The 144,179-nt window shown below is 45.3% G+C and overlaps 1 protein-coding gene across 2 annotated transcripts; it reads right to left on the minus strand.

The window, feature by feature from the left end:
* Window positions 1-36,997: 36,997 nt before the first annotated feature.
* Window positions 36,998-110,911, minus strand: HIC2 (HIC ZBTB transcriptional repressor 2). 2 transcript variants are annotated; one of them, XM_032199021.1, is made up of 3 exons: window positions 110,853-110,911; window positions 45,561-45,699; window positions 36,998-39,326 (listed from the first exon to the last, which is right to left on the minus strand). In XM_032199021.1, exon 3 carries the CDS (start codon window positions 39,288-39,290, stop codon window positions 37,578-37,580), a length of 1,713 nt encoding a protein of 570 aa, XP_032054912.1. In that variant the 5' UTR covers window positions 39,291-39,326; window positions 45,561-45,699; window positions 110,853-110,911; the 3' UTR covers window positions 36,998-37,577. The 2 variants fall into 2 exon arrangements, with proteins under 2 accessions (XP_032054912.1, XP_032054913.1); XM_032199022.1 differs by lacking the exon at window positions 45,561-45,699.
* Window positions 110,912-144,179: the final 33,268 nt, after the last annotated feature.

The raw sequence follows: 144,179 nt of genomic DNA on the forward strand, positions 1-144,179 counted from the left end.
TCTCAAGCCCAGATCTTTACAAGATGATTCTTCTGAGGCTTGGAAAGGCTTGCCTTAGTGTTTTCTAATAAAAACAGTTTTGGGCTGGGCCAATGGCCGGGTGAATAGTGCTGTGCGTCGCCACATGGGAGACAGCCAGCCGGGGATGGGAAGACGTTGCTGGAGCCTAACCTCTGGGCTGGCTGGTGCCGGATGCCTCGTGTCGGCGATGCTCTCACTCGGGCCAGGGCCAGGGCACTATGGCTGTTACAGCAGCTGCCTTTCAAACGTGCTTTGACCTTGGGCTGGTTTATCTGGTGCCACAGGACTGCAGGGGAAGGACACATGGAACAGAGGGTAGAGGAGCGCCCAGCTATTGGGGCAAGAAGTACTCGGTCTTGTTAGACTGCCTTAGTCTCACCCCTGGAAAAAGTGGCCTCCAGCCTCCAGCAGCTACCTTTCCAGCTGGTGCAGCTGTCTCTGCAGGGTACTGCAGCATTCCCACCTGTCTGTCGGTTCCTGACTGCACAAAAACAGCGGGATTCACGTACAGGTAACACGGTAGGTCCATGCATATACAGGCTTGATACCTTCAAGTGGCAGAGGCCTGCTGTGGGTGTTCAGGAAAGGGGAAGGAGAAACATAATATGTGAATGCTGCCAATGAGGGTCCTTGCCAATAGCTAGCTCGTCCTGCTGTTGTTGAGCACATCCAAGAGTCCTTCCCATTGCTTCCGGACTCCGTCCCTAAGGATGCATTGAACTCGGCACCCTGCTCCTCCTTGCAGTGCTCAGCAGGATGGGTTTGTCCGTACGGATGTTCCTTCCCACAGCTGGATTCCTTCTTTCTCATTGCTTTATCGCTCTTCTCTGGAGTGGCCATGGCTGGCAGTCATGTGCAAGCCTCTAGGGCTTTGGACTCCACCACCACATACCCTGGATTCCACTGTGAGGAAACAAACACAAATGAATGGAAGCTTAGTAATTGTCTTGCAAGTTGCCAGAATATTTTCTGCTGGAGCTATACGGATGTTGTTCTTATGGTGTCATCCTTCTAACTACAGAATCAATACAGTGCCGTGGCTAGAGCAGTGCAGCTGGGGTGCAAGGAACTCCGCGGCTAACCCCTGGTTTAACCCTGAAACAATGAAGAGAAACTCATGGTTGCTTGATAGTTTCAGAGAATGACTCTGCACAGGGCCTTCTACCACAGAAGAGGAAACTGGCATCTAAACTGCAGGATTAGAGCACAGTTGCAGCACAGATGCCCTCGTTTTGTACATTTGTTCTTGCCTTTGAGGGGCATCAAAGCTGTAAGATTGGGTTAGAAGGATGTGGAATCCTATAAACAAAGAAATTTTATTTTTTACATTTCAAACCGTGGGTATTTGAAGTGAGGCCCTCTGGGACTGCTAGGGCTGCGCGTAGCACTGCTGCTTTGCTAAGTTTGGTTTTGAGTCAGCGTTGTTTGTTCTCACCTGGGTTCTGCACGCCCTAGGAAGATGAGGTAGAGTCAGCCAGTACCAGCTTCTGCACGGCAGCGTGTGTACAAAGGGTGGGTGAGGGTAACCGACCCAGGGCAGGTAAAAACAGCAGTGTTTGAAGAGATGTTAGTGGCTTTGGTCAACCTATAGTATTGCTAAACCCACTCCTTGTGTGCCTAGCCCTGGCAAAATTAGTGAAACAAAACCAACTCCCCCCAGAAAAACTTTTTGCTTTGAATTTGTGTCACACGTGCAAAATCCCTCCCTCCAAAGGAAACTCAGCCAGATCCACTTCATTTGCCCTGCTTTGGAAACTTTAGGTTGGGCCAGGTTGGCTTTAAAGGTTGAGTGACTCCTGGCCAAAACCAGCCTGAGTTTAAAACTCAAAACAAAGAGAAATCCAGATACTTTCTAACTTCTGCTTCAGGACGTTTCTTGTAGCCCTGAAGTTACTGTCAGTTTGAAATCTGTCCCTGGAAGATGGCTGGTGCATATGGCCCATGGTCTCCAGAGGTGGCAATTCTTTTTCCTTCTGTTATTTCTCATACTTTTGTGGGAGGTGCCTTATTAGCCCTAGTAAGAGATTATTTAGAGCTTGCAAAATATGTCTTGTGACTACTCAGCACTTTCCATGCATCCCTGAGCACTGCTTCTATTTCCTCTTGATGGAGATGGGGCCCGGTCTCTTTGCCTCTGTCGTCCACGCAGCAGTTTCCTCACAGCATTACAAATGTTCCACTTCCTACAGATGCTGAGATTCGTCGCCCAGGGGATGCGTTAACCCTAGCAGTGCTGCTGCACTGACCCGAGCCTACCCCTGGTAAGAGCTGCCTTGTGGAAGCACCCCACGGGGCCGATGCCCAGCCGCCCCAGGAGGTAGTGGGGCACTGGGTGGGCAGATCTGTAATAAAAAACAAGGAGCTGTTGGGCTGTGGCATGTCCCCGACACCTAGGCAGTGCAGCCAGCAGTGGTTCGGATGCTTTCTATGGGATGGCAGCTGGACGGGTGGAGGCCTGGAGGCAGATGGCAGCAGTGGGTAGCGCAGCGTGCGCGTTGGTGAGGCACAAGCAGGCGGTGCACCCATGGTACAAAGTGACGGGCGTGTGAGTGAGGCATTTCGTCCTGTGGTGATCCCAGGGCTGGACGCCTTGCACCATCTGGATTTCTGGTGACTTCCTGCTCTAGCTGGTGGCTTAAGGGCATTGATGCTCTTGCACACAGCAGGCTGCTGCCTGCCTGCATGGTCGCAGGATGCTTCTCCTTAAACACATTCAAGCAAAGGTTGCTGTGTTACACCTAAGCGTTCTCTGTGGTTGCTGCACCGCTTTCCTCTCCCCCGCCTCTCTGACCATGAAGGGTTAAAGCCGACTTTTCCCATGTGCCTGCTGATGAGCTGTGAATATGCAGCTAGGACCTGTTTTCACACATATGTCCCTTTCTATAATCCAATCTTCTTCTCCACTGTGGCACAGACCTGGAGGCTCTTCTGCAGCATAGTGTGGCAGGTCTGCTGCCATGGGATAAGATGCAGTAGGTTGATTTACATAATCACATATGCAAATAGGTCAAATCAGGGTCCTTTCTTTCAGCTTTGGTTTTAAGGGGACTGTGTCCATGGGCTTGAGAGCAAAGGGATTTGAAAGGATGGTTTCTTCTCTTGAGCTCTTGCAAAACAGAGCACAGCATCGGCAATGTATTGCTCTTACCAGCCTCGTACAGCCCACTGGGCATATATGATTAATTGTGCAAAACCACCTGATAACCCATCCCATGCAAATACACACTTACCCTCTAGGCCTACATCATCTGTTCCCTCCACTGGAAGTGTGGACTGCATCCTTATGCAGGAAATGAAAGAAACTGCATCTCTGAGGAACAAAGGGAATTCATCTCTTCATCTGGTGGAACATTTAAAAGATGTTAAGAGCAGCAACAGCCTCACACCTGTGGCATACCAGATGAGCACTGGTGGAGACACGTGGGGAGGTCATTTTAATGTGTGCCCTTAAAAAGGCTACAGAGAATAAATCAGAGCGCGGCAGTGTCTGTCAGCACTCTGAATGAGGATTCCAAACATTTCTGCTCCTACTTGCTTCAGTTTCTTTCAGTTCTTTGCATTACCCCTGTCTTGCAGTGATGCTGGCCGGCCTGGTCCGGGCTTCGGGGGAACTCCCAAAGTTGCAGAAGAGAGCAGTGGGAACCATCCACAATGAATTTGTCAGTCAGTTCACTGATCTGTTTCCAGTAATGAACGTTGTAGGAAATCCCAAGGAAAACTCCAAAAAAATGAGGCTAACAAAGTAACAGTTAAGGCAGTACATGGTCTGGACTAGAGTGACTAGGACAGGTACCAGCGGTATCACACGTTCTAGCCTGGCTGCTAAAAAAAATAAAAAATAGCAAGTGAGACTAGAGGTAAATTGTATGTGTTAAAAGTTGCATGAAAAATAATGACCTCTTGTCAATTTTAAATGCTTTTCCTTTAGAATTCCACTGACTTCAAGGGAATGTGCATCTTGCTCTGTTCTTCCGCTTGCATGGCCAACTCTTGCTTGAACATATGTGGAACTTGCCAACTTGGTTTAAAGCTTTAGATGAAGGAAAACATGGCCAGGTGCTCTAGCTAAATGCCATGGTTCAAGCTCAAAAAAACAAGAGATGCAGTAACTGGGTGCTGTTAACTCTTGTCCATTAGAGATTCTGATGGCATGAAGCAGAACAGTGGGCATTCAGAAGCAGGTGAAGCATATTCAAAGGTGTCTTTAGCTGTGGGCAGTCTCCTTGGTGAGGGAGAATATTTTGCTCTAAGTCTCCTAAGCAGCTTCATCATCCTGGAGCTGCAGGCACTAGGCTGCTGTAGGTTTGCAGCTCAGTGCAGTGCACTTATATCTTCCTACCCAGAGGCTGGCAGAGCTCTGTAAATAGCTACTGTCATATCCACTATGCCGAGGGCAGAAGGAATGAAAAACTGCCAAATGGATTGCTTGGAGTAGTAGGAGATTCCCTCTGGCATATAGTTAAGTCACTTCGGCAGTCTCTTTATCCCTGGAGCGACACAAAGTTACCATAGATAGGATCTGAGTTGCCTCATTAGAAGTGTGTAAACTGCTCCTGCCCAGTTCTGCCTTCCTTGCACGCTCCATCGCACCCAGGAGACTTCTAAATCAGCATTTATTGCGAAGGACCAACAGAAGCATCTGCGCTAGCAGGACGTCTCAGAAGAGCAAAGAACCAAAGAAGTTGTGGTTCTTGTAAGAATCGGCTAATGCCAAAGAAAAGAGAAGAACATCTCTTCAGTCCTGGGAGCACTGACAGTAAGGAAGCTGTGAGCATCCTTTGCAGCTGTAATGCTCACACACGGACAGCGCTGAGGATATTGAGCATTCTCTGAGGCTTCATCCCAAAATGAAGCTGAATGCACTGTTACTGGTAGGAACCAGTGCTGATGTTAAGGCTTGATCTGAGTCCTGACTTTGGTGTCTGAGAGTGATGTCTGTGCTACCGAGATGTGTTGAACTGATGTAACATTTTGCAGCACCAGTGCACGCCAGGTCAAAGTAGTTAGATAAACTGGTGTATCATCGGCAAGAACCAGAGCGATCTCTTCTTGAATATGACTGGATAGACAGCATAGCTACTGCCACCACCATTCTTCAGCAAGCTTGTTAGCAGCTGAGGCAAGAAAGGGTGGGCACTGAAGGATGACTGGCGACATTTTTCCTTGAAAGGTGAGCTTTTGAAAGCTATGCCGAGCTTGCACATCAGGCAGAAGCTGGGTGTGCCTCTCCTGTGGTCTCTTGGAGAATCTGGGTCTGGAAGGCTGAGGCTGCAGCAGCCTTTAAAAGTGCTCATCCATGTAATTTGATTCTGTGCTTAGTATCTACAGTCAGTTTGGTTGTCTTTGCCATCTCATCAGCCTTATTCTAATGAGAAGCTGACCTGGGCCACGGTTGTCACCTAGCATCCAGGTTCTCAGTTCTGACCACGTCCAGGCTGAGTGAGATGGGAGGCATGCTGACCAGCTCTGCTTTTGCATACAGAAGTATTAGCCGTAGCAGAGAATCCTGCAAGTGTGAGTGTGTGTATTTATAGGGAGGCAGATTTAAACCACATTTGTCCTGTGTTTCTGGCAAAGAGAGAGCGTGAAATATTTGTGACCCGAGTCATTGGCTTTCCTGCCATTTGTATAAAAATTTCCAGATGTGATTGTTGATGCCTCACCTGGGACCAATTAAAGAAAGAAGGAATATCCAGAACCAACTGTGTACATGTGGATACTTGACTTGTTTGTGTGTGTGCGTGCGTGTGCGCATCTCTGTTGCAATGCATGTGTTTTAAAGGAAAGCAGAATTTCAGTTCAAAGAACTTCTGTTTTCTCCTTCCAGGGCTTTCCTTTTGTCTACATTATCCTGTCCTCCTTGGATTGTCCCTGTCCCACAGCCCAGGATCAATTTGGATTCCTTTGACACTCATTCATATTTACCTTCACACCTTTTCTGTTTTACCCCCAACAGGTGCTCTGTGGCTCACCTTGGTTACTGTGATCTTCCATGCAGGCGTAACAAGTTCGCTGTAGAAGACAGCTCTTGAATGCTACAAACTTCTAGAAGGACAGAGAGGAGTCCTCAGTAACACAGCAGAGACTAACCCAACCAGGTTCCAGCACAACATTTGGACTGCTCATCACAAAGTGAGCCCAGCTTCTTGAGCTGTCTCCTGCCCTCACTTTTCTCACCTATTGCTTCAGCTGTCAGTCTGCTGGGTCCTTTTTAGACTGCCTAGGGATTAAACTCCTGGCTCTTCCCTTCCAGGCCTTTTTTCACCCCACTAATGTCTGGAAACATCTATCCTTCTTGCTCCTTTTTTGTTGAGTTTCTCCATACTTTTCTGTTCCTTCCTATAGTCCTCCCTGAGTGCATTTACTAAGCTACCTCCCTGCTTCAGTCACACCCTGCTGGAAAGTAAATCTTAAGTCATCCAATCTTCTTCCCTTCTTTAATTGTTGTTTTTGCAAGGGGAGTTCAAACAAACAAACAATCCCCCAAACATCTGGTGCCTTTCAGGAGCCTTATACTCATAGCCAGCGTGAGCATGTGGAAAGACAGGATGAGAACCCAGCTAGCTTGCAAAAACTAGGCATAGACCCAAAGACAGGGACCTGTTCTCATTTAAAGTAGCCAACAACACAAATTTGAACTTACTTTCCTGCTTATCAGTCTTTCCCTTCAGCCACGATCAAACCCATTTAATGCAGATCCTCTGTGCCTGCTGGTGTTACCCAGCCCGTGGTGTGGGCACAAGGCCTTCCCTGTGCGAGCATTTCTTTTAAAAGGGGAAGAATGCAGGGTCTGGTCTGCAGCAGGAGTTATTGGACAGAAGGTCTGGAACCAGAACTGTTGCTGGAGGGGTTGTTTCTGCGTAACTTCAAACAGTGTGGCAAGCATCAGGTCCAAAGTGAACTTTGCTTTCTTCTGTCTCATTTTTTAGAATTCCCCGTAGAGCTCTTCCAAGTGGATTTGGGTATGTTTATGCTTCTTTTCAACAGAGAGGATAATTAAAATACAATTGTAAATGCTAGTGTACATTTTACACAGTCATTTGTTCATTAACAAGAAGTTTCCAGGGCAGTTATGTTTTAGCTCTAAACTTTCAGCTAGGATTTTATTCCTCTACCAGCAGATATTCATAGCTGGACTAGAATCGACAGCCTTGTTAGATGCATGTTAAAACAGGACTATGACTCCAGTGTAGATTTATCTTTTCTGTGTCTGCTGGGGAGAAGTATACACATGCACTACGCAGCTGATTACAGCTTTTTCTAAAAGGGATATTTTTATTTCCATGGGTTATAGTGAAGGGAAATTATTCAGTGTGGTGTTTTGCCCTGGGAAATGTCTTAAAAGGTTAAAAGGGTCCTGCTTCATTTCTTACGAATTCGAAAGAGCCACATTCAGAAAATCGGGACATGGCTGTCTTCTGTACAGTGAAGCTTTTAGGTGCCTTATCTGTATCTGAAGTGGTATTCTCTTCTTGAAATTGTAGCTGGCACGTGTGTAAACCTCTCAGACTGCCTTTATGGTGTGTGCTGGCACCGCCAGCCCCTGACACAAACGTTTCTGCAGGATGGATAGGAGAAGTTCAACGCCACCGTGATGGTGTGGGTGCCAGGCACTCCAGCTGCCTGCTATGGAGCCTCCTTCTGTATGGCAAGTCAGAGAATTAATGTGCTGCTCTATTAGTGCCGTATCTGCTGTGTTTCTCTGCAGACGTTCCAGCTGCCCGGGGCTTTATACCACCGCGCCGTGCTGTGTGCTGTACGCAGCTGGTCCCAGAGAGGAAGGGTAAAGATAAACTGCAGCAGTTTAGCAGTGCAGCAGCCAGGTTATCTCAGCTTCCTGCTGGTGCCAAAGCTTCCCTGAGTTGGCTCTTTGATGCTTGGCCTCCCTGCCTTTAACCCTAGCAAGTCCAGGGCAGTATTTTTCCATGTGCTGTGAGCTGTGGCCTCCTGATGGACGGGCGAAACAGGGAAGTGACAACGGTGCCCAAAGGGCAAGTGTGGGAGGAATGAGGGTGGGCAGCTGGAAGCCAGGGGGTGGGAGCTGGGCTGCTCTGGGTCCCTGAGCACTGTGATGGCCCCAGGGCAGTGCAGGAAGACCAGGACTGAGGGAGCTGACTAAAAGAGACCAACTGGAAGATAGAAGTGGGTGAGGAAGATTCATGGCTGTATTACAGCAGGGGAGCAGAGCGCTAATATTCTGGTGGCATGATCAGGTATCTGGCAGGGTTTGCTTGCAGAGAGGCCAAGCTGAATATTGTGCTGCAGAAATGATTCCTTGCTTTGCAGGGGAATTTCTGCCAAGTCCCTTCCTCTTCTGGCTCCCAGGTCCGGGTGTCTTGCTCAAGTCATGGGGCTTCCAACCAGTTTCCTGGCCGCTGCAGACTAAGGTGGTGCCAGTACTAAAAACAGCCTGTGCCGTCTCCCCCTCCTCCTCCTCTTCTCTTTGGTGAATTCCTGCCTCCTCCCTTTCAAGCAATGCTTATTCAGCTTTCCTTTGTAGATTCTCCCCCCCACCTCCTCCCTGCTCCGGAGCAGACTGAGCCCTGACCTGAGGAGCGGAGTAGGTAATGCAGGAGGGGCAATTTTAGGAAATATTCGGCCTTCCCTGCTATTACAGGACAGGTCTGACTGCTTTAAGCTGTTCTTTACCATCTACACCGGCTTGTTTGTCCCAACAACGCTTAAACAAACTCTTTTAAAGCTTTGCATTTATTTATTTTTTTTCTGTCTGAAGGGAAACTCGTATTGTTGAGGATCTGGCCCAGTTCCTGTTTACCCGAATCAACGCCAGGCTTTGCATGAAACCCTAAGGACCCGGGGGGCCAAGAATCCCCCGGCTACGTGCCACCCACCCGTGGGTGCCCAGCATCGGGCGCACTGGGGGCAGCAAAGGTCCCAGGCTTCTGCTCCCAGACTCCTGCTGTGTCCTCCCCGGAGCTGGCAGGGCCATGGCCGGGCACATGCCTCGCTCCAGAGGGTGAGGGCCTGGAGGTGGCTCGGGGCAGGGAGCCCCATGGGCTGAGGTGCCGTGGGGCTGACGTGGGCTCTCCCAGCGAGGCAGCACCCCCATGGGTAGGGGGAGAGGCCTGTGGGCGAGGAGAGGCTGGGGGTGCCGAAGGCGAGCGGCTGTCCGCCTTGTCTTGTCTGTCAGACTTGATTAGATTTGGCTGGCGCTCCGGCGAAGGCCTCCACGCTGCGAGGGGTGGGGTCTGGCTGGAGGGGCAGAGCCAGGCCCTCCTTCTTTTATGTGCTGCTGAAAAGTAGCCTTTGTTGTGGGGTTTGCAGGCTTTGTCCCCTCCTGGAAGCTGTGCCCCTTTCTCGGGGCTTCAGTCCCTGAATGAGGTGAGCAGCCCTGTCTTTTTGTGTCAGATCCCAGCTCTGCCTTGCTTGGGTCTCTCGCTGACCCCCCAGGGGTCGAGAGAAGCGTTTTCCCTGCTCGTTTGGAGTTCTTAACGTAAAACCGTGCTTGGCGAGGATCCAGCAAGGTGTTAAGCTACTTTCAATCAGGAGTTCCCCCCAAGTCCCTCCCCTGCTTCGTCAAGCCTTTGTGAAAGGGTTAGAAGAACAACTGGAGATAGAAACTCAAATAAAATCCACCGTTTCAGGGCTTTCTGCAAACACGTTCCTCTCAGCCTGAGTGATCTGCAGTCAGCAATTTCCCATAGGGGTTTCCACCGTAAGCTTTTGTCATGGTGGTATTAATTTTGAGCAGCGTAACAGACCGGGAGTAAGCAGCCCTTAGTGGGCTTTATGGACACCGAGCTCAGGGCTGGATCACTGTCCAGCCCCTACAAACCACGTACCAAAACCTCCCTGGTGGGGAGCAGCGGGATGCATACCCCAGCAGCCAGAGGGCTTGGTGGGTGGGAAGGCAAAAGGTTGGTGTTCCAGGGCGTGAGCTGCAGGGCAGAGGTGACCGTGGGTCCCGGTGGTTTCGCCTTGCTGCAGGATGGAGCTGGCTGAACACGCAGCCGTGCCCAAGGCTGGTCCAGTGGCACTGCCACCCTGCTCCCCGTGCTGAGGGCTTGGGCTGCCCAGCAGGCCCTGTCCACCCCTCACTGTAAGTCATTAGCTACATATGAAGTGCTTTTGGGGTACACGCAGCTCAGAAGTGCCACAGCTTATCTACTGATGCTCCAGTGTCTGTGTTCCTGCCTGCAGTAGGTGGCTCGTTTGCAAAGCCGTGTGAAGGAGATGCTTTTCAGGTCGCTTTCCGCACACAACCTGCATGGAGCGTGACCGAGAGCACTGGGTCTTGAAGCCAGCCCCAAGACTCCCTGTGCTCTCAGCATCACACCAGGACAGCACCAGAAGCACTACTGCAGCCTCCTGGAGTGGGCAAGTTGCAGTCTGCTTGCCCCTCGCACCTGGAACACGTTGGTGGCCGTGCTGAGCTCCTCAGAGGGTTTCCAGGCACTGTTTGAACGTGTCCCAGGGCGGGTGGCACAAGGCAATGGAACCAGACCCGAGTGCCAGCTGGTTTCACAGTATGTGCTGTGTGCTTTCATTGCTTAGGTTAAAATAATTTCCCAAGTACAGCAGTTGGAGCTTTGGCTATTGTCTTTAGGCAGCAGGTCTTTAATATGACCAGCCCCTCCTGTGGTGCCTTCAGAAACCTGAGAATGGCGACCGACTTGGTGCTTCCTTCTCTGCAGGCTCACGCTCCCGTTGCCGTGGGCGTGCAGAAAGCTTCGGCACTGCAGGGGTTAAGCAGCTTGCACAGGGTGGAGGATTCTTCAGCCAAACCCAAGCTGATTGCACCTGGTTTGCTCAACCTGTGTGTAAATGACACCATGGGCTTCCCACCCCCACCCCAGCAAATGCCACAGGGGCTGCCAAGGCAGACGTGCAGGTAGGGCTGCGGCAGCAGGTGTGGGGCCTGCAGCGGTAGGAGGCTCCTCGCCCCGGCCGGGGGGAGCAGGGGAGCAGCCGTGCCAGTCACACGCACGCTGCAGCCTCACGAGCTCTAATTGCCACAACCAGTGACACAACAGCGAGCCGAAGCCAAAAGTCCCCTCTGTTAAAATTTGCAGCCTCCTGTTAGACATACTCGGCAGTTACTGGCAGGGCGTAGTGGGGTCTGTTCCTCGTGAGGATGAGAAGCACAGATTTTGGTCAGGCAGCCCGCTCGCACTGCATGGCTCTACCTTTGTGCAGGGCAGCTGGAGCCACGTGCCCAGCCAGGCAGCTCTGTGGTGAGGCTCGTTCCTGCTGTTGCTCACTGCCTCTGGGACGGTGCTCAGTGAGCACAGCGGGACGCGAGGAGGTTGCTACGCGCTGGGCTGTGTCACCGTTGCTTTGCTGTCTTGGGGAGGTGATGAAGGATGCAGGGCCGTAGAGTCAGGACTCAGAATTTGGAGTTACTGATGTGGAGTCTCTGGAAAGTCAGAGGAATTCAGGGTTGTAGGAAATTGCTAAGGATGCGCTGAATTCCTTATGGGAAACTGCTCTGGAAGTGTGTTGTGTGAAACTGTGCTTCTTTTCATGTGGGTGCCTCATGCAGCTCTGAAAACGATCACTATCGTGTAGTCGAGAGAGGATGAAATTCACATTTGTCCTCTGCCCCCACCCTCTCTCCAGGCAGGCACCGTCCTTCCTTTTTCCGGTCCGCGTGCACAAAGACAATGGATGGCACGAGGTGACCTGGCTCCAGAGCAGCCCATGCTTTTTTACATGTCAGTGGAGATGCTGCTCATTTCTTGCTTCTGTGTTCACCAGTAAGACCTACCCTAAATCTGTGGGTGTAAACGATGCCGTTCTGCTGATTTCAGTAAAGTTTTACCTGGCTACAGTGTGAAGTCACTGGCCCAGAGCTCCCGAAAGCTGACCTGCATTTGGGCTTTCTTTGGCTTTGTATGAAGGCGCTGAGGTGAGTGGTAAGGGCTGGGGAGATTCCATGTTGTGGCCCAGCTGGCGTGTGCAGCCACAAATAATAATTAATTGGCTCTTTAAGAAGTCTTGCAAACTCTTTTTTTTGTCTGTCTGTCTTAAGCTCCTTTTAATTAACTTCAGTCATGTCCCAACACATCATCTTGGCTGAATCACAGACCTCACTGTGCCAGTTTTTCACATTCCTGAAATACACAGGCCGCCAGTGTTGCGAACGCAGCTCGGAGGCAGCGGCTCAGAGGAAGTCGGGCAGCTCTCCTGGAACTCAGAAATTTTCAGGAACTGTTGTGAAATCAAGAGGCTAAGCAGCAAGAGCCTCCCTGCTTCAAACTCCCGTGCTGCCCAATTCCCAGCAGTGTTGCCGTCTTGCACTTTCCCCACTGCCTCAAGGAGCAGCAATTGTAGCAGGCACCTGTGTACAAGCATCTTTGTTCCTGCAGAAAGCACCTTTATTCGGGTTACAGTGCTTGGGGCACGCAGCCTTTTTTTTTTTTTTTTTTCCTGTTCAAGAGCTTGTTTCTTTGTCGCACTTCGTATTGCAAAGGGTCAGCTTTCAAGATCGTTGGGCATGTTAACAAGATACTCAGGAATACTTAGTCACCAAACAAAGTCTGCGGGGCAACAGGACAAAGTTTTCTGCCTCTTCACTAGAAAGCTTCAAGCCCAGTCTAAGGATCATTTCCTTCTTTACAGGAATTTGGGGTTCAGGAGTGTCTCTTTATTGCTCTAAAACCTGGCAGTGCTCTCACCAGTGCTGGTGGAAATAATCCCCACGTTTCCATTGACTCAAAGGTCTATCAGTGCTTGTTGTCCCTGCTCTAAGTGTTTTGAGCTGGAGATTTCTGCACTTGATAACCCAGAATCAATCTTAGCACCCCTTTACCAATACATTTGTTTTACAGAAAAGAATACGGATGTTACACTAATCTGTTAGTACTTGCTTAGAGAATGCAGCTTTGATAATGAAATTGCCCAGTCAGGACAAAATTGGTGTGTTATATTCAGTGGTTTAAAGCTGAGGCTCAGTAAATTTAAGTGGGAAAGAGTGTGCGGCGTTACAGTGGTGAGGATCTTCATCCATTTGAACAACTGACCACTGAATTCTTCATCCCTAGCCCCTGGGCTGCAGGTGAGGAGCTGTGAGATGCCCAGAAAACGCTTTCAGCAATACTTGTGTTTCCATAGCAGCTCCAGGAGTGAGTGCTCAGAGGTTGTTGCTGTGAGGCGGACAGTGGTGGCACGTTGGATTGTTATGGTGGTGAGTTTCGAATAAGTGGGAGGAAGACAAGTATTATAGCTAACAAAAAGCAAAGAAAAAAGTGTCTCAGCCTTTTGGGAAGAGGATAGCAAAAACAGGAAAGGTGATGAGAAGCAAGCACCAGGTATGAGCATGGGAGCCATGCCTGGATTGCTGGGGGGCATGCACAAGGCCTGAAGACATAGACCCATTGTGAGAGGATGAGAAGCAGGAGCAGCATTCGATAATGAGCAAGAGAGTAAAACAAAACTGTCACTGATGAAGAATGCCACATCGTTCACGTGGAGCTTGAGCTAATTCCTGCTGCTTCTGGTGTTTGACACCTCACTGTGTGTATGGACCCTGCCCTAGCTGCAGCAGTCACTGATAGGATGTACGAGCTGTTTAGGTTGGGAGAAAGACCCAAGAAAGTCAATAGTGAAATAAACTGACAGTGAAAAAGAGTGAGAGAGCTTCACGAGCTGGTAGGGCACTCAGTCAGCTCTGTTGCCTGTTCAGGATTTAGGTGTCTGCTGAGACACAAAGGATGTGGGGTTCCCAGTTCCAGCCATAAGGAGACACCAGCTGTGCTACAGTGGGTATGTTAAGGAACACATTTCCTCTGAAATACTTCAGTTCTCACCACTTGGCTTTAAGGAACATATTACTAACTGTTCCCAACGTGATTGTCCCAGGAATAACACTGCCGTGGATGTGGGCAGGACTAGACCCAAGGCAACGCACACTCCATTGTGCGAGTGCAGAGAATGGCAACCTGGAGCGGGCTGGGCCCTAGGAGAGGTGAATTGAAAACGCTGGGATGCCAGAACTGCACGTCTGTAATAACAGCGATTAAAAAAAAAAGAAGTCATCAATGTTACAGTATTTTTCCAGAAATTCTTCCGATTGGGAATAGTAAACACTGGTTTCTAAAGCACTTATTGGGCACCTGTCCCGGGAGAAGTGCTTGAACAGCAAAACTGAAGCGAGTTGTCAGAAAGGGCCAGACTTGGCCTTGAGCCACTGACAGCCAGTTTAATGCAGCGAGTGAGGTGCAAGAGGAAGAAAGGAAAACTGAGTCACTGGCTATTAGAAATAATGAAAACAGCTATCAGGACCTGCTCAAAAAGATCCAGTGGTAGGTAGCATGCTTTTTCTCTGAGTAGGGGCAAGGCTTTAGGATGTCACAGAGGAATATGCTTAAACAAATGGTGGTGGTGCTGATGTATTCTTTTCAGCTATGTGTTTCTTTCAACAGCCCCCGTTTGCCTAGAAAAACTATGAATCTTCAGGTGTTGATAGCAAGGCTGTTCGTCTTGAGAATCTGGTGTTGGGGTTCATATATATGTTTATGAGCAGCAATACGTGCAGTCTTGTAGCATTTATACTTGTAGCTTTTATACTACCCCTCTCAGCTTTTTGAAGTCACTGCTGTTTGTAAGTGAAGGTGTTAATATAGCTCTCTTTCACCCCAGGTCAAGATGTGACCCCATGCCTCACACTGATGCATAAGAGGAAAAGATCCTTTGAAAAGACAAAGTTTGGGATTACATAATGTGCAAAATAAATGGCAGTGAGAAAAAAAGAAAAGGGCTTCGATAGCAGTACTCAAACCTGTGGCCTGCTGACTGGCCACTAGTTGCCTTCAGAGAGCTGACAGGGCAGCTCCAGGCTCGCTGACCTCTTCCAGCTACTCAAACAAATATATCAAGTATTTATTAGCTTTGCTTCCCTGTATTCCCAGTGGCTGGACCTCCCGTAAGGTTTTCCCAGCACCGTGCATAGATGTGACTCACAGCACAGACGGCTGGGAAGCTCTGCTTGCTGCTGCTCCTCTGCGCGCTGCTATCCTGGAAGGCTGGTTCTCAGCTGTTCTGCGTGGTTGTGTACCGGCATTTTCAGCCCACATTTCCAGTTCCAATGGACTTCAAAAGAGGAAGATACTCCCATTAATGTTTTGCATGATAACAAGTTAGGCAAGCATCATTTTTGGATCCGGTTGATGGAAGACTGGTTACTGCCAGTGCCAAGTGGGCGTCTGAGTTGAGACTATCAAATGATGTCTGTTGTGTTACAGCTTTGTTGGATTTCCTGCTTGGAAAGTGACGCGTGTGCCAGACAAGCAATGTTTTCTGTTTTGGCCTTAAAGCAATCTTGGCACCCGGTGCAAGCTGTTTACTTTAAAAACTTAATTTTAACTATAGTTTTGGAAACATACTTGGAAATGTCTGCAGATCAACAGCAATGGAGAGGACAGCAGAGCATCCCTTCTTTTACTCCTGTGTCCTTTAGAAATACCTTAATCTGCTTTGCTTTATGAGAGCTGCTTGTGATTGGTGTGTGATTTATTCATGCATTATCTCTTGCTGGGTTGGACAGACAGTAAAGAACATGTAGCTGAAAGACAATTCCGAATGGAGAGCATGGAAGAACATAACAGACAGCACCATTTTAAGTCCTTTTAGTATTGTTTCACAACTCTTTCTTGCAATATACCTCTGATGGAAGGAGAACATACTTCATTTTGCTGAGTAGCCAACAGAAGTAGCCCATGTTAGGACCTGGAAGGGCGCTCTCCAGTCTGCTGCAAAGCCAGTGGTCACACTGACACGCAGTGCCGGTAATTTCCACCTAACAGAAAGGTTCTTCAGAGCGCCAAGCGTGACGCCAGAATAGAAAACACTTCATTCATCAAAGCCATAAGTAAGAAACTCTGTGTTTTTGGTTTTAGAAGTAACTTTTGTACATTTATGACTTTTTCCACATTAAACACCATTTATGGTTTGGAAATTGTTCAGGCAAGAGGCATGTGGTTTGTGCTCCCAAATATCAGCAGCAGTTTTGTTAGGTTGAGTCTCTATTTTATGTTGACGTTTTTTTGGCTTTTCATTTATCTTTTGGGTGGACATCTCTGACGAAGCCAGCTGCCTCAAGGAGAACCCATAGCCCTCTCTCTAAACCAAGGACTAAGTGCTCTGCTTAAGGTGAAGAAGGCGGCGTTGGGAAGATGGCATAGGGAATTTGGGTTTGGAAGCCAGGCTTGTGAAAGTACCTAGTGAAGAAGTACCTCTTCTGGGATGTTCCCTCATCAGAGCAATTGCTGGAACAAATTGGGAAGAAGGAATTTCACACCTGGATTTTGAGACATGAGTTGATGGGTTTTTCCATACGCAATGTGAGAAATTATGGACTAGCTGTTGAATTTTCAGTTCATTCTATTCCTGCTGAATAAATGGTAAAGGGCTGATGCAAGACCTTGGTTTATGATCTAGGAACTCCGTTTTACAAATTCTACTGAGATTTCAAGGGCCTTCCTATGCGTAAGTGCAATGTTTGAAGTGGACAGAATTACATAAATAAGCTCTCTGTGTGTATCGAAGCAGAGGAAACTATGGATTGGATCTGCTTTTGTTCCTGCAGCATTTTAGATTCTAGCATTAATTCTTTCTTTAGCTGACCAGCCAGGACAGGATTTAGAAATGAATGCCAACATTTTTGCCTTTCAATATTCAATGTTCAGGCCTAGAAGAGCAGTGCTTCTTTTCCAGAGTGCCTGAACACTCTGCAAGGACCCAGTGTGTCCCATTACTCCACTGAGTCACTCACGACAAATGCATGCTGTGGGGTATGTGGATGCAGTGACAGGTACTGCGGAGCACAAACTTCGGGAGCTGCTGAAAGCTCTCAGTCAATGCCTTTGTGATTTGGGGGTTTGAAACAGCACAAAAATTGCCCTGCAGGGTCAGAGCCATGGGCCAGGGCCATCTAGTAGTGTGAACCACAGTAAACGATGTCTGGTGCCATTGGAATATGGGAGCAAAACCTGCTTTTTTGGAGGGGTGTGGGCAGATTGCAGCTGTATTTTGACCTGTGTTTCCCTTTTTATGTTTGATTGGATTTGTCCCTTACCTACCACGGTTAACCTTCTGTCTGTGCTGGGTGAACAGCAGCCCTACATTTCAAGGAGAGAGAAGCAATTTTTCATTTTGTTTCCTGACTTGGCTAGATTTTCACGTGTGCCTACTTTGCATCCCAGCTGCTTCTGCAAGTCTAATGCCTCTAAACCCAGTTTCTCTTTCCTGGAGCCCTGGCCTGAGGGCTTGGAGCACTTATCTCTGGCCTCCCGTAGCAGCACACCCTGTGAGCAGCGTGTCATTCCCGTCCTCCCTGGGTCAGGACCGCAAGCCTACTCTTGGTGGTGCAAGCTCTCCGAGCTCCGCGTGCAGCCTGATTTGTGATGGTTTCCCAATAATGGGAAGAGATGATGAAAGCAAAGAAAGACGTACAGATGGGGAGAGATATCTCAGGGCTGCCAGGGCAGCTGTTTGAGATCTCTGAATCAGATGGAGACAGAGCTCCACCACCCTCAGCTTCCCCACCCTCAAACAAGCCATCTCCCATGTGCAAAGCAAAAGCAGCCGCACCCCGGCCCTGCCATGTTAGCTCACAGCCTGGTTAATAAATGGCAAATTCCAAGGGTAATCCTGTCAAAGTCTTCCTGACATCCCCAATTGATAATAGTAACCACAGAAGTGTCTCCCTGCTCTTCTGATTAATACCAAAAGAATTCTGCTTGATTAGATCATTACTGAGGGGAAATGTTGGAAAACATAAATATTGCAGGGAAGAAGCAGACTCCAGATGAGGGGGAAGGCTGCGAGTTTCCATGGTTTGTAACAGTTTTCACCTGATGCAGAAAAAAGGTCTGTGATTGTCTTCAGCTCTCCAGCAAACCTCCCAAGAATTTGCATGTCCCAGCCTTTCTTCTTCATCTGTAACTCATTCCTATCACGTCGGGGTGTGCAGGAGCCACACAAGTGCATACATCTTGGAAGGGTTGGAGTAAATGTAAAGTCCCAAGGGCAAAGACTCAGGTAATTGTTTCCTTGACAAGTCTGGCAAGGTCAAATTAGCGCAATTTGGGATCTTGGCACACCACGGAGGCATTGAGGGTGCAGGGAGGAGCAGTTCCCTTATCTCTGTCTCCATGCTACCATGTCCTCCTTCCCTGGAAAAGCTGGGGTGGCGGTGTGGAGGCTGGGTGAGAAACCCTGTGTTTCGGGGAGGATACCAGGCGGCCGCTGCCGTACCCATTCCTACCCCTTCCAGATCTGTGGTCCTGAGTTATCTTATGCTGAGATAAGTGGAGGCTGTTTGTGCTTCTCAGGCTGTCTGCAGATTCAGGCAGACATCATGAGATTCCTCACGCACGGTCTTTTATGCATTTATCACCTGCAGGCTTATGGACATGATGGTGGCTTATTTTTGCCTTTTTTAATGACTGTCAAGAATGCAATACAGAAGATCGGTAGAACACTGCTTCACCCTCATCTTCTGATGCTGGCTTTGACGTCTGTGGTGCTGCATCTGTGTTCCTCTGTCACTGCAAAGTACAGTAAGCATTGGCACCACAGCCTTGGTCATGTAGGTTTGACCAGAGCAGGAGTCACCAAACACTTGGGCTCCCCCGGGGTTGTTAGCTGCATGTTTCACCCTGGCAGCTCCCGAAACCTGGAATCTGCTTCACCCACTGAAGCACGGATTAGTGGGAAAAGGAAGTGTGGAGGCAAGAAAAGAGCAGGTTCTTCCATGTGGACCTGATTAGTCAATCTATGCAAACACTTGATGGGTAGGGATAAAGGGGATGAGGCCACAGTCTTCTCAGTGATTTCTGCTGTAAGGGTGACTGAACACAGGAAGGGGTTGTCCTGAGAGGCTGCAGAATCTCCATCCTCGGAGATCCTCAAAGCCCAACTGGAGAGCTCCTGGGCAGCCTGCTGTAGTTGAGCCTGGCGTGAGCAGGGGGGTTGGACAAGCAGTCTCCATGGATGCTTCTAAACTCCGCGATTCTGTGGCTATGTTTGCAAAATACTTGTTAAAGGGTAGTTTGCTAGGCTGCCTGGGAGGTGAAACCAGCTTCAAACGTTCTCAGTAGGTCTCTGAAAATATCCCAGCTAACAACAACTCTCCACACGTCTTTTTTAAGGTATATTTGTCCAGGCTGTGCTGGAACACAGCCTGCAGACTAATTGATAATCACAAGTGAGGAAAGGGATGAGCTGCAGCACGGCAGAGACAATGGAAAGGGGAAATTTCTAAGCCAGCTCTATTATTTAAGGCAATCCGTCATGCAACTGCACTTCAGTCCCTGCCCCCAAAGTGTGGGCCTGTGCCATTCTCTGCTGAGGTAGCAAGCTTGGCATTTGCCTGCAGGTATGAGAAGAGGATGGAGGAGGTCTCGATGAGCAGAACGCAGAGAGCCTGAGGCTCTGAGCCAAGGAGAATGAAGGAGCAATGCGATAACATCATGAAGTAGTAAAGGGCTGGAGGGACAATGCAAGTAACACAAGGAGGATGGGTATAATTTGTTCTCCATATCCAAGGCATATAGGACAAAATGTCAAGGTTTTTGACTACAGCAAGGTGTTAGGAAAAATCTTCCTAGCGCTAAGGCTAATGAAGCCCTGGAATAAAGTGCAACAGTGGCTGCAGGGTCTACAAAGGCAGTTCTGAAAGCAAGGTATAAAAATTTCAGTCTCAGATTGCAGACTGAACTGTCCTGCCTTGGAGCAAGCAGATGGACAGAGCAGAAGCTCCCTTTCTGTCCTCGGTTTCTGAGACTCCCTGCACCAGTGGGGGTTTGCATGCAGCTGAGAGCTTGCATGCAGGAAGGAGCTCCTCTCGCTGTCCCTCACTTGGATTCGAACTCACAGGGGAAAGCAACAGAGATGCATTTTGCCCTGTGGTTTTCTTACCTCTGAGCCTTGCCATGGCTGTTCACACCTGAAGTTCACAGAGTTCACGTTTCAAATTCAGAGTTAGTCCTGGGTCCAGCTCTGTCCTTGCAGAGGTGCTCAGCACCAGGAGTGGCCTTTTTGTTATGCTGAATGCTGGGCATTCTCCTTCCAAGTCAGTAGCCTTTCTAGAAGACCTGTGCAGGGTGGATAAAGCCTAGCATATCACGTAACTCGCTGCCAATATCAGCGTGTTTGAAAATGTCAGGTTACACATTAGGGTGGCTCCTTGACATGGAGCAATGCTGGAGGAGAGGGAGTGTGGCAGACAGGCAGGCAGCCTGCCTGGAGCGAGGAGAGGCAACCTTTCTTGTCAACTGATCGTGTGGGAGGAGGAGAGTGCTGATAAAAATAATAAAAGATCTTAACCCAGAGAAATTTGGGCACCAGTTCCCGTACAAGAAACATCCCTAATCCAGTGAAGGACTTACCGTCCCGGTCTGACACATCCACAGGGAATTCCCCACCAAATATGCCTTACTTCCCTCCTCTTCGTGCTCCTACACCCCATCCTGGACCACAGATAACACTTTCAGGCATGCTGTGAGTAAGCACAGGGGACTGGATCCCACTGGTAAAGCAGGCAGCTGGGGAGGTGACGCTGCGTGCTTTGAAATGTCTTCTCCAGAGCCTGCCTGGCTTCAGCTCAGTGTTGGGAATGCATTGGCAGCTGAGCAGGGATTTTCAGGTTTTACTGGGGTCTGAGTGGGGAAACTGAAACCCCTGAGAAGTGTCCAAAACTGTCTGAGGCTCCAGCTTATAGTACCTTTTCAGACCATCACCCATTCCTTCCTTCTGTGGAAGGCGCTGGCCTCAGCAGCCTTCTGCCTTTTGCTCCCCGCGCTTCAGAGGGGGCTTTTCAAGTGTGGGTTGGCATCATGCTGCCGTGAGTCAAAAACCCTGTAACATGCTGAGAGAGCAGACTCTGCAGTCCTGGCATTTCGTTATATTCCAGCCCACAGCCATTCCCTTTCTGAGAAACCTAACCACTTTGTCTCCTTTATTCCCTCCCTCTCAGCTCCCTGGACACGGCTGCTGCCATGAGATGTCTCAGCCAAGGATTTTGAGCCAAGATATCAGGGAAATGGTTTAACCAGATGTGTGCCCATGCCTGTGACACTGAACTCCGAGCTGCCGATCTGTAAAAAGCTTGTCATCTCCCCTGCCTCCCCGCAGCTAGGTGAGTATGGGTGGGACAGCAGCATATCCAGAAAAACACCTCTTTTCAAGGGGAAGGAGAGAAGGTTATAATTCAACTGTAAAATCTTGCTCCAGGCTGAAAGCTTGGCAAACAAAGGCTAAGCTTAGAAGTTATTTAAAAGGAAACAACAACAACAACAAAAAGCATAAAATAAATCAGGGCCGTCGTTTTGGGTGGAGATGAGGGTATAGACCTTAAAGATCATTCTTCAGGGGGGGAGGAGAAGGAATAGCTCAAGACAGAGTTGTATTTGGCTCTCAGCCCTACTATAACTAAGCCTTTTAAAGCCAGGAGAATAAATTGCAGCATCTGAATACACGTCCAATGCCTGGCCTTTCCCTTCACCCATTTATCAGAAGGAAGTAAGGCCCTGCGTACCCATAAAAGCATAGTAGATGCAGATATGGTGGCACTAGCTGAATTCTTCCAACTGCTACTTTCTGAATGTGGATTTCCCTGTAACTTAAAGTGTAAAAGGAAATAAAGCCACTGAGGTTCAGCTGGCCCAGATCAGAAGAGGAGAATATGCTGCTTTCAGTATTACAGAGCTTCTCATGTCTTTCCTTCTCTGGGCTCTATCACGCTTGTTGCTCAGGATTGTGCCCTGCAGAAGCAGCCTCACACTCGAAGCCCCTTGAAGCCCTTACATGGGCTGACTTCTGCTCAGTCCCGGGCTCACAAAGTTCAGAAAGAAGAAGGAGAGCTGGCTCTCTGCATAGCAGCAGAGACCATGAGCACAGAACATGCCTCTGGAGGAAAAACATTTCCAACTATTATCTAATGTGCACACCACACGTGGTTGGCAGCATGGCTTGTACAGGCCTTGGGAACAAAGACAAGGCCCAGCCAGTTAGCAGCTCTTGTGTCTGTCCTCATCTCCAGACCCTTGGGCCTCCGCAGCCTGTGTGCCCACACAGAATTACACTGCAGGCTCCCTCTGTGTTGGAGGCACTGTGGGACTTTCCCCATGGTTTGGAGCCCCAACGTGTCGAGTTAGGGAGGAAAGCGTAAGGCTGGTATTTTGGACAAACCCCTCAGCCCACCGAATTAGCTATCAAATTGGATATAAGGAAAAAGCTTTTGCAGTAAGAGTGCATTAAGCACTGTAACAGGTCACCCAGCAAGGCTGTGAAAGCTCCATCCTTGGAGATTTTCTGAACGTGATTGGATAAGGCATAGAGCAACCTGACATAGCTTTGCTAACTCTCCTTATTGCTCTGCACACTTCAAAACCAGCCAGCCCCTCGGCTGCCTTGGGGAGTGCTTTGGCTAGAGCAGGCACCAAGGTAATGATCATGTAAGATGTAAAAGGCCCTTTCTGAATTTTTCTCCCTCACTCCATGGTTCATACATGTTCAACTCCATCAGCATAACTGACCCAGTCCTGGTTCAGATGGGATTTTACCGAGTTCTGCCCAAAACAGGCCTCCTTTGTAGGGCAGCACAGCTTAAACTTTTCTGGCTTTTGTAACAGACTTCAGAGATTGCTTGCAAATCTTTTCGTATGTGTTTGCAGATCCTTCCTTCAAGCACTCCTGTGCTGTCTGAAGAACTTAGTGCTCTCCAGCAGCAGACAGGGTCAGGTCTTGCTTCATATTAAAAAAAAACGCACTTTAATTCTGTCCTTTCTCCAAGCTTAATGAGACAGGTGGAAGAAGCCAATAAAGATGCATTTAGGACTAGGTCTATTTGCTAAGAAGACTTGGAAAAACATTGTCTTGTGCTTCTGGCCATGTAACATCACCGCAGTATTAAAAGATCTCTTAGGTACGCTAGCATACTGCATAATTTGAGATCAGGTTGTCAAAGCATTGCCTTCCTGAATGTCTCAGTAGGGTCAACTCTACTGAGAGGTAGAGGAAGGCTCTTTCAGATATGTTGTTGAAGAAAAAGAAGCCTGGCCTTTTAGTCTGCTCTTATATTCCAGTGTTGACGCTCTCTTGTCATTTCTAGGGAAGACTGAGACATGGAATCCAGTCCATCTTCTACCTCCCCAAGTACAGCAAGAACATTTGTGGACTGATCTACAGCTTCTCTCAAGCACTGGAATTTCCAGGTGCATACGTTCTCAGGGCACAAGCAACCACAGGAGAGCTGCTTTTCAAAAGGTATGTCATCTCTTGTTTAGACTAAAAAAAATTCAAAAGAAAAGAGAAAGGAAAAAAAAAGAAATGAAAAAAATTGACCTTCGGCATCAAAACAAAGCGGGTCTTCCTTTTCTGTAATCTTTTTTTAACTGTGCTTCACACAAAACAAAGTGAAACTGTAACACTGAGTTAAGAAAATATGGGTGAAGGTAAAAGCAAGGTACTGCCATTGGAGATAGGCGAAATCAGAGCCCAGCAGAAAGAAGATGGCAGGGGAGAAGTTTAACAAGTTCATTTTATGTGCCACTGTGTCCCGCTTCCCTTTGTTGCTCAAGAATGTTGTCTCACTGGTTCCTAGGGTGTGAAAGGGCCATGTTGCTGGGAAGATGTGCCCCATAGACCACGCATCAGGCACTGTTGGGCTGATGCTGACAGAAGGTTGATCCTTCTGAAAACTGCTTTTTTAACTGACACTGCAGTTGTGCTGTGGGTCAGGAACTGATGAGAACTTCTTGATCAGAGGCCCTCTGCACTGCAGTAGTTTGAAGAACAGTACCATGCAGGGCAAAAGTGTAATGAGAGTAGGTAGGCACTTGAACTCAATCAAGGGAAATTAATATGCCTCAGTAGAAAGTGTTCACAGTGTTCAAGAGGTTTGGAAAATATCCATCTTGTTAGGAGTTCAGGAGATTAACCTAAATGGTCTCTAAAATAATGGAGATCCCCCTCACTTCTGCTGCCTTCAAAGGAAATAAAGAGGACAAAAGTGCTCATAAACAGCGTTCTGTGTACACACATAAAGCAAAGCACAGGAGGAGCCTGACGGACCTTGTCAGGAAGGGTAGAGTGCACAGGGAGCGTGTGACAAGCTCTGGCACATACAGACCTATCCACTGCGATCTGTGGCTCGAAGCCAGGCTAGGTCAGAGTTTACACCAAGAATTGACATCTCTCCCGCTGCCAGTATTTGTACACATCCTAAACTGCTATTGCACAACCTGGCGTGAGTGGCACGCTCTGCTCAGAAGCAGAGACTGGAAGAGCAGGCTGCATCTGTCTGTTGGGCAGGACTGCAGAGCGCTGCTAGAGACATCCCAGCCTGCTTGCTTTCTTTGCCTCCTTCCAGTTCCCACCCATGCCCCCAGCCCTGAAACAAAGACTCCCACTAAAAGCAAGGCAGGAGCTGTAGCAGCAGATTCCCTAGTTGCTGCCCAAATGTCGACTGCTGCTGCAGGCTGTGGCTTGTGTGATGACAGTCCTGATTCAATTAGCTGATTTTTGAATCCTTCCTCGTAGGGCAGTAAGTCACTTGTGTGGACACTTAAACCAGTTAGAGTGGCCAGGAACTGATCGAGCGTAAATCTGTTAAAGAAAAGGAGGTGGAACACTGCTTTTCTTCTCTTTTTCTGTCTGTTGCCTCTACCTAGATGCACAGCCAGGCAGTTTGGTTGCAGTGCTCAGCTGCTTTGCCTTAGAAGTTGCTGTTAGCTCTTTCTGGGAAGAAAAAGGTTGTTCTGCCCTTGGTGATCTCAAAGCCTGTTGTAGAGCAAATCCTTGTGTGCTCCAAGGCTGTTCTTTGTAACTGCCCCTTCAACCAATTCCAGCCTAAAGACATGCGAGAACTGACACTTCACAGGGCTTTACAGCAAAGGACCACACTTCACACGTAAAGGGCTCAGCGAAGTGAAGGTGTGACTCCTGTAAAGCTGTAACTCAGACCTTTTTGCACACATTATTTTTAGTTAATGTAGACGGTGTTAACACTAATGCCCTAACCCTTAAGGAAGCCAGTTAATTTCCAGCTTGATATGAGCAGGGAGCTGGCTAATTTCTAGTGTTTTGGGGAGGGTGCCAAGATGAGCAATGCCAGGGTGGTTTTGGTTGCTGGTGTTCCTGAATGGAGCACAAATGGGTCTGTGCTTTATCCCAGGCCTCCACCCATGGCCTGCCACCCCACCGTCCTCTGCTTGCGCCGTGGGCTAGGTGTCTGTAACGGCAGGGCTACAAGCTGCAGCTGTGTGTCGTGATACAGTCAACCAGGATGCCTGGAGGGGGACAGGCTGGCAGCTTGTTAACCGAGTGACACGAGGCTGGTGGCCTAAGAAGACACAGCTACCTCAGTCTAGTTCTGCGTGAGTAAGATTCAGAAAAAAGTGACACCATCATGCATGCACCCGCCTGTTGTTACCGAAACGTGGATCTAGCAGGGAAAAGGCTGTGGCAGGCAGGCAGGAGAGGAAAAGGGAGGGGGGAGTTCAAACCCTGTGGCCCAGAGAAAGAAAACCCTGCCTTCATGCTTGCGTCAGTAGCCTGTCTGTGTGCTGACCCCAGGCTCACCTGAGCCTTGGCAAAGCTCCCCTTTGTTCTGTGTTGGCTTCAGAATCCAGAGTTATCCCGCAGCCACTTTGTGACCCGTTCCACCCAGACAGCCTGCCCATGATTGCTTCATAAAGCAAGACCCAGGAATCAAAAACAGGGCATGCTTCCTGAGCAGAGATGGAAAACAGCTGGGCTGGAAAAAAGGAGGGGTTTGCTGGCTGAGCAGTGGAAAATACAGATCAAGGCCTGGTTGTGCAATCTTCCCTGGCTGGCCTTTGGCTGCTATTGTGGCAAGGGGACCAGCTGGAGCTGGCAGGAGGCTGGTGCCAGGCAGTAGGGTAGGGAGAGCCTCTGGTGACAAGAGGGCCAGAAACTCAGCTCTTAGTTCTGCATGTTTTAGACTTGAGTGAGAGGAGACAAGTGACACGTGGTGATGTTGCCCTCTCCACTGCGCTGTAGTCAGATCTGTCCAGCTAGCCCAGATGGCATTTGAGTGGCCAAACCAGTTACAGTAAAGGCACCCAGAGCTGTAAGGCTGCAGAAAAGCGACCTGACTGGTGTGGAGCTTGATTCCTGGTGCTCATAAAGTGCTCGCTAGGTGGCCACAGCAAGGGCTGTGGTTCTGTACTCTGGTCAGGTTCCTGCAGCTGAATCCTCCGTGTCCATCCTGGTGAGTGGGCGCACACCAAGCAACGAAACAACAGACACGTGTTCTGCAGGGAGGCTGAGCAAAAAAAAAAAAACGAAAACGCAGAGCTGGCAACCATCACCATCCCCTGAAATCAAGGGAGGGCCTTGCCATGTTTTCCCTAGCCTTAACTGCTGGTTGCTTCAGGTCAGGCTTCTGGACAAGTTCTTGATTTGTGTTAAATTCAAATTCTCTAACCAGAAGTAAAGGAGCCTGTAGCTTTAATGTGGCAGCTGATTTTGAAGCCAGGGAAGAAGGGTGTGGGACTGTTTTTTTTGTTTTAAAATCTAATTATTGAGTTCAAGAAGGAGGGGATGGACAAGAACAGAGATGGAGAGTTAGGCCTTTGCTTCAGAGCCAAATTATCCACAAAAAAATCACTACAGTCTCCTGCTGAGAGAGCCCTGCAATGTCCCTCTTCTCCCAGTGCTCCTCTCTGTAACCGAGCAAGAAACTAAGGGAAGGGGCAAAGTGGTAAGAAGCAGAAAGCAAAGGATGTGGGCAGGACCATCCATCACCTCCTCGGCTGATACATACCAGCTACATTGGCCTCTCTTCTTAGCACCTGGAACAGCAGACAGTATGATGAATGTTTTTCGCTATATAGTATTGGAGCCATGGACGCGCTGTAATTGCAGGGAGATCGTGCTTTCTTAGAACTGGCTCAACCAACCGAGCTGAAACATATGGATTCAGACCTTGCTCTGCAGCAGTTTTCAATCGTGTTCATCAATAAGACACAGCACAGCTGCAGAGGGAAAAAAAAAAAAAAAAAAACACAAACAAAAAAAACCTGCTACAGAGCCCATGAAGGGAAAGAATGAAGATGTGTGGTGATGACCTGGAGGAGGCAGGAAACTAGAACTGAGGCAAGAGCAGCGCCGAGAGGAGTCCAAAGGGAAGTGGTTTTGTCCCAAATAGCAAACTTAGGAGCATTTCCGGCTCTCTGTGCCAAGTTTTGGCATACAGGTACCTCAAGGTGTGGGGTGGGATGGGTGTTGGCTTCAGTTACTGGAAGAACACAATCTCACGGAAACCAACACCAAGAAACAGCGTTGTGACCAGAAGCAGGCTGTGACAGGACACAAACCATCGTGCAGAGAAGGATGAAAACTACATTACATTTGCAGGCTAGGGGCTAGGCTTCCAAATGGATGCAACCATTGAATTATTGGAGTTCTAGGCAGTTTTCATCCTGCCATAAAGTATCCTGTGGTCCAGCATGGGGAGCTGAAGAGTATATATCCACCAGATGAAAGGAGTGAGGGACCTCCCAGCTCTGCTGGTACCAGTGGGAGCCCTTTCAGTTGGATTCTCAAGGTGCAGTTTAAGGGGTGCTGCTGGACGCAGCTCCCACTGTGCAAGAGGCCCAGCCCATAACTCTTACCCCAGCAGAAGAAAGCCTTTTCTTAGATACTTCTAACATTTCATGGTCTGAGAGAGTATATGTAATAGATTTTGAGAAGAATTCCTCTCTCAGAAGAGAAGAAAATTAGAAAAATGACATGCTTAGGGTTTTGTTCCTATAACAAATTCTTTGTAGACAAAGAACAATGAGTTTTGCTAAGGCAAATGCATAATTTTAGCTATTGCAGACTTAAGCCAGGTCACACTACACTTGGTACATAGCAGGCTTTGCACAAGTGCACGCAAAATCAATTTGTTTAAACCTGGGCAACTTTGTAGTACATCCAAACAAACAAAACCCAGGCAGATACACAGAATTAATAGGTGGTAATAGCTTCAGCATTCTAAGAGCTGTTGAAAATTTGGCATTGCTTGCAGATAAAAAACAGTGTTTCAGATTTTAGTTTCAATACAAAACAGGATGAAGGCGTTTTTTAGAAACAATTTGCAAAATGAGGTGTTAGTCTTTTGGCTTCTACTGACCTGAAGTTATTCTTTATTAAAAAAAACTGTCCTTCCCTTTTAACTTCTTAGTATGATATCTGTCATCAGAATTCTTATGAAACAAACATTCTGCATCTATCTACTCAGCAGGGTCAAAATTGTATTTCAGCAGTGGCTGAAACAAAATTTCGTTTAACAAAAAATTGGAAGTTTTGTTCCCAAGGAAGAGTTCCAATTTTGTTGAAATTGTATTCCCTGCAAAAGAGCAAAACCAAAGCTATCGTTCGAAGGTTTTACCCAACGTCTGTGTACTCCTCAAGAAGGAGAAAGGCACTGGAGAGAAAGCAAGTGTGGGTTTGGGAGAAAAGTCCTACCAACCAATAAATGGGAGCAATGAAAGCAGAGGGATGAAAAGTACAAATTCCCAGGCATTCCAGACATATCTGGTATCCTTTACATCCTGAGCTGGGCACTTCACTTGTACATATTTCAGTGTTCCACCACAGAAGCAGCTGCATTTCAGTCGTGAGTTATTATATGAAGAGTTCTGTATAGTTGTCGCAGGATCTTATGAGATGAAAAGGAGCTGACCGCGGCAAAGAAAGTAAAATAGAACATGCAATCTATTAACTATGCTGGAAACCACTTATGCCACAAAGAAGTGGGTGCCAGGAAGCAAAAACTTCCAGAAGAAATTAAGGGGGAAAAAAAAGGGAAGAAAAAAGGAAAAAGAAAAATATTAAAAAAAAAAAAAAAAAAAGGAAAAAAAGTCACCGGTAGCTGGGAGAAGAGTACAGGCTCGTTACCACATCTGAGCTGTTGAAAAATAGCCGCTGGTTTTCTGTAGCTCTTCATCTGTTTTTCTGTTCCTTTTTGTCCTTCTACTTAACCTTGCCGGGTAAAACACATCTCCAAGGACAAATAAAAATGATATTCTTACCAGCGCTGCTGACTTTGCAACCTGTCAGAAAACTGACTAAACTTGAAGCTCCTTCAGTCAGTCACTTTAAAATATAGTCAGCACTGCGCTTAAAAAGAAGAGGAAGAACAAAATACAGGAATTCAACACCAGGATTACTCTGCTGAATATTAAGACGTTCCAACAGGCTCTGGGAGAAACAGCACAACTGCTGTGATGCGCAGTGTGACAAAGGGAAATGGTGCAGAATATCAGGCTTGGCTCTTGCATTATGGTGCAGATACTTAATTTGTCTTCATTAAATATATATGAAAGCATGTTTAGATCCAGAAAGGTGGCCTGGGAACAACTGGGAATGCTGTTAAAACATGGACCAAAGAAATGTTAATTAATTTCACTAGGTTCATACTTCACCTGTCCAAGGAAAAATGACTGGTTTTTAGCATTTGAGAGGGCGAAATCTGCAACCAGTGCTTTTGTCATTACTTACAGTCATCTTCCCTGGAAGCATTTCCCTGGTTTATGTGCACCACATGTGGATAGAGAACCTTAATTTCTTTTAGGAAACTTTTCTGCTTCAGATGCTTCTCTGCTCCTCGGAGATGGGCCTACAGAGTTAGACGTGCAGCCCAAACAGACTGCAGGGATCTGCAGATCAGGAGGTGCATCTGCCTCCTTCTGTCTCTGACAGAGGCTGCTTTCAAACTGTCATTAGGACATGAGCAGAGCAAAGCAAGAGTGACTGTTCAGAAACAGCCTCAGGTTGCTCAGGGTCACAACAAGAAAGGTAAAATTAGGGTACCACCACTGTCCTTCACCTGCACGTTTCCTGTATGCCAGCCTGGCCCATGTTATTTATCCTTTCTTATATTCTAACAAGCACCACATTCTGGCTTACAAGCAGTAAGTGCATAAAACTGCTGTGTGTGGCTGTTTTGGCTGTGTTTGTGTGAGGCAGTGGCTCTTCTTTGTGAAGCAGCTGGTTCAAATCCCTGGGCAAGAACAAATGAGGGAGGAGAAAACATGGACACAGTCAGCTGTAGGAACAAGGTGAACTCTAGAGCAGAAGAGGTAATTTTTCAATCAAGCTTTTAATGAAAAGATCATAAAATAACAGTTTCTCATCACTGTACATTAAGACTGCAAATTTCTGAATGCTGAGATCATATTATAATTTCTGTATCTTTTTATATGACACTTGAGTTGAAGCCACAACTCCGTGTGGCTCTGACCTGAATTCAAGCTCTTGAAGGAAATGAACAGAACATTGCAGCAGGAATGTCGGCCTTTACCTCGCCCTGCCCTCTTCTCCCCCTCCCCAGGAAACATCCAGGGCACCTAGACTGACTGACAATTAAGGCTTAAAATTAAAAAGAGAGAGAGAGAGAGAGAGAGATGGAGCATCCCCTTTTTAGTTGTATTTAAAGTATTAAAATAAAGTGGGGGAAAATATCCAGCCAGCCAAAACAAGGTCCTGTCCTCATTAGAAAAGTTATCCTCAGCCAGTTATCCTCAATTCTCGTGGCATTTAGAGCAACAGTTGTCCGGGTGCTTCGATTGATAACTTGTGAACGAGAAGGTTTAAAAAACATCCCACTCTTCAGGAAAAGCAAGCACTATGAGGTGTGTCCCCTAACTGCCAGCAAATACTGCAGCACAAAATATTGTTTTAAACCTTCCCTACAGCATCCCACAGGGTCTCCTCTGTTCAGAAAACACCGATCCGTTTATATTTTGAAGCCACTGGGCTTCCAGGAGAAGAGACAGCAGGAAGGACTGAATGACAAATTAATTTCTCTCTCTGAACTTCTGTTTCAGGATTTTTGAGTCATGTTAGTTCAAAAAAGGAAAGCAGAATAAATAGCTGTTACATTGTGGCACAGAGATGAACTAGGGCTGAAATGAAGAAGCCTTCCTAAGAGGCCCAGCTGGGAACTCCACAGCAGAGCTGAACTGCCTCACAGAGGATCCTAGAGCTTTTGCTTTTACAAGGAAAGTAGCAAATATAGTGAGTGTCTTGGGAAATCGTCAAAGGTGAAATTGCTTTCTTCCCCTACCCTGAAAAAATGCAAATACAAGGAGTAGAAAGGGGCTGAAAATCATCGACTGCTTGCCTCCTTATCTCCTGCACTAAAAAAAGGACAATAAGGTACCATGGGACTTAAAATATTGCAAAAGCAGCTGCTGAAAGCAACCTCCAAATTTTGTTTTCAAGAATGTGACCCGTTCTGGAGTGAAAGAGTAACTATGGAAAAAAAGGGGGGGTTATAGTAAATGAAGAGACTTTGTTGAAGTTGAGAAAATCATTAAGTTTAAACAAAAACAACAACAACAAGAAAAAATGCTAGAAGACCAATTAAATACTGCAGGATCACAGGTCAGAGCTCATTTAGAATTTAAATTCCCGCTTCAATAAGTGTTTAATCAAACATGCTATCTCAGTGGTAAGCATTTCTGCTGGCTAGAGAGAGCTAGATGTTTACCATTTAGCACCTCATAGCCATTTAAACTGTGGGGAGGATTTTTTGCTTTGTTTTTGGTTTACTTTTCCCTTAACTCCAGTACAGCTGATTGGGAAGGTTTCTGAATTTGGCATGTACCCTCAAACCAACAAACATCTCTTTCCTCGTTCTCATTTTTATGGTTATTGCAGGACCATAACTGCTAACTCTACCAATACTGGCACGAGAGGCTTTGTGAAGTACAGCTTTTCCCAGGGACTCTTACCACCTCACTTGGCAGGGAATCTGACACTTCAACGTCGTTTGCGAGGCCCATCACAAAATGGCACAAATGCTGTTGAGTTTGGCACGAAGCTTCCTCCAGCTACCTTGGGCATCACCTCCCCACCTTTCAGACCTTATTGCTTCTACAGTAAACAGTGAAAGGAGGAAGAGAGGGGGGTCGGTAAAGGAGCTCTGTCCTGACCTTCAGGCAGGACGTAGACCCCTCTCAGTCACGAGTTGCAATCAGAAGCACACAACCATTCCTCTGATAACTTTTACATTCTCTGAATTTTGCCAGCATTTACCCCAGAATTAATTTTGTTTGACTGAGTGCGCTGGATGTTTCCCTGGTCAAGACCCATATTCCTGCTTTTCGGAACTGAAGCGACACGGTAAAATACTGCTAACCCAGACTTTGAACCTGCACTGCTTGAAAACAATGCTTTCCACACACACGAGAGAGAAGAAAAAAAAAAAACAAAACAGGAATCTTAAAAGAGTGACACTGTAACTGGAAACATTTAAATACAGCAAAACATAAATTCCTCTTCTATGCAAAGCTACAAAAGTCCAGTCTTTGTATTGTCTTCACAGGTTATGGTTTATGGCTATGCTGAGAGTCTCTGAGATTCTTTTTTTTTTTTTTTTAATATATTTTTTTCATTTTTTTGAAATCCTGTAGAGAAGACCCTGCGGACACATCTTTGTGTTTGCAACTTTCTGAATTACATTGCAAAACTGTGCATACAGAATCTGAGAAATAAATACATTCATTACTGCACATACATATTGATACAAAAACAACACTGTCAAATAGTGTTTGCACCATCTTTGTTAGATATTAAGACCAGGCAAAATTAATATTTCATTTTCCATCAGCCCCCCCCCTCAAATGTTTGAGGTGGCTTTGGTGTAGAAGGTAAAAGCTACAAAGGGTCAAGACTAATGATGGGGAATTTAAAAAAAAAAAAAAATCCTTTTTTTTTGGCTTCAGCGGTAGTTTAGCAAACCATCTTCATTGGTCATCTTTCGACTGTTCTAACATGCAAATCAAGCTTAGGTTTCACCTAGAAAGCCTTGCAGGTTTTGGTCGGTCTCTTTGCGCGTGACTGTAAGGTCTGGAGTGAATCCATCCAGCTGTTCAACTAAAAGGTGGCTCAGACAGTCCGAACGGGGAAGCTCAGGCCCCAGCACAGCTCTGGACAGAAACAGGAGGCCACATACCTGCGCTCTCTGCCTCACCCCAGACCCTTAAAGCTACCCAAGTCACGGCCTCATCCTCGCGGGGACGTCGGCCGCCTCTGCGCAGCCCCTGCCCGGCGCGGCGGGCGGCTCAGAGTTGTGCGTACTCTGCCACGTCAGCAGCCACAGAGCCTCACAGAAGCTGCGTGCCAATAGCTCTTTGGTGTCTTCTGTGGTCTCTGTGGCTCCTGCTAACTCCCCCAGATGCACAGAGCTGGGCTTTTTTTTTTTTTTTTTTTTTGCCAGGAATTTGGTTTTGGACGTTCTGCAGTAAGGACTGGAAAACAGTTCAGCCCAGCTCACCCATGGCTAGCGGTAAGGAGATGTGCTGGGTACAGCGGCTCCCACCATCCTCTGCCAACACCCTTCTCTGATCTCCAGAGCTTCTCACGTCTCTCCCTACCCTTTCTTTACCCACTCCTCCTCCTCTGAGGAAGAGCTCGGCTGGTTTAGGCCAAATACCAATATTCGCCTCCCTGCCGCACCTGCAGACCGAGGGCCTGGGAAGCCCTGGCTGCGGTGGCCCTAGCCCAAAGCACCTCCTGCTTGCCCAGACGGAGACACTCCCAGGAGTGCCTCCGCGGTCCTGCCTGGGTCTCTCCTGCGATGCCCCTCGTGGGTTGAAGACAAAACCCCTAAATCTCCGTGCCGTATTTCTGATCGCCCTCCCCGAGCAGTGCTGGAATGCAGGCTGGGTCGCAGGTTTCCCCTCTCGGTTTGGGGAACGCTGCAGTAGCCTTCAGAAGACAAACCAATGGAAAAAGCAAAGATTAATTTTGACTGGCCCCTAGATCTGTTGAGGTCTGAAACTGTAAAAGTTTATGTAAACAATGAGATAAATATATTAGTACTTTTCTGAGCCAAGTGAGGTTCCATACTCATTCAAATGTGCTTTGGTTTAAAAAATAGTTTTGTGAATTTGGGTATGAGCTTCTTTATTTTTTATACAACTTTTGCTATTTTATCTTTTTTTTTTTCCTGTTATTCCGAAAACATTCTGGAACTAAGTGACTAAAGCATATACTTAAGCTGCCAGGCCTCTTTTTTTTCTTTTTTTTTTTTTTCTTTTTTGTTGTTTTTAAATTGCTTTATTCCTCTTGAGGCTCTTTGTGTATTTCAAAAAAAAAATTAAAATAAAATTAAAAAAAAATGCAACTCCCTCCCCCCCACCCTAAAACTCTTAAAATCTTAAATATGAAACTAGTGTTTTGCTTTCTCATTAAAATACAGAAAAATGTTTGATACAATACTATGTCGTACAAATGCAGTTGAGTGTTCAGGCCCAAAGCAGGCCTTAAACAGTCCCTGAAGTTTTGAGTATTATTAGTTATTCATTATTACTGTCACAATTTGGAAAATGTTGTTTATACTCAATCTATGGAACACAACTTTACACAGCTACTTGAAAAAAAAAGAACAAAATTTCCTTTTGTACAATACTCTCGCTGTACACAGACTTTATGTCGTATTGTTTAAGTGCTGGGGGAGGGGGGTAAAGTTTAAAAAAACGCTCCGGAAAAAAAAAAAAAAAAATCAAATAGCATTGGGTCCTGAATCGTCACAATGATTCTCAAGGCTTAAAAAAAAATGAAGCGGGGGCCTGGAGGGGCGGAGGGGTTAGGAGAGGCTGCACCACCCACACACGTGCTGTAAAAATGGCACTAACTGAGGGCAGCAGCTCCGGCTGCTCCCAGGGGGGCTCTGCTCAGGCTCCTGCTGTCCCCAGGGCCAGAGCCACCGCAGGGCACAGCCAAGGGGGGCAGTGGCAGCGGGGGGCAGAGCTCAGCGCCAGCCGCGTGCCGCTCACCAAAAGAGATAAAAATTGTTCGGGCAAGCTGGGCTCCACGGGTCTGGAGCCAGGCAAGGGGAGCCGTGCTCGGCAGGCAGCCCGGGGTCCAGCTCAGCCTGCGGGCTGCTGGAGGGAAGGGAAAGGCAGGGTCAAAGTGCCTAGGAACTCATCTCGCACGGCTGTCCCTGGGCCCTGCTGAGACTTGCTCCGAGAAAAAGGTAGATGGCAAGGCCTTCCCCGTCTCACCCCGAGACGACTCCGGGGACGTTCTCAGGGCTTGGCAGGGAATCGAGGGGAGAAGAATTCAATATATATTCAAAACGTGGAAGTGCTAAAGACACTAAAAACCCACCTAACCCCGCAAAAGAAAACAGTGCATCGCGGCACAATGAGCAAAAAGAAGGCCAGGCTCCCCTCATGCCCCCAGCTCGCAGCGGGGCCGGAGCAGGCAGACAATGGCACGAGCAGAAGCAGAGCGGAGCGGGCAGGAGAGGGGCGAGCGTGTTCCCTGTAACGTGACACCAGGCCAAGGCGCAGTTGGGTTCTCTATTGCTTGGAGCCTGGATTCCAGTTTCCTCAGTTCATTCAATTGACCCAAAAACTTCTTTTGGACTAGTCTACCTTAAAACAAAACAAAACAAAACAAAACAAAACAAAACAAAACAAAATGAAGCTTATATTTCTTTGTTTTAGTTAAACATGCTCACTTTTTCCTTTTTTTTTCGTTTTTCTTTTTTGGTCAAAACTTAAAAAAAATGGTTTCGTTTTTTGTTTTTTAAAAAAAGACAAAATATGAGGTTTGGTAAACCCTACGCATAGAGACTATACTGGTTTGAGCAGAAAAAAAAATATGAAAAAACGCAAGTGTAAACCTTACTCAATTCAGAAGGGATGATTCTACTGGCTGTGAATTTTTACCACCACAGTCACGGGAGGCTTGAAATAAGCCATAGCTTTCCACAAGGTCACGCCAACAAAGTCAAGGGGGCCAAGAATCGGTGGGCTACGTTCTCTGTCTTCTCTCCTAAACCAATAGCAGCTGTTGGCTGTGATGTCTTATGCAGATGTTGCAAGAACATTTTGTTTCTTTTTCTTTTCATTTTTCTTTCTTTTTGTGTGCGTGTGTTAAATTGTCTAAAAGGGAGGATATGAAACACTTTGGTTTGCTTTCTCCTCCTCTCCCCCACCTTATTGCACTCTGGATTCTAGTAAATTATAGGCTGCTATGCCCTCACCCTCTGTCCTGCCAGGTGTTTGCAGACTGACCCAGATGTGCTGGGGGAGCGGAAGATGAGGGGGACATTTTCCTCTCCCCAAAGTATCCAGAGTCAATAAACAAAGCTGGAAAGGGCCCAGAAAGCTCAGAGAAGTTTTCTTCTTTTATCTAAAAGTTACTACAACCAGCCAAGAGACTGCCAGCAAGCCAATCCAAGCAGCCAGCACAGCTTCTGGCGCTGCGTATTTTTTGCTTTGTCTTTGGCCAAGCTTTGCGTTAACATTTCTCTAGCTGACTTTCGATGGAAGGACAGGGTGGTAAAAATCCCTTAACTTTAATTTAGCTTCTACTTTTATACATTTAATTACTTACAATAAGAGAAAAAAATGCCTAATCTTTCACTAACCATCTTATTGTTCTCATGAATTCAAGAGGTAGCAAAGGTAACAAGTCTGTCCACACAGACTCGCTCTTTAGTGAGGGAGGAAAGCTAAAAACATACACACACACAAAAAATAAAATAAAAAATAATAAAAAAGTACCTAAGGAACTTGTAGCAAGTCCAGCCTACATCAAACCCCCTCCCCACCCACCCACCCTAGAATTAACCTCAGACCTTCCAGTTCAAACATTCACATAAACGTTACAATGGTTTTTCCTTTAATAAAACAAGTACCTCTAAGCAAAGAATATTCATACGAAACTACTAGAAAAGTAAAGACGACCCCCTGCTCACTGAAGGAAATTCCCAGGGCATCCAGGCCCTGTTCAGTCATGGGTAAGGCAGAAGAGGTTTGCGTGTTTTGTGGGGAAGGGTGGCGTGTGGTTATGCGTGCCAGGGAGAAAGATCAAAACGAAAAGAGGGAGGGACGGCGAGGGAAGCATCACCACTTCTTGAAGTGAAGCACTCTGGCAGTGCACGCCTCGGGAGGCTGCTCTCCCCACCCTGGGCAGCCCATGGGCACGGCTGGGGGGTCCCACCACTGCTGTGGCTTTCCCACCGGATCCAAAGGGGCTGCCGACCCTGTGAGATGGTCCACAGACACAGCTGCCACGCTCGTGAGGGTGATGCTGTGTTATTTCACAGCTGCTCAGGCCGCTGAAAAGATGTACTTTTTTTCTTTAATGGCAAGAAATGCCCCTACTGAGTTGGATGTTAAAAGAGGATGTGAGTAGGGTAACAGCAACACAAAGGAACGAGGCAGGGAGGAGGCAGCCAGCGGAGGTCAAAAGTTCCCCCACAGTCCTGCTTCCCGCTGCAGGTAATCAATATGGCAAAGAAGTCAACGTGCTCAAAGAGAAGCGGCATTTCTTGCCAGATCACCAAGATTTGGAGGGAGAGTTGGACTAAATGCATCAGCTTGGCTGTGGACCTTTCTTTTTTTTAAAAAAAGGGAAAAAAGGAACTTTTTTTTTTTTTAAATGTTAAAGCTACATTTGTTTAGGCCTCCCATGACTGAACAGAGTGTGGGGAGCTGCCCCCTTTTTTGTTTGTTTTTTTTTTTCTTTTTTTCTTTTTTTTTTTTTTTTTAAGCAGCAAGTCTACAGAAAGGTAAATCACTGCGGATGGGCTCGAAGCTCATTCTGGAGTCTTTGGCTTATGTGGGAGAGGTATGCATTCGCAGGTGGCTGATCAGATTGCGCTGCTGGGTGAATTTCCCACCACACAGTTGACATTCGTAAGGTTTTTCTCCTGAGTGGACACGCATATGCTCTGTCAGTCGGTACTGCCGGGTAAAGCGCATCCCGCATTCCTCGCAAGCAAAGGGCTTGAGCCCCAAGTGGCTGCGCATGTGCCGTGTCATGGTGCCCCGCTGCGTGAACATCTTGCCGCAGATGTTGCAAGGGAAGGGCCGTGTCAGCCAGTGAGTCTTCTCATGCTGCCGCAGCGTCGCTGGATCCTTGTAGCTCTTCTCACACACCGAACACTTGAAGGGCCGGGACTCGGCGGCGTAGGCCTGGTTGGGGTTGGACAAATCCTCAGCTTCATCCTTGCTGCCGTACGTGCCTTCCTCCTTGATGTAAAGGTCTTCCTCGGTGTGCGTCTCCACGTGGGCGTTCAGCTGCTCGGAGCTGGGGAAGCCTTTGCCGCAGGGGATGCAGACGTACAGGTTGTCGCCGTAGGCCACTGGCTCAAACCCCTCCTGCCGGTAGACGTAGTTGGCGCTGGTGTGCCCGCCGCTCTCGCTCTCGCTCTGGCCGCTGTCGTCGCTGTTCTCCTTCCCGTTTTCCACCTCCTCCTTGCACGGGTAGGGCAGGTCTGCGCCGTAGGCTCCGGCCAAGCTCCGCTCCACAGATTTGGACAAGGGCCCCAGCAGGATGCCGTTGGGCAGCCCTTCGCCCTCGTCCCTGTCTTTGCTCCCCTCCTTTCGGTCAAAGGCGCTGTCTTTCTTGATCCACTCCTTCTTGCGGGACGAGTGCCGGAGGCCCTTGCGCTGGCTGCTCTCCGTCAGCGCGTGGTGGCACTCCTCGCTCAGATCCATCTCCATGGGGTCGCTGCTGTCCGCCATGCTGTGAGGGGCTCCGACTCCAGACTCGTCGAACGATGAGGCACTGTTGGCTGCGGGGGCTGAGGCAGATTGGGGAGAGCCGTGCTGGCTTTCGCTGTGCTGCGTGTCATCGTGGGAGGCTGCAACAGGGAGCGACGGGCTTTTTTTGGACAGGTCGAGGCCTAGCTCCTGGTCGCCGGTGCTCCCGTTCGCGCTGCCGCCCCCACCGCCGTTCTTACTGGCTCCCCTGCTTAAGGAGTGACAGTTCTCTTGGTTGGAGCTGCTGATGAAGACCTCGTCATCGGAGAGCTTTCCCTTTGACAGCTCCTTCGAGTGCGAGCCCTTCATCCCCTCATTTGACCCTGAATAGCGAGCTTGGATGACCGAAGCGGTGGAAAGTCTCTGACTCCTGGCGGATCTCCCGACCCCGAGGCCGCCGGCCTTGCCAGCAAAGGACTTGCTGCTCCGCTTCAGCTTCTTTCTGCAGAGAGCTGCCAGGTCGTGCAGTTGGAGGTAGCTTGCTGCGGTGAGGAGAGCATTAAAGTTCTGTTCACCGGGCTGGTCAGTCGTTAAGAGCTTACCAGTATAAATAAAGTCCAAGATCTGCCGGAACACAGTGGGGTTCACCATGTCCGTGTCTAAGTTAATCAGGTTGTCATGCAGGACAAGGGATTTGAAATACATGCTGCTGGCTGCCAGGATGTTCTTATGGGCACGAAACAGGGCATTTTCTACCACAATGATCACATCACAGAGGAAACCTTTGGCTCGTTGCTGGTTCAGCTGCAGTAGCAGTTGTTTGGCATGATTTGGCAGTTCCATCTCCACCTTCTCTTCCTTTCACCTTCACTTTACCACCTGCAAAACAGGAGGACGAGAAGTGTGAACCTGCTGTTTCCACTTGAGCAAGTCGACATTTAATAGACTGGCTTAACACGGTGCAGGCTGCCTTCGGCTTGACACTGACTAAGGAGGCCTGGGAATGATCCAGCCTTGCAAGCTGTGATCCTGCTCAGAGCACAGACAGGAGTGGTTCCCATCAGTGGCTCTCATTTTTGGTTCTCTCAAAACTCAGATTTGCGAGTATCTTTTTACAAAAGAAATCAGCATTGGCTGGAATTAGCATTCAAAAGCTACCAGCGAGGAAACAATAGTTAGGTACAGAGGAAAGCTGTTTCCCTTCCCTGGTGCAAATCTGAAGGGTGAATGGGGAGATAGAAAAAGGGAAGAAAAAAGAAGCATCTACCTCTCTGCCGTTTGCGTATCTGAGCATGTAAAATAATTGGCATAAGCTGCAGCTTCCCTGCTTTACCATGGAGTTTGTTTCCTGGCTTTTACATGTTGAAGTCTTACAAAACCCGGTGGCTCTGGGGTTGTGAAAATGACATGTAGCAACTAAATCTGTAGGAGATGGAATTAATCACACTGAGGTGCGAATGGGAAATCTCTTTAAGAGTATGAAAGGCTGCTTTAAAAACCAGCCCCCTGGCAATGTCCACAGCCCAATCCACTAACCTCAGGGGCTAGAATCAACCCCGAGCTGGCTGAAATTCAGGGTGTTGAGCGAGCCAAATGCCACCAAAAGTCTTCAGCAATCTGAAACTGTTTTCTTAAGTCAATTCCCCTCCCTTAGCTTGAAGGAATTTTGTTTAAACTGATAGAGTCAAATAACCTGTCTCAAGTCACGGTCTCTCTGCCCTGAAATACTGAGAAGAGAGGAAGATTGTGGTTCCCTCTGCGTAGTTCATGTGTTTCACAAACAGTATTTATGATGTGTTTTAGTTTAGATATTTATATTGACTTTCCCAGTAGTATGACGCTTAGGAAACATCTACTTTGAGGAGGATCAGAATTAACTAACTGCAACTGCAAATTTGGTAGCTAGTAAAGCACATAATAACTAGAATTTAAAGTTGGGGCTGCTTTCAGAAATCCAAGATCTTTTTCTTTTTTACTTTGTTGTTGAGACTTTTGTTCGAAAGTGCCAGCTACTATTTGTAATAGGCATTTATCTGTTAGTTTAAAGTTGGTTTAAAGCAATTGCTGAATTTCAAACATAGGAATTAAATACCAGACATAAAACAGCTACCTTTAGCCTTCCCCTTCTTCATTCCTTTCCCACTTCATGTTATTATTGAAACAGATTTCTGCTTTTGAAGGAGGAGCGGGCCATACATCCATAGAAATGAAGAGCTTAAGTTTTGTCTTAAAATCATCTTGAGTTAATGTTTTTATTGCTTGTGAGCCCCATTACCACATTCTGTCCCATCAGACTTCAAATGATGAAGCATTAGACTGAATTATCTTCTCTCGGGGTCAAGTATGTGTACTCGAGGAAAAGAAATATGAGTGAGACTCTCATTAGTAAAAATAAGCCTTTTTCAAACGTGATTCTTACTGACTGGTGATTAATAGAAAGATTTCAGTTGGCAGAAAGGTGGTAAATTTACCTCGTCCATTTCTGTACAACAAAAAGATTTTTCTTTATGAAAAAAGCTACAGAAAAGTAAACTAATGCATTTTTTCCTCCCATACTGCTGACTCGCTAGCATAGTACTTTTGTGGTTACCAAAAGAAATGCCGAGGATGTGCCTCCCTTCTTCCACGGGACACATGTCTCCACTTGGCTAGCCTGAAATTCGGTTAGGCGTTTGGTACAATTTTGTGGCCCCTGCTCAGTGCCCTGCCACTTAGTTCTGCACCCTCACGGTTCTCAGGGGCTTTTCACCTTGACCCACAGCTAAAATGCCTGCTCTGCTTTTCTCTTCTGTTCCCATCCGTTCCAGCAGTGGATGAGAACCCAGTAGATGGGGCATCCACCACTGAGCCTTTGGCACATGAATACTGTTCCCTGAGGTGGCTGCCTTTAAAAAGGGTTGCAGCCAAAGAAGGAAATGCAGGCTTGCCGTGGTATTAGCCAGTTAGTTCTTCTCTCTCTGTAGTGTTTCTGCCATAGAAATTCATTCTGCAGCATCACAAAAACACGACAGAGACAGGGATTACCAGCGCTGAGCAGTGTTGAGCACTTTAAAAACAAGTTTTGCTGTAATTAGCTACATCAGAGTTGCAGCACGCAGGCGATGTGTCTGGCTTTAGTGGCTTGCTTCCAGAATTGCTGATTAAAAGGAGGAAGCAACAAGAGAGGCACCAAATACCCACTTTTATCTAACCAGGCCAGTAAAAGCACTTACTTCTGGGTCACCAAGATATATCGATAGGGAAGGACAAAAACATGGCTTGCAACGTAACACAGCATCTCTCTGTATAAATGCATCATGCTCAGGAGACAGCCCATTACTACACTATTTTCACTGCAGATAGAATGGTGCTTCTCCACGCATATAACACACAAAATCCCTCAATAGGATTTGTAAGTGTTCCATCAAAAAAAGAAATGCAGGAAGGGAAAGGAAACAGCATAGCCAGTATTTTTTTTCCTAAACACACTGATAAAAAAGTATGTTACTGAACTAAAAGTGAGCTTATTTCCCATTCATGTGGCACCTGAAGCAGTGCCTAGAAATCTCTGTGTACGTGTTTGTCTAAGCCTTTGCAAAAAGTCAAGGATTGCTGCTGCTACTGGCAGGAAATATTTTGGGATTTTTACTTCTGTTTTTTCTTTCTGATTTAAATGATCTTGAAGCCAGGTAATGAGCCTGCAGGGAAAGCCCGGGAAGCTGACGTAGAATTATAGTTTTGCTTTTTACTGACCTTTATGAGGAAGATAATGTTATTATTAAATCTCAGGACATTCTGCAGCAGAAAAATTAGCATAGTACAAGTTGTTTAAATTACTTCTATTTATCTCACCTGTCAAATTTTACAAAAGTACTCATGTTCAGTAGGATGTAAGTATGGGGTCAGTCATTACCTCTAGGAGGTTTTAAAAGCAGTGGTCAGCTTTAAATACTACAACGCTGCCTATCACATTTGAATTTGTTAGCTGAAGTCTAACGTGGATTTAGCAGCCCCAACAAAATGAATGTAATTAACAAGGCAGGAAAACCTTCAGCCTAGTTCAGAGCCCCGTGTTTAAAGGTTTGCCAGGCATTGCCCACTGAGCGCTTTTCCCAGGACAGCCAGGTGGGTCAGAGCACACACCCTTTGACTGCGTACCTTTGTTGGCAAAAGCTTTATAGCATCAGCCTGGCTTCGGTATCTTGTGTAGTCCTGAACACAAAGAAATCCCTTCTGAGATGTCTTCCAGAGCTGACCAGTTATAAACACTTCTTAGCAATGATGCATTTTTGGGGTAGGGAAAGAGGGGGGTGTTGGAAATCTTGTTAGCAAAGAGAGAAGCAGGCATTATTCCTTAATCTGTGGCATTCCTGAGATCTCACTTCTAGCTGAAAGCATGGGACCAAAGATAACTACAAGGTTAAGTCCAGCATAAAAGTTAGCAGATCTTCCCAAACAAATGGCAGGTGCAGCCTTACAAAAGCCTTGCTATCCATTAGTTGGCAGAGAATGGCTCTTAACAAACCCTGAACATTTGGCTACCACCACCAATAACAACAACAAAAGCCCCAAAAGTCCCTGAAAAATTACAGTGGTTTATATTTCATGTATTTCAGTACAATTTTTAAGACCCCTTCCTTTTCTTTCTTCTGCACATAAATACAAAAAATAAACTCCCCATTCAGAGGAGCCCTGGCTAAGGAGAGGCCTAGCAGCTGCATTTCAGGTTAAAAAAAAACAAAAAAAAAACCACCAAACAAACCTAAAGAATATGTAAATATCTCACTGGGGCCATAGTCTATTAGCATTGAAGTTGGTGTGCAAAATTTTATTCCTTTGCAATTAAAACAATCACAAAAGGCTTTGTTCAATTAGCATTCGAGATGTTTTTTTTTTTCAGATTTAGGTTGCTTCCTAGTCATTCAAGGCACGCAGTTCTCAGAGCAGTGAACCTGCCACATATTCTTGTGCAAGTGAGGAAGGAAGCAAGGCTGAGGGTCTCCACTACCTCCACCATATCCATGGCACTGAGACACAGCACATGCAAAGGTGTGGGAAATACAGGGCACAAATCACAGAATGCAGTAATGCTGCAAGCAGATGCCACACATCAAACAAAGCTACGCAAGCTAAGAGCTGATAGCATTTTCACAAGCAATTGTGCCCAGGGAGCTGGGTAACTGAGCTGCTGTGCCCAGCCTGGAGCACACAGTGATCCAGTGGGTATGAAGATGGTGCAGAACGTACCAGCTGCTCCAGGAGCTTTGCTGCTCTCACTACAAAGCAGGAAAAACATAATTTGCTCTCAATTTCCATAAGGACTCTGGAAATCACTAAAATTAGATTGCCAAATACAGGAGAAGAGGAATGCCTTCACCCCGTTAAGTAGTATAAAATCTACATATTCATTACAGGTTTGATTCTCTTTAATAGTGCTACATCTCTTCATAAAAGTAATTCCTGAATGAATGCTAAATGGGTTATCCTAGCAACCTCTGGCAGGAGATGCTATTTGATTTCACCTCTGTGTTATAGATTGCAGCATATGAATATTGTTTACCTTTTAAGAAGCAACACCAGTGAAGCAAAGAATCAATCAAAAACAGATCTAAGGAATCACTCATTTCACGTAGAGGATTTGTGGATGGATGAGAAGGCTAGACACCGAGCACCTGAGCAGTGCACTAACCGTACTGCAGATAAAAACCAACAAACAGATTAGATGTGATGTATCAAATTAGATGCCATCAAAGCGCTAGCCTACTGTGCATGTTATAATATACTTAGGACAAGATAGTGGCCTGCTGGCTTATATCTCTGCCTTCCCAAACAGTTCTGCTGCACTGAGCACACGCTGCAGTAGTGAGCATGGGGAAGAACAAGACAAAACAGAATCACTCATTTCCTATGTTGCTCTTTCCACCAATTTACTTCTAATATTAAAAATACTTTGTCCATCTACTACTGGATCTGGGTGAAACTGAAACAGATCGCTTTTCCACCCTTCAGTCTCAGAGGAACTAACTCTTTTAGAACACTGGAAGACCCCAGTGGGAAGAGCTTTCCTGTTGCTCACCGGCTCATCTGATCTTCCTCTCCCCACATCCCAACAGAACTTATTTCCATGGCTCTCCTGAGGTATCAGTGAGGTGGTCTTTCATGGCTGCTAACCTTCCCCCTAGGAGCTGCAGTTGGCAGGTCATTAGCCCATGCCTTGTAAATGTATTCACATTCCAGAGCAGCAGAGGCAGACAGAGGAATGCACGAGCTGTGTTAGCCCACACGGTTCCCTATCCCCAGCCCCTGCGAGCAGGCAGACAGCAGAATGTGGAAGCAGAGGCAAGAACATGCACTTTGTTCATCACTGGCAGTGGAGCAGTAAAAGCTCTTTGGGGTGATCTCAAGCAGAAAACAGGATGCAGCACCCTTGTTTTCACACAGGAATATCTCACACTTCAAAATAGGTAAGAACAACACGTTGAGTTACTCGGAAAGAGGTCTGCGAGCTGGGCAAGGGAGAGAAAGCGACATGCAAGGCAGAGCAGGATGCGCAGCTGTTGTTGCAATTGTGGACATGGAAAGGAGAAGGAGAATGGAGGATTATTTCACAGAGGATACCACATCAGCAAACTTAAAGTGGCCCTTATTTAGTTTGTTACATTCCAATTAGTGCCAGGCAGAACTGCCCTCCCGGCTCCCTGAAGCAGCTCTTGCAGGACTCCCACAGAAATTGTTTTGCTTATGGACACAAGCACCTGTTTGGTACCCTCGTGCGGCAACGTTTGGACGTTTGGTACGTGGGCAATACATGCTCAACTGCTACCAGCTCCTGCCCCAAAAAGGAGAGAAGATAAAGAGGCAGATGATGTCCCCAGTCCCTTCTCTTTCCTGTCCTAGAAGAGCAAGCAGAGCCTGACATGGCTAGTCCCTTCCCTACTGCATGGCAAACTGTACAGGGAAGGGGAATCGCCATCGGTGAAAGGGGTAGGGGCCCTACGTGCATGAAAGCACTAACATCAGGAGAGCAAAGTGATTTCCAGTCATTGCAAGGCTGCAGCAAAGCAGGAACACCTTGCTATACAAGCTGAGACTACGAGCAGTAGAATGCAGATTAACCGCTTGGTTGCCGCTTACCATGCCAGGTACATTGGGCTAAAGGCACCTCCATCCAGTGCTGCCCGACGTGCCAGGTACATCCCATGATGTTCCATTGAAATCACAACAGGCCATCAATAGAACGTGGCTGCACGGATGCAGAATGGAGAACCAGGCGCTGTTAAATGCAATTAAAAAACTGCAATCAAAATTGAAACGTACATTTTAAAATGGCCACCTGCCTTAAAAATGTAAGTGCTAGAACAACCTCCCCTCCACCCATCTCCCCGGAGCTGCTGAGCTGCAGTGAACACGGCAGAAGGCCTCTGCAAGTTTCTTGCTGACTTGCTCGGGCCATCTCCATTCACGACTCCAACGGCACTGAGCTGTGGGGGGAGCAGGCGACACGGATCCAGGAGCAGCAGATCCCAAGGGTGTCTGCACCAGCTTCCTTCTGCCCACGAACTCAGGCAACTAAATATCGTCATTTAGAAATGCTTCTACAACAAGAAGAGCACGGTGCCAGAGCTTCATGGTCTTGTTCCCCACATACAGGCAATGAAAGAAACACATGAATGCTGATCCTCTGCGGTGGGGCCTTTTCCCTGTCCCTCTTCCCGAGCCCCTGGTAGCCTGTGGTCATAGTTGAGCCAAGTCCTTTGGCTTTTGTTACATCTGTGGAGCAAGGAAGAGGAAAAAGGGAATCTTGTGTACCCACTCCTGTTTATAATAATGCTTCGCTAACAATTTGAGTCTCCATTCTTGGAGACTGGAGATGAAGCTGATTCATGGTGAACTGCAGCTCATACGAGAGTCACAAAACTTGAGGTGTAATTCCACCCTTCCCTGCCCAAAGGTAAAAACAACAACATCCTTTGCATGTCAAGAAAAGGCACGTCCCACAGACACTCAGCTTGTCAAACCTAGGATATCCTCTGCAGCGCATATCCTCCTCCAGCAGTTCCTGTAATCAGCTCTGGCAGTTATCAAAGAGGATACTTGCAGGGTAGATGGCTAAGTATGGGTCTCTCTCTACAACTGATGCTGCTCCCCCAGTGGGAAAAAGAAACAACCCACCAGAAATAAGCCTGTGGCTGTTCAGGGATTTAAAATAGGTTTTAGACCTTCCTGGCAAAATGGAGCTTTTGCGGAGCTCTTGATGGCTGCATGTCTCCAGCTGTGCTGTTGGAGATAGAAATCTTACATGTGAAAAGTTAGAAGAATATCGATTATCAGTTCAACCTTAAAAGATAAAAGGCCGAATGAAAAAGGCTTACAATAAGGAATCTATCTGGAGGACAGGGAATGGAAGGGGGGACAGTGGCCTGGCAGCTAGGAAGTGTCTTCACGAAAAGGACACCGAATGTAAGGAGATCTTCATTCTTCCCAGACATCTGCTGGGCTCAGGCCCAGGACAGCATGTTCCCATTATTCCCACCTGCGTTCTTACCCCACAGTTCTGTAACTAAATCCCTTCCACAATGAGCTAACAGGGCTTTTGTATTCAGATTGTCCTGTTTTGACTGCTATGGGCTGTCGATTTTTAAATCTTGTCAATACAATGAAGAAGTGAAATGTAAGCAAGTGTTTGCTTACTGACCTGGGCTACGCTGATCCAAGAGCATTTGCTGAACTACGGACAACGGGCCGCTGCCAGCACAAACAGGCCAACCCACACTGAAACGGCCTTCAGCTTTAGGCACAAAGGGCCTGAGCCCCGGGGAGCTGGAGCTCCCCTCTCCAGCAGATCACACCCTCCAGACTGCCTAAAAGCAAGGCACCTCGCCTGCCAGCATCGGGACTCTGCAAAACCCTCAGCAATACTCAGCTTAAGGAAGGCTGAATGCTGCATTGAGGTATTTTTGGACTGGTTTCGAGACAGTAGCTCAAGAGCAGATTTACACCCAGATTACAGCAATTTACTTCTTGCTACTGTGAAGCAAGAAGCTCTTCTCCATAGTTGTGTTTCCCCTCTAGGGCAGAGATTAGCAGAGAACTGCTTAACACAAAGGTGTTTCCTACTGCTAGAACATCACGCTGCAGTCAGAAATAAAGCTTCCTGCCAATTCCTAAACAGAGCTTTTGTATACTATACATCTATTCTCAGCGTTAACATGAAGACTGCCCAGATCCCTCAGATGCGAGGAGAAAAGCAGAGGCATGGACGTCGGAGATCTTGTCAGGCAGAGCCAGGCACCACAAACCCTGGCATATCTGCAGAGCACAGTTGATCTCAGCACAGCAGTGGCACAAATAAAGGCTCAGAAGCCAGTGAGCAGCAATAGATGTCGGGTCCTCCTGCAGCCCTGCAGCAACTGAGCAGGCTCAGCTCCAGCTCGGAACTGCATTGCAAGTGGTACAGGCAGCTTTGATGCCTCACACTGATCTAAAGACTCCTTATTGCAATAAAATACCCACACAGTCAGTGGAGTAGCTCAGTCCTCAGAGGAGGAAGGGAGCCCCTACCCACCCACCAGGTAGGGGCCCTTTGGTATGCAAAACTCCTGTTTCCCAGCTACCTTTGAGCCTTGGCATACAGAATTCTCCCTTTACAATGCAAGAATTTAGGACATGACTAAAGGACTGCTGCTACCTCCCAGCTAATCCTAGAGAGTGTTAGGCAGAATCCACAACCCTATGAATTGCATGGAGTGAGAAGATGCTTCTGGTCCTAAAAGCACGGGGTCTGCTCCTCGCTGTGGTGAGCTACAGTTGGCAGGGGGTGCTCGGGGTGGCAGCTTCGTGCCGGACATTGCTCCGGGGGCGCGGTGGGGAAGGAACGCTGTGACCCTTTTCCAGCTGAGGCTGTGTTACAGCAGCCTCCCCGTTGCAGCACAGCTTTAGGGCTCTGAGTCACCGCAGGTACAAGCTGATAGCTGGGTTGTGAAATGCAGCAATTCTGGAGCAAATGCATGGCTTTCAGCTGTCCCTGCGACTGGGGAGGGATCTCCAGGACAGGGATGAGGCAGACAGCTGGGAGTGTTAAATCCACGAGCTGTTGTGACTCAGACCCCTTAGTTACAGGGTTTGTTAGAGCAAACAAGGCTTCGGAGTACTAGAAGAAATGGGAGAGGGTTTGATAAAGATCCTCTCAATTGGCCTGCTTAGTTTTATTTCTTGTTGTGGACTCAGCAAACTTTTCTGCAGAGAGCAGCAGTCTGCGCAGGAGCATCTGCATACAGAACACCGCTAATGCTGTGAACGTGTTGCAGTAGTTTACATTTCCACTAAGCTCCGTGTTGAGGGGTGCGGGGAGGACGTGGGCAGTCACAGTCTTGGACCAAAATGTCATCTCTCTCACCATATGCCAGGTGCCAGTGAGTAGAGAAACAAACTTTGCTGTCCCATTTTTTTCTACGAGATCAAATCTCATAACCTTATCTCAGCCGTACCTGTGGTTGCAGCAGCAGTTCTCCTTAACACAAATAAGCAATGCTTTAACTATGGCACCCTTTGCATTGTATCCATCATTTTTTATTTATTTATTTATTTTTGCCAAGAACTGGCCGTGTGCTCAGGCCTGTACTTCCAGAGAAATCTTTGCCTCCAAGCACCAACCTGGCCTCAAATTCTTCCTGTATGCTCCCCTCCTGTGCAGTCTTTTGAGCACAGCACTGCTGAAGAATTAGTCCCGGTGGAATCCAGACCCTGTGCTGCACTGCCCATCAAACACCCCTCCAAATCCTACGCTTAACTGAGCATCCTGAACACTCAGGTGCTGGGTGCTGTGTAACTACCGCAGTGTTTCTGCAACTCTGAGCCTGGCAAACGAGAAGATGCCAGAAAGCCACTATCACTTGTAAAAGCAGGCAGCCTTACACAGACTCAAGGTCTCGCAAACTATTTGCATTGCAGTCAAATCTGTCCAAGCTGAAGATATCCTAAGGGGACAGCAGAGCTTAGGGCATTGCAGGAATGGTTTCTGTGATTTTACTCATTTTAAAAATTCACGTTTCCTTCTCTGACTGTCTTCAAATGCTACTGGTACACCAAATTCTCATTTCAACTGTTTTATTCCTCTCTCATCTCCACCTGAGACTTCAAACTTTTACATTTGGCTACAGGGAGGTCACTCCACATATGCTTCCAAACCCATCTCTTCCCAGTGAGGTTTGCATCCTGCCATCCTCACCCTGCAGCACTGCAAAACTGTGGTCCAGGGCTGCAGATATCTCAGGCACATTTGGCCAGCCTTCTGTCAGAAGGCTTCTCAGCTTCAGTGATTACAACCCCAGGAGGGTTATGAAAAGCTGCCCAGCAAGGTCATGGGATGTTGAAAGCTTTGCTACAATCCAAAGCAAAGTATCTTACTACTTACCTTCCCTACACTCTATTCTTGTCAAGGTCAAGGATTATTTGGCAGTTCTCAAAACACACAAATTATAGGCTCTTGTCATGAATCACGGCTCAAAACATGCCTCCATTTAAAAAAAAAAAAAAGTGAAAGGGGAGGGGCAAGGCAGAGGATAAGGTAGTTTTGCCCAAGATTTTATTTGAGAGGGGAATTGGTAGCCTCTGCATCTTCAGGACGGGACCCCCGAAGCGCTTTATGCTGAACCATATGCACGCCCCGCAGCAAAAGAACCAGCATCTCCCTCAGCCCTTCCAGCCTGCTCAGCTTCTCCTAAATCAACACTGCCAGAAGGCAAGACAGCGCTACAACAAATTAGCACCACTCACAATTTGTTGAAGTTGCTGTTCCATTGTTTGTTTATTTAAAACACGCGCGCGAACACACACACACACACACGCTCCGATCTCACAAGCTGGCTCTCTGCTGCCATCATCCAAACTCGAGATTTGTCTCAAAGAAGCATCAAAAGGCAGTGGATTAAACCCATGCAGAGCAACAGTCACTCCACTGGAGCTCTGCTTGGGTTTTGCTCTTTCACTACCAGCAAAACAAAAGCATGCCCACGTTGTTCCAGCCTGGAAGATGAAGGTGTCAAAATCCTTATTCCAGCACTTGACCGGGAAAGGGTTGTTATGAAAAAGAAAGAGCCACGGGCTTGAAAGGACCCAGCACTAATAAAACTCTTAGTGCTAATGCTGTTTATGAACATCCAAGGCATAACCTGCACCCCTTATCAGCACACAAGATTATAACATATTTAAAATAGGAAACATGTCTTACTTCATAAAGCACTGGATAAGTTTACAAAGCACAGTATTAGTGGTAATAAATAATTGTCAGAGTAGAGCAGAGAGGTGGCTGTAAAGCCTGAACAAGTACTGCCAGTCCCATTTCATTCTGAGCTCTGGGCGGTCAGACTTGGTTTACTCTTACCGGTCTGTTTGGGTTTTAAGAGATTATTTGGGAGATGTGCTGTGCTTTTATTTGCGCTGGAGAAATTAATATTTTATGGTGAAGTGATCATGACAAGGATGACTTTAAAAGCTGTAGGAGCGTCTTATCGTCCTCCAGCCTAATTTGCCAGCGTGTATCTGCGTGCCACTAATGGTTCCTTCGCACAGCATTTGTATCTGTAGGCACTTGTTCTGCGCAGAGCAGCCCAGCACCTCAGCGATTGCTCACCAGTTGCTTCATAGAGCCTACAGACAGCTTCTCTTTCGCTTCTCTTGTTGTAACCACGTTACCGTCTGGGCTGCTGTGAGCATAGTTTAAAGCACAGCAAAGTTGGCATCATCACCTTAAACCCTTACTTGCATTCGTTTTAAGAAGGTTTATGGTTTCTGAACGCTCTACATGTTTGCACCCTCTGGCTGCTGCATCACTTGCTGAAAGCAAGCTGCATCACCCAAAGCATCTCTGCTAGCCTGGGTTGAGCACGGCTTTGGTTTCTGGACAGGTGAACAACAGATACCACAATTATCTCCACCCGCCTAGCAACAATTAAGGAAACAACTACATTTTATACTCAGACTGAGACCTTGGCTCAGAATTCTGTCGGTTCCAAAACAGTTAAAAGAATTTTATTCTTCAGATAACTCATGGTTTATCAAATGCTTAAATACTCAGGCTTAAGTATTTCGAAAGCTACTCACTTTGCAGTCGTCACCTAAGGAAATTGCTAAGCCATTTGTGCATTTATTTCCTGTCAGAAACAAGCCTCAAAGAGCACAGCAGAATGGATCGCCCTCCTTCTTTCAGCACTATTAAAACCATCTCATTTGGTAATTATTCTCCTCAAGATGGGTGTGGGGGAGTGAAAAGCTGGAGCAGATTCTATTTATAGCAGATAACCTTGGGAAAAACAGGAGGTACAAGAGAAACAGGCACGAGGGGTGAAGTTGTGACAGTACTGAAACTAGCAGGAGACGCAGGTGTACCAGGTGTCTGTGCCAGAGAGCTCTGAGAACACAAACGTGGCCGCACCTCCTGCAAGATTCAGGCTTGACTGGCAGGTTTCATAGGCACTTAGATGAGAATTCACAGGGAGAATTCACATATTTAAAACCTTGAGCAAGAGTTAAAAAAAAAAAAAAACAACACACGCTAAAAGGCTATTTTAAAAGTTTGCTGGATCTCTTCCCACAGAGCTCTACCCTCTCAGCAAGAAAAGTGGTTAAAGAAAAAAAAAAAAAGCAAAAAACAAAAAACCCAGAACCAAAACAGAAAAACCAAAACAGCCAGAGGGACTGAAACCTCCGTTACACAGATGAAACAACTCAGCAGTTTTACAGCTCCATAAATATGATCAGAATCTGGCCAAAGGAGTAATATATGTACAAACTACTGCTAACAGCCACAACAAACACCAGTGCTACACCTTGGACTGGAAGGAAAAAATAAAATTCTTATATCCTTACCACTTCCAGCAGAGCTTGCTAATATAACAGCATCAAGAGACTTCCAGGTGATGCAGAAAGTATGTTTAATGAGGGTATATTTGGACTAAAACCTCTCTTTTGGCATTGTGCATTACCATACACCTGTATCTAGTATCTAGCTGCGTTCAGTCCCAGGCCCTTGGCTGCACATTATTCAGCCACATGCAGTTCTGTCCTGGAGGAGGGCTAAATAAATTGTAGCACTGTTATGCCACAGTGCAGGTGCTCCAAAACACACGTGTCCTAAAGCTCATCAATTTGAGAAGAGGTGTGCTTCATTTTCCTTGTAAGACATAGGGGTGTTCTGATGCCATCCAACTTTCTCTGACCCATCAGGTCAATCCATCTGGGGTTAATCTGATCCCTTCTCCAAACCTTTTCTTGGCAGACACCTTTTCTAGCAGCAGGGAAAGCACTCCAAAATCCCCAAACAACAATCATCTCCTGTAAAGAACTTGAATTTGTGGCATAGGTGGCATCCTTCTTACCATAAGGATCCTCCATCATGGAAAACATCTGTTGTCTAAGAGAGACTGTGTTCATTTGTAGGCAGGCCACCGTGATGCTAACATGGCTTTTACGCTCTTTCTGTCTCAGGTACCTCAACGTAAGAAGCCTGACAATAATCCCAAATCCCCAGATCCTTCCAGGACCAGTCATTGCATACACAGACCCACTCCAATCAAAGTCTTAAAACAAGGTACGTAATATAAAAATCCTTTTCATCTTCTGCAGGGGAAAAATAGCAGGGACCTGCCTGAAGAAAAAAGTTACATGGTAATTCATCAAATTGATTTAATACAGCCCAGCTGCATGTGAGAATGCTGGCCCAAGCAGAGAGGGTTCCAATGCTATGAATTTGCTTTCAAACAGGCAAGGTGCTTTGGCACTACTACTGCATCCTTTGAAAAAGTTGGTTTTGACATGTTGGGAAAGGACTTGGATTTTCCAACGCCTCTCTAAGTAGGAGGCAATTCAGCGAACACACCCAAGACCCTGCAGCAGACACCACTCTAAAATTTGTCTTCATTATGTTCTAATTTTCACACAACTTTCTATTATTTGTAGTAGCCAGAAAGTGCTGATGAAATTTTTTGTGTTTCTAAAAACAGAGGAAAGGTCAAGAAAGCACTGTAACACATGATTTGTTCTCTCTCTAGCAGCAGTCACTGAAAATGCTGGGCCAGGGTTTACTGCTCACATTTTCGCTGTTACTCTTGAACCAACAAATCAAGTAGGGGTGTCGGGTTTGGTGGGTTTTGAAACAAAAGGTGTATTGGAAGGGAGTTGATTGTGTTTGGTTTTGTTTTATTTTTGAAGACAGTTGTTCATAACAAACAGTGAAATGGCTGAGAAAATAAATTCTGCTTTGCCATCTTGAAAATACTACTTCTTCCCCTTCAGAAGAGACCGGGTCACTGGGACATAAGCAGAGCTCCAGAAAAGCCTAAAAAAATGTGCTAAAATTGACTGAGATGCCCCAAAATAACTGACAAGTTTGGGTCTTGCAATGGGATGAATGTAGCAAAGGTGCAGTAAAAATCCTTAGGCTTCCTAGCTTTTTTTTCTCCCTATATGTATTCTTTCACCATTTGTATAAAACTTTCATCGTAGGAGACAAAAATATGGTTATTAGGAGCTGTGAAAAGCACACCAGAGCTTCAGAAAGAATCCCCAACTCAGACTGTCTCTCATTTGAAAGAGGGTGATTATTACAAGCCACTTTTTTCTTTATCTGCATTTTTGTTTTCCTCATCTGAAAAAACTTTTTTGTTCATTTATTTTTTAATTGATCATAATATCTAAAGGACTGACCAAGGAATACAAAAATTCTAAAGAAGAGTTCGTCGGGGAGGTAAAAATTAGAAAAGCTTCATGATAACACCCCCCCCCTCCAAACACAGGGTTTGCTCCTCCTGCCACACATGCTCACTCAATGCCCTTTTGCCTTCCCATGAGAGAAACAAATCCAAAAGATCTGCCATAAAAGGCCTGGAAGACACCACGCTCAGTTGGACACATGGTGGGGTGATGCTGGGAAGCAAAGAAATAGCTGAAGTTATATGGGAATAACAAGCTTCACAGAAGCTCCCCTTGGATACAAGTCAGCATGTGGGAATGATGGATTAAGATTGAGGATTTGCATTTCCCAGTCAGATGCCAAGATATCAATGCTGGCATGCTAAGGTGTTCTGGCGTTTCTTTAGGGAGTCTCCAGCCGTCAGCACTGCGTGTGTACAGGGCTCTCCTGCTTGCAAGTCTCTCTCTCCGGTAGCACATGCATTTTTAATTTATTTATTTTTAAATATGTGATCTAGGTTCGTGCTCATAAAAGCGAAGGATTAACAGCTACAGCCTCGCACAGGCAGCTGGGCACGCTCTGCTGTCAGATCCCTGCTCACACAACCAACCCCGCGTGAATCCCGCACTGCTCCCACCCACGCGCAGCACGCAGGTAGTGCCACGGCTTCAGGCAGCGTGCAGGGGCAAAGACGTGCCATGGCACAGCTCTTCCTCCAAAGGACAGCAGAGCATCTTGGTCTTTGCATGTAACGGGCCCATCAACACCTGCAGGATCAGAGTGCAGAGCTGAATCCCATGTCAGGCATGCTTTTTAGGATAAGACGTAGCACTCCTATATCATTGCCCACCCTACTTTCACCTTTGTTTTTTTTTAAGCCAGCATTAACATTGCCAGTGGGAAAGACAGGTACGTTGTTTCCTCATTTTGCAGCTCAGGAAAAAAAAATAAAATCTATTACTATAAATGATGAGGCATCATGATCTGTTTTAGGCCATCCAAATCAAGGAGGCCACTGTAAAGGTTAGGTCTTGCCCTCCTGCCGCATCGAGCCTGGTCTGGCTCAGCCATACACCCCACGGTCTTCCACTGTAGTGCAGCTGAGCAGGCAGGAAAGCACAGCCAAGGACCAGGAACACTCATCAGCAAAACTGGCTGTAAAGCCAAATCCCATATGTCAGAGGTCACAAAAGTAATTGAGGATCGTGCTTCAAACTCCAAAACATCCTCCCCTATCCAGGAAGGCTGCTGGCAATGGGTGGAATATGGTGGGGAGACAGAGGAACAATGAAGATGAGGAAGGTGGTGAGAATTTTTCTGGCACTGCATGGTGCATGTGCAATGAAAAGATGGATCCGAGCAGCACTCTGGACCAGGAGGAGCTTCTTTCCTATCAAAGAGAAGGACAGAGGTGAATACTCCTGCCTGCCTTTGGGCCTGAAGTTGTCCTCTCTGACACTCCAGTGAGAAGATCAATGCCTAGCAATGAGAGATGCTCCTCCTTTAAAATAATCTTCATTTCTAGATGCTTAATAATTGCTGCCTTCCTCCCTTGGAATTTTGTAGCAGCCCGGCAAGGATGAACATTTAGAGGATCTCCCCAAAGTCCCCAAGATGCATCAGAAACTGAAAGCTGCTGCAGGGCTGCAGTACGTTGTCTCAGCAGATTTAGTGGGTAACAAGGGCTTCTGAAACAAAATGTAATGCGCGTTTCTGCCTGGACTTGCCAAAAGACCTTAATGCAAATACAACTCCAGGAAAATTAGGGTGGACTCTAGTAGCTGCCTCCCCCTCAGGGTTTTTTTTTTTTCTTCAATCCTGATGAAATTCATTACAGTTGCATTTAAACAGAGGTTGTGATTTACATTTTCCAAAGCAGGCAGGGCAGGTTTGAAAGCTTGATATATCAGAGTTTATGCACTTCCTGCAGAACTAGAGCAGTTGCAGAGCCTTCCCAAAGGGGTGCCTGGTCGGTCCCCTCACCCCCTTGACATGTCTGCTGTCACACAGGACACCAGATTCCTGGCAAGTCGAACAGGCTTGCTCCTTAAAATGAAGCAGCCCCACATTCAAGCATGCCAGTACTTTCCTTGAAGGTATTTACAGTTTACTTTTTAGTGCTACTTTAAGTTCAAAGGGGCTAGTAAAGCCCCATTAAGCCATTTACATCAAACTGGTTAGTTAATTATCCTGTTGCAGGCTTTAAATTAGCAATTTATAACCCCTTCCCTAGAGATGCTAGCATTTGGAAACAACCGAGCAGGGACATTTTGCAGTGGGGTGCAGTTAAGGAACCAAAAACAAAAAACAGAAAAAAAGAAAACAGTTTTCTCTCCAGTTTTTGGTTGGAAGTTGACTAACTGTGGGAATCCAGTGGGGACAGGGGTGGGAGAGAGCCCACCATTACGAGCCAGCAGGGACAGTGAGGCCGTGTCTACCCTAGGCTGTGTCCTTGCCACAAAACGTAGTGATGTGCAGAGATACAGAGCTCGGCCAGGCCTGGGGGGCACCACACCCAGCCGAGGATAATGCTTCCCTTACAACGAGATATTTTGCTTCTTAGTGTCATGATCAAAGGTATTTTCACATTAATCCATACAAAAATGTGTCTGCACGAGACTGAAACCAGTATCTGCCCACAAGGAGGAAAACGGACTTGAGGCTTTGGGGCTGGCCAAACTGGGAATACCAGCGTGCAGGGACTGAAGAGAGCCGTGGGTTTTGGTCAGCAGCTCTGCTCACCCATGCAGCCAGGGAGGCTCTAGCCACACTGCAGCCACCTTTCAGAAGAGTATCAACAAGATTCCAGATGTCCCTGTGCCATAAGGGTCAGTGACCTGCTCACTCTGGGGCTGCCCCATGGGCCAGGTGAGGCTGGAGCTGAGGAATCTCCAGTCCCAGCGTCTTCTCCCTTGCCAACAACATTTCCTATATGAAAAGGAGAATTTGTTGTCCCCTCAGGGTCTGGTTATTCTACCACCATGCTCAGAATTCAAAGCTTTTATGGAAGGCGATAATAACCACCTCCCACCTCAATACCTAACAGCCCAAACTAACCAAGTCCTGAAATAAAACATACCTCTGACCTTCTCTCCTGTATTTCTGCCAGCCATTATTAGTTCTAAAAACAACTAAATATTGGATATTTATTGGCAAATTCTATTAAAAAGTATGGGAGGGAAAGACCATCCAGTTGCTACTATTTTCACACAACAATCAGGTACAGGAGAAATCTTGGCCCCACTCCTAGAAGCTGTCCCACACCACCAAGAGCAGGAATCCGTGAAGAGAAGTGTCATACAGAGTGGGACCAAGGCAAACTAGGAGATTCCATACTGACATCCAAAAAAGCACATGAAAAGAAATTTGATAAAAAATTCCATTCTACTTGAAAGACTGAAAAAAAAAAAAAAAAAAACCAAAACAACAGATAAAATCAAGTCATATGGCAAACTCTGCAACTTTTTTTTCTCCACTTTAATACATCCCTTTTTCAATGACGAAAAACTTCTGCCAAATAAATGTCAAATTAACTTTAAAAAGAGAGATAAAAATCTAAGCCATTTAATTTCTTTATAATACACAACCATGAGATTTATTTCGCATTTGCTGGCTTTTTTTTCTCTCCGTGGAAAGTAGCCATTCACAGTTTTGGGGATGGGGGGCAGTAGGGCAGAAGAGAGAAAGACACTCAAAGGTTTCAAAGCAAAGGGATGACATATTTTTGTACAAAATTTGGTAAATTGATATCACTTATGTGTTTTACTGCTCCAAATTGCAAGAGAGAGGTCTTATAATAAAAATACAGGTAAACACAGCATAAAATCTAAATCATCTAAAGGACTCAAAAACCCAGCCCCACACATAGATGGCATTCTCCAAATTCTCTGCCCTTTCTTGGGAGCAGTTACACCCAAACCATCACTCAGTCCAGAAGCTGTTCTCGCGTGCTAATCACTCTGGAATCACACAAAGGTAAAAAAAGTTCAAATGCAAAATGCTAGCCTGGCCTTTGAAACAGCCCAGTGCTACAAGGCCACAAGATCGCGTGATATTAGGAAATTATAAAATACTGTGAGGCTGGGGAGAAAGAAGAAAGGAAAGCCCTCCTGTGGATGAAATAGGAGTCTTTCCTGCTCCACCAAAACCTCCCATTTCCAAAGCATGCAGTGCCCGGGCCTGTGCCTAGAACAGGTGTGTCTCCTTAAATACCTCACATGTCACACTTGTGTCTCATGGACACAGTCCTGGGGGATTATATTAGTACCAGTGCATACCAGCTGGAGCTACCCCCAGCGGTATCCTGTAACTCCTCGCACGGGGGGAGCCGCTCTCCATACCACGCGGGGCCCTCGCCACGTGACTTTTCGGAGACAGACAGCGACCCCGGGCCTGCAGCTTCACAGCATTTGTGCTCGAGGGGCTGGATCAATCCAGGGACGGGCAAGAGACTCCTCCAAGAGCAATGACAAGGCGCTGCCCAGTGACGGTGAGCAGAGAGCTCCAAGAATTCTCTTTTTTCCCTCCTCTGCCCTTACTACCAGCAAATTCTCAACTGATTTATGCCAAACAGACACTCTGGAGATCTCCTTTAACTAAAAAAAGATGCATGGCTAACAAAGCAAAGTCCACTCAGCCATTCCTAAGCAGAAAATGCTGACAGGGCACAAGACAGATATGGCTAGCACAGGATGAAGGAAGGACAAAGGAGAGCGAGCCTCACACATCTCTTCAAGTCAGTGCAGGAACAGACACCCCTTGGCAATTTCAGCCTAATTCGTCACTAGGCCTTGCTGGCCTAAGTGGCTGCAAAAGCCAGCAAGAAAATTCTGGGGGCAGCAAATGCATTAATGGCAGTTTTTGTATCACGTCTTTGTGCTTGGCACAGATAATAAAAAGAGAAGAGCTGCTTGGTTTTGCTACAGCTCTGCGTTGCAGCACAGAAGTATTGAGCATGAAGAACTGCTCCCATGCCACCCATCTCATGAAGGGCATCGTGCAGTACATGACAAGGAGACTGAGCACTGATGGAGGCAAGAAGCTGCTGACCAGCAGTCATGGGCTCGGAGGCGGAGGACTGCAGAGCCCTGCAGGACCCTCCTGCCTTATTCTTCCTTAATTTCATTCATTTTCCAGCAGGGAATTCTTATATTCAGGCAGCACCTTATAGGAGAGTGCACGAGTGAGAGTGCACGCACCAATCTTAATGAAAAGTCTAATTTATGAGGAATCTACCACATCCATAAATTATTCCACTGGTTAATTAATTCAGATTTCCAGGTTTGAGCACACATCAGGTTTGTCTGCTCATCCCTACGATAAATGGCCCCGGGCCGTGCGAGCAGCTGGCAGCGGTGGAGGCAGTGCCAAACTAAACGTTCCTCAGAAGTGGCGTAGGTAGAACTTTTTCAGGCCACCAGAATGCCTCGAGGGCTGGGTGACACAGAGGGTTCAGTGTACCCAACTCATCAGTCCAGCACAGGTTGGAAGCAAAGAGAAATTCTCACATACTCTACGTCCCAGTCATACCTTCAGCCCACTGGCTGCCCCTGGTCAAATGAATCCCAGAATGAGGTTATGCCGTGATACTTCATTCTTAGACAAATAAGCAGAACCCTCAAACCCCCAAATCTATCTAACCCTAGAAACATGTACAGTTCTTACCGCTGCCATTTCTCATTTTCAGGAGGTCTCAAGTCCATAGCCATAAAAATCAGCGTTAACCGCCAGGTGAACTCTTACTCTTAAACCAACTATTTATTACACCGGGGCTTTGATTACCAGACAAGCATCTGTTACAAATGCCACCCCATGTTCTCAGACAAGAGGAGTTTAAATGTTGAGCAGTTTCCCATAGCCAAGATTTAACATCTTTACATTTTTATTTCTACTCTGGTGATCGCAGTGTTAGTGACTTCCTGGCCAGTTAGCAGCCAGCCTGGTAAGAGCACTTCACATCTGTCATCTTAGAATATACACTGCCATGTCTTTCTCAAGCAACTTGAAACCAAATCACGAGGGCAGGTCTGTGTCCCCAGCAGACAAATGGAGGCCCAGCTGTATTTTATATCTGTGCGGTGTATGGGATGTGCATATTGAGAAACATTCATTTTTAATGATGCATCTAATGCAGAAGCAAATAATTAAGAAACCATTAAAGAAATTCCCCACATTCTGTACAGGAGCGCAATCATTCATGTCATTTTTCTACAGATAAAAATTCAGACTTTGAGAAAACCAGGCCTTCTTCTCAGAAAGCTCTACATACAGCCAGGTAAAGCTGTGTTCCCGTGGGGAGGCAGCAGCACTCATTTTTCTCTGAAGGTTCAGGAAGTTTGAATTTCTTGGTAAGAGAGCAACAAAATAGCTCACTTCTAGTAGGAGTAGCTGAGAACAGAGCTGTCCATGAGCCTCTGTACAGGCCTCCATCCAAATGCTCAACTCCCACTCTTGTCAGTACTTGCAAGCGTTTAATCCAAGAGAGGCTCTTCACCAACCTACAGCTATTTCATGACATGCCTGTCTTGGGGCAGAAAATCCTAGACAGCGTCCCTTTAAACCAAATGCTGGCATTATATAATTGAAGAAGTTTTACAGGGGAAAATGGCAAAAATCCCACTCATTAAGAAGAAAATTAGTGATCTAGTGCATAGCCATGATTAACCAGATAGCTATCCTTTTTTATTGAGGAACCAGACTAATAATTAAGGTGTTTTTTTTTCTTGAAATATATAAACAAATTATTGGAAAGTTTTACACAGTTTTAACCAGCAGAATTTCAGAGTTCAAATAAATTACAAGCTATTTCACCGTTGGACCGTCTGCCTCTAAGGTCATAATTAATTTTAATTTTCAGAAGTTACAGTACCAAACATGAGACCAGTAGTAAAATAAGGAAAACCTCTCTAGGGCTGCCTTGAAGTTTGTATCAAACATAGAGAAGACAGGAGAACAGGAGGCCAGATGCACTTATCTCCAGAGGCAGCTCACACACCTTGAGAAGTATGTACAACGTGACAAATTTACAATCCAGTTGCCCATTTTGATATTTGGGCATGGTAGTGGAGATGAGAGAAAGACGAAGGGGAGAAGAAGGGGACCAGAGAGTGAGGTTATTGACTTACTCCATGCACACACAGAGGGAGTTCCTTTATCTGTCACATCACAGCCCGTACAGGAAAAGCCGTGGCAATGCCATGCCAGCAGTTAAGGTGCTTTTACTTACTCCTTTTTTCAAATAGTGTCCAATGGTGAGGGAAGGGTAGATTGAAAACAGTCATCTAAAGCTACCAATTTTAATCTTGTTTTACATTTATGCTCATGTTGTTTCTGTAAAGGATGATCAGTAGCTGGTAACTGCTAAGCCATTTTAAATTACATCTAAATGTAGCCTGCTCTCCTGCTCTCAATTTGGTATTATTTTTTTGCTAACTGGAGGGATGCACGATCTCCAGTTGAAACATTTATTTTATTTTACAGGTATTTATCCAACTGACATTTTCCCTCTTTTTTATTATTTTAATAAACAGCCAATGACATTTGTTAGACATTTTATTTTTTTCATTTGAATTAGGTTGCCTGAAAACTCAAAAAAATAACCAATCATTGAGAATTTTCTGACCTCGTTTCCTTATCAGGCATTTAAGTCAGAACATGTTTAACATTTAAAACAAACTGATTTATTAAGGAGAAGTGAGCTGTAGCTGATGATGTAAAACTGAATTCTCATTTCCTCGTCCTTAAAAATGTAGAGCTAGCTGATATTTGCCTCCCATTATACCTAGTCTTTATTCACCAACTTAGAAAAGGAAAACAAGCATCCCAATTTTCTTAAGCTTTCATTGGTTTCTCAGCTTTGAATGAAATCCTTTACTGCATTAAGTAGACTGAAATGAAAAGAAATGCCTCGGCAAAACCAGATTAAAAAGTCAATACATTTACTGTGTCCCTGCAACTGCATAAATGTCAAAGCAAAGTGAACCACTTGTTCCTGGAGTCAGAAGACACTGATCTCGTGAGGAAGTCTTTGCTAACAGCTATCAGTATGTGAAAGAAATGCGGGCTTCACCTGACCAGCCAGGGGCTGCTGGTGGGCTCCCAGTGACTCCGTGCATGGACGGAGCACACCTCAGTCACAGCCTGAATGAGACCTCCGGTGCTTCAGCGATCTGACAGCCTCCTAACCACAAGAGGTGCAGCGTGCGTGTAGCGAGCCCTGTTTCAGAATGATGCAGCTCATCCGTGACCACAGGTTAGCCGTGCAGTAATCTGACTGGTGTGATTATAGCAGGAGAAGCAGGTATTAGAGAGTGCCCTGGTCTGCATCTTGCTGGACAGCCCTCCTGTGTGGAGCTGGGCCACTGAGAGAATCTCTCGGGGTAACTGATCCACTTTTTGCTGGATTTCAGTGGTGGCTAGGGAGCAAGCACGGAGAATGAAGTGTTGAGTTCTTACAGAGTTTTGAAAAAATCCTGACTTGTTGAAGAGGTACAGCCATAAAACTTCCTTGCTCCTCTGTCTAAACATTGGGTGGTTTGCTGGTATGGAGCTAGGGGCAAGCAGAGGGAGTACAGCTGCACGTCCCTTCTTCAATATACCCTAGTGAGAATGCCATTTCCCTTTCTTAATAAAGTCCCTTCTTCAGTATTAAAGGAAAGTAATCTTTCAGTAGCATTTTAGCCACCTCAAAGGGCAATTTAAAAAATAATGTTCTGTTTTGATGTTTAAACAAGCTTCCCCAGCAATTACTTGTTAATAGCATCCAGAGGCTCCAAGTAAGAAGCCGGACCCATCGTCCAGAGCAGTTTATAGTAGCAATACACGGAGTCGGGCAGAGGATTTGAAGGGGAAGAGAATGCTGGGGACAGGGAAAGGGGGGAGGCTTAAAAACCACAAGTCAGTTTGCTAAGTTTGTCCAACAACTAAAAATTGGAATAAAAGCCATGCTCCAAAGCCCTCTGGAAATATAAACTGTTTTTTAAAAAAAGTCATTACTTCCTTGTTTGTCCAGTCGGGTCAGACAGAGCAGCTGTCCTGCAGCCTGTGTTGTGGAGTCCTGGCTTTTTGGTAAACCTTTGGCAACCCTGTTCCCTTGAGTACTCGGGTGTGGCAGGCAGTGACAGCTGACAGGTACAGACTCATTTGCCCCAGGGGTGCCTGGCATGCAAACTCTGAAGGGCTCCATAACATGGAAAAGAAACCACCAAACGTCCAAGAAGAGACAAAGTCCGAGAGAAGAGAGAAACTCGCTATTTTGCCTTGAAAAGCCTCCCGGTGCCCTCCTCCCCAGAGCTGGCCTGCGCCGTGTGTAAGATGCGCTGCTGACGCCCGCGCTGCAGTCCGTGCTCCTCGGCCGGGGAATGCCATGCTGCAGTGAGCTCGCCTGCTCCCAGGTTCACGTGGAAGCATTCCAAGCTACTCAGCTCCTGACAGCGCTCCAACTGCTCTACCACGCTGTATTGCTTTACATTACATTGCTTTCCCTGCCAGGAGGCACTGCTGTATTACAGTACGGTCGTCTAGCAAAATGTAAAACTGATTTTTTCACCTCCCAAATACCAACTGACTGTTGCCACTGCAGTCACAACGAGACGCCCTGCTCTGTATTAGACTCTCCTGCTTTTCTACATATGCAAGGGATTTTAGCTTCTCCTGCTCAGCTTGCTGCTGCTGCTCTCCCTGCTGTGCTCCCAAAGCATCCTCCGCTTCCAGCCCAAGGTGTCACTACTACTTGAGCTCAAATGCCTAAGCCAGCTCGCTAGGTGCATTATCAGGCAAGCTGACTGCCTAGCAGGAAACACAGAGGTGGGAAAAATAACCAGAAACATTGTAGTGACTCACTGCTTCATTAAGACGGTCAGCTTTTTGCTAAGTCAGAGTTTTAATGAAGTAAGCAGGCTACAGAAGCATTTCATAACAGATTTTTAAGGTATTAGGAGGCATTTGGCTCCTAATTCTCTTTATTTCGGTGTGCTATGCAGTACTTGTAGGCTGCAAGACAAAACTAGTTCCCTGCACTGCAGTGTAGCTAGTTTCCCTTCTACTTTTGAACTATAAAAATAGCCATATTACAATAGAGCAAAGGTCTAGCTGCCTATCTGTTCTTCAGGAGTAGCCAGAACAGTGGGAAAAAAGAGGCAGTGAAATAGGGTAGAGCACAGGCAGTCTTTTCCCTTCTAATACCCTCTGCAATTGTTAAAGATTTTCTGATCCTGAGGTTGCATCCAGGCCATCACTTTTAATAAGAACTTATCTGCCCTTCATCGATTTTTGCATCTGTTTAGACTTTTGCTATCCATAACACCCTTTGGCAATGTGTTTCACGTGGTAACTGCTGCTTGACAGTGTGTGCTGTCTTTGCCTGATTTGATTCAGTTTAGTTAAGACAACACAAGAACTGTGAGGAATCCCTCCCTCCTCCCCTTCCCCTCCCCGTTCATGACAGCACAGAACAGCTGCAATTTCTGTAATAAGTCATCTCCTTTCTATGGTGAGGAGAGGAATCCTGTTGACTGACTTGAGACCCGTCTTTGATGGTCTCCGGACCGTCCCTAGTCCACCACTGCCTTGGAGAGGTGGCAGTCAGAACTGCATGGTGTGTAGGGCACTGACACACCACGAATTTACGCAGCAGCATACTGATGGTTTCTGTTTGGTTTACCAGCTTGGGTAAACATCCAGAGAGCTTGTTGATCGCTCAGGGAGTGTAGCGTTTCCTCCCAGCTGGCCCATGGCCTCTCTGTAAGAAGATTTTGGGGACTCACTTCAACCAGTGCTCTAAAGCAGCCTGCTGGGATGGCGAGTGAGCATTTTCATCTCCAAACAAGTGCCACCGCAGATCTGTAAACTTTTTACCCAATTCAAGCTAGTAAAAATAGGGATTTGTTTGTGGTTAGGTTTTGTTTTGTTTCTTATTTTTAATACACGGGGATTAAAGTAGGCAGAAGTAATTTGTAAAGCACTGCTCCAGCATGAAGAGAGAGGAGAATGGCATTCCAGAACCATGAGGGACGAGCCCTGTCATCATCTGCAGAGACACCACAGCTGAGGTGCTTACTAACTTCCCTCAGCTCGCGTTAAGCTCTCTTCCTTCTTTGTCTTAAAGAATTACATTTTTATGCAGAGGTGGATTTTTACAATTGCCACCACCGCCCCTCCACCCATGCTGGTGTTCTGGCTCCCTGCGAACTGCTGGATTCCTCCCCGCAGGAGCCCGAGGCTGCTCACAGGGTTCTTGCTTGGCAGTCCCAGGACCCCAGGAAAGGACAGCACAAAACCGAGCTCATTCTGTCACCACAGGCTAAAACATGAAACATGACCTACACGTGTGTTATTTTTTCCCCCATTTAGACCCAGAAAAACCTTTTGAGCCCAAGTCCTTAACTGATTTTGCCGCTGTGGTAATTGGTTTTACGTAAGACCTTCCAACAAACCTTGCCTTCTTTACCTTGCTTAAAAACAAATAGTAACAAAAATGCTAAAACTTACTTTTTTTTTTCTTCCTAATTTAAGCTCACCTTTGGTGCAAATTTGCAGGTTGTTTCATTGGTGTATACTTAACTCACAATGTAATTTCCTCCCGTACTGTCAAATATCTACTGACACACCGAAATGACACTCCCTCCCCCCCCATTTCCTGGCCTGCAGTGTGCCAGGTACTGCAGCTACCCCGGGCTTAGAGCTGGAGCAGCACAGTGAGCTGAGCCAAAGCACAGCAGCAGCACAAGCCACAGACAGCCTCGAGCTGGTCAGAGCGGTACCTGTGGTCCTTCTCTTCCATCTCCCACTCCTCTGTTCCTTTCCTTGCTCCCAAGAAAGAGCCGTTTCTCCCAGTCTGATTGTCTCTTATGACACTCACAGCTTTCAAATCCCTGCCGCTCTCCCCTTTTCCCATGAGCACATCAGTTTGCAGCTCCTCAAAGCTCAGTTTCTTCTTTCACCTGCACACCCAGGAGGAAGTCCCACAAGCCAGAGAAGCAGAAAGGACGTGGTTCTCCCCAGCAGGCAGGAAGAAGCACGGGTGCATTAAAATCTATACTGACCAACCCAGGCAAAACTTCCATAAGCTCATCCCAGCAAATACCTCAGTTTTAAGAAGTTTCCCAAGTGTTCCCGTATTAATGAGTGTCCTGCAAGGATCAGTCAGACTTGGCACCGTAACGCACTCAGTTCACTATGCTGCCTCATGAGTCGCCGCTAATCCCGAGAGGCATGCTTCACCAAATATAGCTGCTCCTTTTAATTGCTTGGCTTATCTCCCCTCTCTTCTACATGGTTCCTAAAGCCCTTAAAATTAATGATAGATATGCTTGCAGATCAAAATCTTGTCTAATGCCACGTGCATCACTTGTTCGTGACAGCTCTGTCAGCCACTGTGCTCAGCTGCCATTTCTCCGTGCTTCTTAGTAGCAGCTCAAATCCTGCCAAATTCGTGAATATTGGGAGAAACATCAGAACAGTTTGTTTGACCCCAGCTTCAGAATTTCTGGGAAGCATTATAACGGACCATGAGAAAGGTAACACTAAACAAAGTTACGAGCTGGAGCACTGCATCTCAGCATAGCTGAGCAGAAAACTGAGCAGGTAATTTGAGCAAACAGATGGCTGTGAACACGTAGTTAACAAAGATAGCTCAAGACACCTGAACAAAATAATAGCAGAAACACATTTTACTTCCACAGTTAGAAACCTCTCAATCTGAATGAATAAATGGTTGAAACGACAACCTTTGGACATGGACAGAATTCTACCAGTGCCCAGAAGCGTCAGATAGCATCCAGAAGCTAGGTGAATATTGTCAGCCAGCTGAACAAATTGAGATCTAAACTTTCCTTCTGGGTATCTCATTTTCTGAATGTTTTGCATACAGTGCCTGCAAAAATAACATCGGACGTGTTAAGTACTGGGGAGAAGAATCCCTTTCCTTCTGCTTCTGAAGGAAACCAACATGGGACAGAACATCACTTTTACTCAATGGGATGAGAAATTCCAGCAAATCCTTTGCTGGAACTCTGACAGAGGCAATTCAGAAAGTCAGCCAGCGACCTGCCCACACCCATCACCAGTGTTTTTCAAGGCTGGAATGAGATAAAATTGCATTTAAGTTTTGTACTCAGGCTCAAATGTTAGCCGTCTCCGTTCTCTCTCTTTTGAAAGACATACATATGTTTATACACACGCAGACACACACATCACTTCTGGTATTTCTTCTGAAATTTCTACTCTTTGTAGGGATTTTGTGAAGTTGGAGTCACAGGATTAGTTACTTGCTGCTATCTAGGAAGGTGTGCACAAACCAGTAAGGAAACATCTCCTGCCTCACTTTGGACTTCTGTCCAGGCTTTCAGCTGCAAAAAGTCAGTATGTGCAGTTTGCTCACATCCCCATTCTTTGGTAACTGATTAAGGACATGTTATTTAGCTTTAGCATGAGCCAAGAAAACACATTTCTTCATAGCTGAAAAACATCTAGTTCCAGCTCAACTGGTTTTGGAGAAGATTTGGCTGAGAAGAATGAGGATGCCCTCCTGGAGGTAGATGTTCTGGCCTCTTGTGGGTGTGACTCTCCCAGCAGGACTTGACAGTTCATCATGTTATTGCAGAAAATGCATGTGAGTTCTGTTAATAGGGTCCTCTTCCAGGAGAGACTCTAGAATCTCTGTTCACCCGGAGTCATTGTTCCAGAAGCAGAACTATTACTGCTGGAAGGGAATGGGCTCTTCTAAGCCACAAAAAGAGGACTGTGGGTGAATTTAGTTTGCAATTTGAGATGAGTCCTTCTTATCATCCAGAACATTTGCATAAAATGCCTTCCCCTGTTCCTGGTTTAATGGATAAGCGAATCAAGCCTTTCAATGTATATTGAAAATAGCCATAAGGATTTGCCATCTGAAGCAGCTGTACATTGCTCCCTTTCCATACCCACTGTCTACAAGGAAACATTTCTCGAGTGGTCATCTAGAGGAGCTGGCAGAGGGAAAGCTCAATGCCTAGCCAAGCTGACTCTGCAAGTAAAACATTTGGACAACACAACGATGAAAGTTTTGGAGGTATTTTGCAGTGGCTTTGCTATGTTCATTTTTTCTTCAAAGAAATGCTCTTAAGATTTTCTTGCAAGCTGGTAATTTTTCTGCTGCATCAAATTTCCTTCCCTTCTTCATCTATCTGGGAGAAAATTTAGTTGGTATATGAACATTTGCATGACATATTTATTTGTGCTGGGAAAAAAAGTCAAGTATAGGTGTGGAGAAACTTGCCTCAAAGTTACAATGGCAGCTGCAGAGGTGATGAAGGCCCCCCATCCCCGGTCCCTTAACTATTCATCATCTTGTAACTAAATAAAAGGATAGCCAACGGGCAGTTAAATAAATGACAAACCTGCACAGTGATCTGGCTTCATCTGCCTGAGCAAAGCTGCTTCTTACAGTCAGCAGCAGAATCCCATCCATCTCCTCTCAGAGGCAAGCCCTGAGAGCCGCCCAGCAGCATGCACCCGGGATACACAGAGCCCATGATCTATCCATGGGGTTAGGCAGAAAGTAGTATCCAAGGTACCTATCATGGCAACATCTAAATGCAAGTATCAGAGCACTTCACAGACAAAAAGGTCTTTCCCCCAGGCTGTTTAAAATTTGCATGTTCCTATGTAGCACGGAAGATAGCAGCAGTGGTGATTCATTAAGATAATGGTTTAAGTAGGAGGCTTAAGAAAGTCAGGGTGGATTAACATCCAGAGGGCTGCAGTTGGAGCTTCTCCACTCCAGCCTGCCACCTTCCATTTTATGGGGAGGGACAAATTCCAGGAGTCCAAAAGAGAATTATGAATTAACAGCAACTATATCACAACTACAATGCATTAACGTACAAGAGCACTATCTCTATTCCAGCCCATCCTCCTTAGCAAGGTCAAGCACAAAATTTAATGTTAAAAGAAAATTTTCTTTGGCATTATAAGTTATTGGGTTTTCTTTTTTTTCTTTTTTTTTTTTTTTAATTAGTTTGTTGGTATAGGTTCTCCACAAAAAAAAAAAAAAAAAAAAAAAAAAAAGGCATTTTTAAAATCTAAAATTACTTTCTGGCCCTCTTAGAAACAATAGTTTTCTTCTGAACAACTGTCTTTCCCCACTATTGAATAATCAGACAGGTTTGATAAATTGATTGCTCCCCACATAAAACTGTAAATATACACAAGGAAAAAAGCATACAAGTCCTTTCCACACCCCAACATTTAATGCACTTGTGACAGTTACGAGCTGAAACATGTTTTCTGTCCATAACATGGAGTTAATGCTGAGACAGTGACAGGTAGCTAATATTTCATCCCTGCTAAGTGAGAGGCCTTTGCACAGTGATTTTGTTACAATACTCCCGGTTGCCTTCTAGAAAGATGCACAGGCAACCCATTTTGCTATTCTTCTGCTCACTCGTAATAGTTGCTATAGGGCATCCCAGCGCACATTGCCCCACTCACCGCTAGCTGTGCTTGGTCTGAACGTCTTCTAGGCACTCTATCCCATGCTGATTCAGTACAGAATAGCTTCCTAGAATACAATTATAGAAAGAGTAAGGGTTTGTCTTAAAAAGGGATTATTCCAGAACAGCTATTCCTTATTCCCAATCACCTCTTCGGTAGGATTATGAAGTTAACTGGGAACAGCTCTTCTACTCAGATCTGTAACTTACCTTGGTCTGAATCAGTGACCCTGTGTAAATGTGCCCTTAGTTAGTACATTATCATACAGTTAGTGTGATGGGTTCGTCAATAAAAACAGACTCCTAGCTGCAATGAGAGTAGAGCTGCTGCGTGGACCCATCTCAGCTGAGTTTGTTGTACCTTGGGCAGTTTACAGGATCAAGAAATAGGTTTAAAAATAGTTGTTCCTTTAATGTTAAATCTCATCAGTACTGCGTGTGACATTTTGTAACTTAGAAGTCTTTGGGACTGCCTTGTTCAAACTTGGTTTATTCCTTAGATATATGGACACTTCAACAGCAGGGAAATTCTGAGTTCTGTAGCTTCTTTGTTTATTAAGTTCTTAGCTTGCAAGATTTCTCATCCAAAAAGGGCTGAGAAAGTACCTGGCACATCTTGGATGCTTATTGAATACATTAAATAAATCAAACGTTTTATGATAAAATTCCACTCCCCCACACCAAACAGATGTAGGTGCAAGTCAAAGAGGCTTGAAAAATTGCACTAAAATTGATTTTGCTCCAGTTTTCCCCAAAGGAAAAAATTTGTGTGTGGGTTGAGACAAAAACATGGAAAATTTCAGCTATCATGAACAACTGAGAGGAGAAATGGAAGAAAGACAGAAGCCAAAACTGAACTTCACATTCAGACTGCATAATTTATATTCTCTCTAGTGTTCTGTATTACAGGCATTCCTGGACTTAAACGTAAAGTGAAAGACTTTTCCTTGGGCTCATCACATTTATAGAGAAAAGTGCCAAATAGCTTAATGCTGGAGCCTTCCAGCCAGCTCAGGGGAAGTCGCAGATCCATAGAGAACTCTGCTTGATAACAGATTCTGAGAGGCTGGAAAAGAGAGGACCCAACACAGAGAGGACAACAGCTACAAAATTGGGTAGAGCGGTATTCAGAAATACTCATCAAGTCCTACAGCACAAAATTCAGAGAACATCTACCACTTGAAATATATTCAGAACCATTACACGTACAGGGAAGGAACAGAAACAAAACACTACTCTGTTAAGGCTGCATCTAGGCTGTCAGGGTATGACTTGGTTTACCCAGCTGTCAAGCATCACAGCCAGTTCTTCAGCTGGTGCTAGGTATTGTTCTGTAAGCGGGGCCCCAGCACATTGGCACCTCTCCTGGGGACTGTGGCCTCAGGAGGAAGCTCTGCTGCCTTATTGCCCAAGAAGTCCTTGCTCTCAGGTCCACTCTCATGCTGTTGTCACTTCACCCACCAACTGCACGGCTAAACAGCACTTCCCACTTCGACCCTCTGCACGATTTCCTATGCCAGAAGCCCATGCCCAGGCAGAAAGTGTCAGTGGCCAGAGTTCAGCCATTTGCAAGGACAACGCTGGCATCTCAAGGAACTCTGACAAAGACAGGCACAGCACTCAGTATTTTAGGGCAGCGTTCAACTGCCAGATCCACAAGACCATTTTTTTTGTATCCCTGCAATTCCTCGTTCATCCCACACCTCCCACATCCACACTGACAGAGCTGGTCCATCCCGTACACTGGGTGAATCAGGGATCCTATGTCAAAAAATAGCAGGTGACCCAGCCTGCAATTACTTGGTCGCGGGATCTGCGTAACTTGCAGTCTCCCTTTGCACATAGGCATTCTTAGTCCACATATGTATTATTTTATAGGCAACTTTTATGGTCTCTTTTCCCTATAGGACAGAAATTTAAGAGAGACCTGATACAAATGGGAAAGGGCAATTATAAATATATGCAAGTCAGATCAGGAAAGAAAAAAAAAGAGAGAAACTGAAACCACTTCCAGTCTCTCTATCCAACAAATTCCACACTCTCATGGTCTCTGGCACTACTTCACAGTAACCCCAAAAGATGTTCACCTGCTCCCACAGCAATAAGAAACAAACAGTGAAACAGGAACAAAGAAGCTCCCACCTAGGATGACCGACATAATCCCCTGACAGTATATCACAGAAGGAAAACCTTATTATCATTAAAGCAGAGGAAAAACAAACACGCGCACACACACACAGCTCCACTGCTGTGCACTACTAGCATCCTCCCCATTTTCTATACACATCTAATATCAGGAGATTTATATTCAGGCCAAAAGCTCACGCTGGCAGGAGAGGAAAGTACTTTGGAGAAGAGAGAGGAAGGAAAAAAAAAAAAAAAGCCTCCAGTTTCTTGGCTTGTGATCAGCAGGCTGGATGCATTCTGTGGAACTAGGCCAAAGCGTTAGTTATTATATTCAAGAGAACATCTGAATCCCAGCTCAAGGGAGCCGAGTTTGTGGCTCTCATTTATGCTGTATATCAATTGAATATCAAACCACATTTTCCGCCTTCTGAATAATAAAGCTTAATAGTTTGGGACTCCCATATGGTCTATTGTTAAAATATTTCCAAACACTGGCTGCTGCTTTATTTCTGAAGGAAAGATTTCTCTTTCCTCTTCAAGCTTTACTTGTTTAAAAGATGCTTGTAGCAAAAGCTAAATATATTCATCTTTTAAATATTTCCAGAGTTCTAAGGAGGCCTGAAAAATGAGGGGATAAGGAAAAGCAAATACATTTTTTAAATTGGCTCTTTTTTTTTTTTAATGTCACATGCAAATGTTTGTTCCAGGCAGAAGCAGCTGGTGCCACCAGGCTCTGCTGTTCAGAACAGGGGGTGCAGGAGCTTTCAGAACCCATGAGCTGTTCTAACAAAGGAAGACCACACAGACTCAAGCCATTCACAAAAGGACCCAGGCCGATTATTTGACTATTACTTACAAGGAAGCTTGGCCAGTAATGTAGGCAATAAATACTGGAGAAACCTGTTCTGTGCATAACCCAGGTTTGTCTTTTCACAAGTCCTGCTCTCTAATTAGCTACTCATTCCTGGAGGGCATTGCTGATGGATGGAGTGTATCAATTTGGTATACTTTAAAAAAAAAAAAAAAGTTAAGAAACTTGTTAAATAATAAAAGCATCAGCATAATAAACACTATAAACACTGTGCAGTAGGTTAGGAACAGTAACTGGTGCTCCTTCCCAGTCACATCACAGAGGAATATTCCTGTTCTTTCTCTTTGGAAAAATAAAAATAAAAATTAGTGACACAGAGATTCTGTAGCTGATGAAGGCTTCCGTGCCGTGAGAAATGTTCAACTTCTAGCCCTGCTTTCACCCCTGTTCGATTAATGTGGAAGAGCTCAACCGCGCAGTGAGCAGAAGTGAAACTGCACAGCACAGCCTGGTTGTGCGCTGGGGTGAACCTCAGGTCTCCACCTCACCCCGCTCTGCCCTCTCTCAGATAAGCCTCAAGCTCTCTCGGATGGAGCCCTCGGTGCAGCACCAGCTTGCGTTTCTGCTGGTCGCCCAGCAAAACAGAAGGTGCTGTGCTAGGCATGGCCAGCAGCACAACAGTACAAAAATGCAGCAGCTCCTAGGGCCCAGGGACCTACATAGAAATTTCTGCTCTCTCCTTTCTCTTCTCTTCTTGCCCTCATTGCTACTTCTCGTTCCTGTCTCCTACTGCCTGCCTTCTGCCTGCCCGCCCCCCTCCATCACCTTTCTGTATCTGATCCCCCATCACCTTCACCGCTCCAGTGTGCAAGGCTTCAGGCAGCTGTCCTAACCCTCAAACTGGCTGCTCATATTCATCAGCTGCCTCCTGCCCAGGAAGGAAGAAATTCCAGTATTTCAACATTTGCTCTCATCCCAAACTGGGGAGAAAAAATGAAATTAGAGACTCTTCTTAGATGGAAATTCACAAGTTAAAAAAAAAAAAAAGAAGAAAAAAGAAGAGAAACCTATTAATGAACATCAGTGCATTTTGAAACGGAATATTTTGACATTTCTGAAACCAAGGTTGGTTCATTTTGTTTTGGTGACCTGACCCAAGAAATTTTGCTTTGAGTCAGTACCCTATTGAACTGCCTTTATTCTCACACTGGCACACAGCCTCAGAGGCCCTGCAGTTTGGCAGCCTGATAACCCTGCTTGCACTGCTGGGTCTGTCTCCATGGCTGGAAGGCCCCGTGGCACAGCGTGGTCCCAGGGAGAGCTGTATGGGACATCCAGGTCCCCGGGAGTCCAGAGGAGGACAGGTACATCACAGTGCTGCTCTCTGAGCAGCCGTGCACGGTGAGGAGTGTGGCACAAAGTTTTGAACTAATCTGGGTGAAACCTTTCAGACCAGTTGAAGAAAAGCAAAGGGAAGAAGTATGCCCATTCTCACAGCATAGAGCCGTCAATGTAATAGTTCTGGTAAGGAGCAAGTTTCTTAGTTTTACAGGTAAACAGACATCTAGAATTGGGCTTTTCTAAGGGGGAAAAAAAAAAAAAAAGTTTCTAATTCAAAGAAACTATTTTTCCCAGAAAAGCCACTCCAAAGGAAAACTCAGATCAGGCTCAGACCGACCACAGCAGCACCTTCGTTTGGGCACTCGAACACACTGTCTTAAAAGCAATGCAGTGAACGAAGCTCACTCTTACAGAAATTTCCCCAGCAGGGAACTTATATCGCAGCAATATCAGCGCCCCTCTGCCTCCTACACAGCTCCTGGTGTGACCCAAGGACTGCAGGACTGAGTTCATCGACCAAGTATAACGTCTAGTTTAGAGAGGGTCTGAAGAGGATGGAGGCTGAGGTTTAGCAGCAGATGCCTGAACCTCGCTTCTGGCCGAGGCATGGCCGTGGCTTTTGCATTGGTGAGGTGGAGCGAGTGCTGGTGGAGCTGCTGCAGGCTTTGAGTTCTGCCCCAAAGCTAAGGGCTGCCACCAGCTTGTGCTCACCAAACTGCTCTTAAAACAAGGCGAGAGGTTTCAATGAGGTCTAGTGTACGTTCACAGAAAGTTAATTTAGCACTTTTCCTGCAGAATCTGTAACGGTTGTCTCGTAATGTGTGTTTTTACCCCTAGGTCTGTGCATCCGAGAGAAGGTAGAGAGAGTGCTTGTGGATGCATGGTTTTGATTTACTTAAAAAAAAAAAAAAAAAAAAAAAAAAGAGAGAGAGACACTTAGCCTGTAGTTTTAGTGTTGGAAACTGTAATAAACCTCTCTTTTTAAACCCCATAACCTTGTGACTGTTTTATAGTTATAAGGAATCATAACCAGAGAAAGATTTAGCCTAACAGTGATCTGCCCTCAAAGACATTAATCTGTCACATCTAATACAAAGGGAATAAGAAGACGAACCTTTTCTCTGAGCAACACAAACAGATGGCGCATGGCTTTGGTGAGAACGTACCGAACATTGCCCCTGTGACAAGGGGGCATTTGGCAGCACAGTGCACCCAAAGACGCTGCTTTAGTCAGTGAGAAAGGTATCTGCATGATTTCCTTGTGTTTTAAAACCCGAATTCTTTATGATCGTATCTCACTGCTTTTGTGGTTGACACATCCAACCAGCTTTCCACCCACTTTTTCACCCCCTTTCTACCAGTAAGATTGGATCTTCCTTCTGCGTGTAATTTCTACATCTTCTCAAATTAATTCTTCACTTTTGGGGAATCAGCAGAAGATAAACAAGTGCATTGTGCCAACACGTTAAAGCTCATTTTTCTATCAATATTTCAAATACAACTTCAATTGCCTAGGCTTCTGGTAGTTTCTTTCTTACCTCATCAAGCACACTAAAGTCATCAAGATAGTTTCTCTTTTCTTTCTTTCCTGTGCCTTATATGGCAAATAAAGGGTTTATTTTCTCTTCCCCTTTCTTCTCCCAAATCTCAATCCTAAACTTCTCTGGCTTAATATTTTGAGTTCTCTCCCTCCTTCCCTTAAGCATTGTTGTTTCCCCAGACTCGCCATGAAAACCATTTCTGGATCACTTTGCTTTGGGTTCCTTCCTGTCCTCCAGAAAAGCAACAAATGCCTCCTGGGACACTTTGCTCTGTTTCCTCTCATGGAAGAAAGCCAAAGCTTACTCAACTCTTTTCCTCAGGTCTGCCGCTCAGCCCACTAACCTATCCCCATTTTCCACCCACACTGAACAAGCTGCAAGGTTTCCAAACTCGTCTGAAGAGCTTAGCCCTAAATTCAGCTCGTTGTCCTGTAAGAGACCAGACGTGAAACCAATACCAATGCTTAAGAGTTCTCATGATATCTCCAAGCAGGTGATGACCATTATTGTCAGATTCCTAGCATGCAACGAGACCGACAGGGAGCACCGAAAGATACCGGGCAGCAAGAAACCAAATTCACTTGCAGCTGCAGTCCATGAGAGCAGAATGAATTCAGAGGGGCAGTAAACTTAGACGCTGCTTTTCCAGACCAGTCAGGGGAGGGCTGGTGTTGGAAGACCCGAGGTAATCCCCAGCTTACCCCTCAGCGCAGTCACAGGGAGCAAATGTCACTTTGCATGGTGCAGCATGCCAGCCAGGGAGTCTGCTTTAATTGCACGTTAATGACCATTAGCATGGAACCCAGCTTCCTTCCTCTCCCTATTTGGGATATAATTCAGATCCCAAATGAGCATTTTGCTTGAGCCTACAACAGCAACAGAGTGCAGCACTGCAGCAACAGGAAAGGGAGAGAATAAGGAAAAAAAAAATCCAGGTGGTAGACACTTACTGCTCCGGCCACTGCAAAAAGTGGAGGCTTGAGTGCACATTTTTGCCTGATTGCATAGCTGTCTCTGCTACCCATCTAATCTGCTTAGAAAACTGGTTTTGAAGGATATGGTTCAGACATACCACTCGCATGGGGGGGGGGGGGAGTGATGAGGGGAAAAAAAAGTGCTGCAGCTGCAAAAGATAAAATAGAGACAACTAATTTTCTCAGAGGTTGCAACACAACCTCTCCCCCTCCTCCACATGCAGTCACTGCACTGGCAGGATAAGCTGGAGATTCTCCAGCGTAAGCAAGAAGGCACAATGAGGTGTGCAGGCCCTTCCCCACCCCGATACCCACAGCCCTTGGGGGTACCACAGCGAGCGCAGGCTGACGGCCCGGCCGCTCAGCGGGAGGTGCTGACATTCCTCCGCCTGCTCCTTTCAGTTGTGTTACCATTTTTGAGGGGGGGACGTGAGAAAGGCAGGCTGCTCGATGTTAGGCCGAGACAATAAGGAGCGTGAGGGAGCTGCAGGCTCCTGCCGTACCAATTGGTGGCTGGGCTCTGAACGCGCATTGTGTGATCCGATTTCTCCTGTCACCCAAGCCCTTTTGCAAACCCCGAGCACACGTTCGTGGCAGCCATGTGTCCTGAAACTTAAACAGCTGAAGGGGACGGGAGGGGTCGGGAGAGAAGAGGACCACTGGATTTCTGGTGACAGTGGCTAAAATCCACATTTGCACAAGGAAGTCTCGCTTTAGATAGTCACTTAGCAAAACAACTACAGCTGCTGACAGGCAAGAGGTACAGTTTCAAGTGACCATCAGACGTAAAATAGGCCAAATAAATTACCGCAGCCTACAGGGAGTGGGTGGGTGTGCTCCCACAAACGCAGCAGAGATAACAAATGGATTACCAACGGGTGACCGATGTCACGATGAGCAGACCCTGATTTCAGTTACACCGTAGCGCTGATATTACCTGATCTAGCAGAAGCGAAACTGAAATGAGAGTCCGACCCAGGATGTCAGGGAGGCAGCTGCTTTGGGTTTTTAATGCCTAGAATTTCAGCCCAGTTTGCTTTGTTTCAGGAGTTTAAGCTGGCTTCAGCAGAAGGGCAGGCAGCCTCTGCCAGCTGCCACGTGATCTGTAAGGGTGTTTTCTAAATGGAGTTGGACTTTTTTTGGGGTGGGGACGGGGAAAAAGAGGAGTGGATTTTTTTGTGATGAAGGCAGACAGCATGATAAGTATATTGGCATTTTACTGTCCCTCTCCTCAAAGGTATATTTCCCTTTATTTCCATTCCCTCCCATATATACACTTACTCTCTCCTTTATGCTCTCCTCTACATAGACCCATCTGCTCCTTGAAAGTATGAAGAATGCCAGTTCTGGTCTTTGTGGGGTCTTTGAGCTTGCACCGTGTGAGTGCTTACTCTCTGACTGAAGTGAAATACAAGTGTTTTTTTACATGTGTATAAATAATTTTTCAGCTTTCCAAAACATTAATTGCTTACGGAAATTAAACATCTGCTAGCAATAAAATCCCCATACAAATGAGAAGATAGTTTCAGTTTGACTAAAATGCTTTTCTTTGCTAATTGCTAAAAATACCACTTTCTTCTCTGCTATAATGGCAAATTCATTAGTTTGCCAATTATCAAAATATTTCCTTTCATGACAGAAAGGAAAATGTCCAGCTCGTATCTCCAAGCAATTCCTACAGTCCTGCGAAACCAAATGCGAAACTGGCTGTTACGTCTAGTCACAAAAAGTTTTCAGAGCAGAGACTGACTACGTGGGTAGCAGAGTCCACCTGCACACCTCCTCTCCTCCGTCGCCCACGGTCCCCAAGGTCTCTGCCAAATTTTCTGAAGTATTATTCTGCATGCCACAGCTGCTGTGGCAGCTAGGTGCTGCAAGTGCAAGAGGAGCCAAAATGCTGATAACATGAGAAGGCTTAGAATAGCTGGTGCCAGAGGGAGAGAAGGGGCACACCAGCTGAACGCGCATCGCACAATGCAGTAAGTTAGTTGGGTAAAAGCCCCCCATATGGTTGCTTGGGAACATAGAGCTAAAAGGGCTTTCACTGTTTTGAGAACTGCAGATCTCCTCCAGCTTATCATCTCACTCTCTGCGACTTGATGCAAAACCATGAAAAAAAATGGAGAAGACTCAGCAACTCAGTATTTTATTATACAGGAAGAGCACTAGTCCTTTGCATGAGTATGTCTTCTGCATTCAAGAATCCCAGAATGAAGCTGCAGTACTTGCCCTTTATCCACTTAAAGGATGAAAGGCCAGGCCGAACTCTCTCAAGGTCAAATAGCAAGTTCAGCAGCAGAAGATGACGAGGACTCGGTTACATCCAAATCCCATTCACCAGTTCTACCCATCAGATCGAGGAGACGTTAAACACCCTCATGTGTCAAAAATGACTAATGCCCTCGCAGGTCAGCCTGTGAGAGAGAAGTGGGAACTCGCACGTCTCCTTCCTCTGCCCCCCACCCCACTCTTCCCACTCCAGTGTGGTTCCAAAGGCCACGTGATGAGATTTCCCTAATCAGCAATTAAACAGTTAACGCTTACATTACAGCAGATGGAACGGGAGTTGCTGCAGGGAAGGTATGCAGAGGGAAGGAGGAGAAAAGAGACAGCAATGGGGAAAAAGCAGGCACAGAAACAAACCTGAAGGAAAGCAGTTTTCCCACTAAAACGAGTGATTAGTTGACAACGTAACCCTTAAGACTTTGTCTAGACTCGGATAAAATGCAATATTGTAGAACATGTTGGGAGGCATCGTGGAGGCAAGGCTCACGGCCTTTAAGGTTGTGGTAGCCAAGGCAGAGGCTAATTAGGACGTGTTCGCTAACACGTCCTGATGTTCCACGCTTCAATCCTTGCCCAAGAACTCAAGGCTATGCAAAGCAAAGGTCTCTGATGTTGTCCCAGTGATTGTAAGGGCAGCACTACGACATGGTGCAAAGAAATCAGAATGGCGAGGATCAGCCCGTGTTACACCCAGTATTTTTCATAAGCTCGTTGAGTGTCTCTGAATATTTCTGTCTAAAATCTTCGTCAGTATCTTACTGTTTAACCTGCTATGACATTTTTCCTCTAAAAATCTAATCAGAGCTCCAAATGCCAATAGGAAAAGAGGCCACAGGCTAACAGCCTACACTCTTGTGAAACTTCTCCTTTTGCTCCAGTGTTTGCTCAGGCAGATTTGGGAAGGAGGGGGTGGGGGAAAAGAAGAGAGGGCAAAGAAAAGTGTGCCCAGGGCCTTAGCAACACCATCATTTTGACAATCCATTACCAGATTTGTAATTAAAAGCAAGTCCCACCTCACTAGGGCAGCCAGATGCATCCACAGAGAACTTGTTCAGAGACTCGTTACAATAAATACCAGGAGAATTACGAATGTTGTAGCTTCTTCTTAACCCTTCCAGCAGTATTTCGGGAACCGCCTGTCAGTTTGAAAGACTGATCGTTTTTCTCTCAGCTTGTTGTAGGCTCTAGGTGTGCCCCTAACCAAATAGGCTTACCACTTAAAAGCTTAATTGCACCTGTGGCTTAAACCTTATCCCAGACAGTATTTGGGAGCATTTGGATTTGGGCGTTTCAGGTGTGGGACTGGGGCCTGCATTCACAAACAGAGCTAGACAAGTCAGAGTAGGAGCCCCTGCTGAAAGCAGACTATGCCAGGGAGCCAGAGATGGGGAAAAAAATAGTGCTTTTCCCATTTTGATCCTTTTTACCTGTATTTACATTTCCAAAGTTGGGTCTGAGTAATGTCCACCTCCTTGTTTGTGACTGAAGGCAGGCTTCACAGTCTCAGATTTCTTTTCCACAACAAAAAAGATCAAAGTTTGAGCTACTTGTGCAACTTAGGTGTTTACAGTGAACTGGTCTAATCGCGTGGCATGCCCTCCCTCCCTCCCGTTATCAGTCCCACACTCAGCCCAGCTCCTTCATTCCATATGCACCAGGAAGGACAGCAAGGAGAGAGCCCACGTCTGGCTTGGATTATAACCACCATCCCTTCTGTCTGCTCCCACCCTGGAACTAAAACGCAGCGTGCTGGGGAAAGCTGTAATGCATTCGCTTTTCTGCAAGGCTGGCGAGTCCTTCCCAGGTTGTGTTCTTAAAGAGGCTTTTAAAAAGCAACCAAGTGCCGTGTGAAGAACCAAAATAAAAGAGTGGGTTCCCTTCACTCACCCTCTCAGCACTGCCCAGGCTATACAGACACATAGCGCCTTAGTGCCAGAGGAGCCCTGTGCTGCCTCCTCAATTATTGGAGAAGATAAATAAATGCAGCCTAATAGGAGTCCGCGCTTGCGAGCTTCCTCATTCTTGATCTCATTCTGTCTTCATGCGAGGACACACAAACTTTCTGGGTCTCAGTTTTGTAAGCTATAAAAATGGAGCTAAATTCTAGGGTTCGGTGAAATTGTTTTAATTAATAATCGCAAAGCGCACATCTTAAGATGGAAGGAATCATATAAATATTAATGAGCTCTGACTACTGGCAGTGTGCGTGTCTCTGAGGAATCGTAAGCACCATGGATGGATCAAAGAGGGCACAGAGCTCTGAGAGACAGAGTGATGGGAGTTGGCTCTGTGTTTAACTATTTTTTAAAGTAGATTCTCAAGACTGTTGTGGATATTCCCTATCAAGTTACAGCAGCTTTCAATTAAAATTACATCTTATCCTTAGGCAAAATTCCACAGTGTACCTTTTAATATTAGCAGGGCACATTTCCACTCATGTAGATCTTTATTCTACATACGCATACCGATAGATCTCTGTAAATAGGGGTCAAACCAAGTGGGAAATAGAGATTTTCACTTCATTTTGATCAAAATAAATCCCCCCTACCTAGCTGTGTTACCAAATGACTTCTCGCTGCAGTGGCCATGCTGTGGCACCAAGTGAGATGAGGACACGGCATCTCCTTTGCCGTGTCAGTAGGACGGGGACAAGTCCCCCACACTTCAGGCATGGGACAGACCGAGACAGAAAACTAAGCCGTCATCTCCTGAGCACGAGTAGCCCAAAGACTTAGGAGAGGCCGGAGCCTTTAATCACGGCGCTGAGTGGGTTTGCTGGCTGTGACGGGGGCAGCCCCGAGCCCCCAGAGCGCTGCCCTGCCCACCAGGCGCTGGGAGGCTCGGGAGGCTCGCGGCCTCCTCAGGAATGCCGGATGGCCGCAGGCCTCAGGAGTGTTTTCCAAAGAGGTGCTTACGTTTGTTTCTCTTAGGGTCCGGCAAACCTATGGGTGTTTTTTTGGTGGTGGGGGTGGTGGTGGGGAATGAGGAAGAGTTGCTTTTTTTTTTTTTTTTTTTTGAAACATTAGAAGACAACAGGGGGCAGGAACCAAAGATCTTTCTTTCTGTGAGGAAAATTCAGTCTCATCGGCTGCCTCCTTACCTCTCTCAAGGTAGTAAGACCCTGTGGCCAGCTTTCTGCCCGCTGCTCAGCAGCCAGGGCTTCCTGGGTGCTTTGTGAGCCAGGGACGTGGTGACCCAGAGGGTCTGGCCTGCTTTGTGGGGGCTTCATTTCGGTTCCTCAGCACTCAGACCAAAGGCCCTCGGTCCAGCTAATATCAGCCACGTCTCGTAACTTCTGCTTTTTTCAGTTAGTGCTAAGGCAGTGCTGTAGCTGCCTCTGGTTTTGTCTACACTGGGGCCACTGGAACTGATCGCTTAGTGTTGGTAGGAAGAATAAAAATCAAACAGCATCGGCACCCTCGGGGCGTTTGTAATTGTGTCCCTGAGCAGCTCAGAGGGGGTGCAGCAAAGAGATGGCATTAAGGATCCTTAACACTTCTTTGGTGAAAGGGGGAGAATTTTTTAAGATGTGCAGGACAGACAACATCTTGATAGTTACAAAGGAAAAAAAAAAGCCCCAGAAATGAATTTCCTCCTGAGGTACCAGTAAAAGACTGGATGTTCACAACATATGGTGAGTGGAGGCCAAATTAAGTTTAAAAACTTGGATCTACTTGCTGTGTTCAGTGCTAAAAGATAAGATGGATAAATCTTGCCAACAATCTTTAGGCAAGGAACTGTGAACCCAAACCAGCAGGACAGGAGGTTAATTTCTTCCCTCAGCCACACCAGGGAACAAACAGTGTTTTTATAGGAAATTCAGGCACTGATCTAGCAAATACCTCTCCATAAACTCTAGCCCAAAAGAATCACTTTGGAAAAGGTCATACCACCTCCTGTTCCCAGAATTAAGTTAATTAGCACTTGTCCCCCTCTGTATAAGATCAGGGATCCTCCCACAAAGGAGGTACACAACCGAACTGTTAAAAGATATACATATGCCCTCTTTAAGCAAACAGGCTTCTTTGTAGTATCACTAAAATTCCCTCTGGTCATCCCTATAGAAGAACACTCAATTGGAAGGGAAGCAGAGTGAGAGATTAGCATAACCAATGCTTTGCCAGGTATGAGGAGCATGGTACTGGGCAATGGGCATGCTGGTATTTTAGTATCACGTAGCAGTGATCTCCCCCTGTCTGGATGAGTTTTATGGGGCACAGCATCAGCCTCGCGTACAAAATGAAATATTTGAACTATTGAAATTTTCTGTCATTGAATTTGAAATATTTGTAGTGCCTTTTCCCTTCTGATGTGCTTTGTTTGTCTTTATTCCATCCAGGCATTTAAGCTGTGTGTATTACTGAAGTATTTCACTTCCCCTCCCTGTGACCAGCTACGTGCATTGAGAGAAAGTAAATCCAGGTAAGGCCTGCTATCAGTTATATCTGGGTGCAACTGAAGTTTGATCAGCAATGAAGGTCAACACACTGTTCTGTATTTTCTGTCCACAAAAAAGTTACACAGTTCACTTACTGAGAGAAGAAAAAAATAGCCTAGCCTACCATGTGGTTCTTGGGCACAGAAACATCTTCATGGGTTGTCTGCCGTGGTACTTACTGCTGGTTTACAACAGTAGTTTAAAAACAGAAACCCAAACCCAAGTGTTTAATTACAGACATGTCCAGCATAATCTAACTCTAGCATAGCATAAACTACATAGGATGCTAAACCCTACTTCTTAAGCTGGGAGCCTTTCTGACAGACAGACAGAACTTCTTGCTCTGAACGGAGCCTCGAACCTGCTAAGCAAGAAAGGATTACACCAAGGAGGGCAAGTTCCGTTTCGCTGGGCAGAACACTGCTTTGCAGGCCTGTAAAAAGGGTCCAGAGACTATTTGTGTCGACTCCCTAAACCACAAACCACAGCTAGCCCTCCCTCTGAAGCAGTTGCACACTGCTCCGTGCAAAGCTGGAGCAAGATATTTTGGCATCCAGATCGCCTTCTCTGGGGGCCCACCCATCCCTTTTGGTCTCTTTCCATTCCTTATCACAGACTTACAGACCCTCTCCTGGGCAGCAGCAGAAACTGGAGCATATTTGCCTCCACATTTGGCACCCTTCTGTTTCACCATTACCCTGTTCTTCTGACTGGGGTGCAGCTTACCCACACTCGCTGGGTTCTCTGATACCAAGAGTGGAGTAATACATCAAGAATCACATATAAGAAATGTAAAACTGGCAACTGGCATTTGAAGCAGAATGAGAATTCAGGATGCACTTGGCATTTCAGCTTTAAAGTTTAAAATAAACACAGCAAACCTGAACTGTAGCAAAGGAATGGCTTATGGGCAGCTCAGACTTGTCCTAGGCTTTCAAGCCAGTCATTTCCCATAAATACTCATCATTTTAAACATAAGAAAGGGGGAGAGGAGACAAAACAAACTGAGTCAACTGCTTACTGTCTTTCTGATTCAGAGTCCTCAGCAGATGTAAGACAGAAAACTATTCTATGAAAAAGTTCCTTTTTATGTATCTGGGACAGCCCCCAAAATTTTTACCAGAGGGGAAGAAGAGGACAAGAACTAAACTGCGAACTTGTCCGCACCCTAGCAGGAATTCACCCGTTTTTCACCTCCCACAGGTATCATTAGCATGCTACTGAGAGCAGAAAAAAAAAAGCAGCTAAGATCAAACACAAGCTAGTAACAAAGCTCTTCCTCTTGTCATCCTGCAATGGACCAGAATTTCTGGCTGCAGCTAGTCTTTTCCTGAAAGGCTGGGTAAGTTCAGAGTCCCTTTTTAAAAAAAGTGCCACACTACGAACGTGCTACAGCTGCGACACAGAAAGTGCAGAAGGCAGGAAGTCTGACGTTCACACCAACCTCGGCCCCTTCACTCACACCTCTTTTCAAATAGCTTTAGCACATGGAGCCCACATTTTCACATTCTCAGAACTAGCTTTATCTATCACATTGCAAGTTGAAGAGAATTTTTTAAAATAGTACAAATCCCTCTTTTCAAATTCAAAGAATCACTTTATTGAGAGAAGCTTTTAAATTATAAAACCTACAAACTGTTCACCTCTCTGATTTTTGCAATAAGTGGCTACAATCTCTTTTTAAATAATCAACCTAATTTTTTAAAAACTAAAATATGGATTGAAACACCATACCAACTGTTGTCACAGTCCAAAAATGTCCGGATTTTCAAACTTAAGTCCTCCCCTGTATAAAAGGGCCACACACATGTAGGTGTCAATCAGACTCTGTGGCAAAACAGAGGAGCCCAGGCTGAGATTTCAGAATGGCACAGACTTTCCTGGAGAGAAACAAAGTGCCAGTCCTCACCCATCTGGAATAATTTCTGTATTTAAAATGCAGACTTCTTGAATATGACCTGAAGAGGCAAGTTGCTTGATTTCTGCATCTGCTGTTTTGCAGTGTTGATGATACAAGTAGGAAAAGGGGGAAATAAAGACAAATATATGATATATAAGGCTACACCATAATTATGGTGTATTATTAATGCCTAATATTATCATTGGGACTGCCTTTGCAGGCAACTCAAGAGGTCTGTTCTATGCCCAGAAATTCTGTAGCAGATCCTGCACATTTTTATTCCATTCTGTTAAAGAAACTTTATCTCCATTCCCCTCCTCTCAGCACCAGGATTAAAATAAAAGAACATTCAAAGTATTTGTGGGAAATGGCAAACAAATGGGTAGTAAAGTCTGGAGATTGCTCAGCAGCAGAAAGCCGCATGCAGAAATTAGCCATGGGAAGTAACGAAGTGAGGACAACAAAACCCAGCATTGTCCAGCACTTGGACACTCTGCAAAAGGCTGATGATTGAGTGGAAAGAGCCAACCCCACATGATACTGCAAAGTCTCAAGTACTATTTTGAATCAGGTAAACTAATACCTCCTGTACCTGTTCCAAACCACGCAGTAATACATGGTCTCTGTTTCTACAGCCTGCTGGCTGCCCGCTTCGCTGTAGCATCTATCTAGGAGAAGATCTTGTATTTTCCCTTTGTCTCTGAAAAAGGATCCCAAACAAGTGGCAGGGACACACAGTTTTAGAAGCCTTTGCCTGTTTATCTTTACTGATAAGCCTGCAATCTTTGCTGCAAGCACATCAGCTTGTGTCTGCAGCAAAACCTTATTCCAGTCAATGCCTTCCTTGGAAGGGGCTTCCTCAGAACTGGGCAATGTGTTTAACCCCTTAGTGGCTGACATTAAAAGGCTCAGGTATGAAAGACCTATTTTCCCTCCTCAAAGATGCATCATGGTTTCATACATCCTTGAAAAACAAGCAAGCACGTAAGCCAGCCCTGCCTTGAGTCAGCAGCAATGCGGATTACATACCTACACAGATACTATCAGGGAAATTTACCCTAAGAGAGCTCCATCTTCCCAAACAGCCTCTGGTTCTGTGCAGATCAAAAGTATTGTCCATTTAAAATAAAGGGATGCAGATATCTAAATTGCAGGTTGAATGTATGAAAATTCATTAAGAGGGCTTGTTGAAATTATTTTGTCTAATTGATTGGAAACTGTCAGCAAGAGGCATTTGGATTCCTAGAGCCAGAGAATCAACCGCAATTCCAAGACATCTGATCCTTTTCTAGTAGGTTGAATAAACCTGCTCATACAGCTTTGTTAATACTTGAATTCTCAGTTCACACAAACATATGCCTGCCAAGGGCAAACATCCAGAAAGTCACTAGGGATCTCCCAAAGCTGAGATGCCAAGAGCTTGGACAGCCTAAAAATTACAAACAAGTGGCTTTTCTCTGACAGCAGGTTCCATTTATTTCCTCCCACTTGCTCTTTCCCCATCTCCTTCCTACACCCCTGAGTCAACCTCCACCAACTGAGTTTCAGTTAAGCATGTGCTTTGCCAGAGGTGTTTTTAAATCAGGTTTTTAAAAGTTTATTTATAGTACACGCGCACAGTGCATGATGCTTTCGGGGCTTCTGGAGACTTCAGCATTTTACGTATGACTTTGCCAGTTAGAAGGAACAGGAATTCTTCAACTGATCCATAGAAAACCACCTCCCTTGTGTTTGTCTTCTTCTGTACTCCAGCTCAGATTTGGAGTGAAAGAAAATTTTTGCTCTTTTATCTCCTCCCCATTATTCATAACATCCGTGATCAATGTACTGGAAATTCCAACTGAAAAAAAAAATTTAGAGGAAGCCAACTGATCCTCCCCAGTTGATTTTTTGGCAAAAACAGCAACCTGTGAAACAATGCAAGGATTCTGTGAACAACATCCCATTAGGGGAAGAGTTGGAAAACAGTGCAATAAACAGGACTGGGTGAAACTTGCAGGCAGAGCTCACATGGTCCAACGCTCCTTACATCTGGCAAGCAGCAAGTTTCATTAAGCAGTGTTTGTCCTAAATGGACATACTTGACCCATGTGACCAGTTTGTCTTTTCATAAGAAAAGTGTAACATGGCCACAAGATCACTTCCAGGTAGAAAAGCATGTATGTCCAGAAGCAAATCTCCAAGCTCAAGTCCAACCCCAAAAAATAGTTCTGCTAATAGTTTGGCTTTCACATCGAAATGCAAACCTTTACTGCTGTGGAGAGATGCCACATTTTGCTTCTTGCTCTGTATCTGGAGTGGGCAGTAAGTGTCCACTAGCCAGGACTTTCAAATCAAAGGGTATGTTCGTGGCTGGTTTTACAATGCGTTTGCCTTTCCCTGTTCTTAAATAATGTAAGTTGCTGAAATATTGTTTCTCCAGCTGCACCGCAAATAAGAACAGAGCAAGTATTCAGGGTAAGGGCTCAGAAACTTTGGTATTAGGAGGTGGCACAGAGGCGTTCTGGGAGGAGAAGAAAAGGATGTGGTAGACAATTTGCTAATGCCCAGAAACTCTCCCTGAAAAAGCTAGCTGCACGCCCGAATGCCTCAGGACAGGGCTGAGTCCATCCCTCTTTCCACAAGAGCAGCTCTTTCTAAATAAAGAGGTCTTACATGCAGGACTTGAGAAACTTAATTCAGATTAACTAAAGTTGTAAATTTAAAGTGAATGAGCTAAACCACATCTCTGTGCAGGCACACTCATTCAGTTTGAAAAGGAACTTTAATTTGGTTTATCTCATTTTACTGAATTAAGAGCATTTTAATTCTAAGAGTGCCCATGCAGGATTAATGAGCTGAACAAAGGATGAAGTTACACGTTACGTTGGAGTTGAATGTGGCATAGGAAGTCCCCCCACTTCCATGCTGAAGTTAATTATCACCCACAATTAAAAACAAGCCAAACTAAAATTATAAATTCAACTTTACTAATTATTAATATCTACAAATCTCAAGCTGCATTAAAAGTAAACAAAAACAACAATGAAACAGAATTCTGGCTCTACATTTGCCTTCTGTTTCAATGTACCAGAGCACATGTGTTGTTAAGAATAAAAGCATTAGCAGGCAAAAGTGAGGAAAAAGGACGTTGATATCATAAAAATTGGGAAAAGACAGCAGCGCATGAGAAACACTCATGGTATTACTTCATGCAGTGAAATGACAGACGCCAGACCCCAGCCACATCTGTACAACAGGCTGCTTGTGGACCTACATCTAGATTTGACTTCCACCATTTCCATGACCTACATCTACCACCTACCAGACAGTTCTCAAGCTTTAGGGCAACATTGTTGTGCTGTTTGTAAGCAACTGGTATGTTTCCAGCTTACCTAAGCAATCCAAACCTCTTAGAGCTAGCTCCATGCATGGCCATACAACACCACAATTCAGCTGCATGGCCACAACATTTTTTCATCACAAGTGTTCAGCAAAGATCATTTCACAGATGAGAAATAGCAAGCAATGGTAAATTTCTAGCTGTCACTTAGGAAATGAGACTCAACTTCTCTACTTCAGTTTACCTAAAACTGCTGGGACATCTTGGAGGAAATCAGAACCAGAAGACCCAGTTCTTTCCCTGCTAGTCATACCTATACAATAACGCCTCTTATATTTATATAAATGAACTACAGAAGTCCAGCTAGCCAACGGGAAACTGACCAAATGCTTGAAGTGAGAGCACCTGGTAATTGTGGTTACTAAATAGGCTGAACCCCAAAGATCGTCCTCTCCCCTCCCCCCCTCCAGAAATACACGCTCCTCTTTTTGAGCAGGAGAAGAAGAAAAAAAGGATAAAGAATTTTTATTATAAATGTTAAGTAAGCAACACTCTGGCTCTGATGCAGGCTTCGACAGGAGGGAAAACCAACTTCTCAAGCAAGTAAAGATTGTTTAACAGGAGACAGATGAAAGCATCGCCTCAGAATGCAAGGAAATCCCAGGCTGGCTGGTTGGGAAAGAATTAGCAATACATAATTAAAAAAGCGCTCTCCCCTTCCTCATCCCTGAGGTGAACACAGGTCCTGCATAATATTGACTTCCACATCAGCACCAGAGAATGAAGATATTGCTTGAGGTCTTTCTCATTTCTAGGCAGGTCTCTCTCCCTCTTGCTTTCAGTTGCTGGAGGCTATTTCACACCAGTTACCAGCAATGTTCCTGTGCAGCAGGACATGCTGTCCGTATGTGCAGCTTGTGATGAAAGATTTAGCCACTGGAGAACACCAGGAGGGAGGGAACTAGATGCTAGTTCTTATCTTGCCTTGCAGTAGAGGCTCAGTGGCCCTTTACTGGTGGCCTTGATTCTGCACCAGTGGAGCCAGCCTCCTGCTCCTGTGTTTGGAAGGGAGGAGTAGGAGAGAGCTCAGATCCCACTCTGCTGGACAGGGTAAATCCCATCATTTGGTGGTGCCACCTGGAACACACTCTCTCAGGGTCTTCTGCAGGAAAATCTACAGAAAGACCAGGGACATTTACTACGTTAACCAGGCCCAGCACGCAGGAAGAGATGAGGCACAGCATAAGGCCGTGCACAGTGTGGGAAGACTTCTGTACAGAGGTGGAAAGGACTGAGAGCAGAGGACAGAGACGTGCAAAACTGAGCCCTACGAAAAAGCACACTGCCAAACATAGTTCATGCCTTTAGCACAAGAGGCTGGGCTACTTACTGTTGGCAGATGAATTAAAAAGGTCAGCAAACACAGCTGGCAAAAGAAAGAAAAGCAAAAGGAGGTGTGAATAGCAGCTGCCCAGAGCGAGCACTGGTCTGTAGGCAACAATGTCAGTGATGCACCAAGGAACAACATCACATCTCGCTTTCCCTGTCCCACAGAAAGTTGAAGACTGAGAACCACTGGAGCACAGCGCACAGTGGTGCAGCTGACCTGCAGTGTGCCTTGGTCCCCTGCCCAAAAAGGCAAGGAGTCAGCAAGAATGGATTAACTGCAAGTGTGTTGTACGTGAAGGAGGATACCCAGCTACACAGAACACTCACGGAAAGGCTAGGAACTCTCTTGCCTTCGGGCATAAGCCAACCACTAACTTCCTCTATAGGCAAGTTATTGCTTAGTTGTTTGTTTTAGGAGTTCTTGTACCTTTCCCTCAAGCATCTGGTGTTTGCCTCTCTTGGAGAGAGGATGCCAGACTAGACAGACAGATCATGGCTTCTTTCTGGTATGGCAATTACTGCATTCCACCCTGGAAGGGGGAGAACACACTGGGGAAAGCGAGGAATGTTAGATGGCAAGTTCCAATAACACACGGCCCGTTAAATAGCCTTCCTTCTCCATCTGGCCCTGCGCTCTCCTGCCAGCAGCACGCTGGGAGCACACAGCAGCAGAGCTTGGCTCTTTACATTTTCAAAGAATTCTGTGTTCCACTGCAGAATCGGGATCAAAGCTGATCAGGGTTCGGCTCTCACCCTGGAAGTCCTCACTCATACAAAAAGCAGGATGTTCCCACGCAAGTAAATGTGTTACAGAACAGGGGGCCACAGCAAAATTGTGGACTGCAGCCCAAGTTAATATAGAATGCAATATTAAAAAAAAAACACAGATCTCACTAGACACAATAGTCCCTCAACATCAGGCTACATTAGACTGTCCTGTATAATCTGTGTCTCTACAGCTAAAAAGAGCCCATCAAAGTTTACCTACAAAACCTATTCTCTGCCACCTCTGAATAAGCCAGCACATCTCCCGTAGAATCGTAAATACTTGTAGCAGCTTAGGAACTAGGTATTTGGAGATAGCATTTATACTTGAAATGAGCATTTTGCAAGGCCCACTCTTCCTCGAATGTCTAGGAGCCAGAGGGCTTCCAAGTCCCTCAAGCCAGCTGTAGTCTGGGGAAACTTAGCCCTGCCTTTCTACCTGAATATTCTTCGATCTGTTGATTTTGGCTCTCTGCCAGTTTAACCTTCAAACCCAGGTCTCCCAGTCTGTGTGTTAGCAGAAATTGCTGGTAGGTACCTGTTCAGATTAGCTGCCCAGGCACTATCTCACTTGTAGCCTGCTTCATGGGTACTCTTGAAAGCAGCTGATGATGATGCATTTATCCAGTGGAGCCCTCGTTTCCTTACTGCCCATCTGCTCACGGGGAGGCAGAGCTAAACAGACAAGATACAAATAGCCGACAGCAAAGACCTTGCCACACCAAATAATAAAAACCAGGAAATCCAAAGCCTACACCTACCTATTGAATTTGTGTTGGTTTTTAAAAGCAGCAGAAGAATGTGGATAAGCAAACACAGATACAGTTGAATGACTTATCTAAGTTTAGACAAGTGGTATCTAAATAATGCTATTTTAGCTTATTACTGTAACAAATATGAGAATTGATTTAATAACCTAATGTTGTTTTTGGACAGTAGAGGTCTGCATCAATGGACCAAGACACTAATTATATTATCTTATCAAATCAGCGTACAATAATAGAACTTCTCTCTGCATTGATGGAACTAGGTTTGGCTTGGCATCAGAAAATAATCCCTTAAAGACAGGAGATACTCTTTAGCAGGAACTCTTTGTGACTAGGTGCATAGTTGTTATTTTCTTTCTTTTTCAAAATATTAACAAGTATTATCTTTAAGGTATCACATGACAAGGAATTTCCTCTAATAATCTTTTATTGTTTGTTATTTAACCTCCCTTTATCTTTCTGAGAGGTAGTCAATATAATTCTCCAAAAGACTTAAGTAAAAGGGAAAGAACTGCTGGTGCATATGCAAATCTATTCATTGTAAGCCTACAATAAAGCTTTTTCCATCAAGGTACAAGCAAAATGACTTACTGACATTAACTGGCAAGTACTTTGCATTCATATGATATCTTTCATCTACAGACTTCAAAGCAGCTGACAGGAGGCAGGCAGGCGTTGTTTCTCCATCCATCCAAGGAAGAAGCTGAAGCACAAAGTGGCAATGTCTACCAGACAAGGTAAAACCATTAGCAGAAATCTAAATTAACTAATTCCCAGTCCTTATAAAGGAACTACATTGCTCCCAGTACAAGTTAGACGTGCACCAGAGGGCAGAACCACCACTCACCCACGCTCCTCCGAGAACTGCTAGGGATTATTTAAGAATTTAAATCACATTCATTAGAAACTAAACAAATACGGAATGCAGCACTCTTCTCCACAAATGCAAAAGATGGGGATTGGAAACCAATCCAAATCTGAAGTTCTGCAGTGCTCCAAGTAGAAGCACTCCTTGATTCAATCTGCAGAAGCACAGGTTTTCATTCATGAGGCGAGGAATGAAAATGCTGCTTCATAACCTAGCAAGTGTTTAAATAAACCTGTTCAGATGAAGATCTCTCCTCTCTGGAGGAAATCTAATACTACAAGAAAGGTCATGGAAATAATTTCAAAAATGCCATCTTAAGAGAGCCTTGTTTCAGCGCTTCACCTTATTCTTTTAACTGAAGAAACGCTGATTGCCTGGAGCACTCAAATGGCCAGCAGAAATTCCTTTTAAACATAAATAGGGCAAAAATATCCCCGCATAGTGTTGTTTTAAAAGAGCTGTATGGATTCCTGTAAGTTTCAAAACAAATAAACAAAAAATGATGCTGAGGCAATCTATGGAGCAAGCAGTCTTTTAGCATTGGTCAAAAATCTGCAATAGAAATATTTAAAAATGCACTCCTTGGTTATGAGATCTCCCATGGCCTATGGAGGCGGATAATATTAGAGGCCACTAAATCCTAAAGTTTATTTTTCTTAAAGTTTTCACTTCAAATAAAGCTTTGTTTTAAAATGTATGAGGCCAACTGTTAGTGCATTGAGGTCCTGGTTATTAGCCAGCTAGAGCCCATGAATTATGTTTAGTGAGAAGTTTATTGGCTCAGTAAACACCATTCCAGTTCCCCTCACCCCTGAACTGTGGAAGCCAAACCAAGAGATATTCAATGCCATGTTACCACTAGCACCAGAGCAACCATTATCTGATTACAGGCATTTTATTTTTATTTTTCGAGAAGAATTTGCTATTGCATTATTTAATACAAGGAAGTCTTTAAGTTTACCAAGGCAACTCACAAAGACTAAGTAACTGTTTGGTCCAGTTTACCATATACTGGAGTGGGAATATTTGTTTCCATCTCACAACTTTCCAAGTTCAAGCACTGCAGAAATGCAATCCCTTAAATGCTTGGTAAGACAGGAGTCTGGCAAGAAAATTTAAACAAGCAAGATTAGAGCAGACAACCACAGGACCTTTCTGATAAAACCACTCTTGTGCAGTACGGAGTGGTAAGAAGTTGTATGTGTTTTATCTTCTTGTTACTGTGTCTCAGGGAAGACACATAAAAACTGCCTCCACTCTGTGTTCTGAGGGTAGGTGCCCAGAGGTTGGACTCAGTCTTGGGGAATGATGTTGCTCTTTATAAGTTAAATAGTCAAGAACAACTTGCACCATTATGACTTAATCAGAGAGCTGACTACAGCTCAGTCACAGCTCAGGTAAGATGCACATGCATGCCCAGAACACACCTAGGGCAGATTCGTGTGGTGTTAGCACTGTCTTGTCTTACTCCTGCTTGTGGGAAGCACCAGGAAACAAAACAGAAGGTAAGCATCTCCAGAACTAGCAAGACTGACATGTAGCTGTGCAAACCCAAAAGCAACTTCTATTTGTGTGGCTGCCTTTGTCCTGGGCACAAAGCTGTCTTGTCTGGTTACCTTCCTCTGCCATGAGCTAAAGACTCCCATACTGAGTGTCAGCAGTGATCCGTCAGTGTGCAGTAAGCTGTTAGCGTGCTTGCTGGTCCAGTTCTCTGGAACAGCTAAAATATACCAGAAGACTGCAGGGATTGGGTCAGTTGTTGAGGCAAGGCAAGTTAATTTAGTTGGAAGAATAAGGATGAAAAAAATAAAAAGTGTTATGATAACAGTAGTCTGTTCTGGTAGCAAGGTAAACTGGAACTCAGGGTTCTCTCCCTCTCCTAGTCCTTTGTATCTGTCATACTACCTTGGCTTCAAATGCATCTCTTCATGGTTTTGCTTCCTTTCTCACTTTTTGCTTATCCTGTCCATTTAGACTGTGGCATCTTCAGGGAAGAGACTGTGCTTGTATCATACCTAGTGAAAGCTTTAGGGCTTTGCATTCCCTAAAATAAACAATGCTTTTATCTATAGTCTTTGCTATAGAGGAGTATATGTACCACCAACTATGAAAATCTCATATACTCACATAAATGCTTCTTCTGATACCCTGAGAGTCATGATGCCAGAATCTGTCCATGTGACAAGGAAGACCCTCAGCAGTACAGATCCTTAATGTCCAAGCTATCCTACAAGGACATGTCAAACCCGTATCATCACATCTGTAATGAAGCACCTTTAGGGAGCAGGCACAGTTAAAAACTTTCCACCCCAGTAGTGGTGAAAGACAAGATACCCTTCTCTTTAAACTTAACCCTCTCCCTTCCAAAGAATGCCTGGAATTTCTACTATTTCCCAGCAGAGACTGGAAGGCAAAGACTTGGCATGGGGCAAGACAGATAAGAGCAGTTGCCTTCTCTGTAGGTTTTGTTAACTCCGCATAATTGCTTAGGGCATATGATGGTTAGAGAGAAACACATACACATCTGTCAGAGACAGACTACAAATCACTAGTATAATTCCAAGCAAACAAAATCTAGTTTACAATGTGGCTGTGGTATATAAAACACCTCTGTAAAACTACAGTATAATTCAACTGCTGCAGGTTTAATTTACAAAGTAATGATGTAGTTTTCCCTCTCAAAGACTGCCATTTAGGATCACTAAGATGTTGAATAAAGTCTTAGCTGTCTTCTGGGACACATGGTTAAGGCTGATTGTTGTTAGAAGCCTCTCTAAGCAAGCCACATTTAAATACCATGTTTTGCAAAAAGGCCCATATCATCTTGCATGTGAATTCAAGTCCCTTTACCAGTTTAAAATCTGGGTCAAGGCAATTTGCTTACATTTGGAGTCCTTTTCCAAAACTAATGGCATGTGGGATTTAGAGTTGCAGATATAAGACAACCGGATGAACTGCTATTATCTGCTCTGCATCATGCACGTACCATCTACAGTTTTCCTACTAAGCTTTGTTCACATGTACAACCCACTTCTACAGCAGTTGCACATTCAGCATGCTAATGATATTATTCTTGGCCATCCTGTTAAACTCCCAGTATAAGTTAAATGCACAGTAGGGGGCCCTGCTGGATTCTCAACAGTTTTTAGATGGCTACAAATGATAGCTGGGCAGGGGTGGAAGTTTTGATATGCAGTCATGAAGCTGAGAGCTCTTCTATTCAAATAGGGTGTTGGCTTGTACTATCTCTGTCACTTCTCTGGTGATAACTAGATTACCAAAATGTACTATGCTTAGGGCTGCAGTTAGTAGTACGTACAGCTGCCAAATTGCTTAGCTAAATTTCATACAGGGATCACACAGAACAACTGTGATTGTTGATGTCCTGTTGGTTTGGCATTGCCATTCAAGGAGATACTTCTGGATTATTAATACCTTGTATGACTTGGGTGCTGGCTATTTCAGAGATTATGTATTTCAGTGTATCCTGACAGGCAGTTGTTAGCAGGATCCTAACCCCTCAGCAACATTTTTAAGTCTCTCTGATCTGGAAGTTTGGGTGGTGCAATATCCCTTCAGGATTCTCACACAGAGCTAGGACCCTGCCCAAATTTATGTTGGTGCTTCTTAAAAGAAGTAAGACAGAAAGTAAGGAAAAAAGAATGAATCCTAAAAACATAAAAGAAATTCGTGGCAAGTTAAACTTACTGGTAGAACTGACCTACAAGGTACAAAACAATGACAAAGAATGATAATATTTAGTGTTTCTCATAGTATTCCTCCAGGCACATAATACCAGATTTTCTTAATGCAAACCAGTTAGCAACAATCAATGAAAGAGATTAAGTACAATAAAAATATTGGGTTTAGGATAAAAATGTGGTTCCTACCTATGGGCTTGTAAAGGAAAACTCGGCACAGTCCTACACTTCTCGTAGGTAAATTTTGAATTTTCATCCCCTTGTTCACAAGCCAGGCGGAATAAAAATATCCACCTACACTAAACCAAAGGGAGCCACTCGTAACCCAGACACAACCACAACAGACATTCTCGACAGTCCTTGGCTTAATAGAACACTGCTTTGTGGTTATACCCACCACTAGGATTTCAGCTCACAAGTTCTAGCATGTTTAATTTATTCCAGGTCATACATCAAATGTAGTATTAAAATTTAAGATTGCATTTGAGATTGAAACTTTCCTTCGCAGTGTGAGCAGAAGGAATACAGTCAGGGCCGTGGGTGCGTGAGTATATTAATACATAAACACGAACTTGTAGCCATCACTCAAGAAAAACAGTTGGTCTTTAAGAGAGGAAAAAAGTTGTAAAAAGAATCAATTCCATTAAATAGCTCTATGAATCAATTCCACAAAAATCAATGGGCAGCTACAGCCACAAGGTGCCAGGTAGCTCCCACACGTCAGGTGCAACTGTCCGTGACCGCAGCCACTCAGCAGCCCTGCTGCCGGGGGTCCCAACAGCCCGGGGCTGGAGCCAGACCCCCTGCACTGCCCACGCTCCCCCCAGCGCCCTCCTGCAGCGCTCTCTGCTCCTCTCCCCCAAGGTGAGCTGCACCTGAGGCAGCTGGGGAGGGCAGCAACATCACTCACATCCACGGCCTGTGTATCTGTCTGATGGAGCCAAAAGTGGGAGCAGGCTCATGGTGAAATTCCCCACAGAGGCCATGCAGACCTCTGTCTCCACACACACAGGTGGCAGGCCCTCTAAAGGGACAGCAGAGAAAAGCCCACATTGCTCGTTAGAGCCAGGCATCCCACGGGCCCAGCTCTGCGATGGAGGAGGACTTGGTGTCACAGCAGGTGTCCTGCCCCTCCTGAAGGGAAGCTGCCTTATGCACAGACATGGGAAAGGTGGCAGAGGGACAGCCCCATTTGGGATGTGGGGCCCAGCAGCCACCCAGATGTAGGAAGTCACATACTGGCTAACCAAATGACTTATTTAAGCACGTGTTCGTGATTTCCACATTGTGTCAGTCTCTACTGCTCAGTGACTGTGCAGTAGAGACTGCAAGAGACTGTGCCAGGCTGCTGTCCTCTCACTTTCAAAGTGCAGCTTAGTTGCATTTTCACATTTACAGGCACCGGGTGCCCCTTCAGTGACTGGAGAAACCCTTGGGGCTTTCATTTTGTGCTGGCAGCTCTCAGATGACTCTAGAAACAAATCCCCAGGGGCTTCCATTCTGTGTGGCAGAGCAGAGGGCACAGAAAATTCTGGCTTTGTTAAAACCTGCAGAAAAATTCATGTCCTGTGTCTTCCCCTTCATGTGCTCCACATGTGCTGTCATGTCTCTGGGCCTGTGATAGACACACACTATTTAAGAAATTCAGACATAGAATATTTGCAGCTGGAAAACTTGATGAGTTGGCCTCTGCTGTTCAGCACTAAGTACCAAAACCTACTTTTTCCTGCTGTAACTGAGCACCAAGCGTAAATGTGTTCAGTTAGTCCACACAGGCACACTCTTGTTTCGTATTATACCAATATTCAAATGAGAGAAAGAGTGCATGTGTTATATTTGCCTTTATTAAGTAATAATCAATGTAATGAGAAGGCTCAAAGCTGTCCCTGGCAGGGAATGAGCCCACACAGCTTCTCCCCAGAGCTCTGTGACCCAAGTGCAGGAATGACTGATCTGATCTGCAAATTGCATCTCAGCTGTTGGGCCTGATCTTAGCAATGAGCACTCTCAACTCATTTCAATGGGATTTGAGAGCACTTGGTATCAAACCCTCCATCAGTCACAAGTTCCCTCAGATATAAGGGCATGTAGACCTGGAAAGCAGGACTTTGACACATGCTGGAGGTTTGAGCCTCAAAACAAGTGGGAATTGTACAACCAGAGGCTTCAGTGTAACCGCTGGTATCTAGCAAGACAAAGCAGCAAAACATCAAAGTTCCTCTCTTCTGGAATATTCCTTAGAACTTTATCATATGACTCTTCTTCTCCAGAAGAATTAATCAAACATTGAAAGGTAAACTGAGGGAAGCAGAAAGGCATCTTCTCCAACAGAACAGCCAGAAGATTTTCCTGCAAGTCATAATGGACATTTGTCACTTTCATCTCCCTAAAAGCATGATGCTTTCTTATTTACTGGGATCTCAGTTAGATGCAAGTCACAAATAAAAAATATTTCTGCCCAGCGTTTTTCATGTATTCTAGTAGGACTAATGTTTGCAGGGAGGTTTGGGTCACAGATCTCCTTCTAAAGAGAGGCTTCACGCACAAACAGATGCCACACCAGCAGTTGCGTGGACGCAGTCTGAGACTATTTTGGTGACTCTCTGAAGTTCTGGAGTAGTTTAAAGTGAAGAAATGACTGTTGTGTTTATGAAGGACATCCCAGAACATGGTGCAAAGTCTGTGTGGAAAGAGACAGAGAAAACAGATAGGAATGGGCACATGCCAGAGAATGAACTGATTACAGTGATAGGGCAAATATGTAGAAATGGTTGGACAAAGCAAGTATGTGCACAGCTGAGAATTCTGGAGGAAGTAAAGAATCCAGCAAGTTAGCAAAGCAAAGTATAAATCAAAATAAGATGGCTCGATGGACTCTTAAGTCGAAGCCAGCACTGGGATCTAAAGCATCAGCTTGCATTTAAAGACTATCATGGTTAGTCGTACACCAAATTGCATAATAGACAAATGATACGAATTGAAAGAAGATTAGTCTAGGGGAATAGACTCAGAGGGAGGATTGTAAGGAATTTTATTATTGAAATCCTGCTCCTAAGCTCTTCCATACTCAAGGAAAAAAATCTTAAATCCCATTTCCTGCCACTATAGGGCTAAAAAGTTAACACCATATTTCATAGCAGTTAACATGAAACAGGATTACCATGCTGACTTGTTCTTAAAGAGCAAATGCGTTCTAAAAACTAGATTGAGAAGGAGGTAGATTTCTTTCTGCCAAATCCTCTGACAAGAAGCAAGAGAGAGAAAACTTATTCCTCTCTAAGACTTCTGGGGATGAACAGAATTTAAAAGCCTACTGCCCTCGGTAGAATTGATGTACCCTCTTAATTTGGCTTTTTTTGGTCATTCACTGCAGAGACTGACTTCATATGAATAATAATTCTTTTCTTTCCTACTCAAAATCAGTGCTTATGCTTTTTTTTTATGAAAGCAAAATAAATGCTTTGTTTATTCCTTAAACATAAAGTTTTTTTTAAATAAGCTTTACGAGCAAGATCCAGTGACCCATCAGAAGGAATAACTTTTTAGTGCCAGCCAACAAACTGCTCCCTAATAAAAGGGAAGATTCAAACCCCTACCCAAGCAGACATCCCAGCCAAAGCCTTCTCTGGCACAGAAGTACTGGAGCCTGTCTGGGAGTTAGCTTTGTCAGAGCCTTTTGCATGAGGAGCACCTAGACGATGAGCATGTGCCATACCTCCCGCTAGACCTGTAATGTTTTGGCCAATTTCTCTCAAGCCTCTGAACTGTGACCTCAAAGCAAATGAATCTGAGAAGAAAATACATTAATCAGGCATTCACACAGCCAGGCTAAGGATTTTTAAACCAGGGATCTGAATCAGCTCTATTGCCTCCCACTTCTTTCCTGATACAATTAGCATCTGCCCCTGCAGCCAAGCCGCTGCCTCTCCAAGGGGGGGACAAGCAGCTGCAATTGCCTTGCCCTACAAATGCTGCCCTACTGCCCACTTCCTCTCCATGGGCTGCAGGAAAGTAGAAACAGCTCCCAGAAGTGCCTTGTGGAGGTTAGCATCCCTCCCCTACACGCGGGGAAGTGAGAGGAGCTGGGAGCTGCTACCAGCACAGCCTCTGCCTCCCTGCTGCAGCCCAGGCGCGGGTTCAGACGTGTCCCAGCCACACCTCTCCCCACCTAGGGCCAAGGCCATGCCAGCTCCACACACCTGTTGGAGGCTTCCCCACATTTTAAGGGAATCCCCAGAAGGGGATTTGCAGGTGCTCCACTCCCTTTAAAGTGTTCAGGCAACAAATCAGCCTGGGAAATTGGACCCATAGTACTCAGTGTGGCCCTCTGACCTTTTCCGAAATGTCCTCAGCCCACCAGGCTGGCAGGACTGAACGTTATAGCTAAGCGTGTTGAAAGAAGCATGTGATTTTTAAATCCAGTTGATTTTTTTTTCTGCTAGAGAACCTTTACAAAGGCATCACTAGCGTATCCACGGGAGTTTTGCAATTCTAGATTACAGGTGATTAAGAATATCAGCAAATAAGCAGGCATACAAGTCAGGGTCGGAAGCAGGCTTTTACTTAACACCAGCCTCACCAGGCACTTGAAAAATAAATAACCCCCCCGAGCAGTTCTGCTTTACCCAACAGCTATAAGGCTCCAGCCCCGCTCCTCGGGCAGGATTGTGCAAGCTCTTACCCCAGCAGTCACACTGGGTTCAAGCGAAGTGCCTGAGTAAGCATTTGCAGAATCTGCTCCCCCCCAGGCAGTTATCTATACTGCACCTATTTGTGCCTTGCATTGCAAGCTTCTTAGCCAGGGACATGGTCTGGAAGTATATTGTCAGCTGCAACGTGCTTTATCTCCATTTATGGCATTAAATCTAATTTTTGGTGCCAAGTGCAGCATTACCCTTACAATGACATCTATTAGAGACAGTTTCCCCTGAAGACTGCGCTCTGACCAACAGCCAGTTTGCACTGTTCATTATTTTGTTTTATTGCAAAACCACCGTGTCCATATTGCCTCTCCACTTCTTTAATTTCAAGCATTTTGCTAAAAAGTAACCAGTCAAGCACTGAATTATAGAAATCCCACACCCTGGCATTACACTGACTCCACTTCAGACGCTGCCATCCTTCCCTCCCTGAAGATTTAAAAGAACTGGGAACCAAATCCAAAATTAAAGCAGCAAACGTGACCGGTTAGCCTCCGGTCGTGTGTAAGCTTAGCAGAGGCCGACTTCCCTCCCGGTGCCAGCGCTGCCGTTCCTGCTGGGCACCCAGCCCCTTCCCCCCGAAAGCAGACAAGGGGGAGGGGGTGGGACAGCAGCGTGGCACAGCACCGAGCGAGCGGAAAAAAATCCCCAACTTCCCCTGAAATGCTGCGTCCTGCATGCCACAAAGGACAGCTGCTACCTTCTCACTTACAAAAACGTGACCCCAGCCAGTCAATGCACAGCCCCAGCGCTGGCAGATACCCTCCCACGCACCGCTTCTGATGGTCAAAGCCATTGTAGGGAAACAGCCTCCCCTCCACCTTGCGAAGGGCTACGTTTGCCCTGTGCTCCAGCTAGGCTCAGGGTGGCTCTTTGAGGGGTTTGGTTGGTTTGGTTGGTTTGCGGGTTGTGTTCTTTTGTTGTTGTTTCTTTGGGTATTGGTTGGTTGGCTTTTTCTGTTGTTTTTGTTCGTTGGCTGCTTTTTGGTGGGGATGCAACCCAAGGCGCTGCAGACAAACACGGGGGTAGCACAGGTCCGTGTGTAACCATGGAGGAAGCAAGCACAAATAGGCAAATATTCTGAATAATATCAGAGTAGACGCACATGGAAATGTGCTTGGACTCACCTGGACTCCTTTCCCCCTTTCTAGTCCAACCAGTTCAGGGCTGGGGAACATCCCAAGCCTCTGGCATATGGTGTTAGATACTCTGGGTTTTAGGTTTAAAATGACTGATAGATCTCCTGAAATGGTACAGCTGGTGTCACATAGCCCTGGTCCATTTCACGTGAACCTCTCAAAATTTGGAAGGGAAGGGGAGATTTTGTTTGTTTGTTACAAATGAGAAAAACTGGGGTGCTTAATCAGTCGTTTGCTGCATCTGCTGGGAGTGGAAGCTGGTTTGTCTGGCTGTGGCCGTGCCCTCTGTTCTGCTAAGGGAGAACCCTTGTGCAGCTTTCAGAAAGTCATAAAAAACATCTCAAAAATGCTGGGCATAGCATCGTTATATGAAGATACCAGAGGTAGAACTGCAAAGCATAGTTTACCAATTAAGAAAGCATTTTGAGATCCTAGGGTAGAAAGAATCTCTTTGCTGGTTAGGTAAACATTTTAATTCCGTATTCCAAAGATCACTCTTCCAGCAAGACCCTTAAAATATACGTCTTCCATGACTGTCCTCTGTTGTTAGTTACACCTTCACACAGCTTTTAAATAACAGCGTGGTTTCCACTACTGCAGCACAATTAAGTGTGCTGGTGTTCTGGGCATTTGCTTCCTCTTACAAGCCACTGAATTATTAGCACAGCATTCAGCATGATATCCTCGCGTACCATTAGCAGGGTGAAATATTAGACAATAGCGGCTACTACTGTTATTTACTGATGATTAAATGATAATGGAAATTCTGCCCATCTTCAGACTATCCTGCCCTTACCCAGGTAGCAATGGAGAGGTGTACAGATAGATGAAATGTTTTTTTCCAGATTCAAATGGTAAATCAGCAGCAAGCAGGTTCTCATACTCAAGTCTTTGTTTTAGCCCCAGTAATACTGACTGTCAGAATGAAGATAATGGGTAACAGTCCTCTCCCCTCACCCAGGTGACTTTTTCCCTCACTTAGGAGCTAAGCAATATCACTATGGCAATTACACCCATCACTTAAAATGAACAGCCAGAAACTGGAAGGCCCAGCAAAACTGGGACAAGCCAGCTGTCTACAGCTACTAAAAAGAAGTCCACTCTTGGGGAAATACTCGAGACATTCCCTTTCCAGAGGCACCACCCATAATAACAGGCCAACAGTCTCAAACACCTCTGCGTCTTGGATGGGTATGCCGAACCACATACATTTAACTGCTCTTTTTGGAGTTCACTTAAGAATGCTGCCAACTTGTAAACAGCAGAGTCAGTTTTGCTGCCAATACAATTTTTACCTAGAGCAAGCGGAAGTGCTTTTCCAAGAATTTCCAAGACTGTTGCGTCATGCTGTATGCTGGCACTGCACCACACAACCCAAGGAGGAAAGGCAAAAAAATCAAAGCTGCTGCTCAGCGCATCCTGAAAGCGATTATTTAGAGCGACTTATTTGTTTCCAGGAAGAGACCGGCATTGCAAAACAGACCTCCCCCCCCAAAAAAAAATACAAAAAAATAGTTTTCAATGCAGGGGAATGCGATACCTGGCATGTTTCAATTCTCATAACAATTTTTGAAACATTGTTTGAGAAAGTACAGTAAGAAAGAGAAATGCAGCATATCTGAAAGACAGGAGAGCGATCTTTTCTATTCTTCCTTGCCCAGTGTGAGTTTTGCAGAATACCGTAGTGTTAGTCCTTTGGCAACTTTACCATTTTGAAGCTTGATTAGAATTATGTGTACGATGACAGCATTTACAGCCCCTGCTAAGGTCAGGGTCCCGTTGTGCAAACGTTTAAATATGATGAGTATTTATAAGATAAATACACAAGACAAACCAAGAACATTGTATTCTCCATACTTTAAACATGCAGAAAACTTAAGTTGCTTAACTTCCTTTATGACCATAGCATGGAAAATTTAAATCGGTGACACAAACTGAACCCAGAGTTCCCTGGACCACAGCTCACCCAGAAGAATTGAATGTGTGCATACGTTCAAGCACTGCACCAATTCATAACAGTAAATACCTAAAACCAGGTTTTCAGTGTAAAATACTTCCCAAGTCTCAAGTTCCTTTGCTTTTAAAACACTTTCAGCCAATACCAGTCTGGTGATATCTGAAGTACAAGACAGCTTTCATTCTCACCCCCAAATTCCTTTTATTTAGTGTTTTGGTACTTCAGTGCTGGCTGTGTACACTTCATAGATGTACATGCACATTTGTATTTTTTAGTGGATTCCCTGCCATATACAACTTTGGTAGATATTTTCCTGCCTAGGAGGACATCTACGTTTTTCTTTGAAGACAGAGCATGATCATGTCATTAATATCACATTATCAAAGAGCATTTGAACTGCCTAGAAAATGAACAAAGAGCCTTTTTCAAGGACTCAAGAAGTTTGATGCAAAAAGCTCCACATGAGGACCATTCTGAATCCTTTATATACTTTATAAGGATGAACAGAAACTAAGAAAAACAACAAAGCAACTCACCCTTCCAGAGGTGGGGGAAAGAACATTACATAAAAACAGCACAAGTTCAAGTCTCACTATACACTGGCATAATTTCAAGCATACTTTTAAATAGCTCTTGTTTAAAAAAATGATGGTCTTCAATTGTATGTGATCTGAGGAAAGTCAAATCCTACATAGAGAAAGCCACTACTTTATTGTTTCATCAAATTCTGGGCACTTTACTAACCTTTTGCATCAGTACCCTCTTGTAAAGGGACAGAGGGGATGTTTTCTTCCAGTTTTAGTTTTAGTTCAACAACCAGTTCTTTCAGACTGGAGAAAGCAATGGAAATTTGGGAAGGGTAGAAAGGCAGGAAAGCTTGCTTCCTTCCAAATTAAAACTAGGTGTTAGAGACTAGTATCTGCTAGTTCTAAACTCATAAAAAAAACAGCATTGTTAGAAAATCATGAATCCCCTTTTGCTCGAAGAACATTTCATTTGCTTTGCATTTAAAATGGAGCTGAATAAGAATCATGGAGTAAGTCACATAGGAAGGGATCTTAGGAGGACATCAAGAAGTGTTTTGATAAGAAAGCATTTTCCAAGTATTATTTTTAATTTAGCACTTCAAAATACTCAGTTATAGCATTAATTGAAATCAATGCTATAGAAGTTGCTTGGTATATTTATCATAAACAATAACATAGTAAATTAATTTTGCTTCTGATTTGCATGTTAAATCATAACTTGAATGTGTTAAGCCCTGTCTTCCTGCTTAACAGAAAACAATGCCAAATTTAATGGTATGTTTAGTTGCATGTCCACGTGTTTTAATAGATACAAACCAGTGAGATCCAGTCTTTCCACTGGAGAGTACCTACTATATAGGCAAGCAAGAGAGCTTTAAAATAAGGTTTCTTGTTGGCTGGTGTCAATTCACAGTTAAAATTGGCAATGCAAATCACTCTATTCTGTTCTTTATCGGACAAGAGAAGACCTCCAAACTGTCAAACTGACTGCTGGCATCTTGACAGCAGATGGAAACACTGTAAGTGGAGTCTTACATGGCAGCGTCTTTATGTGACGCCCAGAAAACTGAATCCACACACTGAATCCTTTCTTATACAATAGGGAATGATCACACATTTATCAGAAAAAATCTGCTGTACACCTCTGTCGTCTTAAACCAGCCCATGTATAAATGGGACTAGCCCAGTGTAAAGAACGTAGCGAGGTTGTTTGCCATCTGAGGTTTCTTCCCCAGTTAGTCTGTTGTGTCTCATTTAAACCCATGGCAAAAGGCTGATCTGAAGACAATTTTATCTTGCATATTGTTTGGTTCAGCGGGGGAAGGTAGTGGATAGGGCAAATATATATTATTGAAAGCTATCCCCTCTTCCTTTACCCAAGAGACAGAAGGACAGCTAATGCCTCAGGCCAGCATACTGAAGTGAAATGCTCTCTACCTCCCATCCAGAACCTGACTGAGGACACCACTGGCAAGTTTTTCTATCCAGTATCTAAAACTGCAAGGACAGGAGGGAATTGTTCCTAGTTCCCACATAGAAGTCGCAGAAAGTTTTACAAAAGGAGCAAGTATATCCTATTTTCAGGGCCATTTTTATTAGGAAAGCAGCCCTTGATGACTGTTTTGAGCAGGAAGCTCCCTACACTTCTATAAACTCTTCTAATTGTCTGCTGAAGACTGGGACCCTTCATCTCCCAGCTTAGCTGTCTGCGCATGTTGCAGTGTGTCTTCTGGAGCAGAACCAAGCAGTTTTGTCCTCTCTACATTAGCAATAAACCCACACTGAAGGAAGCCTATTGCTGACAACCATTTCCCACAATAGGTCCATTTCTGAACATCCACTTGAGGTTTTCAGTGTAAAAGATCACTCTTTAGCCTCTCCAAATAAGAAAATGTACGTACGTAATCCTGGATAAACTAGATTCCCCACCCCTTTCCATTAAGTAAAATCAGTAACTAGAATCCCTGTTTAGGATTTGTGATTACAAGGATCACCCTCCGCCCTGCCCTGGTCAGACAAAACGGTCTCTAGGAAAGCCTGCGAGCCGTCATTTCAATAATGCACAACCCTGTTGCTTCCACTCCAGAACAGCTGACTTGAAGTGCATGCTAGGCTGTGCTTATTAACAAAATGAGAAATCTGATATATAGAAAGAAAACACTATGTGAGGATTAATCCTGGATTGCAGTTTGTGGCCAGCACTGGGCCGTCATCCAGGCATAGATGAAAAAGAACAAAACTTCTCCCACCTGTCATTTACAGCAGGTACAGCTATTGCGGTGTTGCAGCCGCCTTCGTACAGCTACTGTAACAATCCCTTTTATATCAGCTTAAAATTCAGGATTGACCTCACCGTTTCGTTTCTTCCTTGTTTTGCGGGAGCCAGCACTGGAGGGTGAATTTTCTTTCCAGGAATTACAAACAAGAAGTGTGAGTAACTTACATGTTTGGACAGCTAGCGCGTAATACTCACACACTTCAAGGAAAGAAACCCAGCATAAAATTGGCATTCTGTTGGAAGCTGGAGATGCTAACTGAACAAGAAAATACAACTCTCAGGAACGTTTTTTTACATTGTTTCTGCTGGTTTTGAGAGGAGTAAGCACACTGTAACAGCTGATTAAAAAAAAAAAAAAAAAAAACCACTAAACAAACCAATACAGTTGCTTTGCCAGTGAGCTGCAGCGCAGCAAACTGAAATCACTATTACATTACATTGTCCTTGTCCGTGATACTACAGCAAGATTAAAACCAATTTAAGCAGCCTTAGTGGTTCAATCCACACCAAACCAAAGGAGAAATCATCTTTATTTTTAAAAGATATTATGGTTGGGTCAGGACTCTGTTATAATTCCACAGCTGAGCCCTGTTAATTTTTCTCCAAGCCCAGCAGGGTAGGCATGTCCACTGATGCTGAAATGGTTCTCCTTCCCACTGAGCTTTGCCCGTCACCATATAGCCAATACAGTGGCTATGTCACAAATGTCTTCTATTTTATTCCATTCCAAGACCACATTTGCTGCTACACTGCAATGCCACTTTGTGGCAACATTCTTCCACTGATACTGCCAGGGAGGGCAGCTCTGTTCTTACACCTGATCAGGATGATTTGGTTAGGGGGCTGGAAGGTTGGTTTTCTGTAGGAGAAACACAAAAACCTCCTAATGCCAGTACCTTCTGTCTTTCAAGCTATAGTGTGTTCATCAGACTGGATATGAGGGTTAAACACTGCAGTTAGCACATACAGGAGTTCTGATACAAATGGAAATGTACTTCAGCTCTCAAACATTATCCTGTTTCTCTACATCTGTCATCAAAGAAGGTAGCAAGAGCTCAAAAAATAGCCATGTAGCCGTGCACTATTTTCTAGACAAGGTCAAAGGAATGCACAACATGCAGTTTATGTTTGACAGTTCTTAGTTACTGTGAGCTGTAAAGGTGCTAGAAAATAAGAACTCTTGTTGCATGATCTGCTGGTTACAACTTCAAATTTTGTACTGCGACCACCAATTTGGGGCTACAGTAGCCGTGTTAGGGAGTTTCAGTCATTCACAGCCAAGCCGACTAACACAGCCAAACTGACTAACATTAGGTTCTGTTCCAGTCATTCTAAACAGCTAACCAAAGTGCACGGAGCGCGTACCCTTCCGGAATAAGGCCTCCAACCTCCTCTTTCTCTCTTTCTCTCTCCCCCACCCCTTGTCACACATTGGCTTCTGCCAAACAATTCAGCACTGACACTAGGACGCACCACGTGATACCAAGTGCTTGAAGCATCTTGCCATACTTATTACTATCTATACATCCATAAGTCATTCTGCCCAGCAACGTATGTGAATACTAACATGAGCTATGTCTTTATGCATTAAAGATTTAGAGCTCACCCAGCTCCTTGGCAGAAGCATTTTCCCCAAACACTGAAAAATCATCCCTTTTATGTATCTGTGCCTCATCTGCATTTCACATAGATTAGGAAGCGTGACATAAGAAAAACCTGCTGTATCCTCAGATTCTCCCATTCCTCCTGCTTGCACCCCTCCAGCCACACAAGTCTGCCGTGATTAAGCAATGCATTTTAGATGCAAAAGAGCACGGCGCTCATGTAGGGTTTCCTTACCCGTGTTAGAATGGAAAGTAACAAATGTAAGAGGTTGCTTATTCTTAATGCTGATCTCCTCCGGAGCTAAAATGATATGTCAGTGGCAGGTGGCAAGTTTGAAGACCCCCCTCCCCTCCTTTTTTTTTTTTTTTAATAAATATAACAAAGGGCACACAGATTTGACCTGATGGGTCAACCATCAAAAGTTAAACTGATTTAAATAATTAGACCTAGAATGTCAGGCACCACTGCAAATAATTGCTCCTAATGCTTTTAGGATTAGATTGCTAATGAAAAGGCGCAAAAAGGAGGCCACTTGCAGTTGTGGAAATAAGTCAATTTTCTTTCCATATGTCATTTTCTCCATGTAGATTTGCTGTGAAATCCTAAGGAGCCATTTACAGCTTTCTCTCCAGAGCCGCTGTAGCATATACAATAGTTCTGAGTCATAAAAAATAGTAATAAGTCATCCTGAAATACTAGTTGTTTATACACTGTATTTATCAAGCATAGCAAACATCTGCTCGCAGTTCTGACATTTTCCAACGAAAGTGACTATTGCATATTGTTTTCCCCTTTAATTTGTGGAAAAACATGGAAGCCATTCAAATATAAACAGCATTCCGCAATAAATTTAAACCAGTTTTGGTCAAAGGACAGTTTATTAGCAGAATGCAATTTTGATGCTCTTCCCTCTGCCTTCTGGCTGCTCCCTCAGAGCCACTCTAACAGCTAAGCACCATCCAGGGCGGTCGCAGCACCCACCGCTAAACCCCTCGCTTCCTCAGCCAATTCATTAATTTGATGCCGAGCCGCGTCCACCCTCCCGACTCGCGGATACCGAGCGTGAAGTTACAAGCCTGGCGGCCCGCCGGGGGCGAGCCGAGTTCTCCAAAAGCTGCGGCTTGGGCGGCGGAAAAGTTTGCAGGGCACCCAGAGCCCAGCGCCCGATGGCGCAGCGGGGCCGGGCGGAGCGCAGCTGGCGGCCGCGATAACGGGGGGCGCGGGGGGCGCGCCGAGAGCCGCCCGCTCGCCGCTGTGCCCACTGCCACCTGGGCCGCGGCCAAGCCCGGGTCAATTATTGACTTCTCGCCGCCGGCTCTCGCCCCATACAAAAGGGGCCGGGAGGGAGCAGGGCGCCGCGGGCACCGCGGGGCTCGCAGCCGGGCCGCGCACCGCGCAGGGGGCCGCGCACCCCCCGGGCTCGCCCACACCCCCCCCCGTCTCCCCGCCCAAGGCTTTGCTTTTCTCTTAAACAGCAGACCACCAACACCACCAGCACCACCAAAAAGCCCGGCTCGCCCCGCCACCGGCACGCCCGGGATGCGGAGCCCGGCCGGGCTGCGCCCCGCTCCGCGCCGCGTTCACACGGGACCGGGCAGCGCGGCTCCGGCGTCACCGCGGAGCGAGCCCCGGCCACAGCGCTGCCAGCCCGGACGGACCGTTTTTATTTATTTTTTTAATAATATATATATTTTTATATATTTTTTTTGGAACAGCGCTGCGCCCTGGCTGGCGGGGCGGGGGGCGTGCATTTCCTCCGGGGCACAAAGCCGGGCGGGCAGGGTGCGCGCTCCTGCGCTCCGTCCATTGCATCCCAGCCGGTGCCGTAACAAAAGCCAGAGACCCGCAGCGCCGGGCAGCGAGAGCGGGGCCGGAGGCTCCTTCCCTCCGCCATCCCGAGCGGCCCAGGGGGGCGGCGGGGAAAGGGGGGAGCCGGGGCAAAAGTTCACCGCGGTGCCTGCGGGGCCAGGGGGTGCCCGGTGGGGCAGGGGCAGGGGGTTTGGCTGGGGGATGCCGGCCTGGCTCCGTCGCCTTGCAGCCCCGCCGAGGGACAGGGGAGGGGGAAGGAGACGATGCGAGTCCCGGGAGCCCCTTCCCTGCCCTCTCCTCCACAATACGGCCAGATTCCCAACACAAACACGCCCCACCCCCCCCACCCCTGCACCCCGAGGCTCCGTTCCTTCCCTTCGGGGGGGTTAAAAATAAATAAATAAAGACACAAAAATTCCGGCTCACTTGCAAGGCACGAGTGGGGATGGGGAAAAGGCAGCTCCGGGGCTGCCGGGCACCCCCGGCGGGCAGGCGGCAGCTGCGGCCCCCCCGCCCCGAGCCCCCCGCCGCCGGGGAAGGGGCAGCGCACCCCCGTGCACACACACACACCCATACACACACACACACACACACACAAATGGCACGCGAGGAGGGGGAAAGTTTCCAGCCGCTCCAACCAAATAGCCAACAGCGGCGATCCCCAGCCAGGCGCCGCGGCCACCGCACCGTCTGCACGCCCCGACCCCAAAGCTCCGGGGGCAGCGCGTTGGGAGAGCCGGGGGGGACCGGGAGGGAAGGGAGGGGGCACGGCACCGAGCACGGAAAATCCTCTTTTTGCTTTCGGGGCACTGCCGCCCGGCTAGCGCAGGGCAAAGGGACCGAGGGGCCACCCCCCCGGCGGCTCTGCCGGGTGGCCCCGGTGCAGCCGGGCACAGAAAGAGGGTGGCGGATAAAGAGCGGGGGAGCGGGGCTGGGCTGCACCGCGGAGCCCGGCAGCCCCCGGCCCCAACGGGACGCGCGGCCCCGCGCCCCCGGCCGCGCCCGCGCCCCGCTCCGCGTTACCTTCTTATTGCATCTGGAGCAGCAGCTTGGCTTCCCCTGCCCCTCTCCTCCTCCTCTCCCTCTCCTGTCCTCTCGGTTTATACCAGCCTGTTCCTCATCTCACAGCCTTCCTCCCAGCGCCATCTTGCAAGCTTGTGACGTTGGGAGCCGCTCACCCCTGACCCACATTTGAATAGAAGCCAAAATGAAAAAAAGAAGAGGAGAGAGAGAGAGAGGAGAGAGAAAGAGGGGGAAGAAGAAGAAGAAAGAGCGGAACAAGGAGAGGCAGGGGAAGCAGCAGCTAAGCAAGTGCTGTGCCAGTGTGGAACAGCATCGGCTCCCGCTCCCTTGCCAGCTAGTTTAGTAATAAGCAATTTCCTGCTTTTGCAATAAATGTTGCAGCGGCAGGGCTGGGAGAGGGATGGGAGCTGGGTAATTCCCACTGAGGGACCAGGGCTTCCCCCACCCCGAGCCGCCCCCCTTCCCTGCCACCCACACCCCGACACCCAGCCCCGAGCCCGACCACTGGCTCCCAGCAGCCCAAATACTGCAGCTCCCACCCAGATTTTGAGCAGCAAAAAAGGGCATTTATTAAGATTATTTCCTCCATCACCAATGAGGTCTCAAGTGTGTTTTAAGGGAAATTATAGAAATTATAACTTGCACATGTATCGGAATCCTAAATGAGCTTTATACACGAATTAATTGTGTTAACATGCTCATGTTAACACAATTTGCATATTAGCTTTTTATCACTCCTGTCTATTTGTTAAGGACTGACAGTGCGTTTCGTACCATCCGTGACACAGATGAAGATGTGGCCTTTGCACCTATAGAATCAGTAGAAATCTGAAGTTTTAGTTTTTTGGTTAGTTTACCTATTGGAAGTATATTGAGGGAAAAAGTTATTTGTATTTTGCATCCCTGGTCCTGCAAAGACTTTCATGCATGCTTAACTTTAAGCACATCAGTAATCACTCTGAGCAAGCAGAGGCTACTCAGATGCTTACACCAAGCATGTGCACAGCTTGCCAGCTCAAAATGCTATTTTGTAAAATGTTAAGTGAACTGATATTTTAATCTTACTGACCATTGCCATGAAGTACAACTGTGCAGAATTCTGAATTGTACCTTTGTTCCTCTTCTCCCCTTCAGTGTTATAAAGACAGTAGCTAGTTAATCTGTAATACAGGAGCAATGCATATAAACATTTTTATAGTAATTATGCACAAGAGCTCTTCCGCCATCCCACGTGAGAATCACTGTATTAGCTGCAAGTGTGAAATGACATTCTTTGTCCTTCTGTGCCATCCCTGCCACCCATAACCAAAACTCCCTGCAGCCTGAGCAAGGTGATTCATTAGTGAAGCTGAGCCTACCATTTAGCACAGCTCTAAGAATTCCCTAACAGCTCCAACACCAGCGGCTCTCGGCCACTTCCTGTGCAGATCTCTGCAGCTCGCGTACACCTCAGCTGTATCACAGCTGCAGCCTAAGCTCTCCTTCTCCGATAATAAAGATATTTTTTAGTTGCTCATCCAGAGTTCAAAGTGTTTTTGCAGGAGATGGTTTCTTCAGCCCTACCAAAGTGGCTCGAGGAGCAAATAAAGATAAGACAGATCACAACAGCCGTATCAGAAAGGTCTGGACTGGTGGTTTGTTCACAGTACACCCCATAAAGAGCAGAACACTTTAACCGCAGTGAGAACAGCAAACCTGACTGTCAGCACAAGACCCAGTGAAGTAGATAAGGATCAATTCAAGACTCTTCCCCCACCGGGAAAGTTAATTTAAGATTGGTGGTGCTGCTCCTAGCTGTATTTTAAAGCTAAGCGGCCTTGCAAATAGCCAGGGAGGTGTAGGTAGCCATTTGCTTCATGCTGTGCAAGAAGAATTGGTAGGCAAATAAACAGAAGTCCTTGCACCATGTTACCTAAACAGGGAAACAAAATGCATCCTGGAGTTATTTCAGGCTGGTTTAGGCAGTTGAGTTTAGAAAGACTCACTTTTGTGAATCCATGTGTCATTTCAAGACCTCAACAATGCCACTGCCTGCCCTCAGCCTTCCTTCCTTCCCCAGAAGCTTACCGCCCCAGAAACAGAGTCAGCAGAACAGTCTGTGTGTCCCTGCCAGTTCACAGACCCACGTCTTAGTTCAAACCCACTTTCATCAAACATCTGAACAAAGGTGCCAGGTTTTGCACAGGAATGGCTTGAGGCATAAGCATTTCAGTCTGTGTGCCAACTTTGCTATGCAGATGATAACCTCTAAGTGTGAACAGAGCGAAGAAGGTTGGGAAGAAGAGGAAAAACATCCTAAAATCCCATCATAAGACTTGCTGGAGCTGGTGTGCAAAAAGCTTTACTTTTATTTGAATCCTTTCAAGGTTTGGGAACGATCAATTCATGAGCATCCCTAAGGAAATGGAGGAAATGTCTCAGTGAAGACAAAAAAAAAAAAAAAAAAGAGAGAGAGAAATTAGGTGTCTGGCACCTGGAAATGATATGGTAGGATGCAACACTGCATTCAGCTTCATATATACATGATAATTATAAGGTTGAAAAGGAATTAATGAGAAAGCTAGACCTGGCGCTGTCACTAGAACCATGGACATCTGCGGAGAATCTGATGAGCCAAGTAGAAGTATGACCACACCTACCTGGAAAACATCTACAGGCATGCAAGGGAGATACCATGATACCTACGGTGTCTCCAAGCAACCTCAGCCAGGGAACTTGCCATCCAAACAGAGGGTACACCCTCAAGTTCCAGGAAATCACACCCACTGTGGGCATGCCTAGCACCGGGTGAAACCCGTGCCCATGTACGTGAAAAGCAAATGCCTACTGCGGCACGGAGAATGGCATTCACAGGTGAAAGACCAGAATAAAAAGGCAACGGTGGCCTTCTGTTTGCAGGTGTGGTGGCACAATGAGTGTATCAGGAAGGATGTTTTGAGCTCATGGACACTTCAAAGAAAGAGGCACTTTGGTTCCAGATAGATACTTGTGCTTAACTTTGTTTCCAAAATTGGCTTGACTGTATTTTTTTTAACATTTATTTTAAAAAGTGCACAGTAAGGACTCGGTAGTGGATTGTGCTGGGTGCTCTGCAGCTACAAATAAAAGCTTCGACTTCCCAGTCCAATGTGTTGATGAATGCATTGAATACTACATGCCCATGGTAGCTATGAAGAAAAGATTTTTGTCCTAACTGCATAAAATGAATTCAGACCAGAATTCAAAGCACATGGGAATGTCATGCCATCCTTGTGTGTTAGCCCTCAGTATCTATTCACAAATAGCTTTGTAATGCTGCTTTCAGGCATAAAAGTGTAATTAATATTGCTTACCCCCAAGTTCTTGCTGGCAAAATATTTGGATTCAAATCAAGGTGGTGGCAGAAACCCAGAGGAATTTCAGGGCTTCGGTTTGTTTTTAATCGTTTCCGACCAACTGATGGATTCAGGAGCACCTCCCGTCCTTTGTAGCGGTGCTAATGGCAAGTTTATACTCATCATAAAACAGGAAGAGGACGTGGGTAGAATTGATACAGTGGCGAGTCAGTGCTGTGGATGGGGAATGAAGAAATCTGAGCAAAGAAAATGCCACTGCAGAAAGTCAATAGAGGAACGACCGAAGTGTGGCCATGTGCCCTCACAGCTCTTCAGTGCCACCTGCCTTCAGTCCCGACGCTGGTGGATGGCCAGTGCCATCTAGCAGGCAAAACAGTTGTTTACAGTAGTAAACCGGTGGCTGAGAGGAAAAGTTGAAGTGAAAAGGAAGAAAACGGCGATTCAAGGAACTCGGGAAAGCACACGGGGCAGAGAATGGCAACCCAGCGGTGTGTCTGAGAGCAAAGCAAAGGCGAGGGCTGGCCAGCCTGCTCCTCAAGAATGAAAAAGGATTTAGCTCCAGGAATAAAAACGCTTCTGAGCAGTGGTTTGCAGTTACTGCCTCTGCAGAGGGGTCGTCCTGACAGTGCCTAAGAATGCTGGGGACCAGAACGTCAGATAGGAACCAAAACCAGGCATCCTTGGAGGCATTTCAGTGACCTGGGAGAAGTTTTTGAGTTCTGCTTGAATGGCAACAGAACAGACAGTGATAGCTCATGAAATGAAGGTGTTTTCCTGTCTCCTCAATAGAAATATCTCTCTGCAGCGTGACACACAGGTCTGGAAGGTCTTTTCCAACAGACTTCGAAGTGTCCGTGGGGGAGACTATTTTTTTATGCTAAGATGTGTTGTGAAAATCTTTCATTTCTTAGCTGCAGATGCCTCTATGTATGAATATACGATCTGCAGTAAAGCCCCTATATAGTTCACTGTATGAGTTGGTTCCCCCACTGCTTTCTTTGGTCTTTTGACTGCAGCGGGTGGATGGACACAAAGAATATTTCGTTCTGACCTTTCTATAGTGATACCTTAATTTCTCATATCTGTTCCTGTTGTTACTAACCAAAACTTGATAGTACCCAAATTCGACGATGAATTTTTTCACAGGTTTATTCTAACGCAGCTGAAAAGCAAACTACAGTCGTTCAGGAAACTTACAGATAATCAAGGCAAATCGAAATCTCTAAATGTAATCTGAAATTGTAGTATCAAAAATAATTACAAAGAACCCCAGTTCTGAGCTAGTTTTATACTGCAGCTAATCACAGATTCAGTCAGCTCTGCATTGGCTTGCATTTTAAGGTTTCTTTTAAAAGTCATGGGGTTAGAAAACCATCTAAAAAAAAAAAAAAACCAACAAAACCCTGAAGGTAACATCCTGAAAAACAATGCTAGTCATCTAGTGCTTGTACAAAGTACCATTTTGTACCCTTCTGCTTCTGTTGTATTCTTAGTGATAGAAAGTTTTAATTTCCTTGGAAGAGAAGGAACATACAATATTTTTATTGCTAGAAGCTGAAGCTTTTTGCTAGGCATTCTGGCATACGCGAGGCTGATGCAAGGTTTTTTGCTACTCTAATCAGATAAAAACATTGCTTCCATTATACCAAGATCTTTGATTTCTGTTGGCCCATGAATTTCATTGCTGAATGCTCACTTTGTACCTATCTACAAAACATCTGTATTTAACTGTGTCTGCCCTGTTAGTTAATGCAGTCTGTGCAATGGCACAATTTCACTAGACTATGGGAGAGCATTAGAAAATAAGGAAAACATCTGATGAAAAAAAAAAAAAAAAACAACTTATAGGTCTTAAGAATAAAGGGAGATTTGCTGAAAATAACACTGAAGTAGTTGAGTAAAGGAAATTAAAAGAAAAAGGAAACGTTTCTTTAGCCATGTAAATAAACAGGGAGCAACAAAAAAAGAACAGGTGCTACTATGAAGTGTGTGGACAAGGAAAAGAGCAAAGATAACTTTTGCACACACAATCTAAAAGAAAGCTTGGCCATAGCTTTTAAGAGAAAGAATGGATTTAAAGAAGGGAGCAAAAACACTGTGATTAATTGGAATGAGGGAATGAAAATAGAAATTATCCCACTAAATGTGAAAGTAAATATAAAAGAGCTCCACATATTCAAGTGAGGGAGATCAGGTCATTTCCATCCCAGAATTCCAGAGAAACAACAGATTGATAGCAAAGTTTTAAAATACACTTTTGAGATGGAGGTGGTTCTTGCATGTTTTAAAAATAGTACATATATAGAATGCTTTTATTTTTAAAAGTAATAAAAAATTACCTAAGTAGCCACTGAGCTCCTTAGCTTGACTTTGAGACCATTTCAAGCTTTCAGAAGAGTTTTGAAGGAAAATACAATTAACCAAAGACAAAACAAAACACACACACACACAAAATAACCCAACAACAGGAGAGCGAAAGAGATGATAAATAGGATAAAATGTAACCACAAAGCTGATTTTGCTGGAGTATACTGAACTATTTCTTTGCTGAGATAACTGATATTCTAAGCAAGAGGAAATGTAGTAGATCTAATCTATATGGATTTTAGTCAAGTATTTGATATGATGCCACATGGGAAGTTATTAATTAAGATGGTGAAGATGGGGATTAGTACAAGAACAGTAAAATGCATAAGGAATTGTCTGAGGGAGAGGTGCCAATAGATTACTATTGGGATAGAGAGGTTACTGGTGATTCAAGACAGAACTTGTTTAATATTTACTATAATGATCTATTGTAATTTAAGCTGGAGTGTGCTAAAAAAAAATCTGATGCTATGAAATCAAGAGGCACTGACATTAAAAGGATCATAATGTCATGGACAGTGAGCTGGAAGACACTGAAAGCAACGAGCAGTGAAAATTGGATACAATTCCATGCAAAAACAAGCATACATTTGGAATGTGCTTCACCATTAGCCATCAAAAGTTAGTCATGACCAAGCTGGTCATCAGGGCTTCTGTACTCAACAAAGAGAGTAAGATACCTCAGGGATGGAGGTCTGTCCCACATCTTCTGGGTTCCTAATTTAGGAAAAGAGGAACTGTTTTGTGGATGTGTCAGTTTCTCTATTAGCTCTAAAGGATCCTATACAGAAGGATGAAGAAAATAAATTCTCTTCAAGGAAGAAAACTGACTACAGAAAAAGAAAAGGAAAAAAAAAAAAAAAAAGGAAGGAGCTGAATGCATTAGTTTGCCAGTGCATTACTGTGAACCATGGATACGTGAGGCAGTAACAGAAGTGATAAATGTGATGATCCCAGATGAAACTCTTCCAGTAGCAATAGAAAGGCACCACTGCCATTATACAAAGCGCTGCTAGACCTTTGTGTCTGTTGTTGTGTAGGATCTCATCACAGGGATTAAGACAGATATTCATTTATCAGGATGCCCAGAGTAATGATGAGAGATGCTAGCTTTCTAAAGCTAGCATGGGAATAGGGATAGGGATAGGGATAGGGATAGGGATAGGGATAGGAATAGGAATAGGAATAGGAATAGGAATAGGAATAGGAATAGGAATAGGAATAGGAATAGGAATAGGAATAGGAATAGGAATAGGAATAGGAATAGGAATAGGAATAGGAATAGATAGGAGAGTGTTTATCACCAAAAGCATGTGTAGATTTTGACTAATTTTGGTCCCACTTTAATTTTTTTGAGTTTACATGTAAGTGTATATGTGAGTGTGTACATACACATGTACACACACATTTAAGTGATGTTTTGATGGTCTTTCTTTTGAAGATAAAAGAGATACTAAGCTGTATCTTGTATGGTTTGTAATAACCCACAGAGCCAGCCAGTGTTTGTTAAATGGTATTTCTAAGTATTCGTGGTATTGATTTTCAAGCTACAGGTAGCATAAAATCTGTTCTTGTCCTCACATTTGATACAAATCAGAAGAAAAAAAAAGCCCACAACATAACAGCAAACTTGTCTGTACAAAAAATCTTTTTGCTTTCTTTGTGTGTGTGCTTTGAATGGCAGTGTGTACAGTATGCATAAGTAATTAATGCTGCAGGCTGGAAGAATGACTTATTGTCAGATGGAGGTAAAGCACACAATATGGTCAAGTAAGCAGTTCCAATAATAGCAGTGCTTATAGAAGCAAAATGTAATAGAGGGCAAACTCTACAGGTTGCCAGATGGGTGTCGAAGTGGAGCTTTGTTGCCAGTCGGTGACCAGGGGACAGCAGAAGGATTGGTTTGAGCTGAATGCCTTTGAGGTTACATGTTTGCCACACGTAGTGAGATTGTTTCTCAAGCAGTGGCACTTAAGCAAAGGGTGTAGGCAGTTTTAGCTTGATTGGGTTGGGGGAGGTCTAACCAAAAGTCACCTCTTCCTCCCTCCCCAACTTGGCATTTTTTCAGAGTCACATCTAGGTGAACTGTCACTGCTGGGACTTCACATGGGAGTAGCAAGCTCAGGACAACACGTGCCTCTCCAGCTGGGAGCTTAGCAGGAAAAAATGGAATTGCTTTGGAGCAGTCAGGCAATGCAAACTCCCCAGAGTTAGCACTGCCCTGGTGTAAAATGTAAAGCCAGGAAGAACTCCACGTTTGGTCAGTTCACAGCAGTGTTTGTAATTAATGTGGTGAAGAAGATAATGACAAGAGGCAAGGACAACAAAAAAGCTCATTTCCATGTAAAGTGGAGACCAGAATATTAGGACATGTTGTACCCAGGTGAAGACTGTTCCTTAAATCCAATGGACACGCAATACCTCCTTTTATATTATACAGTAACAATTATATATGAGAGACAAAGTGTTACTTCTGCCTGCCCATTATAGATTGGTGCAGTCCCCTTGATTACATGCACACACATGGGTGTGCATAAACTGAGTATCGGTGGCCCCAGAATCAGTGTGTGTGTCCCCAGGCACACTCACATGGTACACACAGACACACACACGTGCACTCGGGGCATGGTCCCTGCAGGGTGCTGCTACCTGCCCTATTTACCTCTTGTCAAACAGATAAAGACTGGCATGGGAGAGCCCATGGGCAGCTTGGCAGCCCTCTGTACTTACTGGTTCCAAAGGTCACTGAACGCTAAAAAAATAAATATGCTCCAGTGCCAGCAGGGCACTGGTGATCGAAGATAAAAGTTCCTCTACCACCAGAGAAACGTTTTCTGGTTTGGTACCAATGTGAACAGTATTTGCTATGATTTTGCATAAGTGTTTATGAATGCTAGTGAAAAGACATGAGCGAAATATATTTTGCTTTATGCTGGCAGGGATCTGCTTCAGAGGCCAGCCTGTCTTACTCTAGCACATGCTATGTTGTTTTCATGGAAAGTGTCTGTTGTGTGCACCCGAGTGGAAAAAAAATAAGAAATTCACTGTGTTTTGGTATTATTTCTCATTCTTTTTTATATTTCAAACATGTTGTTGGATTTTTCCTTCTTGAAAATGCCTTTCTGTTAGATTCTGACTTCACTGGTGCTGGTGTAAATCAGGAATAACTACACTGGAGCTGCTGGAATGATACAGGAGAAAGGAAGAGAAGAATCCAGCCCAGTGCCTGACATTGTTAAACAAGGTTAAAAACACTGTTGGTCAGTTCATATTCATCTTCTGTGATTAACACCGACGACAATGGGGAGCCTGGCTAGTCATTTCATGCCGTGTAATGCAAGGTGACTACAGTTCAGAGGACAAAGAACAAGAGATTGGTGGTGGGTTTTGTTTTTCCTTCTTTTTTTTTTTTTTTTTTCAAGAGCAGACAGAAAAGTGGTTATGAATGTTTGGGGCAATTTCTTTTCATTCTTTTCTGTATCAGCACCAACAGCTGAGTGAGGTTTCTTGTGGATTTCTAGATATAATACCAGTTTAGGGATTATATATGGGAATGCAAACTGTGCTTCTCACTCCTCTTTTTACTATTTGTACTGTTTTTTCCTTTAGTTTCTGTGAAGGCACGTTATCTCTGGCAATGTTCTCACACCATTTGAGCTTAAGGACAATGCATGTACAAAGCAACATACGAGAAACCCAGATAAAAATGGGAGTTGCAGGTGCTATTTTATTGCCTCTGGGCCAGACTGTCATTTACAGCAGCTTTTAGCCTGCCCTAACCAGTGATGGGTGACAGGATGGTGCAGGGACAGGGAACTATAAATATTATGGACTGGGAAAACCAAAGACACTGCAGTGGCCACCCAGTCCCACCCATGCAGCATTAACATGCCAGGGAGATCCCCAGCAGAACTCTGGGCTGAATAACAGCAAAATATTTTCATCTTTTGCTTAACTTCTGGTGACGAATCCTGAGCTTCTAAATTGTGCTGCTGGCTCCATTCCTTGATGTAAAGTTTGCAAACTGTGCAACACGTTGCCTGGTAATAGCCTACTTATCCCAAAAGTCCGCCGAAGATTGAATTTTATGTGGAGAGCAAAACAATATCTATCATCTACACTATTTGCTGAAAGATACCTATAGATTGTCAGTGGAAATGCAGCATTTCAGACATTATATTTTTCAATGGCTTTACAAACACTAGAGAAGGATACGGAGCAGGAAATTTAACAGTCATAGCTGTACAATTAGAGAAACGAAGTGGCACATCGTCGTTCCAAGTGCTTGGGCAAACATGAGCCCAAAGAAAATTCTGCAGTAGCAAACGACCAGAAAAAGTCTGTGGTTGTGAAACAGATGAGCAACGCCGCTGCCCTTTCCATCCAGCAGAACAGATCCGCTGCACTTGCTCTCCCAGAGGCAGGAGACAAAGGATGGCTCCTGAAGGAAACCCTCGCACCTTGCTGCATACCAAGTGACTCGGTGCTCCCCCCGGGGCTGGATGAGGGGCGCGCAGAAGGAAGGGGAGCTGGAGCAGAACAGCTGGGCACTTCTGCCAGCTCCCCCCTTCTCCTGGAGCCTCTAACAGCACGTCTGAAAGTGCTCGAGGTTTGCTTTAGGAATTGGGAACTTGCCCAGAGGCTGAGAAGCAGCGTGACGTGCCTTGGGCCACAGGAGGCCGTGTCAGAAACTGGTTGGAGCACAGGCATTTCTGCATCCCACTCCCCTGCTTAGCTGAGCAACCCACGCCTCTGCGGATCATCCAGAGGCACTCCTGCGACTGGCTTTGTGTGCACGCAGCAAGGCACAGAGGCTGTGGTGCAGGGAGCCCCATCTGCCTGCTGGGCTGCGGGGCACTGGGGCACTGCTGACTCTGGCAGGGGTGATTGACAGGATCTTTTTTTGAGGATGGCACAGAGCTTTCTGGTGCAAAAAAAGACTTGCATCCTCCTGGTATATTCTTACACACACAGTCTAGCTATCATTCAATCTGTTATGAAACACTTGTCTTAGGATAAGATCACCGAGGAAGCTGTGGCAAGACAACCCTGACAGTTTCTGGATGCTGCAGATTTTCTTGGCACTTATCTCTTTGATTGCAGTCCTGAATATGCAACTGAAACTACATTTTCCCACTCCTCTAGAGTTTCTGCAGCTTACCCGGTGAGTGTTCCCAGCCCATGAAACTTCTGTCTCCTTCATTAGCAAACTCACTCCAAAGTGCTGCTGACTGCTCTGTTCCTTATCCTCTTGTCCCAGTATCTTTGCTGGTCACAGTGGGACTGCACCAAGAAACAGGTAACTGTTGCTACATAAAGTGCTGCAAAGCTTCCTGATCCCCTTGGTTCTCTGCGGGGTAGGCAGTTGAGAACTGACTCATGGTGGCTTCAGTAAGGGCTAAAACCAAGTTTGGGACTCTTCTGATGATAATGCCGTTTGTGCGAAGCACGTCAACCTGTTTCTTGCACGAAGCATCTCACAGGAAATTGATCCTGCTAAATGCCTTCCACCTGTGTTGGAACAGAGTGTATTTATTGGCTTTGTCCTTCGTAACCACAAGTGCTGTGAGACTTGCCTAGCTGAGATGCTGCATCTCTTCTGCAGGGATTTCAGCAGGAGAAATCAACAGAGACAAACATAACTTAAAGAGGGCATATTGTTTTCTCTCCGCCTTGGAAATTGCTTTGTCCTAAAGGGCTGAGACTTGGTTCTCAGAACATGTGATGGTGAGCAGTAAGAGAGGTGTAGGTGACACAGCAAAGAATTTGCTGGCTTTGTTACTGTGATTGCGTGGCTGGATTTTTAGTAGTCTCAGTGGCTTTCCTGGTGCTGCGTAGAACGAAGCGTGACTGGTTTGGGACAAGAGTGCTTCTAGGGGCACTGCATAACCACTTTTATGGCCATCTTAAAATTATAATAAGCATAAATACTTCACCTCTTTTATTTTTCTGCTAAAAAAAGCAAGAATAGGATAAAATCTTAAAGCAGAAAAATAACTTTTTTAATGGCTCGGTAACGTGCTAACATGTATGTATGTGTATTGCTGTTTCCGCTTTTGCTGCTCTAAACAAATGGCTATATTTTGTTCTTAATTAAGAATTAAAGTGCTTAAATGCACATGTCTACAGTGGAGACCCCCAAGTGATTCCAAGATGAGGGTAAACTGTGGGTTTTCTTCAGCTAGTTGGTTGAAATTACTTACCACTTGAATAGCATCTGCAACAGCATAAGGCACGGAAGCAATTTTTCTTTTGTAAGAAGATGAAAAAGAAATAAAAAAGGAGTCAAAGAGTAAGCAGGCTGAATGGGCCATTAGCACCAAACTCTAAAGATGTAGAAGTCAAATAGGATAGAAAGGCCCCATAAATTTTTACAACTCCTTGGAGAAAAACACTGTGATTATTAAAACATGAAACCTTGCTTTTCTAAAATGCTTAAAAGATTAATATAGAAATGTCATACTGTGGCTGCTGGAGGGATTATCCTTAATGGGAATGTTAGAAGTTATTTTAATGTAAAGCAAACATAGCCACCGAAGAAAGATCAAAAGTGGAACAAATTCAAGGCTCTTAGTTTCAGGAAAATGAAGTTTGTCGAGAAACTATTCCTACTTTGTTAATTAGAAAGAGCAAATTCTCCATAAATACTGGATATATGTGACATAGAAAGTGATGACTTCATCTAATTAGTGATTACCTAATCCAATCACTAGTGCAAAAGCAAGGTCTCTCTTATGAAAAAAAAAAAATTAAAAAAAAAATTGTTCCCTTTCTGGCTTGAGAAAAAGTAAATTTTTGCTACTGCACATTTTTGTGAGGTCATGTGTGCATGTCCGAATAGTTTTGCCGATAATCCACCAAACAGAGGCAGGGGAAGGCCGTCACATGACCGCTGCCAAATGCTCACAGAGTTTGTGGTCTTTTCGATGCAAGAGCAAATTCAGTGGCTTTTTGTTTTCTTTTCAATCCAGCATTGTTGCTTTTTGATGTAAACTCACCGCAGAGCAACATGCTGCTCTGGCCTCTGTGTAAGCCTTTGAAGTCTAAATGAAAACTTCGGTGTTGCTAACGTAGAGCAAGAAATGTAATATTTCCCTTGCAGCTCAGGATAGCACTTAATTTGTCCTTGTCTGGTCATCGCTGCAGTCAAACACCTGATCCTGCTAGACCCCCAGTTAGCAGCGTGAGACCATCAGTTCCAGAAGCAGCAACTGGTTTACAAACTGGGCTGCTGTTGACTTGTTTTTTCCACCAACGTGAGGTGCAAAACCACACTACACCATGCAGCGGTCCTAATACATTGCTGTCCTTGTTTCCATGCGAAAGGGCTGGGCTCATGGAACACAGGTTCTTTTAATATTTATTTCTAAAAAGATCCATCATGCTAATGCTCAGCCTGAGTCGGGTGGTTTTGCAAAAAAAAACTTTCCCAGAAAGTAAAAAAGTGCTAACTCATTCTAACCAGTGCGAGAGTTCACTTATTAAAATGCTTGGTATCATATATGAAGCAAGATATTGCTGGGTAATAAGAATATTTTTCTTGAAAATAATTGCAAATATTTATAGGGAAGTTTCATTCAGCTGCCCTAATCTGTTGCATCTTCTGCTTGTCTTACTCTGAACATGGAAACAAGCTTCACTGAAACTAATACATTTTTTTCTCTGCTCACAACCGTGCAAGTAGTCAGCCCGCAGTTTTCAGTTCAGACAGGATACCACCACCATGTAGTCACAAGAAATTTTGCTTCAAGCTGGAAGTCGGTTTGTAAGACATTTGCATGGAAAAGGCAGTCTTGATAAGGAGGTGCTGCAACACCTGGGATGTGCTTGGTAAGGTGAGGGCTGGGTGCAGTGGAAGGAAGGTCTTACTTGAAATAGAGGAAGTTAGTTAATTGTCAGGGTTATTAAGGTTCAACCTTTCTTACTTGACTTGGTAACAAACTGTAAGTTTACAAAACTCCAAGCAGTTTCTCTTGGAAGAAACTAATATGTATCACAGAACATAAACTGTACACTTAATGAATAGGGAGTCAGGATCTACAGAATCAAAAACTTTATTTATAACAACAGCAAAAACATCGCATTAGATTATGCTGCAGAATTTTATCTACCAGCTCTTGATAGCATTATCTTTGCTTTCTTTAAGAATTGCTTTTAAAGTACAAGAGTGTCAGTAACCAGCAGTTTTGATATCTAGCAGCTTTCTCCCTACCGTTCTGGGAAATAAGCTGTTAAGATAAAATGAAAGTGCCATAATTTCTCAATGCTTGCCAACTCAAAATGCCAAATACATTAATATTTTTGTCACCAGTCTGGTGTCACAGCGACAAAACTAATGCCATACAATTTTTGTTAACAGAGCTTGGTCTACATTGCAATCACACAAAAGAAATGTCTGTGACAGAACAGTCGAGCTCTACATGAAGCAAGTGTGCACCATCCCTAAAAGAGGCAGAGGGCTGTAATTCTTGCTTCCCTGATGTTTCGGTAATTGGCAGCAGTAAGAATTAGTCTGCATGCTCTACTTCCTCATAAAATACAGGTATTCAATTACGATAACAAATGCAGAATTTGGTAAATACTGTGAATTTTACAGCCTTGTCCTGCACAACTTGTACATTCTCACACATCAGTGCTCAATTCAGAATTCACAGTTACAGCAGTAAGTTGACATAAAACTTGACCTGCCGGGTAGTAGGATCAGACCTGTAAACATCCTCCTTTCCCACTTAACTTCAGCACTCATCACTCATTAACTCCCTGCCTTCTCTCATCCTTGCACCAGATGCATTCAGTGGGGCTGAAAGCGGAGGAGGAGCTTGTAACTTCTCTGTTTCCCAAATAACTCATGTTCCTAGTTGACTTGCTAGTCAGTCGCTTGCTTAACAGAGCTGAAAACAAATTTTCTAGTTACAAGGCACCAAATGCAGAGTGACAAAGCGAGCATCCTGCGCTGCTCCACTAATGAGCTTCAGGCCTGACAGAGAGCATGAGCGTGTGGGAGACAGGACAGGGCGGAGAGAATAGCAATGCTGCCGAAATCAGTTCTAGCAGCAGAGCTGTATGAGTGGCAGGCATGGGGCCTGCATTTCACCCTTCTTACCTGCTTAATCCTTATACAACCTGCTGACGCTGCCAGAAAGACACGGTGCCATCTGTGCTTGTATTTTTTTTTATGTGAACATAAACTTGGTGGTTTTCATGTCATTTCACATAGCAAGTCAAAAGCTGTGAAATGAAAATTTCCAGTCTCTACTGAGCTGAATGTTGCAGTGTTCAGTGCATGAAAATATCTTGTAGGCCAGTACCTGTGCTTTGCTTTCGAGTTATCTGACATCCATTTCTGCATCCCACCTCGACATCCCTGGCAATGACTCTTCAATGTGGAGCAAGACAAGCTGGTCTTTGTGTTGTATTTCTTCAAGTTGCCCTGGCAAACGTGCTATCACCCTAACAAATTTCGTACTCTTCATTTTTCTCTAGCGTCTTCTGATTTTCTTAGATCTTAGCAGATGCTGTTTAGTGTCAAAAGAGAGACTTCACTGTGTCTGTCCAGTATCCAGAAGCTGAGGGACTCAGATACAGTCAAGATCAGATCATGAACAGGATGGGGTACCTCAGTGGCACTGCTTCATCCTTTCCTGGCACCAGCAGTGCCACCATATAACAAAGGCTTTCAGGTCTCCTTGGAGTCTCTGGAGGTATACTGCTGTAGCCATTTGGGTAATCAGATGTAACACATACCAGAAAGTATCTTAACAGTGGAGATTGTCCAAAGCAATTGAGCTTTTGCAGCACTTACCATACGAGGAGATAAAGTTCCTAGCATGGAAGAAGGGACTGACTCTTCCCTGCAGGTAAGTGGCTTGTGTTTCTGTTACGCTCACAGACAGTTCCTGATTCAGACGAGCAATGGCTTACAGCCAGAGCAAGGGGATGAAAATAACAACCACATACAGCACTGGCCCCTGAAATTCCTAGTCCAGTTTGTGCACTGTGCAGATCTGGCGACACATATCTTCTACTTAAAACAGTTTTACACTTGGAAAAAAAATTGCTTCTCCGTAAAAGAATTTCAATTCTGCAAGTATAGGCAGGTAAGTGGCAGTGTGCCTGTGAGGGGGAGAGGGATGCTGCTCCTCTCCTTGGGCCACCATTTCGGTTTTGGTCTGGCAGGAGCAACAAAATGGGGATCACTTGCTCCCCTTTGGACAGCACTCTGTCAGTCCATTAGATAGATGCTGGCTCTGCACCAGGCTGGATCTGAAGGAATGTTTAAAGGAATTACATGTAGGTGCAATTTCGCAGCAGTCATATACACCCTAAATACCACCTGCTTGAACTAAACCATGTGGAACGAGCATTGCTGCTTTAGAAGCGTGCACAGCTGTGGTCTGGCTGTCTGACATGCAGGAACTAGCACGGGGGTGTGCTTTAAGTGCAGGAAAAGGATTTATTCCTCCAGCAGTTTCCTGCAGGATTTGCACATAGCACCCAGCTTAGTGTCTGGTTATCAGGGTGTTCACTGGAAGAGTGCATGCAGTGAGTATGAAATGCATTTTATAAGCATCCTTCTATATTAAAGGTAGAGCACAACGTGTTTGGATGCAAGCCCAGGCACAGTCCCAAGTAAGATCTTGTTTACCCTTTTATTGCGAGTGTACCTGCAAACTGCTCTTTTCTCACATATGACCGGTTTTCAGTTTTACGTCGGGGGGCTGTAGGGCGGGTTCTGAAAACAAGGAGGTGAAACAGTGACCTCATAGCATGAAGTAACCACCAGTAACCCTGTGGAGACCATGAACACACTCAACCAGATAAAGTCAGATAGAACAGAGGAAGCTGCATGTGGATATACAGCGAGGGAGTTAGCAAGCTGTAAAATAGGGACTTGGGAAAAGCTGTCAAAAGGTAGAGGGTTCTTCATTTCCTTGGTGACACCTTGTCATCAAGAAATGAAGGGGCACAGGAAGGAGGCTGGATAGCCCACTGGAGAAGCAAGCTGGCCCCCAGAAATGACAGTAGGAGCTTGCAGGCAGCTCCCAGACCCTGGTGCCAGCACAGCAGCAGAGCAGCAGCAGCAGAGTAGTGCAGCAGCAGAGCAGCAGCTCAGCACAGCAACAGCAGCACAGCAGCAGCAACTCAGCAGAGCAGCAGCTCAGCACAGCAGCAGAGCAGCAGCTCAGCTCAGTACAGCAGCAGCAGCACAGCAGCAGCAGCGCAGCTCAGCTCAGCACAGCAGCAGCAGCACAGCAGCAGTCTCCTGACATCTTGTGGCTCCACTGCAGAGTACAGCAGCCCCTTCCCCCACAGCCTCAGGCACGGGTGTCAGCTGGAGCTGACCTTGGCATTAACCGCAGGCACTGGAGATCCTTATATATAGCTACATTCCTCTCACAAATGCAGGGCCACTTCTTTTTCCCTCCTGTGCAAGAATGAATGGGTTTGAGTGAGCCTGCGCTTTCCCAAGTGCTTGTGTATGAGGTTTACCATGATTTACACCAAAGAGGACCCTATATTTGCATCAGACACAGATAACTCTATGTATACTGGGTCCCAGATTCTGCATCCATCATCTTCCCTTTCGCAGGTGGAATAAATCCCAGATCCAAACCCAAGTTTGCTGTCATCTTGCCCCAGCCCCACGTGCTCATTAATGCTCAGATCTGTCTGCTTTTAGCAGAGTGTGTTTGTATCTTGTCTGAAGAATCATTCACTTCTCCCAGTTGCAATGGCCCAGCTTCAATGCTAGTTATGAATGAATTGTAGGGGAAAGGACAAGAATTTTAAGTATTTAGTCAGGTGTATTTATTTTTAAAGATTACTTTTATTTTTAAATAACAAAGCTATTAAGAATGTTAAGTGTACACGCATCCACAAAGCCATGCAAGGCAGTCCTAACCTCTGTCATGTGAAAGCATTGCCTGATCTTGAAACATTCATGAAGAGTCTTTTGTCTCATCCTCTAAGTACCTGGGACTGACTCTGGACTCGCCTCAATTACTCAGTTTCAGAACTGGAAAAAAAATGAATCACAATGAATTTTTTAAGCAGAGATCAAGCTGTTTTCCTGGCATTGGGTCCTGTTGAATCTCCTCCTGGTTCCTCATTACACCGGGCTCTTGCTCTGGCTGAAGTCACTGCAGCAGAGCAGAGGATGCTTGGAGCTGGAGCTTTCAAATGCAGTGGCTGGGACTGGCGAGAGGTCAGGCTGCCATGGCAGGGGGTTTAAAGCGGGTGCAGGAGGAGGAAATGAGCTGCTTTTCTGCTATTTTGTGCAAGTCTACTTCACACGGTATTCCACAAAGTGGCAAAACACCATGCCAAGGAAAAGACACACAGCCAGGAGTGACCATTCCTTCTCTGGCAGCCCTGCATGGAGGAGAAACTTCCACACGCGACCCTGCCCTGCCTCAGGAAGTGTGGTTCAAAGAGGGGAAGGAAATGAGATGGAAAAGGGCGGGGGGAAGGCTCATTTACTGCTGGGGAGCTGCCTCTAGACCCATGGGGAAAGCCAGCATTAGGGCTAGGGAGAGATTACCACTGTTTACCGAGAAGCTTAGTGGGAAACACATGGGGAAAGTCATATGGTCGGTCTGTAAGAATTCATCCATGTTCCCATTCTCCTCCCATTCTCTCACAGCCTGGAAGTTGCCCTCTGAGGAGACCATGCCACAGGGACAGCAGCAGGAGGAGGAAGAGCAGACGGGCAGGAAAGCCCTTCAGGGAGCTGAAATTTTATGTTGCTCTGTGTCTATGGGAATCCCAGCAGCACTGCACCACAGGGAGGTAGGCACACTGCTTTGTTTACCACTGCACCCTTTCTGCTTTACCGTTTGGGTACGCACATCTGCAACACGGGCTGTTAAGGGAAATTCAAGGTATTTGAAAAATCCAGCTGGCCAGTTTCAGTCTGAAGAAGTATGGAATGGATAAAGTGGCACTAAAACATGAGAGGTTTCTCCCAGTGCCCACTATTTTTCAATGCATATAGACCTTTCAGTTTAAGAAATGTGCAAAAGGAGAAACTTCCATGCACTTTTGCACAATGTCTGAATTTGTCACGGTCTCAACAGAAAACAAAAAGGATTTAATAGATGCTATATTGTATTATGAAACTTACACTACATTTTTGTAAGATAAATTACCCAATTTTGTGTTACCAAAATGATGGTTGTGGTTACTGTGGCAGTGACTGCAGTATAGACATACCGTTTCCAGTTCAGCTCTATCAGTCCCTTTGTTAAAGTCTGCTGCTAGTGTACAATTGACTATTTGTGGCTTGTGGCTACTCTCTCAAGTGAAGTTATAAACTGAAAGTGATACCAAGTGTTATACAATGAGGAAACAAGTCACAAAATAGAAGATATTAAAAACCTAAAAAAATCCCCATTTAAATATATATAATTATATATAAATATGTGCATGTCTAATGCACACACAGATGCACACAGATGCATGCATTTGTGCAAATATTTACTTTAACAAAAGAAATAGCTTTTCTGAAAATAAAATAGTTCCATTGCAATATTTTGTTGCTGAAAACCAAAGTCATCTGTTTATCTTGAATGCTAAACAGGGTGAAGGCAGCTGCAATTTGAGCTTCCCTGCACTGGCCAGCTGGTAGCTTAAAGCCAGCAAACCGGGAGGGGGAGGTGAATTATCCCCACTGGTTTGTCGTAGAAGCAGTCACTGTACAGGATAGCTTTGAAATGACATGGTTTATGATTCACAGGAACTGTTGGGCTAATATTGTTATAGATTTTTTTAAGCAAGACCAAACAGTGCCTGGAGGCTCAGCACGAGGTAACCTCCATCACCATATACTCATTCAGTGCCACCTGCACAGACACAAACACATCACTTACTTTTTCCACACTTTCCATTTGTTTCTCTCAGTTGCCTCTGAATCGCTGTAACTGTCAAGATGCTGTAAGTGGTATTCAGTTACAAACACCAGAAGTATAGGATTATGGTTAGGAACTGGAAACATCAAGAAGGTCAGGTGCAACTCCTTATAGCTCCAGAGTGTGTTCAGAGGATGCCCTGCACTTGATGTATATAAGGGAGAGAAACGTTACCTTGCTTCAGCAGCTGCTTGTGGTGAACTGGCACAATGACATGTATAGGGGGCTCATTTGAATGAGTAACAAGAAGAAAGAGAAGGGGGGGGATGTGATTTATATCCATTTCATTATTTTCAGTGACAAAACACTGCATATAAGCTGGCTCCAGCTAGGTTTCTTGAGTGAACCTAAGGCCTGGCGTGCGTGTAGCCCATGGATTACCATGTGCCATACCTGTGTGCATCGAGCCCTCACACATCAGTGCACTTTAACAGCAACATGCAACCCATTTGCCACCACTCTGAGCTGGCTGTAGTGATTTCTATACTTGTCATTTGCCTGCACCCAGATTTTATGATTTCCAAACCACAGCATAAAAGCTGTACAGCTCGTAAGCAGCCATGTGGAAAAGCAATGTTGAATATATATGCATGCACCATGTCTGGAAGCATAGCCATATTTTTCTCTGAAGAATTTGTTTAGGTTACATAAAAGAAACAGGCAGGAACCCGTGGGTTTTCATTTGGTGGTTCTCCCTCTGTTCTGCTTGGCTTCTCAGCTTTCAATAGATCCCAAGGTCAGGCTGTTATTTGTTGCTAGGCCAAAGTGGCAACCTCCCACCCTAACAATGCTACTATCTTCATATCATCTGAGCTATAGGGGCCACATTGTGATGCTTTGGCAGTGTTGCTAGGGAGGTTGCTAGGTTAGATTGATGTCACTATGTGGGTTATAAATTGCCTTTACCCTGCTGGCCCTAACTTGGCCCCATAACACAATGATCTAGTAGATGGCATCGAAGTGTTGAAATGATACATCGGAGCAGCATCTTCGGACCCTGAACTTGGCAGCAAATGCACGTTGTATCTATTCAGCAAAGGAACCTACCTGCCATCCACAGAAGAAAATAAACAATTACTTCAGATAGCACAACCAAAATAAAAATGCATCCTTTCACCTCCAGAAATTAACAAAACTCTGATGAAAAATACCCAGTTACTGACCTCCATGCATGCACTAAATACACGGCTTTCCCATAACACAGACTGTGTGCCCTCTGCATGCCCTGCTGTTGAGAAAAGGAAAGAAGTTTTATAAAGACAAAAGTGATAGCAAAGAAAACAAGGTAGGTGAACTGAGAATTTCCCAGCTTTGAGTAGTACATGTCACAGTCTCAACTCAACTAAAATATCCCACCAACGCCTTTATTATCACACCTGTTTATTCTAGCACAAAAGTGCCATAGCACATAGTCAAATTATTTGCATGTTTCTGGTTTATGTCCTCAAGGGACATTTTAATCATGACTGTTGCAGAAAATAATAATGGCTGAAGAATCACTTAAATGATTTCTCAATATAATAATATATCAAAATTTAGAAATACTCTGTTGCGTAGAATATTGATGCTCTTGTGTGTGTGTATGTGTGTGTGTGCATTTCATTTCTTTCGAAAAGGAATAAATAAAAATAGATAAACATGCATGCCCTTCAGAGCTGTTCTGGTTTAATAAGTAACTGCATCATTAGACAGGCTTTTCTTTATGCATTATGTCTTGATATGCAGGGCTTTAGCTGCACACCTCTCATTAGTGCTAATGAAATTTATTTGGCTAAATCCCCATGCATTGTGTTGAACGTACACCTTACTATACTTGTAATTATTTTTTAAAGACTGCCTTCATTTCAAGGCAGACCAGAACACAGCTCCTACAGTGCCATGTGAGTCCATAGGGTGTATACATATTTATAAATGTTTTAAAAATGCATATTATATTTCGCCCACAGAGCATAACATCTCTGCTGGCTGGAAACACGTATTAAAGAAGGTAACAAAAATCCAGAGGAAATGTCTTTGAAAAAATAGTTAATACACATGGGCTACAGCTGCCTTTTAAAGATTAATTTCTTGGCCATTTACAATGTGTTTTTTATTATCAAAAGCCAATGGACCATATTACAGAAAATCTTGCTTTGTAAATGCTTTTTGCGCTTCTTGGGACTGATTCTGTTGCACAAAATTCAGTGATTTTCCCTCCAGACTTACACCATCACAAGCTCAAAACTGGACTTAAATCATCACAGGGTTACTTCTTGTCCTTCTTAGTTGTCACTGTAGTAAGCAGTGTTCCCTGTACATGTGTCAGTGCTGTTGAAAGAAGGTAAAAGACAGAGATCTGAACCTTTGTTTAAAATGTGGCTTGCAATGCTGCAAACGTGAGCATAACTTTGCAAAGGTAAATCATATTCATGGGTGTAGGTATTTGCATAAATTAAATATGTAAAATAGTTTACAGAGCTGGAATCATACTTTTAAAATGTGGTCTTACTGAAGATGTACTAGTTCTGACTGGATTGTTTATGATCCCTTTTGGTTGTTGATTTCCTCTAACATTTGAAAATAGACTAAAGTCTGCCCTGGCAAAACATATATCTTCTTATTCCTTCTCCTTGCCTTCCCCTGTTTTTTTCCTCAGGACATACGGAGTTTTGTTTAGCGCCATGTAATCTGCTGTTTCTGTATGGGGCTGGATAAAACCCCAAAGTACATACCTCTGTGAACACAGCAAATCCTGGCCTGTCTCCCTTTCAGCCTGTAAACAGCAAAACTTCCGATAGACAAAGGATTTGCAGAGCCCATGCATGAGCTCTAGACTTCCCCATAGCCAAATCCAGATCTTTTCAAGGCTTTTCTTTAAACCCTAAAAAACAAGGGGGGAAGCGGAGGGAGAGAGAGAAGCTAGCTGCTATTAAACCCCGCCAAGCAGTAGCTAGGGAAGACGGAAGAAACTGCAGGCTCAGAGCTGTATTAAGGACGATAAATTGCTGTTACTTCTTTGCAAGCCATGAGAGGATGGAGAATCTACCAGGGTGGATCCCAGTCACGGGTACAAGTTCCTTTCCCAATCCAGAGGCTTGTCCTCTGAGACCTTGGGCACATCATTTAACCTCGCTCCGTATCGCTGTTCGGTCTCTGAAATGAAAATAAACGGCAGTAATGCACCAGAAAAGCTAAATGTGCTGGTGATTATGGGCAACTCAGATGAGGATGAAGGTGAGATAAATATTTTAGACAGGTGAAAATAATCCTTCCTCAACTCCTGTGAAACCCTCATACATTAAACTCAGCTTCTCAGTACAAGAGACAGGATGTATCCCTCAGTAAAGGGACTGGCTTGCTTTTCAGTTACTGCAGTCTAATTAGGTGACTTTTTTGGGGGGGGACTTGTCTTCTTGTTCCAGCGGTACCTCTCAAAGTGATGTTTCTGCATTTGCAACCCTGGCGTGCAGCGTTCCAAGGTGACTTAATTCAGCAGAGGATTCACACGCTGACTGGAGCCATTGGTGTACATCTTTGTCTGCTGATACGGTGTCTGCACTAACATGGAAATTTTCATTTCTTGGAAAGTGTTAAAATCTAATACATAAATGTTGATTTTTTTTTTTTAATGTGCTCCTGGGGCTTTTTCATCTACGCCAGAATTAAGTGCAAAGGGAATTTTTACAGCCGACTTGTAAATTCCTGACAAGAGGAGTTTATAATAGAAGTGTTGACATAACCTTAACTACAGTGACAACCGAAGCTGGTTTGTTAGGAAAGCAGCAAATAATTTTCTTGCAGGAAGGCAGGAGTTGGGCATAGAAGGTGAGGCAGCTAAATTTTTTTTTCCCTGAGAATCCCTGGAGGCTATTGTGTGAGACAGCACGTGAAATGAAGCTGAAGCAAATCGCATAGCAGGCAGAGGAAGAAACACTCTGGAATTCGCTCATTTTCATGAAGGAGAAGGTGCAGTTATCCTCTTATAATTTTTTTTACAAGCTGCGTTTCTCCCCTCAGAGGTAATCACGAGGGTCTGACAGCAAGTTGGTGCCTGCTTTTGGCCTTCCAGCTGGCTCTTACTTCGTTCTTTGTCCTGCAGCAGTCAGGAGTGAACTCTGGTGCCTCAGCTCCATGCCTGCACCAGGAGCAGGAACCAGCCCTTTGTTTGCAATCTGTCTGTGTCTCTTACAAGCAATAATTTTTTTAAATGCCACTAAATCAGATTTATTTCCTTGAGTCGCCCACAAGAATTCAAAACCTAAGAACTTAAACACCCAGCAATAGATGGACAAGCTTTTGTGTTGGAGGCTGAGCCGTGACCCGAGCTCCTGGTCCAACAGACATTTCTGTCACTTACAGGAGAACTGAGCCTATGGAGAGACAGAGGTGGGTTTGGCTGAAACCTGAAGCAAAGGAGCCCGTGTAGAACTGATTTTAGTGCCTTTATTTCCCAAAGTCGGGGGTTTGTGTCATACCCATCACTTCCCTCCTGTGAGTGAGGGCAAGAAAAGTTTTTCATCTCTTCTTGCAGGCGTTAAATCGGGAGGGCAGAAGAGAGATTGTGCCCGTGTTCGCCATCCTGCAGCACAACCTGCACCGGGCCGGGCTGTGGCGTTGCTCAGAAGCGGTTCAGAAGTCAGCACTTGCTTCCACCCCCTGTCCCACAGCCATCTGCCAGCTCCTGCCCTCCCTGATTCTTTGCGATTACCTTCTAAACAGTGGCCTATCTCACAAAACATTTGACTAAGTCTTCCTTACATCTTCGTTGCAATTTTGCATGCGGAGAAGCAGTTAGCTCCCCGGAAAGCAGCAGGAAGATTTACTGTGAGCTGGCACACTCCGGAGCCGTGAGAGGTGCTGGGAAGAAGGTGTGAATGCCCGGCTGCCTCCCTGCCCTGTCTGTCTGACCCCAGCCAGTTTGGCAAAACCCTGAAGTAACTTTCCTGGAAACGTGGAAGGTCCAGGGACAGAATATTCAGCATAGAGTAAATAAAATATGATACTGAAAGCAGAGAAAAGGACAGCTCTGAAAATGGGAAAGCCAGAGCTAAATCCCTCAGTATTTCCTAATTATTTATGGGTGGCTATGGCCCACGGAGCTTGCAATCAAAATGCACGAGCTATTGCTGAGAGACAGAGCAACCCAAGCAGAGGGTGACCGAGCAGCCCTGCTGAATGCTTTCTGTGAGCAGTGATGGATTTGTAACCCCCCTTTGCGCTATGGCAGGGGTGAAAGGGCAACGGGAGCTGGTCTGGCAGGATGGCAGAGAGAAGGGAAGATAGACCAGCAACAACAAGATAGCACAAAGGTGTGAAGGGGAGCAAAAACTGCTGACGCCTCATTTGCACTCTCCCCATTAAAACAAGATTTTTTATCCTTCCCTATATCCTGGCTTTATTTCTAATAAATACTGAAATATAATCCCCAGCTCTCAGGCACTGCCAGCAAACCTGGCAGAAATACTGCGGCTGGAGCCACGGCTGTGAGCTGGAGGACACGGAAAGCTGTCACTTTTTCCCCTGGCAAACCAAACACACAGCAGAGGAGCAATGTGCCAACGAATGTCTCTGCTTTTTTTCCCAGAAAGCTCGTTTTCTGTCAGGATTTCCTCCCTTGCTGAATGCCCCTGCATGAATAGAAAGCAAGCTGGCTGGTCTTCGCATCACAAGAGCAGGATCCCAACGCAGGTTTGCCGCAGCCGCCCAAGACATCTCCTGGCTCTTGTTTAGGACTGCCCTCTGCTGGGTTCCCAAACGGAGCTGGGGCCGGCCTGGGACCCGAGGCAAATGTATGGGTCAGCAATACGCTGAGTTTCTGCAGGGCTGGGGTCTTGTGTGCTGTGTGTGCGGGAGGTGGCTGCACGGCGGGCTGAGTGCCTTTGTGCTGCGCGCACCCGTGTGCTTTCTGCGGAGCTGTTAATGGAGCTGGCATTTGGCTGCGTGCTCTTATCTCGCTGCACTTCAAAATGGAGTAATATCCTCGCTCGGATTCAAGGCTGAGGGATGTGTCTTGGTGGTATTTATATACATTTAGCTCCAGGTCCCTGCCTCTCACAAGAGCATATGGTATGTAGAGTAGTCTTGGAGCAAAAATGAAATGACACAAGGAGCAGAGGCTACTGGAGAGAAATAGTAGGGCTGCATTTACCATCCCCTGCTCCTAAGTGAGAGTTGTGATACAAAACATGGTCTGCAACAAATTGGCAACATCTGGCACTGCTGTGTTTTGGCCTGTGCTTACAGGACTGTTGGGACTGGTTTCTCCAAATATTCTGTTAAATTTTGGAAGGGACTGCCTCTATAGGCAGCTGCTGTGGTCTGCAGCAGTTGTCTCAGGATACCGAGCTGATATCTAATGTTGTTTCTCAGGAGTATTTTCCTTTTTCTATGTCCTTTCAAGCTTCTTAATTTCACTTTTTCTAAAACTGTCTTTCATAGCAAGCTGGTGAGGCAGCAGTGTGTGGAGGAAGGCAAAGCCTTGGGTGGCAGCTCTGGGTTTGCCAGCGGATGCTGAGGCATCCCCTTGCTAGAGGTTTTCAAGAACAGATTCAGACTCAAAAACTCTTCACACAGGAAAATGAGATAAACTTCACAGAGGAAAATGAGATAAACTTGAATGAAACTCAGAGTGGGATGGACAACCTCACTTCTTCTTCCAGATCTTTGTTACAGGAACTTTTTATGGCAAAAACTTTCATATTCTGTCCAGACACTCACTTTCATGAAATGTAGGAACTTACTATCTTTGAAACAGTTCTCCTCGAAACTTGTCGTCCATTGCGAACATTACTGGGACAAGGAACAGGCAGACAACAAGACTGCAGAAGCCTCATTTTCTGTGGAAGGCGGATCCTGAGGGGTCACTGCAGGTTCGATTTAAATAGGGAAGGGAACTCTGCAGTCTCATGGCCATAGGTGTCACACATGCCCTGGCATTTAACACCTGCTGCTGGCAGGCCGGAGGGTGTCTGAAACATTCCTGGCCTTTTCTGGCCATTCTGTGTTAAATTTTCCTCTGAGAGCTTTTACAGACTCCCGTTTATGCTCTGCTTTATGGCAAAGCCAGCACAGTCTGGGTTCCCTTCTTCAGACTATTTGATCTTCCCACAAGTACAACCTGTCTCCAGTTCTTCTCCCCACCTCTGCACATGTGCTCCCTTCTGCTGTGCCTCCAGAAGCTGTTTGGAAGGAAGCGATGGGAGCAGCTTTCCTATGAGGCCTGGAAAGTGTGCAAGAGATGCGTGGCCGTGTGAAGAGACAGGTGTGAGAACGAAACTGGAAGGAGGCTGAAGGAATTTTAAAGGAATTCCTAAAAAACATTGTTTGCAAATTCAACATTTGACTGGTAGGCTCAGGTGCTGAGGTTTGCAGAGATTGTATCTCCCTGGGGGACCGATCTGACAGCTGAGCAGATCCGTCGGAGGCCAGGCTCTCTGGTTATGCAGTGGAAAACCAGAAGTCTGGTTTCTGCGCAGACGTGATCACTAATTCCTTTTTTGACTCTTGGCAAGCTAGTTCTGTACACCACCACTGCTTTGGCTAAAAAGAAGAGGTGCAGCTACATGGATATGAGTGAGAGCAGAGACTTTTCCAGACCTGATGACAAATGAGAGAAACATAAGGCTGGCAGAGACCTTGAGAAATGGTCTAGTCTGGCAGTCATCAATTTTCTTTAATCAAAGGACTGTCCTGGCTTTTTTTTTTTTTTTTTTTTTTAACCTATACCATTGCAGAGTGCCAGCAGGATGGTTTAAATACAAAAACAACCAGAAATTGGATTTTATTCTTTAAATTGGAGAAAGGCCAATGCTGAGTAACTGTTATCAAAGAAAAATTAAAGCCACGTCTGCTTATACTTCAAAACAGGTACAAGTCCACTTGTTCTGATTAGTTTTGTCTTGACATCACTTATTTTCATAGATGCTCATAAACATTTTCTTTACCAGTTAATCCAGCTTCGTTGAAATGTAGTGGGATCAATGCACCAGAGGAAGTGTCCCCCACACAGCTCTCAGGCTGCAGGGACTGTGCTGCAGCAGGGCATACAGATCTCCCTGCAATGTTACCAACTCCACCCTGATTCCAAACATTGCTTCCCTTATTAATCACCCAGAACATCATCATGTCAGCATCATTTTTATTTTCTCCATTTGTTTGGAACGTCATACAAAGGTCCTCTATCCAATCAAACCTGCAATGCAAATAACAACAGCAATTATTACTCGGTGCTTCAAAGCATGTTGTTATTGGGAAGAACAGTCAGAAAGAAGCCCTGTAAGTAAGGGATATAACTCCAGAAGAAAATACCAAACAAAGATCACACCTTTTCATGATCAGCTTCTGTGTGCCTGAGCAGAGGACTGCATTCGTCTACCTCTCTTTGGCTGAGTCTGTTGAAATGTGCAGAGTAGTAACACACTGCCACAGCTGCTCCACAGGCAGCAGAATGCTAATACGGTTCTGTAATGATGATGCTATGTGGTCATCTTCTTCACATTAACTGATTCATATCCTGTGCATCCAGGAAGCACTGAGCATTTTATTACAGCTGATGAATGCACATTGACCACTCAAACACAGTGTACTCACAAATGCGTGTGTTAATGCATTTTTACTCTGCATAAGAGAATTGACAAAGAAGGATAGAAGGGTAAATAGTAAGTATGTGTTGCACATAGGCAGTTTGTGCCATCCTAGATTCTGATAAAATTCTGTCCTGAATGCAAGAAGTAACTACAGATTTCTTTGGAATAGAAAAAGATCCTTCTGTTAAAAAAAAAAAAAAAAAAAAGTTCCAAGAATATCAGTTTATCAAGTAGGCAAGTACTTCATCAAGTTACCAAGTAGCTGATAATGTTCATGATTCCAATCTATATTTTAGTCCAACTAAAACTTTAATTTGATAGTCTGGAAAAAAAAAAAAAAAAACAAGAGAAGACTGAAAAAAGTGTCAGATAGTTTCTGAGTTGTAGAGCATAAAAATAAACCTGAGTTATTTCATACCTGAAATAACAAGAACATGAGCTTTCCTGTTGTACTTCTCTGTTTTTCAGAGCTGAAAGTGCCATACTACTTCCAAAATATGATCCTAAATATGTTTCATTTATGACACAAAGGGAGAGGATTCCCCATAGCTGTTTAGGTTATAAATTTGATAAAATCCTCCATATTTGGAAAGAAATGGAAAAAAGTCTTGTGATTTCAGCCTTGCAGGATTGATTCTTATTGATGAGTAGGATACTACAGTGTCTGGAATAACTCCAGTGATTTAAGTATAGTACGGCAATAGAGGAGGACAAGTTTTAAGTGGCAGGTAAAGTTCCAGTAATTCAGAAAAAATGGCATTTTATCAAGGAATAGTAGGAACTGAGAGAAGTTACTAAAATAAAGTCACACGTAAATGTGTGTGCGCTATTTGCACATTTCCCCCATGTAGAACGAGCAGCAGAAGGCACATCTTCATTTTCTCATCACCACTTACCCATTGCCATTCACCCACAGGCTATTTACCTGAGCTTTCCCTAAGATCCGAAACACTGAAGAAGTTAATGAGTTGTGAATTGTTTCCCATTTTTCTGCTGCATGTGGAAGTTGGGGTGAGTTTTCTTCTCCACAAGCCAGCTGTTAGGGGAAAGAGCAGGCTGGACAGAGAAATCCTGAGGCAGTGGGAATCCTCGAGTGATCCTCGTGTCCCACATGGAAAATCCTGAGCCTTCTTACACAGAAAAATACATTTCTGACTAGACTTATATGATAACTATTTCTTCCTCAGTGAAATTTGATCCCCCCACCCTCCCTTCTAATTGTGTATTGCAAATAGAGGAAAGTAACAGTGTTTTGTGCATTTAACCAGCAACCAATTCCTTCTTGAAAGCCCCAGTTACGGATAAAGTAACCCCAGTGCTTCTTAAATCCACTGCCCTAGTTCAAAAAAGATTCACGCAAAGATTCGTGGATATAATTTATCTGAAAAAAAAAATATTAAAAACCTGAACACATCAAATGTGCATGTAAGCAGAGCCTCCCTTTGTGTGCCCTCAGAGGGTTTATCCCCCCCAACACACGCACACACGCACACACACGCACCCCCCGCCGTAAGAGATCCATTTTATAGATTCAAGGACAGCTCTCTCCAAGAGAAGAAGAGACGTTGCCAAGATACCAGATGCGGTTCCATTCAAGACCACTCGTAGGAGCAATTCAAGATGAAATCAAATTAGATGTGTTGGTTATACATAGCGCAGCCTGCTCGGGATACTAAATGACAGAGTTTGCCAATAATTAAGTGAAATCTCAGAGATGATGAGTCCCCAGAGCTCTCTAGGTTATGTCGGTCTAATTCTAAGTGTCATCATTATAGCAGCAGAGCAAAATACTCTGCATAGGCCGCAGAGCTGGAATTTTTCCTGTGGATATTAGCTTTTCATAGCCGGTGCTACAGGGCAGCACTGAGCTTCATTACATGTCTTCTGCTATTACACTTGCTTAACCTTTCCCTGTTATAAAGCTCCTGAAACCCGACTCCCACTTAATAATTGATAGTTAGCACTTACTATCTGTAGCTGTATCCATATTCAAAGCACTTTACAAAGAGCTCATTAATCTCTTTGAGCCCCCTCTACTCCCCCCGTGAGGTGTCCAGCACGATTACCCTAATTTTGCAGAAAGGGAAACTGAGGCAGGAAGGTTGTGACTGAGCCTGGAGCTAGAGGACAGCGCTACAGCTGGCACCAATGCTCAGGCACTTCTTATGGGAGAGCTGGCTGAACTGGTGTTGTTAGAAAGCAGATTGTCATCAAATTCTCTGTGGGGTCAGACGTTCAGGGAGCCTTCCTCTAGCCCCAGAGAACCTGCACAGAGAGCTGCTGAGCAAGCAGCAAGAAGCCAAAGAAGTGAGCAGTTGAGAGCTGCTGCATGCGTGAGCCCCTCTGCGGGTCTGCCAAGGCTAGTCCTGCACTGGGAGGAGGCTGGAAGCAACCTCTGGATGGGGGGAAAACGTGCCACCTCCTGGCATATTCTCCCTGGCAGCTTTACCTGAGACAGCTGGGATGGACCCACTGCTGCTGTTTCTGTCTAACTCTCTCCATTCTTACAGTTGGGGCTGAACAGATCTGCTAAGGGGCACAGTCGACCCACTTTGCACAAGGATTCAGAGCATGACACTGGCCAGGATCAAACCCATGTGTTTCCAGAATGTGCTCCCAGGGAGGCCACCCTCCACAGCCCTGCCACAGCAGGATCGAGCCTTGACAGAATCAGGTTACCAGGAGTTGTAGTGGTTTAGTAATCATTACTGCCCCTTGCTCTGCTCCCAGTGAACTGAACACCACCGCCGTCGTGTTCAGAGGGGTAGTGACTGCTTCCAGCTTTGCAGGCATTCACTTCAGATCACTCGGAGTTGGAAATGTTGCACTGAGTTTGTGATTCAGGAAGATCACAGTCTGAACAGAAACCACCCTGAAAAACAGGAGCTCATTTTAAAAAATAGCCTCAGTATTGAAAATAAAGAAGTTAGTGGAGGGAGGATAGAAACAAAAAGTCAGTCTGAAGGATAAGGCGTGCAGGAAGGGGTTGCTCAAAATCTAACAATCATTATGTACCAAGAGAGGGAAGAATCTTGGCGACTGTGGCATCAATACTGTCATAGCCACCAGCAGGAGAGAGGTGGCAGGGGAAGGACCGAATCCCGATTCAGCAGTGCTGCAGTACCTCTGCTGGCCCCACTTGGCCCCAGTTGCAGACACTTCTTCGATCTCCGTGCCGAGTGACGTGCGTGGCCCTGGCCTCCCTCCCGCTGGTTCTGCTCTGCTGCCGGAGGGGACCCGCAGGGCTCGGCTCGCCCTCAGCTCTGCACCGCGCTCTGGACACACGAGCAGCACAGGGGGAGTCAGGCTTATTCACAATGGAAAACAGCATCTCCAGGATGACTCGGAGGAAGTTATAAAATTTATGGGAGGTTCTGATAAAGATCTCAGATAGATATGGTCATATTGCTAAAAGAGTCAAACCTAAGAGGCTTTTAATTAAAGACTGGGGCACTCAGAGCTATCTCACCAAAGAGGTAATAAAATTATTGACTAAATCACTAACAAAGGCAACTGAAGCAAAGAGTTTAAATGATTTCCAGAGACTGTTCTCCAAGTGAAGGTTGTAGTGAGAGAGCCAGCAGTGCAATTAAACCAAATGAGGTCAAGCATGTTGGGCCTTAAGGCCTCTGCCTGCTCTTCAGATTCCTTTTGTTCTCATAATTCAATTATAAAGACCCCCCCTCAAGAGCCATTTAACTGTCTCGTAAAGCAGTTTGTAAACTTTTTTATTTTTCTGTAAATTGTCTCCTAAAAGTGGCTTTCAGCATTTGAGGCAGCGTGGGGCACACGCAGGCTTCACCAGGCCTTTTGTTCCCACTGGTGAGTCGCATGCACATGGACACTCGGACACACCGCAGATCTCCCTCAGCATCCTGAGCCCGTGCCAAACATCGATGGCTGGAGGTGGCAGCTGGTTAAAAAAAAAAAATCCTTTCAAGAAAGGGGGAATTTGAAGAATGAAACCATTCCTGATTCACAATGGCATTTAAGTAGCAATGGAAGAGGATAGCTGTCCGGAAGGGATTAATAAACTTCTAAGCAGTTTAAGCACAAAACTCCAGATCATGGCTTTAGAGGCTTAAATGAATTAAGGGTCTTGGATTCCTGTCGGCATCATGAGGGGCCTTGATACCTTTGTATATCAGGCCTAAGGTGGCAGCCCACAAATAAGCCCCAAGTGAGATTCTAAGCCTCGTACCCTGACGCATTCCCTGTTGGAAATGAAGACCCAGGCGGCAGGATCCTGTCTGTCACATGAAGCCCCAAGTAAGAGATCTCTGCTCGGAGACAAATCGACTGTTAGAAGTGACTGCTGTAGCAGAAAAAAGCAATTTTTGTTCTTCTCTATTTCTGTTTAATTACAGCGAAGACAATTGGGTTGAGACGTTGGAAGCAGTACTGACAGCTCTGCTTTCTCCTCTAGGTCCTGCAGAGGCGGTGTGAGCCGCTCCCTCGCTGCGGCTCAGCAGGAGCTGGGCAGCTGAGCAGGCTGAAATCTGTCAGCCTCTGCACCGCGAGGCCTCGCTGATCTGCCAGGCTCTCTTCCCCTGACAGAGTGAGCAGGTTTTAATAAGGGGACATCTCCTTTCTGTCGAGAGGAATACTTCTTCCTCTTTAGCACCACTGAACTGAAACAAAAACACACATTAGCAGCAACACTGAAATCACTGAGCGTTGGAGGTGAACTCAGAACTCACTCTGCGACTGATCCCTCTAAAAGGTTAACATCCTCTTTCTCAGTTTGTTAAAATCTTGTGCCTCCTTCCCCAAAGGAAAGAAATGTCAATACATGAAAGGGGAAGATAAGTTAATGCAACATTCAGGTTGCAGAGCTGGAGATTTTGGAAATGCTGAGGTAAGATGCCTCTCAGCACCAGCTCAGCCACATTCCACACAGACAGCACAGCAGCCTTGTTTCACTGGTCACATGCAGAGATTAATGTAATTACCTTTATTAATTGATATCCCAAAGTATTGCTTGTTGCTAATCTGTCAAATTCTAGATGTGGTCAGTGATTGTACCATGGTGGCATCTATAAGCAGTGTGTAGCACAGTGCCTGGGACTGTTCTCTGCAGTCATGGGACCGATAGATTCACTCTCATGCATCTAAACTAGCTGCAGCCCAGTGGCACTTGCTAGATGGCAGAGG

Source organism: Aythya fuligula, chromosome 17 (assembly GCF_009819795.1).
Source record: "Aythya fuligula isolate bAytFul2 chromosome 17, bAytFul2.pri, whole genome shotgun sequence".
Taxonomy (NCBI): Eukaryota; Metazoa; Chordata; class Aves; order Anseriformes; family Anatidae; genus Aythya; species Aythya fuligula.

What these genes read in the sequence shown, in the direction of transcription:
- HIC2 (XM_032199022.1), bottom strand. Translation starts at nt 39,290, where the DNA reads ATGGAACTGCCAAATCATGCCAAACAACTGCTACTGCAGCTGAACCAG.